Consider the following 144,179-nt stretch of genomic DNA (forward strand, 5'->3'; position numbering starts at 1 on the left):
GATGTTTGTAAGGTAACAGCAGCAGACCAAACATTCCCAGAGCTGTCACAATTAACTTGATAACTTGTTCCATTTCTAAAATACGCAGGGGTCAATGTGCTATGTATGTTTGTGGTTAATAGTGTCAGGAAGTAGACAGCACTTAGTGGATGCTGTTGTGGCTTAGTTGTCTAAGTACAGTACTGTGTTTGACAGGGTCCATGGTTCAAGAATGGTCATGCCAACTGTTTTGCATGTCAGCTAGGGGAGGAGTTGTACACACTGTCCAGATGTCAATATTTGTTAGTGCAAGAAAGCTGGACAATGGAGGGACAGGGTGCCACACATATGGATAGTATACATCTCTGAATAACCTACACAGTGCTTAGTAGAACAGAAGGTTGTGACAAGTCAGTCTAGTGCCAGGATATAAAGGCTGCCACTTTACTGTGTCAGTATTGACAACAAGTCAGTGGGCACCATCCATACCCCTGGAAAAACAGGGTCTCACAGAATGTCCACATGTATGCCTTATACATCTGTTCTGCTTGTCATAACATTGCATTTGCCTGGCAGACTATTTGCAAACCAAAAAAAGTTGATGTGAAAGCATCAATGACAGACAGTTGAGATGCAGATGTCATACTCATAAGAAAATGCAAGCTAATACAAAACCGCTCTACCAACTGTCTACATTTGGAAGAGCAATATTAGTATTAAGACCCTGTCCCCATGTCTGGGCTTGTGACTGACTGTTATATATGGGCCTGTCCAGATGTCTGCCTTTCTGAGTTTGAGAGCTATGGCCAACATGTAGCCTTATAATAACACTGCAACACAAACTGTCTGAGGACCACAGCAGATGTATGTGGCACAATGATGGGCGACCTGCTAAAAAGGTACAGTCAGAGGTGTGAAGTCATAGGTTCATAGGTTCATAGGTAGGTACTAGGCTATCTACCCGAAGGCATTTATAAGCCTAACCGGAATGTGTTGGCTTTCGCCGCCCCCTTAGATTACTTCCCTGTGCCTCTGTCCAGCAGAGCCATTGAAGTGATCCCCGGGGTAAACTTTCTGTTTCCCATCCAATCATCAAGGTTTCTGTTGAAGAGGCTTAGCGAGGAGCTCTGCCTAATGTAGATTGGAATCTTGTTCCACAGCATGGGAAGTCTCTGGGACAGGAATCTAGCCCTCCAGCACATCCTATTTATTGTTGTGGTGAGGTTTAGATCCCTAGAGTATGTGGCTCGAGGGGAATATGGTTTTCTTTAGGTGGAGCATGTAGATCAATTCTGGGTTGGACATAGCCTTGCATGTCAGGCAGAGAATTCCTCGGAGTAGGCAGTATGCAACCGAGTACAGCTGGAGTTTCTTCAGTCGAGCTGCATAGGGCATCTGTTTGAGGCCAGTGATCCTCTTGGTGAGGTACTTCTGTGGTCTTTCCAGCTGTTGCAGGTGTCTTGTAAGGTACTTCCCAAATGGGGCATTGTACTCTATGATGGGTCTGATTACTGATGCGTAGAGGGGCACAATGACCTCTTTTGATCTGGATGCAAACCCTTTTGTGATTAGGTGGGCCACATAGAAGGATTTTCTAATTACTTTGGCAATGCGATTATCAAAGGAGAGGTTACTATCTACTTGGGTCCCCATATCCCTTATTACGTCTTCCATATTTAGGGGCTACCACCTATGTGGTAGTTTGTGGGTACTTTGTTTTTTCCAAAGGGGATGACTATGCACTGTTTGGCATTTATCTTGAGGCCATGGTTTTGACACCAGGTATCTGTCTCAGTGAGACCCTTTTGGAGGATATCTGTGTCTGCCGGAGAGTCAATTATAGCCCCTAGTTTGAAGTCGTCTGCAAATTTGGTCAGCTATAGTCCTTCTTTGCTTGCCTCTACCTCTGAGAAGTATATGCCGAACAGGAGGGGTCCTAGGATTAAGCCCTGGGGAATGCCACTTGTAACCGGTTTAGAGTCAGACCTAGTTCCTGCAACTCTTAACATGTGGGTTCTGTCCGTGAGCCAGTTGGCAACCCATCTTGTGATGTAGGGGTTTATGTTCAGGCTAGTGAGCCTGTCTATAATACCTGAATGGGGAATGGTGTTGAAGGCCTTAGCAAGGTCTAGGTAGGCTGTGTGTACCACCTTTCCCTCGTCTATAGCCTTGGTAACTGTCTTAAAGAAGTCCAGCAGGTTTAGGATGCATGATCTGCCCTTAACAATGTCGAACTGGGTAGGGTCCAGTGTTTGGAGGGTCCCAATGTCTCTGTTTATGAGATCCATGATGATGCGCTCCATAGCCTTGCAGACCAAGCTAGTTAGGCTTATAGGGCGATAGTTCCCGGGGTCTGTTGTGGCTCTACCTTTCTGGAGTGGAATAACAGTTGCTGTGCGCCACTCTATGGGCATGTAGCCTGTGGAGTGGCTGAGTATGAACAGTGTATTTAGGTGAGGGTTTATTTAATCTTTGAGCTTGTGTAGGACACAGCCTGGGACACGGTCCCACTGATGCCGTGTTTCTGGCTTTGGAGAGTGCTGTTTTAACCTGTCTGTGATTTCAGGGGCACTACATTCTTCTGGTATGGTTATGGGCCCTTTTGGGGGTGAGAGGTGGGTGAAGTTTGCACTGAACCTATCTGCCAGGATGTTGGTGATATCGGTCGGTTCAGTGTATTTTGTGCCATTCTGCACTAACTCTGAGCAGATCTGAGAATTGCCACTTAGATTCTTGACATAGCTAAAGAATACCTTGTGGTTATCTTTGGAGTCCTTGGCAATTTTTCTTTCGAAGCTAGCCTTGGATGATTTTATGAGGGATCATAGTTTTTTGCTGATACTGATCAGGGATGTCTTCCCTTCTTGGGATTTTACTCTTTTCTGTACTAGTTTCCTCCTTCTATTGTATAGCTTGTTTATGGCAGGGGACAACCAGCCTGGTTTCCTTTTCTTGGAGGAGTGACTCTTGGTTTTGCTTGGGATAGCACGATCCATGCATTCTTGTAGGTGCCCATAGAGTGCATTAGTAAAGGATTTTACAGCTTGGACAGCATTATCCTTTGGCATGGGGGCTTTGAAACTTTCCACCTCGATCTTAAGTAACGTGAAGCTTGCTTTTGAAAAGTTTTTTATGGTGGTTTCTTTGACCGGGGGGGTGGAATGTGGATATCCAGAGTGATTAGTTTACTGTCAGATCTAACCAGCAAGGGGTTGACCTCCAGTGTGGAATACCGGTCATCCATGTTGGATGATGACCAGGTCCAATATGTTGTCCCTCTGGTGGGGTGATGACCAGTTGATCCAGGCCATTTGAGTTTATAAATTCTAGGAAATGTTGGGCAAGGGAGTACTTGAGTAGTTCTCGCAGTTAATGTTTGGGTAATTGAAATCACCCAGTATCAGGGTGTTTGGTAGGACCTTTATTTTTTCCAGTGTTTCCAGAAATGCGGAATGGGGGTCCTGGGAAATGGTGGGTGATCTGTAGCAAGTTACAATTTGAATTGCAGTTTTGCCCATTGTTAGTTGCACGTGGAGGATCTCTGAAGCATCATGCTGTGCCACTAACCTGGAGGTGTGGGTATCCTTGATGAATATGTCCCCGCCTTTTGCATTTCGGTCTGGGTTTTGTGGCCGAAATGTATGGTATAAGTTGTAGCCTGGTAGTGCTCGGGTGCTCTATGGAGCCTTAAACCAGGTTTCTGTTACTGCACATATATCAATTTTCTCCATACTGAGGAGGGCCTCGAGTGTGTGCATGTTGAGGTTTAGACTTCTGGCATTGAGTAGCATTACCATCAGTTTTTTGTTATTTGTGCTATTTATGGTGGTGGGTTTGTCTTTTGAGCCTTGCCTAAAAAAGGCACTATGGGGGTGGCAAGAGCCTTGGCCAGTATTCAAAAGCTTAAGGGTAAAAGGTGCAAGCTGTCTTTAGCGAAGCAGCATGGCTTGTTGAACATGTCATCCCAGGCTGACAGACACTGGATCCCCTTTGAATGACACCAGAAGACTAGCCAATTGTTGAAATTGATAATTTTTTTCTTTATACCATGGTATCATTCTTGGTGAGGGCAGGATGCTACTCAGGGTCAAGGTCATACTTGCCTGGGCTACGTGATCAGAGATCTCCTCCATGTCTCTTTTCATGTAGCCCAGGGATGTACGGCTCAGGTCATTCACACCAACATGGACAATGACAGAGTCATATTTGTACTTGTTCTGGAGTGACCTTAGTGCTTGTGCTATGTGGCGGATCCTGGCACATTACAGACAGCTAACAGTAACCTTCAACTTGTTCAGTCTAGTGAGTGGGACATCGGTGTGCCTGACTATAGAGTCACCTATTACTAGTGTGTTGGGTATGTTATTTTGCCTTAAGGGCTGTGTTTGCATGGCACACTGGTTTTGTGAAGTATGTGTTTCTTGGTTTGTTTTGGGGGGGTGGAGGTTGCTTGGATGTCTGCTTTGGAGGTCTCTGTTGCTTTTGCAGATTTTTATTTAGAGCCTCTGAGTATGCTTTTGTGTATTTATGTGTGTTTATTGCCGGTGCTGGTTTCATGGGTCTATGTGAGACTGGTGGTGTCATGCAAGTAATTCCCTTCTCTTCTTGACTGTCTGGTCCAGTCTTGGGCTGAGAGAGCTTAGCATCTAGAGTGGCTGTATAATTGCATCTCTCGTATGTATTAGTGTTTGGTGGTTGGAGGAGAGGGTTGTCTGTGTACATGAGGCAGTTGTAACATTGCTTCAAAATGCCCAGATTCACCAGTTGGACCGGAGAGTACACCTGAAACTGCCCTTTGTACATGCCTGGATAGGTACCGTGAACTGTTTTACTGATTGGCTGGTAAGGTCGAAAAGAGAGCCTTGTCCTTCTCTACAGTATAGGAAGGTCTAGTGCTAAGGGTTATTACTGCTTGCTATGAGTTTTGAGCAAGTGCCAGGCTGAGAAGTGAATGGCTTGAGTGCTTAAGTTGAAGGTTTGTCTAGTTCCAAGGGAAAAATTGAAGAGTAGACTTTGCGGAGCCAGGAATAGTTATACCCTAGCCAACTGGCACTGCCCAGTGTGCAAAAACCCGGGTTTTATAGCAGGGAAATAAAAGAGATAGAAATTAGCCCAAAATGACCAATAAACTACTCATTTCTGGGCTGAAACCACTCCTCCAGGGAAAGATAGGCGGTTCAAAGTTCCCCTCTCTCACAGGTGAACAGAGAAACTTCTTTCTATCCAAGTAAGATATGGGCAAACACAGAAACTCGTAACACAGCCTTGAATTCAGCACTCACCTGAAAACTGGGACGTAGTAGCTTAGAAAGCCAGGAAAACAAGTATTTTTTGTTCAGAAAATAAAGCAGATATAATAAAAAGAAAACACTTTAAATGCAGAGAAATGGCTATCACACTTGAGTGTGTAGCATACAACAGTTAAACAGATAATCTAAACACAAAAATCACTTTGTTAAAGTGCAGGCAGTAAAATAAGTACAATATGTAGCTGAAACAAGCTTTTTAAATCACAGAAACTCTAATAAATTGGCGTTTTAGGCGGAATTAGCTAAACGCAGCAAGAAAATGCAGAAAAAAGATACTTAATCACTCCAAAGTCTCTCCTTTGTCTCTGCTGCTGTAGAACTCTGTAGGACACCAGGCAGGAGCTCGCTGAGCTGTATACAAGCGCAAAAATCTTGCAAATGTGGGTTTTATAGCAGGGAAATGAAAGAGATAGAAATTAGCCCAAAATGGCCAATAAACTACTAATTTCTTAGCTGAAACCACTCCTCCAGGGACAGATAGGCTGCTCAAAGCTCCCCTCTATCACAGGTGAACAGAGAAAATTTCTTTTATCCAAGTAAGGCATGGGCAAACACAGAAACTTGAAACACAGCCCTGAAATCAGCAATAACCTAAAAACTGGACTATACTAGCATAGAAAGGCAAGAAAATAAGTTTTTTTATTTTTGTTTTTGTTTGCTTCAGAAAATAAAGCAGATACAATAAAAAATCACTTTAAATGCATAGAAATGGCTATCACACTTGAGTGTGTTGCCTACAACAGTTAAATAGGTAATTTAAACACAAAAATGACTTTTTTAAAGTGCAGGCAGTAAAATAAGTACAATATGTAGCTGGAACAAGCTTTTTAAATCATAGAAACTCTAAAAAATCTGTGCTTTAGGTAGAATTAGCTAAAGGCAGCAAGAAAATGCAGAAAATGATAACCATTCCAAAGTCTCTCTTTTGTCTCTCTGGTGTGTATAACTCTGCAGGGCACCAGGCAGGAGCTTGCTGAGCTGTATACAAGCACAAAAACTTCACAAATACAGGTTTTATAGCAAAGAAATGAAAGAGATAGAAAATAGCCCAAAATGACCAATATACTACTAATTTCTGTGCTGAAACCACTCCTCCAGGGACATATAGGCTGCTCAAAGCTCCCCTCTCTCACAGGTGAACATAGAAACTTCCTTCTATCCAAGTATTTTTTTTTCAGAAAATAAAGCAGATACAATAAAAAAAAAACATTTTAAATGCAGAGAAATGGCTATCGGACTTGAGTGTGTAGCCTACAACAGTTAAACAAGTAATTTAAACACAAAAACAACTTTGTTAAAGTGCAGGCAGTAAAATAAGTACAAAAAATGTAGCTGAAACTTGCTTTTTAAATCACAGAAACTCTAAAATAATTGGCGCTTTAGGCAGAATTAGTTAAAGGTAGCAAGAAAATGCATAAAAATGATACTTAATCACTCCAAAGTCTCTCTTTTGTGTCTCTGCTACTGTAAAACTCCGCAGGGCACCAGGCAGGAACTTGATTAGCTGTATACAAGTCTGTAACCCTTTGTGTGATGTTACAACTTCTACCCCACTCACAACATAATTGCAAATACATAAAAGCAGCAAATGTGGACAAAGCCTGTGACTGGACTACAGAAGGACAAAGAGACACATATAAGGGGAAGGGGAACCTCTGGCAAGACAAACGTAGAATGTGCACACTAGAACAATTTGTGCTGCAACATAGTTCCCTGCAGTGTATGGAGTCAGTAAACAATGTCTGTCAGTGATTCTTCGCATTATGCTATATTGATCTGCCACCAACATACCAGGAAACCACAATGCTATGTAGAATATATCACACATATTATGGAACACTCTGCTCAGTCCAATGCACTCTGTACCCACCCCAGGATATGAGTCAGTTACTAAGGACAGTACACAACCAGGAGATCCCTCAGCCAGTATATCACTGAGGTGCTAGACTGTTTACACATGTTCATCAGCCAATTGGCTGTAACACACAAAATCCTGGACTGGAGTATAGGTAGCGCTGGACTGTAGTTCCACTGTTACTATTGAAGGTCATATTGGGCTTGCTCCTACACTTACAGAATTACACCACATGTTTAAACCCACATTTGACTATAGAACTGTGTTGTCCATATATGCCTTTGCATACATACAGCTATGTGCACCCTAACTGTCTCTCACCACCCCCATCAGATAGGCACATATAAGATATATCTGCATCTGATGAGTGTCATATACATACATATACTGTATATAGGTAACGTATACAGATATAACAAGTATAGACAGGCAGACACAGGGAGATAGAGAGAGACAGACAGAGCAGATAGAGACACAGAGAGAGAGAGAGAGAGAGAGAGAAAGAGAGAGGGATAGAGAGAGAGAGACACACACACACACACACACACACACACACACACACACACACACACACACACACACACACACCCTGAAAGACATACAGGGACGTACTGCTGCAGCCATTTGCACACCAATTGTAACCAGTGGCACATGCAAGTAAGAAGGTGAGCTCCACTGTGTAATAGTAGTGAGGTAGGGGTTGTAATCTTGTATGTATGTGTGTGTGTGTGTGTGTGTGTGTGTGTGTGTGTGTGTGTGTGTGTGTGTGTGTGTGTGTGTGTGTGTGTAACATTCACCCATTTTATGGCCCTGATACTAGTGTCATCCACAACTGTGGCCTACCTGTCAAAGTACAGTTGTGTACACTTACCATAAATGTAGATGTTCGAGTGTATTCACTGTTGCAGTCATTACATTTGAGTAATCCTGCTGGCAGGTTGCCCTCAGCCAGGCTGAATTCCAAAGTCTTGGGTCCTGCATCGGCTGCTGTCGCCCCTTCACTGACATCATGTCGTCAGGGGTATAAAAGATGCAGCCGATGTCATTTTCTTTAGTTTTTCTTGCCCTAGATGTCAGGTGCCCCCAAAAGGGTAGCCAAAATTTATATACATATAAATACATGCACTAATATAAACTTTACCTTCATCTACAAGCAAATACACCACATAGGTTGTATAAATCAGAGAAGGAAAGATAGTTTCCAACAAAAGAAAGGGGGATGGCGGGTGGGTAACCTGGACTGCAACAGTGAATACACTCGAACATCTACATTTATGGTAAGTGTACACAACTGCACTATGTTCTTCATGTTTCACTGTTGCAGTCATTACATTTGGGTAGAGTCCCAAAGCTATGGTTGGGAGGCTGGAGCTAAACAGCATTAGGAGCAGCTATGAGTCCCTGCAGAACTGCAGAGGAAAAGCCTGCTCTGGATTTAGAGTAGAATGGCAGATGATAGTGCTTTGTAAAGGTGTGCATTGAACTCCAAGTTGTAGCCTCTAAAATGTCCTTGGTTGGTACTCCCCTGAGAAAGGCTGCTGAAGTGGCTGCAGCTCTGGTTGAATGTGGCCTAATGCCCTTAGGCACTGGTTTGCCATGGTGTAAGTAGCAGAAATGAATGCAGTGGCCTATCCACTTTGAAATAGTCTGCTTTGAGATAGCCTTTCCTTGTGATCCTGCAGCATATGCCACTAGTAATTGCTCTGTCTTTCTGAAAAACTTGGTTCTGTCCAAGTAGAATCTAAGCTGTCTGTGTACATCCAAATAATGTAGAATTCTTTCCCCCTTGTTCTGTGGATTTGGATAAAAAGATTGGCAGATGAATAGTTTGGATAAGAGCCACAGTGGACACCACCTTAGGCATAAATGTTGGGTTTGTCCTCAGAGAGACCCTGTCTGGATAAAAAATGATGAAAGGTTCCACCGCCATGAGTGCCTGTAGCTCTGAAACTCATCTTGCAAAAGTTATTGCTAGGAGCAGAGCTGTTTTCCAAGATAAAAACTTTATATCTGCCATATCAGCTGGCTCAAAGGGAGGCAGGGTGAGTTTTTCCAAGACATAGTTGAGGTCTCATGCAGGCATTGGTGATCTCCTTGGAGGCCTTAAATTTTTGGCCTTTCTGAGGTACTGTTTTAATAAGGGATGAGAAAAGATTGGTGGCTCTGTATTGTAATGAGCTGAAATGGCAGAGGCATGAATTTTAATAGATGAAAAAGATAGGCCTTTGTCCAGCATCTCAGTTAAGTATTGCAGAATCTCTTCCATTTTCCAGCATAGGATTTTCTAGTACTAGACCTTCTGGCCTCCAAAATGACATCTATCGCAGCTTTGCTGAGAGGTGTGTTTTGTATAACTACATTATCTACCATGCTGCCAGGTTTAAAGTCTTGAGTTGGCTGTGCAGGATCTGATTGTTTTGCTGGGACAGTAGATGAGATAACAGAGGTAAGGTCCAAGCCGGCATTGAGACAAGTTCTTTAGGATTGGAAACCAGTACTGGCGGGGTCAGTCTGGGGTGATCAGTATAATTTTTGGCTTCTCCTGTCTGACCTTTAGGAGTACCTTGGACAGGAGAGGCAGTGGGGGAAAGGCATATACTGATTGGTTTTTCCAGCTGAAAGATAGGGCATCCACTTTCCATGCTTGTCTGTGATAAGTCCTTGTGCAGAATCTTTTTAGTTTGTAGTTGTAAGGGGAGGCAAATAGATCTATGTCCGGGCGTCCCCAGTTCCTTGTTATCATGCTGAAGACTTGTGGATCCAGCTGCCACTCGTGGGGATCCATGAGGTTTCTGCTTAGTTTGTCTGCCAGAGTATTTTTCCTTCCTGACAGGAATTGTGTCTGCAGATGTACTTGGTAAGTTAATGCTGTGTCCCACAAAGGCATGGCTAGTCTGCAAAGGGGGTAAGAATGTGTGCCCTCCTGCTTGTTTATATACCACATGACTGTGGTGTTATCTGTCTTTATCAGTAGTTGTCCCAGATGAAGTAGGTCCTTGAAGGCTCTCAGGGCATTCTGAACAGCTAGCATCTCTTTTTGATTGATATGTAGATGCATTTGGGTTGAGGACCATGTGCCCTGAATGCATCTTCCTGCCATGTGGGTCCCCCAGGCATAATCTGATGCATCCATTGTTAGTGTCTGCCTGGCTGAGAGTAATGTGAATGGCTGTCCCTTGTTTTGGTGACAAGTTTTTGCCCACCATCGAAACTCCTGTTGTAGGCAGGGAATAAAATCAATCATTGTTTCCAGGCTGTGGCAATGTTGAGTCCAAACACTTTTTAGGTACCATTGAAGTTTCCTCATATGCAATCTTGCATATGGAATTAGTAGGATGCAGGATGCCATGAAGCCCAAAGCCTGCAGAATTTTTCTTGCAGATAACTGGGCCTTTGTTGCCAACATCTTGAAATAGGTAGTCAGTTGCCTTCATTTGTCTGGTGTGAGATAAGCCATCTGGGCAGTTGTATTTAAGCTTGCACCCAGGAATATTATCTCTTGAGAGGGTACTAGTTTTGATTTCTTTTTGTTGACAGTGTACCCTAGGCATGTTAGAAGTCTTTGCACAAATGCCAGATGCTGTAGAAGAATGTCTTTGTTCTCTGCTTGAATTAGACAGTTATCCAAGTAAGGATATATTTCTATTCCTCTTTGTCTGCAGAATGCAATTACCAGTGCCAGGCACTTTGTAAAGACCCTGGGCACAGTAGATAAGCCAAAGGGCAGTGCAGAGAATTGATAATGCATTGAGCCTGCCTTGAATCTGAGGTATCTTCTGCATAATTGTCTGATTGGGACATGCAGGTATGCCTCTTTTAGATCTAGAGTCACCAGCCAAGCGTTCTTGCCCAGCATGGGCAGAAGCTGCTGCAAAGTCATCATCTTGAATGTTGGTATATCCAGGAATGTGTTCAGAATAGATAGGTCCAGTATTGGTCTCCAGGTCTTGTCCTTTCTGGGTACCAGGAACAGTCTTGAGCAAAATCCTTGTCCCTGCTCTTGCTCTAGTACTTGCTGAATGGCCCCCATGTCCATGGGGGATGAGACTTGTTTTTGTGCCTCTGCCCATTGATTTTTTGGCAGATCTGGCCAGCCGTTTGCCTTTGGCAGGGTATGGAAATGGAACTTGTACCCTTGTGACATGATATTTAGAACCCACTTGTCCTGGGTTATAATGTACCAATTTTGAGAAAAAAGTGCTAATTTTCCCCCTAAGGGTGCTGCCAGGAGATAAGTGCTTGAGGAAGGCAGGGGGAGTCATTGGGACTGTTTTCTGTATGGTTGTGATTTGTCTTCTCCAACTTTGGAGGTAGAAGCAACCCATTGCTTTGACCTGTAGGATCCTTGCGCCTGGGATCTGCCCCTAGGGCATCTGGATCTGCCCCTTTGAGGTCTGTCTGACAGAGGAAAGGACCAATTCTTTGTAGGCCAGTGTCTACTAAACCTAGGTGGCTGTACTTGTAAAAAATCTTTGACAGTATGCATAGATTTAGCTTTGTCCTCCATTTTCTTTAACACCTTCTCCGTCTTAACACCAAACAAAGTATCATGCTGTAAAGGTGCATCTAATAATTTAACTTTGACTTGATCAGGCAGACTTTGTTCCTTTAACCAAGCATGTCTCCTAATTACAGAACCTGTAACTGCGGCCCTGCAGGAGGCCTCCAAAGAATCAAAACCACATTGCAAAGTATGTTTTCCAACTTGTTCAGCTGTATGCAATAAATCCTGCATTTCCTTGTTTTCTGCACATTCAGAGTTTAATAACATTTTCTGTTTAAGCAATGCCATGACATGTTGCTGATATTTGAGCATATGAAACTGACAGTTTAAGGCCCTTATAGCCAAAGTAGCAGATGTGTAAACCTTTTTTCCCCATTTGTCCAGGGCCCTAGAATCTCTGTCAGAGGCGGTAGGGTTTTTTGCAGCAGAAGCCTTAACTCCTTTGGGACCCTGTGAAATAGTTTCTGGGTCTGCAGCAGGGTTTTTAAAAAGGAATTTATGAGAGTCAGGAACCCTGTAATATCTGTCAGGCTTAACAGGAGCTGGAGGTAAGGGGTCAGGGGTAAGACTAGACTCCAAAAACACATCAGCTGCAATATCTAACACAGGTAGAATGGCTAGTGGCCTGTGTTGAGGAAGTGAAAGGAAATCCCTGAGCCTCTTTTTAGATTCTGAAAAATCTTGGCTCTCCCAGTGGAAATGGTCCCTCATGGTATGCAAGGTTTCTCCAAAAGAATAGTCCTCTGGAGGGGAAGCTGAAGGAATAGAGTCTTCAGTATCAGAATCCTCATAGGGGGGAAGAGAATATTCCTGATCAGAAGAGGAATCAGAAGAAATAGAAACCTGATCTGAAGATTCATAGTCAGTCTCTTGCCTAGGCCTCTTATCAGGAGGGGGATGGGAACCTCTGATCAAAGTAATTAAGTCTTCGGCCATTTTGAGCATCTGTTTTTTGGGCATAGAGGCCTGTCCACGTGGCTCTAGAGTTTGTTTCTGTGCTTTAGAAGGTGCTATAGTCTTTGCCTTTGAAGCTGGGGTTGGCTTAATATAAAGATATTTAGGTCTGAATACACCCTCAGAAGCCGATGCCTGCTCAGCGGCTCCAGACCCATCTGAAGGAATAGTATCCGAGGCTCCAATACCTTGAGTTTCCAGTGGCATGGCCGACTCCACGTGGGAGTCGGTAGTGGGCTGAGACTCTAAAGTAGCGGGAGTCAGGGGCTGCGAAAGCACCTCACTGAGAACCGGCGAACCGGCAACTGGCTTAGGAGAAGCTTTGTCTTCGGTTTTGGGCCTCGGTTGTTTGTCTCTCTCCTTTTGTTTGCATTTTTTGTGAACTCCGGAAGTCAGATGACTATCCGACGACATTTGTGGATAATTAAATCAGCATCCAAAATAGTTTAAAGCAAAATCATACCGACGCTTAATAGTGCGTTGGTTAAATCTAGCAAAAAAACGACAACCAGCAACATTGTGATCAGGGCCTAGGCAAGGAATACAGTAAGAATGAAAGTCCTTTTGAGGTATGTGCTTTCCACAAGAAATACAATTATTAACTTTTTCTGACATCGGTCTGGAGCAAGAAAAAAGTTTCCCCAATGGGGTACTTAGCTTTATTAAAGACTTTGGATCTGAAACTCAAACACGAAAATCTCAGGAGTCGGCCGACCGGCACTTGCAAACTGCTTCTGCTTCGGGCACCACGTGGCAAGAAAGACTAAAGAAAATGGTGTCAGCCGCATCTTTTATACCCCTGATGACATGACTTCAGGGAAGGGGCAACAGCAGCCGATGCAGCACCTAAGACTTTGGAATCAGGCCGGCTGAGTGCAACCTGCCAGCAGGATTACCCAAATGTAATGACTGCAACAGTGAAACATGAAGAACATCAGCTATTGATGTCATCCACCCCAACAGCAGTGTTAGAAACTCTTCACATGAATAAGCCTTGTGGTGCATGCGATAAGTACATAGCACTATAGTGTAGACAGACAGGTAGTGGTTCTAATCCCAACAAAGGCAAGTAAGTCTGTGTGTTTATGGATATCCTGTTGTGGCTGTCTGTCTTTGCTGCCTATGTGTATGCAATGACAATACATTTTAAGGACTGTTCCACCCTGTTAACTCACCATTGTACTACTGTACCGGGCCTATACATGCCATCCACCATAGAAGCAACATTGGACACTCTTCAGCTGCATAAGCTCTGTGTTGCATGTGATAAGTACGTAGCACTGTAGTACATACAACTAGATAAGTAGGAGTTCTAATCTCAGCACAGGCAACTGTGTGTGTGTGTTTGTAGGTTAAACTGTTTTGAGCCCTGTTCCACCCAGTAAACCCCCATTTCCCTACTTTACTAGGCCTGCTGATGTCATCCACCTAGATACAGCATAGGACACTTTGCATACGTATAAGCTCTGTGGTGCACATGATAAATTTATTTAATTTATTTATTTATTTATTTGACATTTGTTGACCAGGAAAGTCCAACTGGAACAAAGCCCTTTTTCAGTGGAGACCCGGGGAGAAAAGCTCCACCATACGATTAGCAATATATAGCATGGTGAAAAAAAAGAAGAATAGAGACTAAAGGAGATTATATAGCAAAAGTACATGAAGTTATCACAAATACGTAGAGTAGAAGATAGTATATATATTGGCTGGAAGCTAGTAGAAATAAACAGAAGGTGAAATATGTTAAAGAAGGATAGAAGAGTAAAGAGAAAAGAATAGATAGAGTAGGAACTAGATTCAGGTAGGGTGGTTACATTTCCAAGAGGGATTCAGGTATTCTTTAAGAGATCTCTTGAATTTATAAACTTGAGGTATGCTTCGCAGTGTCATAGGAAGCTTGTTCCATTAAATAATGTGTAAGTAACCATATAAGTTTTGCCTGATAGATTTTTTTAGGTTTATGAATCTGTAACAAATATTGAACTGAGCTCCTTAGAGATTGGGGAGGGTTATAAAATGAGACTAGTGAGGACAAGCTAGGGCAGGAAGACAGCTTATTAATAATAGAGTGAATGACGAGCATTTGGGTGATTTTAATTTGGTTAGGGAACTCTAGCCAATTGAGTGATCTAAAAGCATGACAATGGTGTGATTTGGATGGCAGATTAGCAGCAAATTGAATTACTTTGTTATAGCTAGTTTCAAGTTTAGAGAGAAGAGAAGACTGGAGATTTGTGAAAATGTGTGAGCTGTAGACAAGGTTAGGAATAAGATAAGCATTTGCTAGTGAGAGTCTGGTATCAGGGGTGAAAAACCTTTTGTTTCTATATAGGACACCAAGCTTTTGATGAGTTTTTTTAACAGAGTGATGTATATGAAGGTCAAATTTTAGTTGGTCATCTATGATAGATCTAAGGAGCTTAGTCTGGCTAACAGGGGTGATGTTAGTGTTATTCAGTGAAAAGATGTTAAAAGAGGATTTGAGGTGGAAGAGGGATATAGGGAAGAAAAGTAAGAGATTTGTCTTTTTGGGATTAAGTATTAGATGGTTATTAGAAAGCCATGTTTCAGTTTGTTTGAAAGAATTTTGTGTGATGGTGGGTAGTTCAGTATGGTTGTCAGCTATAGATATAACAGTAGAGTCATCAGCATATTGTATTAGGGAAGACTGAGGACAGGATTTGTGTATTTTATTAGTAAAGATATTAAGAAAAAGAGGTCCAAGAATAGAACCTTGCGGGACACCAGTTTTGATGGGGAGAAAAGGGGAAATAGCAGAGAGCCATTTGATGGATTACTGCCAATCAGAAAGGTAGCTCTTAAACCAGAATATTGTTGTTGAGGAGATATTAGGTTCTGAGAGCTGTGAGAGAAGTAAAGGGTGGGAGATGGTAACCAAGGCATTTGACAAATCTAAGAAGAGACAAGAGACAAGTTTATTATTATCTCTAGTTAGGGAAATGGCGTTGGTAAAGGAAATGAGAGCAGTAGAGGCACTATGTTGTGGGCGGAAGCTGTGCTGGGTAGGGGTGATCAGGTTCCTATGAATGAGGCTGGACATGTGTTGTTTGTAGATGCAATGTTCAAGCATTTTTGAGAGGGGAGAAAGTATGGCAATAGGTCAAAAGTTAAAAAGTTCTGTAGAATTCGCAACTTTATGAATAGGTATAGTAAAGAAATCTTTCCAAAGAGTAGGAACAGTACATTCAGTAATAGAGTGGCTTATGAGAATAGAGACAGGATATGCTATAGATGTAGCAGAAGTTTTTAGGAAGAGAGATGGAAGATTGTCAGCTGATGGGAAGCAGGTTTTAAGTTTGAGAAGAAGTTCTTTGATGTAATTGATTGGAAATGGCCTTAGAGAGAATGAGGGGGGTTTGTCGTTGAGGAGCTATAGGAGGTAAGAGATAAGAAGGCTTAGAAGTATGCAAAAGTTTGCTTATCATGTCAATGAAGTAAGAATTGAATATGGAAGCAGTTTCAGAAGGAGTAATGCTGGGGAAGGGATTAGGAGGTGAGGGATTGCCTGTGTGAAGTATTTGGTTTATAGCATTCCAAAACTGTTTAAGATTCCTAGCCTGTGTAGACTGAGGTTGATGGTAGAAATTTCTTTTATCACCATTAATATGTTTTTTGGTGAGATTACAAAGTTCCCTATATCTTTGGAAGTCTGAGGGAGATTTAGTCCTAGACCAAAGTTTCCAGGCAGAGTCTCTTTTTAGTATAAGAGACCGAGTAGAGTTAGTTAACTAGGGGGAGTTATGGGATTTGACTCTAACAGTTCTAGAATGGTCAAGAAAGTTAAGTATATTAAGGAAAATAGAGTTAAAATTACAGACAGCTTCATCAAGTGGTAGGGTGAAGAGGAAGGACCAGTCAATAGCTGATAGACCATTATTGAAGGTGCCCGGATTGAAGATAGATAGATTCTGGAATACTTTAAATTTGTAGGGTCTGGGAATGTGGGGAGATGATCGGAAAATACGACTAGGGCAGTGGTCACTGATGGAATAAAGAAGTGTTTCAAGGCAGTGATACAGACTGGGGTTAGAGACTAAAATCCAGTTAATGATAGAATTAGTATTTGTATGTTTATGATGGAAAGTGGGAGATGAGATAAGTTGAGTGTAGCCAAAAAGACTAATGCAGTTTATAGGGAAATTAGAGCAGAACATAGACCAGTTGATATTAATGTCACCAAGTGGTATGGCCTCATTGGATATATTATCTGACAGCCAAATACATAGCACTGTAGTACAATAAACTAGGTAGGTAGGTGTTCTAATCTCAATATTGTCAACTGTTTGCATGTGTGTGAAGCATATCCCATGTGGGTTGGTTATACCATTTTGAGGCATGTTCCACCCTGCTGACCCCCCCCATTGTATTAATTGACAGAGCCTGTTGATGTCATCAACCTTAGATACCGCATGGGATAGCTTGAAGACATATAAGTCCGTGGTACATGTGATAAATACATAGCACTATAGTACAATAAACTAGATAGGTAGGGCTTCTAATCTCAACACTGTCAACTACTTGTGTGTGTGTGTGTGTGTGTGTGTGTGTGTGTGTGTGTGTGTGTGTGTGTGTGTGTGTGTGTGTGTGTGTGTGTGTGTGCGTGTGTGTGTGTGCGTGTGTGCGTGTGTGTGTGTGTGTGTGTGTGTGTGTGTGTGTGTGTGTGTGGGTTGGGTATACCGTTTTGAGGCCTCTTCTACCCTGCTGATTGCCTGCATTAATTGACAGGGCCTGTTGATGTCATCAACATTAGATGCACTGTTTCCCACTCTGCAGGTCATACCTCTTAACTGTATACAGTTTTGAAGAATGTCCAGATGATTGCCTCATATATTTTGTCTGTGTGTCATAAAAGTATGGTTTCCTGGCCAATCATTGGCAAAGCATTAACAGCTGAAGTCAGACAATAATGACAGACATCTGAGTGTCAGACTTCATACCCATCACAAAAGTAATGGTAATATGAAACTGGTCTCTCTATTGGTTATCTACATTTGTAAGAGCAATATGTAAAACCGGTCCCTATTTTTGGGCCTGTATCACCTCATTATTGAAAGCTTTGCCCACATGTATTGTTCTAACATGTTGAGAGGTATGCCCCAGGCATATCAGCTCCATGACATATGCATTAAGGACATAGCACTATACTACATACACTAACCTCAGTGTGGCATGCCAGGCAACCACGGACTCCACATTGCTGGGACTACTGCATGAGTGGAAGTCATGCACCAATCTGTTAACACACACTTGCCCTCAACTTGGCATGTCAAATGTACTGGGCATGTTGGCAGCTCAGATGTGTATCACACACAATCACCCTGTGGTGAAATGTGCACCCTGTCCACATCAGGCAGGGTAGCCATTTACACCTTGCAGGCGTAATCTGGATAACTGGATGGTTAACTGCACATGCACTCTTTGGATACCACCTGTGTCCCTGCTGGACTGGGGCATCTGGTGCTGCCTTGCATACATATGGGCTAACATCTGGCCTAGGCATATGGCTGCTCAGAGCCCATAGCCTAGTAATTTTGTATGGTACCAGAAATACCACATATGGACTGAGGGCTGTGACAGACTGTGTTGTTATGTGTCCACAACCAACACTAGCATCAACTGTTGGGTACCCCCTATGGACAATGTTACTGTACCATGTCATCCAGCCTACATCCGGCAAATAGGTGAGTGGCAGTACATGTGCATGTGGACATTCCATCAATGGCTGTGCTACAAAATAATTGAGAGTAATGCATATGTTGTGGAGGGTGTCCTCCTCATAGTTGTCTGACAACTGCAGTACCCAGATGTTTGTGGAATGTGTACACATGCCTGATAGATGTAGATGCCCTGCCAGAGAAATGTGGATTTTTGGACACAGGTTGGACAATACATGATGGCAGTCCACAGAGTTGGGGAATGTGTCTGTGACATGTCATACCTCTGGGAACACAATATGGTATATTAATATCTGGTACTGTATTCATTCCCTTACATTGTATGCTCAGTATGCATGTACTGCTGCTGAGGCAGAGCCAGTGTCCCCCCACTACCAGTGCCTATAACCTGCTGTCATGCTGCAGGGGGTCACCAGGTATGCTAGCTATAGGTGTCAGGCAATGAGATACATGTGTAGGGTACACAGTGACCTAGCCAGAGTACATCTGGAACTGTCAAGGACACCTGGACAATCTTTGAAGTAAGCCTGTATAACATTTACAGACTGAGAGGGGCTCACTGACAGTACATGATGTGATATGACAACTCTATGCACCAGTATTTACTGTCAGTATTGTACAACAGATAATCCAGTAGCAGTCATATGTGAGCTGACTATTGCTGGGGTGAGTCAGGGGAAAGAGCTGTAATCTTTGTCACTGCAGACAGAGCCATAAGGGATGGCTGAAGGTGCTGGACAGCAGACTAACAGCAACATGTCACTCCAAGAAATGAGGTTAAGACCTACTCTGTACATTCATATGTCCCATGACTGCATCCCTCCATCTGCATTCCATTACATGCTTAATTTTCTGACATACCTGGTATATTGCTGTACTCCTTTGTGAGAGGAAATCCAGTTGTAGTCTCCTACAGAATCGCAGTCTGTCTTCATGAAGAAAGTGCCAGACCTGTTTACCATAGGCAGCAGTTTGCCTTTTGTAGGTAATGCTCATGAACAAGTGATTGCCTGTGCACCAATCTGGGACCCCCACTATCTAATTGCATCCAGAATAGCTAGGTTGCATTGCCATTAGCCAATGGCATGGGAACACAGTCCTATAATTAAGGCCTTCATGTAGGCCTTGGCTCTTTTCCTGGCCTGTGAAGAGGACATTACTGAGGTGTGGGGGCTACAGCATCACAGATGGTATATAGAAATGCTGTTAACTGGATTGATGTGTTATGTCCACAGTTTTGCATGCTATGTTTGGCCATTGTTAACAGTTTGTGATTCTGTGGCAGGTTACTGTTTAACAGTGTGTGTTGGGGTTGGTAAGGAGACAGGCAGATGTGAGTGTCACACATCCTTTTAATCTGAATGTGCATGCTGCTGCAGTTGATGCTGGTGTATCAGCTGTGTATGTTTGTAGGTGGTGACTGTGATACATGTCCCTGTCACCTGAACATCCCCCAACCCTTTATGTATGGTTGTTGTGTGGATGCCCTATTATAGGTGTTTGGGAGATATGGTAGGTCTGCAGCAGTTAGCTGAACATACAGCTGCATGTGTAGCAGGCTGCAGCTGCTGCATTCTAGGCAGGAGTAATACTGAGGATTGTGAAGACATTGGGGGACAGCAAGCTGTATATGTCACTGAGGGAGCAGTGTCGGCTGTTGTGTCACAGCATGGCCAAGGTGAGGGTACCCATTACAGTCCAGGTGAGGTATGTGCCTGTGGTACATATGTTAAATAATAATACCATCCATACAGTGATAGGGAATATTTAGGACACATATTGATATTTGTGACATATGTCCCACCCTCCAGGCCTTTGATATGCTACTGTGGGTGGTAGCAGCAAGCAGGTCTGCTGGACATTGCAGGGCTCAATTAGTTGTAGATTGTGTTGCTGAGCATCTAGCTGTTATACAACAGACTGGACTGTGGGCCTGAACTGTGGGTGACCAGATGACAGACATACTGGGAATGTTACAGATAGAGCTACAGCATCCTTCCTGAGAAGTTGGCGTATCCTGTTCCTAGTCTGTGGTTTGGATTACTTCTTGGTGACCAGATGTCAGACATACTGGGAATGTTACAGATAGAGCTACATAGTAATTAATGTGGGAGGTGTAGTTGCAAGACATATGTGCATGCATACAATGTGTTGCACAGGATTGCCATGAACATGTCTGTTTGGATGGCTATGACATGTGACACTGACCTGTCTGTCATGCTTTTGTGAAATCAATCTGCACTGCCTTGCCATTACATCAGCACACAGAATAGCTTTGATGACAACCATGCCATATGTATCTGACACGACTGGGGACATTCTGCAATGGTCTGTGGAGTTGTCAGTTGTACCTGATATGGTGGGCCACCTGTCAATCCATAAACATGTCTTTGGCTGTGTACTGGTTTGGTGTCTACATCACAGACCTAGGTACACTGTCATTTATCACATTATATGTAGAAATAGTGTTAGTGGTACTCAGGATATCATGGTGACAACTCCAGTCATTCCCCAGAGTTGAGTTGGTCTACTGGAGTATTGCAGTGAACTGTAGTTCAGAGGGTCCTGGGGCCAATACTTGTCAAAGGTATATTTTTCCCCCTAATGTTACATGACTGTACTGCATGATATATGTAGAAAAAAGCCATTATTCCCCAGAGCTAAGTTGTCCTAGTGGTGTGTTGCTTCTACTATAATGCAAAAGGTCCTGGGTTCAATGCTTGGCAGTGCTGTCTTTTTCCCTAATGTTACATGATTATACTGCATGATGTATTTAGATAAAAAGGTCTAAACTTCTTGCAACTGAGTTGTCTTAATGGTGTTTTGCTCTGACTATAGTTCAGAAAGTCCTGGGTTCAATACTTGGCAGTGGTGCCTTTTTTTCATAATGTTACATGACTGTACTGCATGATATTTGTAGAAATAAAAGCCTTAATTCACCAGAGATGAGTTGTCCTAGTGGTGCGCTGCTCTATTGTTCAGAAGGTGCTGGGTTCAATACTTAGCAGTGGTGTCTTTTTTCCTCTAATGTTACATAATTGTACTGCACGATATATTAAAAAAAATTAACTTTTCTACAGTTGAATTGGCCTAGTGGTGCGTTGCTCTGACTGTAGTACAGAGGGTCCTAGGTTTGACACTTGCTAGGGCTAGATATTTTGTTGCTGGACAGAACCGTGTCTGAATCAGATAGGGTGATTAAAGCAGTTTTAAGTGGGTCTATGTGATGCGCCACAATGCCAAGCAGTACTTACCTCCACTTAGCTTTGCTTAACGCTGCTTATCTCCTCATAAACCCATGCTATTTCCAAAAGAAGAAAAGAAAAAAGGTATGATAGGAAAGTGGTGAAATGGGAGTAAGCAGGGGCAAAACAATATGAAAGACAGCTACAGATGTGCAGGACTGTTGTAGGAAAGGACCATAACTCTCCATTTCTTGGGCCACAACAGCTGTGTATGATGTGGACAATTTGGAATTTGGAGCCTCACACCCCACAGGGAGGGGAGTGTGCGACATAAGTTTGTTGATTAATTGATGGGATGATTGATTCATGGTAGTGTATGTGGAGGCAAAATGGAGAGCTATGTATGGGATGACTTTTTTCGGAGGGGGACAGATGCCCCCTTTTTTTTTCTTATGTTGAGAGTGGGATGTTGGGGATGGGTTGTAGGTACATTTGGTGAGGTAAGTTTGGTAGGAGGGGGTGCATTTGCAGACAGACAAGACAGAAAAGACAGCAGACAGGGGTGGTGTATGACACATGAAGGGGCTAAACACCTTGGATGGGGAGGGTGGTTGGGAATCAGTGAACCAAGTGCCTCCAGATGGAGACAGTGGGACTGAGGTCACCACCTATGGGCAGTTATCACTGCCCATTCATGGCCCCAACAGTGGCTGGGCTGGGGGCTGGATGCCAGGGCCAGGCTGCCCTCAAGGTGCACCAGTCTACCCTCTATCTGGTGCAGATAGTCATCCAAATCCCACTGGATGACCCTGTGCACCATCCCTGAGAGCTGATTATGGGTGACAGGATCCTCCCTGCATCCGAGCACGGGGGGGACAGCCCCTGTCCCCTGAGGTGGTTCCACCTGAGGGTAGTGCAGGACCAGTAGAGGAGGCAACTCCAGGTTGGGTCCCAGACTTGCTGGGACCCGGTGCCGTGGCCAGATGAGGTGGGGCAGACAGATACACTGAGATCAGCCTACCCAAATGTGCTATGGTGTTGAGGTTTGTCAAAGTGTATTGGTTAGCCATGAACAAAACATTTCAACATTAGTTATAACAGCATGCATGGGTGTTCCAATTAACCCAGAACAATAGAATTGCATAAGCAAATGGAACACATGCATAAATGGAATAACAGTCTTTATTGTAACAGCATGACAGTAACAGTTATGGCAACAGGCCAACAACAGTGGAATTTCAATGAGGTATGTTATAATGCAACCTTTGAAATATATGAACAGTAATACAACACAAGTCCCAACATTAGGTTTTGAGAACAACATACCGGTAGTATATGAATAATAATTAGTAATGCAGATAAGGAGTGGGGAGAGAGAGAAACATTCCATTGACAATTGTATAGGCTATATTTTTTACAACAGTACTGTCCAATACTCTACAGGTCTGCCCATACTTTACATCTACCTGTGCCCTATAGCTTCTGTAGCATTTACATACCTGTTAAGCTGTCCACCTGGACAGGAATATGTATAGATGAAATGCAAAGGTTAACGCAAGACAATCCTGAGGGAAACACACTATAATACATTACACATTATTATTCAAGGTTCATATCGTTGTCGCCTCATAGCAAGACATTGTCCTGTTCGATTCTCAGCTAGAGCATCTTCTGTGTGGAGGCATACGTGAATGGGGTGTGCCTTCATTGAAGGTTGTGCATCAGGGCTGGTAACCCGGTACGTAAAAATCCACTACCAATCATTAGCGGACCGGAGTTCCGCTGTGGCGACCCCTAACTGGGAAAACCGAAAGACACAATTCAAGGTTCAGATCTTAGTGCAGAACATATATCAAATTGCATTGTATCTTGTACAGCTCCACATCTAAACTTTAGCATAAAAGTTTTTATCAGCCAAACTTCACTCACTTCATGGTGTCATAGCCATATTTACCATGGAGCACTTGTACAACTGTATTTCTTCAACAACAGACCAGAATAAATACAACAGTTGGTGGAAAGAATTTTATTGAGGGTGACATGATACAGTGGTTTATTACATTCAAAATTCTGACTTCAGTTGTATTGCATATCTTGCAGATGATGACTGAATGTCATTTATTACCTTCACAGTTGCAATCAGGGAGTACTTTATTACAAGAGCCTTAGTATTAATACAGTATATAAGTCTGTCATTCCTACACACTATTACTACAGTATTAGCTTTTATTCATCAACAGTAGCTTGTTCTATGCCTTCATCTATATTCTACAGTACCTGGCATTGCTCAGTTATATCAATATGGATCTAAGAGCACATTAATTGCAGTACACTCAGAACACACTATACCTACTGGCAGAAAACAATGTATTCTTTCTTATTTATTGTACTATATATTGCAAGATAGGTCTGTACTCACCACACTGTCAGTTTATCCTCTCTAGGCATCCTGCGTGGGCCTCTAAGTTGCAAGCCCTCTCCTCTGCAACTCTGGGAAGAGAAATGCACCATTATGTGTACCTGTCTATCACATATTCATGCTAGAATTTCATAAGCAGCTTTCCTATACTTACAAACTTCTGGGGCATTCCTGTCCCAAGTATCTTGGATCCATTGGGCTAACAGCACCCCTTCCTCTGTTTCAGGTAGTCATAATGATGCTGCACCTGCTCACCAGTGCAGGGGATTCCAGTGGCATTGGTGACCTCATGTGCCAGATGGTCCCAGGCCTCAGACTTGTATTCAGAGCCCTGGTACTGGTCCTGCAGCAATCTGGTATCATGGTCATTCACTAAGAGTCCGATCATGACCCTGGACTTCAACATGCCCCAGCACTGAACCTGAAAGCACGCTCCCTCTCCAACTCCTGCTATAGTTCCTGCACGGGTCAAATTCCAACAGGTTTTGGCTATATTCCCACCTGTGCAGGTTAAATAAGGCAATTTTCCTGCCCTTTGTCACCATTGGACCATTTCTAAAAATGCTAAGAAAACCTCAGCAGTGCACAAACCCATTAAGCTGGTATGAGCTGTGCTTAAAGTGGCAAACACTTAACAGTGCTTAGCGGTGCAAAAATCCACTTAGCTTAGCTAAGGACTGCTTAGAATGGGACGACTTAGCAATGCTCAAACAAGCTAAGTGGAGCTGAGCATTGCTAACTTTTGCTAAGACAGGTCCTGTTTAAGCTTTGTTTGGCTTAGCTTAGTAGTGCTTAGCAAAATTTAGCTAAGGACAAACAAGACTTTCACATAATAACACAGATCAGTAGTGATATTAATTACTCATTATTTATACTTTATTGTTATGTGTTTGTATTTTACTTTACATAACCTCACCCTATGTACTTTGATTACATTACCTTGGTGTGTAACTGAACTGCATTGGACACTTGTGTTTAACTGGAGGTTTTCACCTCATATGTCCACTGAAACTGGGAGTCTGGACCAGCTGCACTTACCCAGTTGACAAATATCAATAACTACGGCAATAAAAAAATGTAGACATAAGTATGAATGCTTTCTGATTTAGAAGCTGAATGGCCTGTTGTGGTATTTGAACCATGTATCTATTGCACACGAAGCCATGACACTAAACAATCAGCTAAGTTGGTTGTGAAAATTTCAGCTATACATTTCTTTATAGCTTTTCATTACATTTAAGCACTGCTGAGCAATGCACCACACAGCGCAAACATGCTCAGCTAAACTTAAACCTGACAAAAAAAAGTTTAAATGAAATAAATGAACATAAAAGGAAAACTCACATTTGCACATTTGATTTCCCTGTCGTACATCACTTTGACAGTTCAAGGGGTGTATTACAGACACTGTAACACACCCCCTGTGTGACTTAAATAAATAAATACATACGTAAGTGTCCAAAGACACTTTCTATACTCTTTTACTGCCGTATAGCACTTTGACAGTGCAGGGGATGTGTTACGGACACTGTAATACACCCCCTGTGTTTGTTGTTGTTGTTGCTGTTGTTGTGTCTTTTGGCTTTTCCTGATTAGGGGTCGCCACAGCGGAACTCCGGTCCGCTAATGATTGGCAGTATATTTTTACATGCCGAGTTGCCGGCCCTGATGCACAACCTTCAACGAGGGTACACCCATTCACGCATGTCTCCACACAGAAGACGCTCTAGCTGAGAATCGAACAGGACAACGTCTTCCTGTGAGGCGACAACGCTACCGCAGCACCACCACCGTGCAAAACATATAATTAAGTGTCTGAAGATACTTTCTGTAATGTTGGTGGCCCATACAGCACTTTCATAGTGCGGGGAGGTGTGCTACACATCTGCGAGCACTGTAACACACCCCATAGCACTGATTCAGTATCAATGTACAAGGCTGTCCCTCAGTAGTGCACCTTCATTAATATGCAAGGTGCACTGCTAAGTGGGAGCTGCAGACATGGCCACAATACACTCCGTGTAGGAATTACACTAGTCCTACACAGAGTTTATTAAATCCAGGGGATTGTTTTTTTTTTCACTTGTCTGAGTCTGTCCATCAATGCTAATTTCAATATTTCCTGTGATTTGAACTCTGTGGTTTACTGTAAGTATATAGTCAGTATTTTCATGTTCTTTTATTATTTATTATTAAATATATTTAAACTTTTATTGTGGTTGGCACCTGTAGAAAGTATTTAACCTTTGAAAGTGCTTATATTTATTTGGTGACACTATCTGAGCCACTCCAGAAGGCCTTGCCATCTTGGTGAGCTACTACCATTTGTATTAATATTATACAGTATAAATGGACATCTTTTGTTAAGGGCCTTAGAGTAGCTAATTGGGAAGCGTCTGGTGGTGGTGACAATTACTTTATAGTCTGGGCAGAAGGGGGCATGGATATTAAGCCTGTGCCAGCCTTTCCCAGGTGTGTGTGTGTGTGTGTGTGTGTGTGTGTGTGTGTGTGTGTGTGTGTGTGTGTGTGTGTGTGTGTGTGTGTGTGTGTGTGTGTGTGTGTGTGTGTGTGTGTGCACACATGTGTGTGCGTGTATATGCGTGTTTCTGCGCGCAAATTAAATTTCTCAATTTGAGTGTGTCAGCTACTTGGAGCAGGGATATGAAACACTGGGGTTTACAGAGAAGGTGTTGGAGGACTTGGCTTGGACACTCGGCTGAGGACCTAACCCTACAGCTGTACCAGTGAGGAGTCTTATTGAGGATCTGGAGGGAGACAGATATAGAGATGTCCAGACCCCGGGCTGACTTTGTTTCCTGTGTGCTCTTAAGGGGAATTGTACTTGATGCAGACATCTCTCTCCAGTGTCAGTGGCGAGGATTCAGGCTCCTTGATTACTGGCTCAATGTGGGGCAACACATACTGGTGGCCATCACATATTGGTAGCATTGGTGGGCATCACAATCCTTAAAAAATATTGTGATTTGTTACAACTGGAATTTCCTGAATCAACTTAGAGAAACTGCATCTTGCAAGCCATTAAACTAAAAGAGGTGTGATGGGAGGCATCGTCAAATTGCATGTAATGAAGCATTAATTAGTGGCTATGTGAATGGTGAAGGAAAGTCAATGGGACTCAAGTGTCACACAGCAAACAAAAGAAGGCTGAGGGAATCAAACCCTGCACTACAAGATGCAACTCATTAACAGCTCATAGCCTTGCTCACTAAGTAACAGACAAACTGCTGTAACCAAATATAGTGCATTTTAGAACACAGGCCTACAAAAACAAGCAAAATTAAAAATGTTTTTATAGCTAAAAATTCAACAATAAACTCATAGATTTCATGCTCCACACTTTATTCATAGTCAAATAATAAACACATTGTCAACAATCAACAAAAAAATGAAATAAAACATCATACCCAAAAAACGTGGCTCACATCATGATACTCCAGTTTATTACAATCAGTTCAATCTTTTACACCATAACTTCTCTGAGATGTAAGAAATAAAAATGTATGCTCACACTCTAATGTGACCACCAGTGATGTCCCATTGTGTGAGTGAGCAGTCCTGAAATGCTTGTTTGCAACCAAATGTATGAACAAATACATAAATAATGACCTAGAAATGTATTTCAGCTCACTGCTGTGAGAACTATGCAGTACAACCTATTACACCCAGATGCCTTTCAACCTCTTGACTCAAGATTCAGAAAGAAAGACCCAGAATAAAGAAGAGATTTTAAATATTGGTTCTATATGTTTAAAAAGTTGCTATTATAACAGTTTTGTATTAGCAAGAATGTTTTTGAATGATACAAAGTCCGAAAGTCTCAACCCTATGATTATTTAGTGAATATAATCCACATCAATTTGTCAAAAGTCACAAATCATAAAGGAGCAACCAAAATACATCTCCACTCTCTTGTATAAGAATTCTGGACAAAGGCAAAATAATTGGAGGACAAGGGCACCAGTGGGACACATTTTAAATAAAATATAATAATAATATAATATAATATAATATAATATAATATAATATAATATAATATAATATAATATAATATAATATAATATAATATTTTACCTATTTGTTAACAAGGCAAACATGCTGGGCAAAGTGCTTCTCTTCAGGGCTAACCCAGGACCACTGTCTGGTTAAATGACTTGCTCAAATCACACAGTACGGAAATGTTGATTTAAGGATTCACACTTTATATGTTTGACTAAAGAATGAAGTATGTGGCAGCTCCAGTTCACTTAAAAATGTAACAGAAGAGTAGGTGTAGTATGGATATGCATTATCTGAACAAGAACTATGATACTGTAGTGCCAGAAAAAAAAGAAATTAATGTCTCACTGCATACATATGAGACAAAATTAGACATGTTCTGCAAAATGGAGGTGTATAAGAGACAGTCTACTATAATGCACTTAAAAAGTTAACAGAACAGATCAACAGAGCTATGAAACTATAATAACTAGTATTCATGACTGACAGTGGTCTTCAATAATTTACCAAAAAATGAAGAAGCTAAAAGAGGTCTCGCAGTTAATGCAGAGGACTTAGATTCCAAACTCTTAATGTAGTCAGCGCTGCAGAATTTGAGTTTATCTACCTCCATCTGCTTACAGTGTGACTCTGAGCAAGTCATTTAACTAGATAGTCCTCCAAGGCTGACCTGGTTTTCAAATAAAGGATTATGTACATTTTAAGAATCATGAAATTCTAATGGTTTTAACATAAAATGATGATTTTAGGAGGTCTGTTTAAGAGCAGGCAGGTCTTTGGTCAGGCTTTGTGCACAATGCAGGGGGGTGAGGCTTAGTCTGGCTAAACACACACACACGCACAAACACACACACACACACACACACTCACACACACACACACACACACACACACGCACACACACACACACACACACACACACACACACATGCACACACACACACACACACACACACACACACACACACACACACACACACACACACACACACACACGCACATGCACACACACATGCACACGCACACATGAACACACACACACAAACACACAAACACACAGATGCACACACACACACACACACACACACACACACGCACACATGTGCATCATTTGTAAACTTCTCAAGTCCTTCTACTCTCTGTGTTTATATACATACATAGATACTGTTCTTCTAGTCCATTTCAAAGTTCAGCATATCCTATTTGTAAGTTCCTTTAACTCCTGACAATCATTTTATGCTAAATTTATGCAGGAAAACACTAGGCACATTATTAAATCCTTTTGTATGGTGTGCTGTGGAGTCCCTTTGCAATGTTAGAGTAGCTGGCCAGGATCTTCAATCAGCTGACAATGGTCAGTACTTGATCAGTGAATTAGACAAACTAAAACATACTGGCACAGACAATAGCTAATCTTTTTATATTAGCTCTTGATGATTTGAAAAAAAAAACTTGTAAGATCAGAAATCTTTTTGCAAAGAGCTATGGTGCTTAGTCTATAGCCTACTTCAGCTCCTTTTAAATTTGGGACAAGGCCTAGGCTAAACAGTACTAATCAAATTTGTATTTAAATGTGTATGAAAAAATGCTGAGTAAATTAATGATGATAGTTTGCACTCCACAGACAGCATTCCAGTAAGAAAAATAAAATCACCTCAAGCAGTATCCAGGTTTAGTTACCCTACCAGAACATGTTTCCAATTACTGGCAATGATGGGCAAACCTACAAACATCTAAGTTTCCAGTGTATGAGTAGTAGATTTATCAAAAGTCATCTGGAGGTTCGCAATATTACAGTAAGATGACAAATGGAATGCTGCATCGCACCAGCATTGAAGTCCTAACATTCATAAGCATTGAAGTAATAACATTCATAGTAAGAAATGTCTCTCCCATGTCTAACATCCACAAAAATGAATGCTCTTTAACTTCTAGTCTTATAGGCCATTCATAATGCACATTTTTATTTAGAATGGATATGAAAAACATCTGACCAGTGGAAAGCAGCTTGATGGTCTGCAGGCATGGGGCAAAAATGCCCCCCCCCCCCCAAAAAAAAAAATCTAATCATGTAAACTATCAATCCATTATAGCCAACTTCTGTCTAGCATTCTCCAGGTAATAAGGTGCAAATATTCCAGTTAATAAGTAAACGATGTTGCTTCTAAGAGTTTTGTGTATAAAAGTTGCATCATAGGATATGCCATGCATGCCCTCCATTATTAAAGAATGCCCAGAGTGGATTACACACACGCACATGCATTCCATTTGCAAACACATTAAGTTCCTTTGCCCTCTTTTTATATACATACTATTCCTCAAGTCCATTGCAAAATTTAACTTCTTCCATTTAAAAACTTTCTTCATCTCCAGTCTCATTTGCTCCCAAAGGTTAAGTGGCATGAGAACTACAACTCACTTTAAAAGCATGCTTGGAGGCATGGTAATATCACCCAGGTTCATAAAGAACACTTTCCAACCAAAACAAACAACTAAAAGGTTAAGAGCATGCCTAGAGACATGATAATATCACCTACATTCATGCAAAGCACGTTGCCTTCCCATGTTGCTGCACATGTGTAGTCAAACAATGAAAAAGAATAAAAAAATATCAAAGTACTTAAAAAGAAAATCACTTAAGAAAGAAAGAAAGAAAAATAATTAGTGGTATTATGTATCCTGTCGCCCTACAGTAAAGGGCCACAGGTGGCTGTACAAATCAACCCTATTATAAATCCACCATTGGAAACATCTCACATAAATCTCTTCACTTCCATTCACAAAAGATAACTGGCAAAATTCTGCCCCAGAATTCCTAGCAACTGGCCTGGAAAACAAATGCATTTTCATTTCCTTGCACAGGGATGTTCCTGTATGCTTTTCCACCCTTTCCTGTGATAACCATATAGATAAGGTTATTGCAGCAGTCAACTGTTATGAAAAGTTTACTTATACAACAGTACATTTCCATTATCAGGGTCTATTCACTCACTCTCCTGACTGGCATTACCCTTCACTGTTAGGTTCACAAATTAATTACCAAGAAAAGGACTCTGCTAATGTACAGAATGACACAAGAAAACCAAGTTACAGTACACAAGGCTTTAAATTGTGCCATGTACCATACAAAAACACACCTTAAAGAAGCATACTGCACACAAGGTCTTAAAACTGTGCAAATTTTACATTATAGGGTGGGCATTAAGGTAATGACAAGTTAACTAAATACATATGCATCACTCAGACATGCAATTCATAGCACCAAACATGTTTACATCATGCGGGTCCCTCAGTTTCATCAACAAGTGCAGACTTCTACAGATATCACATACTTGTCTCTTTGCAGTATTCCCCTTGTAGGACAGCAGTACTTCAGCGAATGTTTAATTTTCTAATATTGATAAATGAACAAGAAATTATTATCCAGTCTTACTTGACTGGATTAATAATAACCATTTAAAATCTAATGAATAACTAAATACAAGGGCAGCTCATTTAACCCCATAGGGTAGTTAATTTGCAAGTACTAATCCATGAGCAAGGAAAGATCTCAAGCGACGGGATCAATTAAGAATATTTAACAACAAATTAATTAATATACTAAAAGTAATATATTTAACCCAAAGGCACCTTTACCAAAAATGACAAGATTTTATACCTATTCACATTTTGTGAAGTCACATTAAATCCCATCCATAGCAACACTAGATATTTTTAATAATTACATAACAATTACCTGATAACTAAATAACTTCATTAACGCACCAGTTTCCTTCCAATTAAAGTAGTTAGTAAATTGTTTTCTAAAGAGGATTTATAATATTTACCAGATTAAAATTTATAGGTGGCAAAGTTTTAAAATACTCTCAAATATAGATTTGTGATTAGACAAAGGAATATGCTTATTCTCTTCTTCATTTGACTGTTTTATCTGGGTCTCAGGATATGCAGAATCCTGTCAGCACTATTTAATTCTACTTCTTCCTAAGCTACAGTATTTGTACAAATGGTGCTGCTCGCAAGGAAAACTTGTCATGTAGGAGTGCAACATCTTCGTATTAACACTGTTTGATAAATATTCTAAGAAGAAGCAATGTTTGTTCAGAACTTCCTACCCTACAATGTTTTAGAAAGGAAAAAAAAATGTTTAATGTCACTAGCAATGGATAAATCGTATCAAAGAAATATGTATGAAAGAGTTCAATCCCTTGCACATTTTCCTTAAGATCCAGTGTCTCTATAAAAAACAAAAAACAAAAAAAAAAACAGGCAGGTTCTGTTTAGATGATTCCTGCACAAGACTCACTCATCCATCACTGAGGTGAACAAAAGCCAGATACTTTGACATTGCAGCTATGTTACGATTCTGCTACCCAACAGACATGCGCACAGTTGTACACACACACACACACACACACACACACACACACACACACACACACACACACACACACACACACACACACTCACAGAAAAAAAAAATTCACTCAGCATACAGTTCATGCTCTGTTAGCTAAACCTGCACCATTCACTCTGACAACCATTGCCTTAGTCACCTGGGATTTCAGCTCAGCTGCCTGCATTTTGTAGGCTACGAAGATGATGGAGTTTAGATCTTGAGAGAGAAAAAAATCCAGATATAGGGCACTGCATAATGCATTACTTCCATTATATAAACAATGAATAGATATAATTTGCTGCTTTAATTCTGTCTTTCTTTGGGACATGTTTAGCTGTATACTTTAAATTTTCACTGAGATTATTTTATTTCAAATAAAGTTAAATATTCACTTTGTCATTTTTAGACTTTATAACTGTTGTTTATAGTAAACATGATGCTTAAAAATAAATGGAACAATTGGAAGCGATACAACAGTATTTCTCCATCAGTAAAACAACACACTGACATGCCATAATAAGCTGCCTTATTAAAGCGTGAGTACATTAAAATCAAAATCACAGAATTCCAATGTCTGCTCATCAAGTTATATCCTTTTAAGTCTATTTTGGACCCACAGTACAAGAAAGTTGATCCCAATTGCAATCAAGTAAAAATAAACTGGACCAGTAAATGAGTGAATAAAAGGAAGAAAGACCTTTGTGTTCCAAAAGACATCCAGTTCTTCATTTCTTTTGTGACAGTTAAAATATTTGATAATGTTATCCTCTTTACCTTTCAGGGTCTCTTGCAAAGATAGTATAACCTCTTCTTCTTCTTCTTTTGGCTTTTCCTGGTTAGGGGTCACCACAGCTGATCATCTGTCCGCTCATGATTGGCAATGGAGTTTTACGGTGTCGAGTTGCCCAACCTTCTACAGAAGGCACACACGCGCACATTCACACCTAGGGCCAATTGCTGAAACCTGCTGTTCACCGCTTCATATCTAATGCCCTATATGTCTAGCTTTGCTCATGCTCACTAAGTAAAATTGATGTAAACAAAGAGGAAATCCTCAGTTTTAAGTACATTTTGCCTCTTCTTGCCTCCCACCCATCAAAATTAAATCTGAATTTGCAACAATCACATTCTCTTTTTTTATAATGCATTTTTTGTTTTATTAGGATTGTAGGTAATTGGAATTTTCATCCTGGATTTACAGTGCATGACATAAAACATGAATCTTTTATCTGATTCCAGAGATTCCTTGGTCATTTTACAAGCAAGAGCTCTTTAAATCTTCCCTAAGTAGTTAAGCATCCACACCTAACTTAAAGATATAACTTCTTTTTCTTTCCTTCCCTCCCCTCTCAATTTATCTAGCTGTTTTCTCTGCTTTGCTCTTTTGCAAATAATTTCTGAGGATGTTTCCCATTACTATAAGGAAAACAACAACATGACATCAGCATCTCCCTAAGAAGATTAGTTATATTTTACAAATATGCTTGGTTGTTACTGTATTAGCTGTCATTAATGAAAACTCAGACATTTTTATTGAGTGTTACAATCCTGTGGTCTGATAAGGGATTAAAGATTTAGGATTAATATGATGGCACATATCATACCTTAGGGAGTTTTCTGGCCAAAGCAGTTAATCCATTTTAAGAACAAGGTTTTTTCTGTTTCTTATATCGTGGGTTCTGCTATGCATCCATCACAGTTTAAATTGTTAGACATCTGTAGTTTACATTGACTGTAAGCTTTCACATTTGTATATGTGACTCATGAGAACACTCCATAAATCAATTGTAGGTATATGTTCTTGGATGTCAGCACAAAAGCACCTATCAATTTTAGTACACTGACTTTATAACAACTCTCACAGATGTTTGAAACTTGTATAAAAATAAATGATTTCTCCACATGATCAAAATGTTCCCTGAAATATATTAACAACTTTTGTAAAGTGGACTGTTTTGCATTTTCAGTCTCCTAATAAATTAACTGTTAAACAACCTAGGCATAAGCACTTGATTTGAGGAGTATGTCAGAAACACTGAGAATTAAGCATATTTCTTAGTTATACTTTTGCGATAACAGTCACATGGATGTACTTACATAATGCATCATATCTGCATTCATTTACATTATGAATTTGATTATAAAACCAGCCAACTAGTCTGTCAATCAATAAGAAATGTGGTTGTATATAGTCAGCATAGCCAAAGCCCATGTTCCTTTGAACTGGAGCACAAGCATCACACTCCTCCCTGAAGTTATAAAAAGGCAGGTGTTTTTAATACAGGAGGCTTCTCTTTGTCTTGGCTTATTAAGTAATATATACCCTAATATTTAGTTGTGAGAAACTGACGAAGTAAAATAAACAAAGTAACTTCTTGAATTTACACATATGCAGCCAAACTCATTAAAAGTAGAAATAACATCACACGACATGATAGTTACACCCACAAAAGGGAACGTTAACAGGGAGAAATGTTATTGCCTGGCAAAGCCATGAATAGACAGCAGCCAAAAAAGAATATGCAAAACAGATGAAGAAGACACCTCATCCTATTGGTCATTAATTATAGGATCTCATTCCAGAGGACATTTCTTCTTAAGGATAATGAAACATGTTGATTACACTGACAGTATATTCTATGAAGACATGGTTCTGGCAGTGTAATCTACTGTGAATAATTGCAGTCACGATAAATTGTCAGGATTAGTTAACTCCAAATGTCTAAAACCTTGTGAGTCATGACTGAAAACTATAACACTCCTAAATTTGTAAAGCACACACAAAAAAAAATTCTCCACCCCCTTGATGTTGAGGTACGACACCATGCCCCTGAATTACATACGTGTACTAACTCTGAGATTGTAGAAACTTGTAAAAAAAGGAGAAAAGACAGAAAATAAGATTCTCATGTTTTTGATCTTCTCTAAGATTCATTGATTAGCATGGTACATATACCTTTCAGTTAAGACATTCTGAGTGACACTTCAATGAAAAGTAGCAAACTAGAGGAATGTCCCAGCAGTGGTAATTTTAAATTGACTTGAAAAGCCCACATTATAGCTCTATGTGATATACTTATGACTGAGTATTTTTTTAGTAAAAAAAAGCAGTAATCTGGTAAAGCTGAAACACAGGAAACTGCAGTCATTGCAATAAATAAGCAATCAAAACACAGCAGCCATGAACCAGATATATTTACTGAAAATGAAGGAATGTTGATGTGGGATTATTCCTTAACAACCTCAAAGAATGTCAAAGCATAAAAGTGAGACAATGTTGTTGAAGAAAATATGACAAGGGTAGCATTAATTACTGAAATAACCATTCCTAGCGACTATAGTGTTGTGCACTGAGAGTCATAATATTATAAAATATAAAGATATGCAAAGAAAGTAGTGCAATGTGGAACAAGAGCACGTGGCTCCAGGAAGGCAGGTAGCAGCAAAGAAAGTAGTGCAATGTAGAACAAGAGCACGTGGCTCCAGGAAGGCAGGTAGCAGCAAAGAAAGTAGTGCAATGTGGAACAAGAGCACGTGGCTCCAGGAAGGCAGGTAGCAGCAAAGAAAGTAGTGCAATGTGGAACAAGAGCACGTGGCACCAGGAAGGCAGGTAGCAGCTAGGCCAAGGAAAAACAATGTCCAAGCATATGTTAGGGTGCATAGTAAAATTTGTATGTTAATAATTTTAATTCTATGAAAAGTAGACCTAAAGCAATAAAGGTGGGGGAGACATTTTCTGTTTTTTTTACTTTTTTCTCTTAAATTGTTTACCAGCACTATCCTCGCTTTCACTTTATATACCACTCAAATACTACTTCTTACATTTCTCTTTACCATTATTCTCACTTTCCCATTTTATAAAGTTTTCTAAGTCAACTATGCTACCCTACCATGCATCAAACTTATCTAATACTCCTTCTCACTTGTTTTGCCACCATTATCCTCAGGTTTCCATTTTAAAATCATCTACTCTACAGTTATGATGCTATATACAATTTAAAAATTATGCCTGTATTTGTTTTTGTTGATTTACATAGATTATTGTTTAATTACTCTTACATGTAACCCTTTGCAATTTGCATACCCAAGTTGGTTTGCAGCCTACACATTACTCTGGAGCTTTTCTCCCTGTGTCCCCACCAAAGGGGATATATTGCTCATTTTGATTATCCTGGTTAATAAAGGGAAATAAATAAATAGAAGTAAATATATACTAAGTTTGATGTTGCAGTATGTTAAAGTATTCCTCATAGTCTGAAATGCGGCGGTCTTTGTGGTCCTAATTAGTAGCGATAAGAAGAACACTGCTCTGGGTAAAGCCCCTCTAAAAGTACACTGGTGAAATTTGAGTTTTACGATTCTTTGTTCTTGTGTTTGAAACACAGTTCATTCTTTTCAAGTATTGACACATGCAGGATCAAGTCTCTTGCATACAATATGGAGCCATATTTAAATATGCTATCAAAATAAGTAACCCATATGAACTATAGAAGGAGGCAACTATGGGCACATTCAGATACAGAGAAAGCACTCTTGGCAAACATTGAAGACTGAAGCAATACTAAATTCAAGTAGTTTAACTATACACTAACTTAGGAAAACAGTCAGTTTCTGTCCCAGTATTAAAATCACTAAATCACTTTGAGAAATTAAAATTATGAAAGGAAACAGAGAAAATTAAAGGGCCTTAATATATGTTTATTATTAAATAAGTGGTAAGGGACATAGTTACAATATATGAGAAATAAATGAAATACAGACAAAAAGCATGTTTTATAGAAAAATCTCTGGGATTACTTCAAGTGCTCATGTGTTGAAGGTTCACAAGCCACTTGCTGACTGCCACTTGCTGTAAATGAAAACTGCACTGAGCCTAGTTAATTACTTAGCGCTCCCACTAGCTGACTCTTCTGAACTGTACAGCTACAGCATCACCCTAACTCTAACCCCCTAAACCTTCTTACTAGTCCAAACCACTTACCATAGTACTTATCTCCCACTCCCTAACCCTAATGCCCCTGTTAATTCCCTAAACATAAAACTCCACTCTCTCATTCCTAAACCTATACTCCATGATTGTTCCCTTACCCTAAAACCCTACTCCCATACCTGAGCAATAAACTCATCTCACACTACGTAAACCTAAAATTTCCTTAATGCTCCCTAAATCCAGAATCCCATGTTATTCCCTCACCCTAAACTCCCTTTCTCTTCCCTAACACTAAAACTACCCCTTCCCCCAATCCCAAATCTTCCCTCCTACTCCTTAAATCATTACTTAACTCTGACCCCTACACTTTAAACCTAAATCCAGTTCACTGCCTGAAACCCCAGTCTATGTTCCCATTCCCCTCCTACTCCTTCCCTGCAGCTGCCGCACTTACCTTGCTCAAACTTGGCCATATTGGTGCAGCAGCACCATTTTCTTTCAGCATGACTTCCACACTTCACCTGTACATGTAGCCTGTGCAAGTTGCAAGATGACTGAGTCCCTGGAAGTGAAACAGCAGTCTTCGAGAGTATGGGACCCAGGCACTTAGACCCAAAATCCCTACTAGAGCACAATGCAAATATGTGACTCTGTTGCAAAGACATTTAACTGGTAATGTAAAAAAATGCTTTCCGTTGAAAAAGGATTCTATAAGACTATGCTACAGTATCATGAAAGAGAGGTAAAAGAAAAAAAAATATTATGTGCTGAAGTCCGCAGTGGGAAGATATAAAAATATGTTTCAGCGAAGCAAAGTGTTGTGGTCAAAGATCAATTAGGAAAAGGGTGAAGCAATAAGAAAAAAAAATGAACAGGAAAAGTATGCAGACTGGACTGAACCAAAATTGTTCTGATCTGTCAGTAATAGCAATCAATATTTGTATTCACAATAGACACATCAGAGACCAACACTATTTCTGAAATGTTCGAAAGTCTCAGTAAGCTCCCAAACTTAACATCCTCATGCAAAGTGTCCCCCTCAAAAACATCTGTGAATTAAAAAAACTCAGTAGTACCTGAATTATACCCTTTCATGTTTTTCATATGTACATAACATAACTTAATGTTTATATTATTTTTAAATTCCACTTACATAAATGATCTACACATATATTACTTAATCATATACTGTATACATATTATAACACTGATAGACCATTATAAGGAACTCTGTCAGATGCAGCAATGCAGAAGTAAGTAGAATCGGAAATGGATGACTAGAACATGCAATAAGATATGTAGGTAGGAGAACTATCCAAGAAAATACCTGTCTCAAGTACAACACCTATGCACTTATGCAAAGTACGGTATTTCCAGAAGTAGCTATATATGTGAAAATGTATAACGTGGATGGAAAGTGATTAATTTCCAGGATGTCTCAAAAGACCTAACTGATTTAAGTCATTGCATAGAGCAGTTTGAGTCACTTGGATAAAAATATTTACTAAGCAGGGTCAAACTTCTCTGACTAAAGTACTACTGAGTGAGTGAAGACCTGATAAACGTGAAAACTTAATTTAAGATGACACAAATGGTAAAAGTGTATTGTAAAGTTGCCAGTCTCTAGAACTTAGCAATTCACTCAGTTTAGTTAAGAATATGTAGGTCCTCAGCTTGAATTTGGACTCCCCCATTCTTTCTGGGGTTATCTTATTGCATCAAAACCACAATGTGCAGAATCTGCCTTTCATTTTCTTATTTAAATAGTGGGAAGACTGTTTTAAGTCTCTCATATGATCAATGCTGCAAGTAAAACACATGACTATTATTTTCATAAGTATGCTTCCTACTGTATAAACTGCATTATCTTGGATATTGTCTTCCTGTACTCTGGCTTAGCTAAATTTCACTAATGCACTTTCATTAACCTTTTAAGTTCAATCATCATGAATGCATTTCTCATGCACAGAGACAGTATTAACCATAGGCATGGAGAAGTATTCTTTTTATCAGTGGAGCACATGTTAAGCAACTATCTCCCAGAAGACATATGAAATATACTTAACCTTCACACTTTCAGAACAAAACTACAGGCATTCCTGACAGAATAAGTGTAAATGTGAATGCCAAGGGTATTGTGCCATTCTATCTTATATAATCTCAAAGTCCATATTCTAATCTCAAAGTAGCATCTATGCCATTAACAGTAGTACAGATCGAGACATATACAAGTAGCTTCCATTCATTGCTCCAAATTCTGCTAGACAACTACTGTACCTGCACTTATATATTTCCTTATGTGACTTTACTGATGCATTTATTCCAGCTGTAGACTCAGCCTGTCACCTCCACATTCTCTGCTTATTTCAGATTCTAGACTTCTGATCTTGTATCTCCAGATTTAACCCAAAACCCCACTGACTTACCATATGTAAACATAAAAACTTCTATTTTTAACTAATATCTTTAGCAAAATTGATATGCTGACTTTTTATCACAGAGTGCTGTGGCACACTAGTCATAATTTTATCTGCCACAAACTGACTTTTGTAGGCAAATGGTTAAACTTACTTATTTTAATAGGTTCAATGTTCCATAGGTTAGGCAAACTATGCTTGCAGGCCATTTTATGTCTGGCCAAAATTTCTGTCTGGTGCTTGGAATTAGTTTGTTTGGTGCTGAGCTTTCCGTTCCCCCTTCATGGACTATGATTATATTACCATCGGTGACAATAACTAAAAACATACCGTAAGTGTTTTAAAAGGCCCCAGGTGTGGATTAAAAACATGCAGTAGCTGCCTCGGTCATTTAGTAGTATGGGGGGGGGGGGGGGCTGGTGTAAATTTCCTATTTCTCATCCATAGATCCAAGCTGTGCTTAAATTTGGATATCGTTGCGATTTGTTTTACGTGAATGGAAAGTTTGTTCCAGAGTAACATCTGCAAGATATACTTGTCTATCCAAACCATTCTATTGATGCAGCAGAAAAGGCTTAGATCCATGGACTAAGATTTTCTGATGCCATTCGACTTGCTGATGTGTTGCATGCCTATAAGTAATGGGTTTGAGGATGTCTTGTATGACAGAAACTGTTCACCACCTCTTACAGGTATGTTAGCGACCAAGTAAAGCAACAGGGCTTTGAGGCAGCCCATGTAGGGTAAATTGCTTAAGCCTAGTCTGCTTGTTGTAATGGTATCTCTGTGGGCATTCCAGCTGCTGTATGTCTCTGAACAAATACATGCCAAGGGGGGGTGTTATACTCAATGATTACCCTTATGAAATCTGAGTAAAGGGGAATGATGACATAACTGGACATAGAAGCAATTGACTTGTTAACGGGCTGTGCGATATATAATAGGATTTCCTCATCACAGTGGATACCTTGTTTGAAAGATAGGTCACTATCCACATAAGTTCCCAAATGCTGAACAGCTGGGTCAGTTCTTAGTGACATATTATCAATGTGGTAGTTCTCCAGGTACATGATTTCCCAACGGATATGATAATACATCTTTTGGCATTTAGCTTTAAACCATGATTCTTACACCAATTATTTGTTTGGTACAAGACTTCCTGCAGCATGGCTGAGACTTTTGGGGATTCAGTAACTGCACCTAGCTTGCAATCATCTGCAAACCTACTCAGCCAGAGTCCTCTAGTATTGTCTTTATTATCTGAGAAGAAGATGGCAAACAGGAGCGGTCCAACAGAGAGCCCTTGGAAACTCCACTGGTGACAGGTTTTTAGTGGAGATAGCTTTCCCTGTTTTGACCTCCTGTGTTCTATCTGTTAGCAAATGGGGATCTAGTGGGTCATGTAAGGTTTATTCCTAGTTTATTAAGCTTTTCTACTAAGCCTGAGTGGGGATAGTATCATAAACATTGACCGGGTTGAGGTAGGTGGTGTAAGCATGACCTGGCTTTGACTAATCCAAACTGAGATGAGTCAAGTGTTTGGAGGTTCCTGTGTCCTTATTGAATTTACTTGTACTGTCTTGAAGGCTAGGTCATGCCAAAAATGGTTAATGAACCAGCACTCTCAACCTTCTAGCAAGTAAATAAAAGAAGAAAAAAGCACAATCAACTTACTAACAAGTAAATAAATAATGAGAAATGTCAACACTTTTATATTCTGTGTGTCAGACTTCATGCTTGTTTCCTCTGGTGTTTGAACTTGGAAACTCATGTAAAAAAACATGACTGTAAGGCTCATTTCACTGAGAAGCATTCAGTTGTTCAGGATCCACAATGTGTGCATTCTTCTGTTTGTTATTAGCACTGCCCCTTTGACCTTTAAACATCTCATTTTGGAGTTTGATATATGGATACTCATTCACAGTACTGCTTTCATGTTGGTAAATTACTGTCTCATTTTATTTATTTATTTATTTATTTATTTATTTATTTCCAGTTTGATTACCGGGGAAGTCCACTGGGCCAGAGCGTCCCATTTTCAGTGGAGGCCCGGGAGAAAAAAAAAAAAAAAGCAAAGCAAATACAATCTCTTAGTTACATGGTGTAAAAGGTAGTAATAAAATACATACATTTGAAATTACATTTACATTGATACAGATTAGTAAAACACAAAAAATACAGTATACTTCATCAAAATCATTCAGGAGAAGGTAGATATACATTTTTAGTTCCTTTCAAAGTAAGAGTTAAAACTGTAAGAGAAGAAGAAGGTAAGGGTTTACAAGCATATTTACAATATTACATTAGAAGGAGAAGAGAAGAGAGAGAGGTACGGAGGGAGAGAAGGTTAAGGGTTGAGGTGAGATTGAGAGAAGAAAGAAAAGAAGAGAGGAAAAAGAGAAAAAGAGAGAGTAGAGAGAGTAGAGAAAGGATATAGAGGGAAATTTATTTAATTTATTTTAAGTTAAGTAGGATGTGTACACCTTAAGTTATGTTTAGTGGAGGAAAAAGTGAGAAAGCTGGGCTTTGAAGGCTTGAGTGTTTAGATGTTTTAGTTTAAGTCTTGGGTTGCTTGCAGAGGGCATCTGATATCACCAGCTGGTAATGTTGCTCTCAGACTGATGACCAAGACTTTTAGAGTTAGACCTATGCCCCTTTGTTTTGTATTAGAAACCCCAAAGTGACTGTCTATCCAGTGAGAAAACACTCACAGGCTATAATATGCTAATTGTGCCAAAGTATTTTGTTCTTGTATGGAGTTTCCCCAGAGATACAACAGTTCATATTGCTGCTCACTCAATCATGTCTTCCAATTCAGGTCTCAGTCAAAATGTCTTCTGAATGGAGTTTACTTGTCATCCTGGAGTCACTATGCTTTTTTCTAGATAGATTTCCAAATTTCCTTCCACACATCGAAAACGTATTTGAGAGAAGAGCTGTTGATGATCCAAGAGTGCACTTACATTTACATATATCTATCACAACATACACAATTTGTTCCTAGCTAATATCATCTGCTCATTTCCTTCCCAAGACAGGCTTCTGTACCTTCTGACCTTGAAGTAAAGGCCATAATATTGAAAGGCCAAAACACTGAAAACCACAATGTCTAAAAAATGTGTATGTCGGAGCCCATTCTCAGTGTGAACCTATAAATGTGATCTAACATTGGTCCTGGAGGGATGTGGACCCAAGAACAATTGCTAACATGGGACCTGCAGGGTGTCAAGTCCAGAAGTTCAACATTATGGTCTTCAGCATTTTGATCTTTTAATATGATGATCTTAGAATTATGATTTTCAAGACTGTGATAGCAAACTGTAGAATTCAGTCTTTGATATGAGTGGCTAATGTGATTTGGATGGATGGTGTGCATGGTGGCTTCATTGATCAGACTCAGAAATTAAGTGGGTAAAATAATAAAATCACATAACTGCTACCTTTGACTTTTGGCATTAAGAGTTCAAAGAACTATGCAGAAGACTTTTAAAAACTGACTGGCATCCTTTTTAAGTTTTAAACTAAGCTGAGTATGCTCTGGTAAATTCCAGCAGGACTTCTTAATCAGCTGTTGTTAGCATTTGCTACATATATCATGGAGAAGAAGCTAACTGTGACGATTGTGGAGAGATGGGCGAAGGCTGCCAGCCTAGTCAAATAGCATTTGATATATAATTCTGGCATTTGTAAATAAATGTAAAATACAGGCATGTTTTCTTGAATGTAAAAGAATACTGTGAAATGTGTAACTGCAAAATATGTGACAACATTGCACTCTACTGGCCTAGTGAAGCATGTTGTGACCCTTTCATGTTACAAATTCAGCTCAAGTGCATCTGGATGAAGGTTTCATGCCCATTGTTTTAAGGCTAAAGTTTATGACCAAAATTTACATGTGGACGGTGCTTTACTGCTCTAGTTTCTGTTAGAACATATATGTGAAATGTCTTCTATTGTTGCACGTTTCTGAGCAGGTGTTAGATTGCTAAATAATGCAGTTTGTTTGCTGGGAAAACCTAAGTGTCAACATGATGTAATTTGGGAGGGACCTAGCAGACATGTTTGTTAGTAATGTTTAAATACTATTTCCCACAAGAGACTTAAAGCATTTTGATCTTGGATATCTAACTCAGCACTCTGCCTAAGCTCACATGTAAGTTTTAGCACTGTGATTTCTTGTAGGAATAGTTAAAGCTAGTAAAGATTAATTAGGTATTTTTCTTTGAAATCAGACCTGTCCTACTGTATTATTTTAAGTTTCTGTGTGATTTCTGAACTCTTAGATATCACTGTGGTGTAGTAGCTTTGTCTTGCATTTTAATTATTTATTATTAAATATTTTTAAAACCTTCTACCTGTGGCTGGTTTGTGTAGAGATAAGCTCTAGAGTACATTGCATATTTATAAAGGTTATTGTAATAGGCCACTCTGAAGTAAGCCTTGACTGTTAGTCATACTACCATTGGATTATAATATTGCACAGTAATAATTGGACACCTTTTTAAGGGCCTTTTAGTAGCTGATATATTTAGCTGGGTGGTGGCAGTAATTACTACCATATGGTGTGGGTAAAGGGGCACAGCTAGATAATTTGTGCCAGCCTTTCCCAGGAGTGTCTGTGAAGTTGTATAAATACTTATCTCAAAGTGTGTGTGTGTGTTGTGTCAGCTACTTGGGCATGAACACAAAGCACTGGTTGGACAGAGAGAGTATTGGAGGTTTTAGCTTGCCCAGCTAGGCTGAGACCTGGACTCTATAGCTGTGCCAGTGGGGAGTCTTATTGGGGACCTGGTGAGCAAGGGAGTAACCAGCCCCAGACTGACTGTGATCTCTGTGTACACTTAAGGGAAATTGTACTTTACTGCGTGTATTAGTTATCCTTTTCTCTTCTATGAGACAACCTCCCTGGTGTAAGTGCTGAGGACTGAGGCTTCTTGATTGCTGGGCCAGGGCATGTTCATCACAAGTGTTTGGCAGTGGTGGGATCTACTTCACATACTAATTGGCTTGTAGTGGTGTGGGTAGAATGAATTCCTGTAGCTTATGTACAGAGATTTCTGAAAGTGATTTGTACTCTAAAACAGCCACGCAGTGTATACACAGAGTTCAGATCACAGTTGTTTTATTTCTTTTGTTAGCTTAGTGTTAGTCAGAGTGAGCAGGCAGTATGTCAGCAGAAGAGTATGGAAAGCTGACAAGGAGCCAGCTAGCAGAGATGTGCCAGGCTAGGGGACTGGTGCATGGAAACCTGACTAAAGCAGACCTGATTGCAGCCTTGGTTACAGCTGCATCAGAAAACAGCAGCCTGGAGGACAATCAGACTGACAGTGGAGATACAATATCCTCGGAAAATGGACAGCTCAACCTTTCTGCAGTGGACTTAAAAATCCAGCTGGTGCTAAAGAGACTAGAGTTGGAGGCCAGACATATGGAACTAGAAGCAACTGAGAAAATAAGGCGTCAACAAGCTGAGGAAAATGAACGGCAGAGGAGGCATTAGAGGGAAATGCTGACTCTTTGCCAGAGTCATGGAGGTAATGGTTAAGGGAGTAACCGGACCCCAGAAGCACAAAAGGTCAATAACTTTCTTCCACAGTTTAAAGAGGGGAGAATTTCGATAGCTTCATTCATATTTTTGAGCGGGTATGTAAACAGTACGAAGTTGACTAAGGGCTCTGGGTCAGGAATGTTAAACCTGTAACTTCTATAGCAAAAATGCATGACACTGACTGTTTTGATTATACTGCTGTAAAAAGAAACTTGTTGGAATGTTTTAAGCTAACACCTGAAATGTATAAGAAAAAGTTTTGTGAGCATAGATGCAAGGAAGATGAAAATGTATGTGAATACGTTGCTGAACTGAGCACTTATTTTCATAGCTGGGTGAGTGGATGTCAGGTCACCACTTTTGAAGGGCTGGCAGATCTTTTGGTAAGGGAACAAGCCCTTAGCACTTTGCCTGAGGACATGAGGATCTGGTTAGCTGATAGACAGTGTGCTACTTCAGAGGAGTTGGGGAAGAAGGGAGACCTATACCTAGCAAGCAGGGCAGCCCTGCACAGGAAGGGGACTCCCAGTACTGCTCATGGGTCTAAATGAACCCATGGTGGGCTGCACAGACTGCCCAACAGAATTTGCCAGTAGCAGGGGAAGCCACTAGTCCAGGTACACATTCAGGAGCTAGGGTTAAATGTTTTGAATGCAACCAGTGGGGCCATGTGGCATACAGATGTCCACGGAGGAAAGGTGGGGAACCAAAGGTGAGGGAGCCAGTAAGTGGGAAAGACAAAATGCCAACAGTGGGTTGTCTTGAGTCAACAGGGAAATGGAACTACCATCCTGCAGATGTCCTGAGAGGGAAATATTTGGATGAGGCAGTACTATGTACTTATGCAGTTACATGCAGTGAGGCTATGAGACAAGCATGTGGGTCTGGTAGCCTGGGGGAGACCCAGACAGACTGCATACTTGCAGCCAGGACTGCTGAGGTGGTTACTTCAGGGAGTGAGCTACATTGTAGCAGTGAGACTGAATGTGAGCCACAGCTGCTTGTGGGTATTGATGTTTCCTTGGACAGTGTAACTTATAGGTTCATAGGTTCATAGGTTCATAGGTTTATACTAGGCTATCTGCCCTAAGGCATTTATAAGCCTAGACCAAATTTTTGTGGCTTACGCCACCCCTTATATGAAAAAATACTGTGCCCATTAGTTTGTTGTGCCTCTGTCCAGCAGTGACACAGAGATGATTCCCGGGGTAAACCTACGATCTCCCATCCACAGGTCTAGATTTCTCTTGAACAGAGTCAGCGAGGTGCTCTGCCTCACATGGACCGGGATTTTATTCCACAGCATAGGGAGTCTCTGAGTAATAAATCTATCCCTCCAGCACGTCCTATTTATATCCGTGCTAAGGTTTAAGTCGCTTGCTCTAGTGGTTTTGGTGGATTTGGATTTTTTGAGGTGGAGCATGTCCATTAATTCCGGGTTGGACATGGCCTTGTATGTCAGGCACATGTCACCTCTGAGCAGATGGTATGCGACTGAATAGAGCTGGATTTCCTTCAATCTGGCAGCATATGACAGATTTTGGAGTCCCTTTATCCTTTTGGTGAGGAACTTTTGGGGTCTCTTCAATTGCTGCAGATGTCGGGTGAGATACATCCCGAATGGGGCATTGTACTCAATCATTGGTCTGATAAGTGAAGAGTACAGGGGAACAATAACCTCACTAGATCTGGATGTGAATCCCTTCATGATCAGGTGGGCAATGTAGAAGGTCTTTCTAACCACTTTAGCAATGTGAGTGTCAAAAGAAAGGCCACTGTCAACCTGGGTCCCCAGGTCCCTGATAACCTCTTCTGTGCTTAGTGGATTGCCACCTATATGGTAGCTTGGGGTTACCTTGTTTTTCCCGAAGGGTATGACTATACATTTTTGGCGTTTAACTTCAGGCCATGGCTCTGGCACCAGCTATCTGTTTCCGTGAGTCCCTTCTGAAGGATATCCGTGTCTGATGCACTTTCCACTATGGCCCAGTTTGCAGTCGTCTGCAAACTTTGTCAGCAAAGTCCTCCTATGTTGGCCTGTACTTCTGAGAAGTAGATGCCAAACAATAGGGGCCAAGGACCGAGCCCTGTGGGACACCACTTGTGACCGGCTTGGAGTCTGACACAGCGCCAGCAACTCTAACCCTGTGGGTTCTGTCCTTAAGCCAGTTTGCAACCCATCTTGTGACTTATGGGTTTACATTTAAGCTGGTAAGTTTTTCTACAATACCCGAGTGGGGTATTGTGTCGAAAGCCTTTGCAAGGTCAAGGTAGGCTGTATGGACTGCCTTTCCCTCATCAATGGCCTTGGTGACTGTTTCGAAGAAGTCAACCAAGTTCAAAAGGCATGATCTTTCCTTGACAAAGCCAAACTGGGTCGGGTCCAATGTCTGCAAGTCCCTATATCTTTGTTTATGAGCTCCATTATGATCCTCTCCATAGCTTTGCAGACTAGACTTGTTAAGCTTATGGGGCGGTAATTACCAGGGTCCGTGAGGCACCGCCTTTGTGGAGTGGGACAACAGTTGCCGTCGCCACTCCTTGGGCACGTATCCTGTGGTAAGGCTGAGATTAAACAGCTGCCTTATGTGCGGGTTTAATTCCTCATTTAGCTCGTGTAGCACACAGCCAGGGACACCATCCGGTCCCATTGATGCTGTGTTTTTAGCTTTAGAGAGAGCAGCTTTCACCTGCGCATTTGAGATGTCCGGGAGGCTACACTCGGCTGGGATAGTTATCTCTCCTTTAGGGGAGAGGGGTGAAGTTTGCACTGAACCTGTCTGCCAGTATGTTGGCAATGTCTGTGGGTTCAGTGATTTTTGTATCATTTTGGACTAATTCTGAGCATATCTGGGAGTTTCCACCCAGGTTCCTAACATAGCTGAAAAAGGCCTTATGATTGTCCTTTGAATCCATGGCAATTTTTCTCTCAAAATTGGCCTTAGTTGATTTTATGAGTGCTCGTATTTTTTACTAATAATGATCAGGGGTGACTTCCCTTTTATGGATTTTGTTCTATCATGTAATAGCTTTCTCCTCTTATTGTAAAGTTTGTTAATGGCTGGGGTCCACCAGACTGGACGTTTGCCCTTTGTGGAAAGAGTCTTGGTTTTATTTGGGATTGCCTGATCCATGCAGTCCTGGAGGTGTTCATAGAAGGCATTTGTAAGGGCTTCCGCAGCTTGGGTTGTGGTTTCCACTGGCTCAGGGGCCTTGAAGGATACCACACCAGTCTTGAGTAGTGTGAAGTTTGCTTTAGAGAAGTTCTTCACTATGGTCTTTTTGTCTGGGGTGGGGCGGGATGTGGATTTCCAGTGAGATTAGTTTATGATCAGATCTCACCAATGAGGGATATACTTCCGGTGTGGAGCATTTTGTCCCCATGTTTGTGACAATGAGATCTAGTATATTTTCTCCTCTCATGGGAACAGTGACTAGCTGTTCCATGGCATTTGAATTTATGAACTCCAGGAACCGTTGGGCTAGAAAGTTAGGGCTTGAGTAATGTTCCCAGTCTATATTCGGGTAGTTGAAGTCACCCAATATGATGGTGTTTGGAGATACATTTATACCCTCCAGTGTCTTCAGGAAGGCTGTGTGGGGTTCCTGAGTTTGAGAGGGTGGCCTGTAGCATGCTACAATTTGTAGAGCAGTTTTGCCTATGGTTAGTTGCACCTGGATGGTTTCCGAAGCTTAGATGCGTTGCCACCAACCTGGAGGTGTGGGTATCCTTTATGAATATGGATACACCCCTCCTTTTGTGGTGTGGTCCGGGTTTTGGGGCGGAGCATGATATGAGGTAAAACCTAATAGTGCCGGGTGCTCTCAGGAGCCTTGAACCAGGTTTCAGTTACAGCACAGACATCGATGCTCTCCATACTGAGAAGGGCCTCGAGTGCGTGCATTTTGAGATTTAGACTTCTGGCATTGAGCAGCATTACCCTCAGTTTCTTCCCATTTTGTTTTCTAGGGTGGTAGGTTTAGAATTTGAGCCTTGCCTAAAAAGGCACTATGGGGTGGCAAGAGCCTTAGCCAATATCCGGAATCCCAGGGTGACAGGTGCAAGCCGTCCCTTGCAAAGCAGCGTGGCTTGTCAAGCATGTCATCCCAGGCAGACAGACACTGGATCCCCTTTGAATGACACCAGACATTAAGCCAATTGTTAAAGCTGATCATCTTGTCTCTATATTGTGGCATCATTCTTGGTGAAGGAAGGATACTGCTCAGGGTTAGGGTCATACCTGCCTGGGCTACATAATCAGAGAGCTCCTCTATGTCTCTTTTCATGTAGTCCAGGGAGGTGCGTCTCAGGTCGTTCACACCAGCATGGACAATGACTGTGTCATATTTGTACTTGCCGTGGAGTGACCCAGTGCTTGTGTTATGTGGCAGATTCTAGCGCCCGATAGGCAGCTTACTGTGACCCTCTCCTTGTTCAGCCTGGTGAGTGGGACGTCAGTGTGTCTGACTATGGAGTCACCTATGACAAGTATGTTTGGTGTTGTATTTGGCCTTAAGGGCTGTGACTGCTTTGCACACTGCTTTTGTGGTTTATGTGTTGCTTGTGGGGTGTCTTGAGGTAGCAGTTGTTTGGGTGTCTGCTTTGGAGGCCTCTGCTGTTTAGGTAAATTTTTACTCAGAGCCTCCGAGTATGTCTTTGTGTGTTTATGTGTTTGATTCAGTGGAGTGGTAGCATTATGTGAGGCTGGTTTTGTGGTGTGTGTAGTTGCCTTCTCCTCCTGTCTGGTCTTGCCAGTCCTGAGTTGAGAGAGCTCAGCCTCCAGTTTGGCTAAATAGCTGCATCTCTCAAGTATTTGTGTTATGTGGGAGGAGGAGAGGGTTGTCTGTGTACATGAGGCAGTTATAACATTGCCTCAAGATTCCCAGATTCACCAGCTGGACCGGAGAGAAGATTGACAACTGACCTTTGGACATGCTAGAATAATATTGGGAATTCCTTAATTGAAAACAAGGGCCAGTGGGGAGTGAGGGTGTAGTGCTTTTAATTTTTAGTGCTGACTTATATAATTGCTTTAGTGAGCAAGTGCCAGGTAACTTGAGTGCAATGTGTTACAAGTAACTAAATGCAAAAATGACAAACAGTAACTTTCTTTCAAGTGAAACAAGGAAATAAGTACAGTAAGCAATGCAGATATCACTAGTGATCCACAGAAGCGCTGAGAAGTTGCGTATTAGGTGGAATTAGCTTCCAGGGAAATAACAAGCAAACAAACAACAAGCATATAAACAAAGCTAGATTCAGCAGGCCTGGATCTAGTCTATGCTAGAGCAAACAAGGTGAACCAATTTCAGTAAGATACAGTTCAAATATTCAGGCACTATAAACCTTTAACCAGAAATTCCCAGCTCAGAAGGGCAGAGTCCAGCCTCTTCTCCCACAAGAGTGCAGACCACGAACCTTCTTAATGTAAAATAACTGCAAAGGTAAAGGTGAGTAGTAGTACCCAGGCTGACAGTGAGGCACCACTGTCAGAGGATGCCAGACTTCCAGTGGAAAGGGAGCTGGGAATGGTTACAAGGAGAGAGCTGAGACAGGCTCAGCACTCAGACCCTACATTCAAGGCCTGAGGCAGGTAGCTAGGGAGGCACCTGATTCTCAAGGAAAGGGTGAATCTGTATACTGGGACAAAGGGTTACTATACAGAGTGTGGAATCCTGAGGGAGGGCTAGAAGGTGAGAGAGTACAGCGGTTGGTAGTGCCTAGAGCTTACCATCTGTTGCTTCTAGCCATAGCCCATGATATTCCATTTGCAGGTCATATGGGCATAAAACGTACAAAGAGGCATATTATGCAAAACTTCTATTAGTCTGGAATTTCCAGAGATGTAACAGGGTACTGCAGGACCTGTGAGCAGTGCCAAAAGGTAGGCAAGGCAGGAGACAAGGTGAGAGCTTTTTTGATCCCTTTGCCTGTGATTGAGGAGCCATTTCAGAGGGTAGCTATGGATATTGTGGGTCCTCTGAGTAGCCCAAGTTCCACAGGAAAGAAGTATATCGACAAGGCAGGAGACAAGGTGAGAGCTTTTTTTATCCCTTTGCCTGTGATTGAGGAGCCATTTCAGAGGGTAGCTATGGGTATTGTGGGTCCTCTGAGTAGCCCAAGTTCCACAGAAAAGAAGTATATCCTAGTGACTGTAGATTATGCTACATGATGCCCTGAGGCAGTGGCTTTGTCCTCCACTGAGGCCGAGAAGGTAGCAAATGTTTTGCTAGAGATTTTCAGCAGGGTGGATTTCCCAAAGGAAATACTGTCTGATATAGGTGCCAATTTTATGTCAGTCCTGCTGGCTTTTCTGTGGAAGGCCTGTGGAGTGAAGCACATGACGACCACACCCTACCATCCCCAGACTAATGGTCTTTTTGAGAGGTTAAACTCTACAATTACGTCCTGGGCATTTGCAGATCAGTTTAAGAGGGAGTGGGACAAATATCTGCCCCATCTGTTGTTTCCTTACAGAGAGGTTCCCCAGGAATCCACAGGTTTTTCACCCTTTGAGTTGCTGTATGGGCATAGGGTGAGGGGACCTAGATTTAATTTGAGATGAGTGGGAAGGTGAGTGTGAGTCTCACAAGGAGTCTGTTGTGGCATATGTCCTGAACCTCAGGACAAGGCTTAGGGAACTCGTGGGCTTGACCCAGGAGAACTTAGCAGAAGCCCAACAACAGAAAAAGGTGTGGTATGACAGGAATGCTCAAGCTAGAGAGTATGCTGTAGGGCAGCAGGTGATGGTTCTCATTCCTGTTAGACACAACAAGTTGCAAGCAGCTGGGGATGGACCCTACAAGGTGGTAAGAAAGGTATGTGATGTTAACTACTTGGTGGAACTGCTAGGTAGAAGGCAGGGGCACAAATTGTACCATGTTAACATGATGAAACCTTACCATGATAGGGAGGCCCTTGTGCAGAGCATTTGCAGTGGGTTGCAGGAGGAGTCTGAAGGAAATCTTGTGACTGATCTCCTCAGTAAGGCTTGGGCTGACACCTCATTGGAAGAGGTAGCAATATCCCAACAGCTATCTCATACCCAGGTTCGAGAAATCTGAGCAGTGTTGCAGGAGTTTGGGGGCATGTTCACCGGGAAACCAGGGAGCATCCACCTGGTGCAGCACCAGGTGGATACAGGATCACAAAGACCTATTAAGCAGGCTCATTATAAGGTGCCTGAGAGAGTCGAACAGACTCTGAGGGAGGAGGTACAGGAGATGTTGGAACTAGGGGTGATTCAAGAGTCCAACAGTCTCTGGGCCTCACCAGTGGTGTTGTTGCCAAATAAGGATGGCAGCACCAGGTTCCGCATGGATTACAGGAAATTAAATAGTCACACAGAGTAGAATGCTTACCCCATGCCTAGGAGAGATGAGGCCCTAGAGCAGCTGGATGAGGCTAAGTATCTTACAACCACTGATCTTACCAAGGGTTACTGGCAGGTACCCTTGACTCCAGGTACTAAAGAGAAGTCAGCCTTTGTGACTCCTTTTGGCTTGCATGAGTTCACAAAGATGCCCTTTGGGATGAAGAATGCACCAGCAACTTTCCAGAGGCTGGTAGACCATATCTTAGCAGGAGCAGGAGGGTTTGTCCTTGTTTACATGGATGATATTGCTATCTACAGCCATTCCTGGCAAGAACACCTTCAGCATGTCAGGGAGGTGCTGGGCAAACTATAGAGGGCAGGGTTGACCATTAAGCCGAGCAAATGTCAGGTGGGTATGGCAGAGGTCTCCTACCTAGGACATAGACTGGGGAGTGGTAAGATGAGGCCAGAACCTGCCAAAGTGGAAGCTATTCAGGAATGGCCTACACCTGTTGCCAAAAAGCAGGTGAGGGCATTCTTAGGGACAGCAAGGTACTACAGAAAGTTTGTTCCTAATTATAGTACCATAGCTGCTCCCCTCACAGACCTGACAAGCAAGAACAGGCCAGATAAAGTAGTGTGGACACCAGCATGTGAGCAGGCATTTCAGAAGCTTAAGGAAGCTTTGGGAGGACCCCCTGTGTTAGCCAGTCCAGACTACAGCAAATACATTGTTGTGCAGGTGGATGCTTCAAACTATGGGGTGGGGGCTGTACTTAGCCAGATTTCTTCAGAGGGAGAAGAGCACCCAGTGGTTTATCTCAGTCATAGGCTCCAACCCAAGGAGGAATGCTATGCAGCAGTAGAAAAGGAATGTCTAGTCATAGTGTGGGCACTACAAAACCTTCAGCCTTATCTGTATGGAAGAAAATTCACTGTGATGACAGATCACAACCCTCTAACATGGTTAAACAGAGCCAGTCAGCAAAATGCCAAGTTGCTAAGATGGAGTCTGGGGTTGCAAGCATATATGTCAGTGCAGCACTGTGGTGGGAGTAGCAATGCCAATGCAGATGGGGTCTCAAGACAGGGAATGGGACGAGGTACACCCAGATAGACCTGACACTCTCAAGCGATGTTTCTCAAGGGGCACTGAAAAAACTTGCTTGAGTTACCCGGGGGGGGGGAGAAAAGATGTGACGATTGGGGAGAGATGGGCGAAGGCTAGTCAAATAGAATTTGATATATAATTCTGACATTTGTAAATAAATATAAAATACAGGCATGTTTTCTTGAATGTAAAAGAATACTGTGAAATGTGGAACTGCAAAATATGTGACAACATTTCACTCTACTGGCCCAGTGAAGCATGTTGTGACCCTTTCATGTTAGAATTTGGCTCCAGTGCATCTGGATGAAGGTTTCATGCCCATTGTTTTAAGTCTAAAGTTTATGACAAGAATTTACATGTGGATGGTGCTTTGCTGCTCTGGTTTCTGTTAGAATATACATGTGAAATGTCTTTTATTGTTGTAAGTTTCTGAGCAGGTGTTAAATTGCTAAATAATGCAGTTTGTTTGCCTGGGAATGCCTAAGTGTCGACATGATGTAATTTGGGAGGGACCTAGCAGACATATTTGTTAGTGATGTTTAAATACTATTTCTCACAAGAGACTTAAAGCATTTTATCTTGGATATCTAACTCAGCATTCTGCCTAAGCTCACATGTAAGTTTTCAGCACTGTGATTTCTTGTAGGAATAGTTAAAGGTAGTAAAGATTAATTAGGTATTTTTCTTTGAAATCAGACCTGTCCTACTGTATTATTTTAAGTTTCTGTGTGATCTCTGGACTCTTAGATATCTCTGTGGTGTAGTAGTTTTGTCTTGTGTTTTAATTATTTATTATTAAATATTTTAAAACCTTCTACCTGTGGCTGGTTTGTGTAGAGATAAGCTCTAGAGTACATTTCATATTTATAGTGGTTATTTTAATAGGCCACTCTAAAGTAAGCCTTGACTGTTAGTCATACTACCATTGGATTATAATATTGCACAGTAATAATTGGACACCCTTTTAAGGGCCTTTTAGTAGCTGATATATTTAGCTGGGTGGTGGCAGTAATTACTGATGTATGGTCAGGGTAAAGGGGCACGCTACAGAATCTGTGTCAGCCTTTCCCAGGAGTGTCTGTGAAGTTGTATAAATACTTATCTCAAAGTGTGTGTGTGTGTGTGTGTGTGTGTGTGTGTGTGTGTGTGTGTGTGTGTGTGTGTGTGTGTGTGTGTGTGTGTGTTGTGTCAGCTACTTGGGCATGGACAGAAAGCACTGGTTGGACAGAAAGGGAACTGGAGGTTTTAGCTTACCCAGCTAGGCTGAGACCTGGATCCTATAGCTGTGATAGTGGGGAGTCTTATTGGGGACCTGGTGAGCAAGGGAGTAACCAGCCCCAGACTGACTGTGATCTCTGTGTGTACTTAAGGGAAATTGTACTTTACTGTTTGTATTAGTTATCCTTTTCTCTTCTATGAGACAACCTCCCTGGTCTTAATGGTGAGGATTGAGGCTCCTTGATTGCTGGGCCAGGGCATGGTCACCACACTAACAAATATAAATTGGCCATGAGACACATGAAACTGTCATAAAAATGTTTGTCTCCACGTTGTTCCTTTGTAATTTCACTAATGTTAAGTTAGAACAGAACTCTCACTGGGGTCTTTGTAACAAATGCAAATTTGCTTCTGCTTTTTCAGAAAGATAGATGTGTTAGCAAGTTCTACAGTTCAAGCCTTGATAACTAAATAATTTATTTTTCTGATTGTAAAAACTGCACTAAATATAGAGCTACCTCCACACACAAGCTGAATGAATATCAGGATGCTGGAATAACACTTTGATTAAAATTAACTTATCAGATAGAACACTTCACTTCTGCATTTTCTTACTTAAAAAAGTCCAAAGGTTAGTAGTTTGTCCACTGCTTTCTATAACTAGATTTGTATTAATTCATTCATTCATACATTCATTTATTTATTTATTTTGTTATAAGTTTGACATGCGGGGCAATGCTCCAAATGAACTGTAGAACTGAGCTGCATACTGTGGCTACCTTATCCTCTTTTTGGTACAAATGCTTATCATGACGAGTGACATAATTGTTATTTAGTATAAAAGATGCACAACAGGTCTATTAGGGAAAGCTACCTCAGAGAATATAGGTTAGGTTTGGGTCCATGGCCCATTAATGTTTTAAGTAGAAAACATAATGAGACAGCTTAAAACTGGATAAACAAAATTTTATTACAAAATTCAGTTTCAGACACAAAAAATTGTGGTGATTGTATCATTTTAGTTATTATTAGTATTTAATTTTACTAATTTATATTGATTGCTTTACTTGGCACTAAAATGTTGTTGCTGGTTAGGAGAGAATAAGAAAAATACTTCACATTATATGAATTGGAAGACAGTTCCATAGAAGATTCATTCTTGTGATACATACCATCCATCCCCCAGTATGTTTGATTTATGTTGCTAAAGAGAATGCAATACCTTGGGTGATTGCATATGCTACCATTGGACTTGCGAATGTGCAATGGGTCTGAAAAGTAGAGTTTGCTGATGTTCTAAATACAAGAAAGATGTTGCCTCTTAGTAGCCTTTATGACACCAAAACAGGATAAGGCTTTGACATGACCTGCATAGTTTTTGTGATTCATGTTGTTTTTAGTGAGGAAGTGTTGTGGTTGCTCTAGCTGTGACAAGTGTTTGGACAGGTACATATCAAACTGGGCATTATATTCAATGACTGGCTTGATGAAAGCAGAGTACAGTGGAATTATTACATCCATAGACATGGATGACATACCTTTAGATATAAGCTGTGAAGTGAAGAAGGACTTCCTTACAATAGTGAATATATGCTGATCAAAGGACAGTTCATTGCTCACATAGGATCTCAAATCTCTGACTACTGGGTAAACTTTCAGGAGTGTGTTGTAAGTGTGATAGCTATAACAGAATTCATGCTTGCCAAAGTACAAAACTATACATTTCATGGGGTTTCATTTTAGTCCATGGTTTTGCCACCAGATATTTGTTTGAGAAAGGCTGTCTTGGTGGATTTAGGTGTCCTGTGGGATGATTATGACGCCACCAAATTTTCAGTCATCTGCAAACTTGGTAAGCCATAAACTCTTAACATTTCCTTTGACAACCAAAAAGTAAGTGTCAAACAGGAATGAACCAAGGACAGAATCTTGGGATACACCAGTAATTACAGGTGATTTGGAGGAGGTAAAGCCACCAACCCTGAATTCATGAGTTCCCTTTGTGACCAATTTGCTATCTTGTGAGTTATGCAGGGATTTACATTTATCTGGAAGAGCATATCTACAAAACCTGAGTGTGTGATGGTGTTGAATGCCTTTGCCAGATCTAGATATTCAGTGTGTACTGATTTGCCCCCAACCATTTCTTCAGACATTTTCTCAAAGCACTTAACTAGATTAAGTAAGCAGGATCTGCCCTTGATGAAGCCAAACTGGCCTGGGAAGACAGTTTGTAGCTTATCAATTCCCTTATTTACTAACTCTATAATGATCCTTTCCATAGCCTAACAGATGAGGTTTATGGGTCTATAATTATATGGATCTGTAGATATCCTACTTCTGTGCAGGGGGAGAACTGCTGCTGTCTGGTACTCATATAGCACAAATCCTGTTTGTAGGTTGATACTGAATATCCCCTGCAGGTGGTCTGAAAAGTCATGTCTCAGAAAAACTAGTAGGCAGCATGGAATGTTATCTTTTCCTATAGAAATAGTGGTTTTGGCCTTTGATCATACCTTGAGGACTTTCTCTTGGGAAATTTGAGAGAGGTAGATGCAGGTATGTGATCTGGAATATAGGAGGGGGGTATAGTTTGAATTAAAATTGTCTATTGAAGATTAGCTTTTTCCTCTGGACTGAGTATGCAATATCCTTTACTATTATCTCTGTATGGTGCTGGGCATTGTTTCTGAGATATCTAACATTGTTAAAGAAGGCTTTGTGTTTATCCTTTCCCTGTGTGGCTATTTTACCTCATACCTGGCTTTGGTTGATTTAACCAGGGTCCAAAGTTCCATGATAAGTATATCAGGAGCACTGAGAGTTAAATTTACTTTTCTGTACAATGATTTTTATTTCTGTTATTACAAAGCCTGTTTACACTAGGGCTCCATTATAGGAGCTTAATTTCCATTTAGGAATTATGTTTACTTTTGTGTGGGCAGATGCATCTATGCAGCTGTTTACCTGTGCATGCAACTTGGCAGTGAGGATTTCTGTATAAGCCTTGAGGTTATCAACATGGAAGGGTCTTTTGAATTTAGCCGAGTCATGACTCAGTATCAGGAGATTAGCCTTTGGTATTGAAAGATTCATCTAGCTTCAATATTAAGGTGAATGTGACTGATCTGTAGTCCAATTTGGCCAGGAAGAAGTTTCAATTAGTGGAGAGTAAAGCTGCCCCATATTAGTAAGCACAAAGTCCTGGATCTTATTGCCCCTGGTTAGGGTGCGGGCTAACTGGTCCAGGGAGTTTGCATTGAAGAAGTCCAGAAATTTCTGGGCATACATGCTTGAGGATATGAACATCTGTCATTCAATGCAGGGGTAGTAGAAACTGCCAAGGAAAATTTTGTTTGGCTTAATGCATATCAAATCCATACTGGCTAGGTAGGAGGTATTGACTGAGGAGGACATAGAAGGGTTCCTACAGTTAGTTATTATATGATAAAGGCTTTTGTCAGTAGCACGTTGGACATGCAGAAATTCCTGGCTGCTATTTTGTCTAGCCTAGAGATGAAATGTCTTTTTAAGAATATGGTGACACTGACACCTTTAGTGTCTTCAAGTAATGAGATGGGCCTGAATGAGTTATAGGCATTTGACACCCTACACTGACTGAGGGAGTGCTCTCACTGTTGTTCAACTGGGTCTCTGTGACAATGCATGCACCATTTTTTTTTTGCAGAGTAAGGAGTGTTTGTAGGGTGTGAAGCTTTTTGTTTAGGCTCCTATTGCTTAGCAGCAATACTGTTACGTTATCTGGATTCTGTTGTGTTGCTTTGGAAGCTTTAGAAGATTGGCATTGCTTAAAAATGGGGTGGTCAATTATTTAGCCAATATACAAAAGCCTTGGGAGTAGAGGTGCATGTATCACTGGCAAAGCAGTTTGGATTGTCTATCATCTCCTCCCTGGATGACATATATGGTACCACCCCCCCTCCAAGAATCACACTAAAAGCTAAACCAATTGTTGAAAATGCGAACAAACCAGACACTATTACTTGTGCTAGCAAGTCTGGCTGAGTTTTTATTCATAATTTCAGATTCATTGTATATTATATGTCAGCATGACTAGCTATGATATTGTAAATAAGTTCTTACATATTGATTTATAATCTGTTGGTACAGAATGTTTTAAAGACTTGAACAGTGCCTGTTACATTTCTAACTGTTCATGTTTATGAAGAAAGATTCTAAAGGCAAACTGTTTCAGATTCAGCTGATCTGCAGGTAATGTGATCAGAATGTTGACAGTTGTTATGTGTTACTGTCAGAAAGTGAAAGACAGGAAGGAACTTTGAGAAACCAGCTGTTGGTTGATTTTCAAAATATGAAATGAAAATTACATCCAGAATAGTTGTGACAGTTAGCCTAGTCTATAAAAGAGCTTGCTGAAGTCAGTAGTAGTCAGTTGCCGTTGTGAGTTGTGAGTTGTTCACAGATGTACCATGCAGTGAGTATCCAAAAAGGACTCACCAAGTACTGTAAGCCTGCCCTTGCTCTATTGGAATAATTTAGCTGAGATCAGGGACAGTGTTCTTTTGTCAAATAGGAAATTATAACTAATCAGATAGATCAGTTTAGGTTTTTCTGAATGCTGGATTTCTATCCTTCAGTATTGATTTCATTTTCCTGGTGATTGAGCTCTGTTTGTTTATTGGGAATTACTGTTTTAAGACACAAACAAACTGTTTTATATTTTTAATAATTTTGCCCAGTATTAAATATTTTTATTAACTTACATTGTGGTTGGTCAATCAATGTTTTTCTTTAGTGATTTGAGAGTGCTTATACCTGCTTTGATAATTCCCAGAGCCACTCCGAAAACCTGGCTGCTTAGGTTATTTGCTACTTTTAAATTAATATCTAATTTTCATAACTGAACACCCCTTTAGAAGGGCATGAAGACACTCTGATTGGTGGCAAGATTACCATATTATTTTGGGGAAGGGACATAGCTGGAAATCTATGTCAGGCTTTCCCAGAAGTGTTGGGATGTGTGAATTTATTTAAGTGTGAGTGTATCAGTGGTCTTAAACTGGGACACATTGCTCTGAAGCATGTAATAAGGAGTTACATTAGGGGACAACAGAAGTATACAGTCCAGTTCTAGGCTATAGAGTGTGGGCGATATTTTACTTGAAGGCCTCACCTTGCGTTTCGTGCAGAAGTGGGCATGTCACGAATGATTGACGACCAGGTCTGCATATGTAATGAGCCATGATTGACATGGCATTCTAATCAGCTGTTGAGAAGTGAAATATCCCCATTAAATTTAGTATGCATTTTTTTACTGTTATTGTTATTGAAGCTTCTAGCGGAGAAAGACATGCCTCCCTGACTGCAGTTGAAATGGGTCCTAATGCATCAGTCTGCTCTCCATGTTGACAAACATAAATAAATAAATTAATAACATGAGGGATCCTGCACACTGTGTATGCCTGCTCATCACAGGACATTACTATAGCCTAATAATCTCCTATGATGATATGATGAGCAGTAATACACGGTATGCACATTCCCTCACACTATGTATTAATTTACATTTGAGATGAGGACCTGTTTTAGCTGCAGCCATGGAGTTATTGCAGAAACAAGAATAAAATGTTTACATTTCAAAAAAAGTTAAACAGAGAAGAGTTTCAATGTAAAAAATAGCATTTAACATAAAGTAAAGTGCGTGCATGTGTGTACACACATAATAATGAATAGTGGAATTCTTTATAACGGTAGTGCGTGATGTTTAGAAAACGGTTGTACTCAGTCAGTAGAGACTGGAGTAATATGAGGGCAGCATTTGGTTGAAAAGAAGGCAAGGGTTTGAGTTCCCATCACATAAGAAACTTAGTAATTCAGATGGGAAGTGCAGGAGAGAATGAGCTGAAAGAAAGTGGAGAAATGTGGTGATGTGAGGTATTAGAACAGCATGATAAGTCACTGTGGTGTTTCAAGCAAGTGTAGTAGGTAAATGAAATAAGAATATATGCAGAGGTGGTATGAGCTGCCAAACAGTTATGAACATTATGGATATTAATACTAGATTCTACATACTAGAAACATGTGCTAGTGTCGTTATTGAGGGAATGCATATTCATTAGTGCCCGATTAAGAAATAGCACGGGGCGGGTTTTGGGGGGGGGCATGTTACTGCGCATCTGGTGAGGCCCTCAAGTAAAATATCGCCAGAGTGTGTTCCTATTGTGCTCTTAGGGTAAAAGGTACTTTTCCGTTATCAGGGCAACAGTTCTAACATGCTATAAAGGCTTATTCTTGTAGCATTTAGTTGCTTACTCTGTTTCTTACAACATTTGCATGTTTCAGAAGCAGGATAACTGTTTTATGCAACTATTACATAACATATAGGCAATAATTTTACCCTAAAATCTCAGGACATTTGCCATTTTTACAATTTTTTTGCAGGACGCAACTGCCCAAAGAGGGACTGTCCCTCGCAAAGTGGGACAGGTGGTAACCCTAAGCTCCTAAAGAGGAATAGTTGAGATGAAGTCCACTACACAAAGACTCATTAACATTGATCATTGATCCCTTCACACAGCAACCCAAAACTTAAAACATTTCCGATAAATGATATAATTTACATTCAGTACAGTAAATTCACGTCTTTTCTGTGGAGTTGTAAAGTCTATACAGGAAGAACTCTTTCATCTCTTTTTGGCATAATAATAATATTTAATGAATTACATTTTAAACAATACATAAAGCAATTTATATTGCGACGCGAGAACAATTTTTCTACCTGCAGCTTTCTGAGGTTAGTACTATTTACAAAACTTTGAACTCTCATTTCCACCTTCTACGATAAACTATATGCTGCCCGTATTTACAATTATTGTAGTGTTACAGTTGTCATGGTGGCGTCTGGTTTTATAAAACAATCATACGTTTTATACAGTCCCACATTCTTGTTAGCTGAATAGTATATTTATATACAGTGTTTCACACAATCGTAGCCCAGAAGTTCCGTATATCTGACTGGGAAAAACGTACATGATAGTGGTGTTGCCTGAATAGCTATCACCCTCCATCTCCAAAATGTGGGACATTAATTCTCATAATGTGCAAGCAATACTAACAGCTGAAATCAAGAAGCTCACGGGCTGATTAAAACGTGCTACTGTATACTTATTACTTATAACTTTTCCCTGTGTTAGAACTGTTGCCCTGATAATGAAAAAGTACCGGGCAAAATTGTAAAATAATACTCCTGTTTAAGTGACAGTCTCACATTGGACTCAGTAGTGAGGATTAACGCTCCTTAGTTACTGTCCCAGGATAGTAAGGGATGTCACATTATTTGGTGGCAATCAGCAAAGTCAATATACTTTTGTTTGTACTGTGGTATCATTCTTGGTGATGGTAAAATACTGCTCAGTGCTAGGTTCATATGTAAAAACAATGGTTGGAAAACTAAGTACCTCAAATGAAAACAAAAATATCAATGGTTCAACAACAAAGAGGTATCAAACACGGTATCGGTATGAAAAACGTTATTGAATAAAAATAATAAAAATGAAAATAATAACTGTTTTTCCATCTAATATTGACACATCATCAGACTTAACCACAATTGTTTTAACCAGCCTTTATACAAATTATGCGGTGGTGGTGCTGTGGTAGCGTTGTCACCTCACAGCAAGACGTTGTGCCGTTCGATTCTAAGCTAGAGCATCTTCTGTGTGGAGACATGCGTGAATGGGCATGCCTACATTGAAGGTTGTGCGTCAGGGCTGGCAAACTCGGCACGTAAAAAATCTACTGCCAATCATTAGCAGACCGGAGTTCTGCTGTGGCGACACCTAACTGGGAAAAGTCGAAAGACACAAACACAAATAAACAAAACTTTCTCATTGATCAATTAACTCATTAAACAAATTAGTCACATGGATAATGACGTTGTACAAAAATAATGTTGTCCTAGCCCATATAAAGAGTAAACAAATACTAAACATCTCATGACTATAAAAATATATAAAAACATATAATATAAAAGGTAAAATGTGCACAAATCACTCAAGAATAACCTATATTGCTCAGAAAATCCTGCTACATATAAAAACAGAAAATGGCAGTGTACATCTTTGACTTTGACTAACATACGTGAGAGATGCAATTATACAGCCAAACTGGAGGCTAAGCTGTCTCCACCCAAGACTGAAACAGACAGTCAAGAGGAGAAGGTTAACACTTGCACCACACCTCCAGCCACACACAGACCTACTAAACCAGCACTGGCAAAAAATACACATAAATACACAAAATCATACTCGGAGGCTCTAAATAAAAACCTGCAAAAGCATCAGAGACCTCCAAAGCAGACACCCAAACAACCTGTACCTCCCGCCACAAACCAGACAACACATAAAACACAAAATCAGTGTGCCGCACAATCACAGCCCTTAAGGCAAAATAACATACCCAACACACTAGTAATAGGTGACTCTATAGTCAGGCATACTGACGTCCCACTCACTAGGCTGTACAAGCAGAAGGTTACTGTTAGCTGCCTGTCAGGAGCCAGAATCTGCCACATAACACAAACACTCAGGTCACTCCAGAACAAGTACAAATATGACTCTGTTATTGTTCATGTTGGTGTGAATGACCTGAGATGTACCTCCCTGGACTACATGAAAAGAGACATGGAAGAGCTCTCTGATCATGTAACCCAGGCTGGTATGACCCTGACCCTGAGTAGCATCCTACCCTCACCAAGAATGATACCTCAGTTTAAAGAGAAAATGATCAATTTCAACAATTGGCTAAGCTTCTGGAGTCATTCAAAGGGGATCCAGTGTCTGTCAGCCTGGGACAACATGCTCGACGAGCCACGTTGCTTCTCAAGAGACAGCTTGCACCTGTCACCCCTAGGCTTTTGGATACTGGCCAAGGCTCTTGCTGCCCCCATAGTGCCTATTTTAGGCAACCTCAAAAGTCAAACCCACCTCCATAAACAGCACAATTAACAAAAAACTGAGGGTTATGCTACTCAATGCCAGGAGTTTAAATCTCAAAATGCATGCGCTCGAAGCACTCCTCAGTATGGAGAACGTCGACATCGGTGCAGTAATTGAAACCTGGTTCAAGGCTCCAGAGAGCACCCCAGCACTACCAGGCTACAACTCGTACCACATGTTTCGGCCACAGAACATGGACCACAAAACAAAAGCAGAGGGTGTACCCATATTCATCAAGGATACCTACACCTCCAGGTTAGTGGCGCAGCATGATACCTCTGAGATCACCCATGTGCAACTAACATCAGGCAAATCTGCAATGCAAATTGGGGCCTGCTACAGATCACCCTCCATGACCCAGGACCACCACTTGACCTTTCTGGAGACACTGGAAAACATGAAGTCCAACTGAACACCCTGATATTGGGAGATTTCAATTACCCTACCATTAACTGGGAAAATTACTCGAGTACAAAGTCAAAGGCCCAGCGCTTCCTGCAATTCATCAACTCAAATGCCCTGGATCAGCTGGTAAACTCCCCTACCAGAGGTGAAAACATATTGGTGCTGGTCATCACAAACACGGGCGACAGGTGTTCCACACCGGAGGTCAACCCATCACTGGTTAGATCAGACCATAAACTAATTACTCTGGATGTCCAAACCCCACCACCACCCACAACTAAGGAAACCACAGTAAAAAACTTTTCTAAAGCAAACTTCACCTTACATAAGACAGAGGCGGTAAGTTTCACAGCCCCCACTCTAAAGGGTAATGCTGCCCAAGATGCAGAAACCTTTACAAATGCACTCTATGAGTACCTACAAGGATGCATGGATCATGCCATCCCTAGCAAAACCAAGACTCACTCCTCTAAGAGAAGGAAACCAGTCTGGTGGACCCCTGGCATAAACAGGCTATACAATAGAAGGAGTAAACTAGTTCAGAAAAAAAGCAAATCCCAAGAAAGAAAGACATCCCTGATCAGTATCAGTAAGAAACTAAGGTCCTTCATAAAATCATCCAAGGCTAACTTCGAAAGAAAAATCATCAAGGATTGCAAAGATAACCACAAAGCCTTCTTTAGCTATTTTAAGAATTTAAGTGGCAACTCACAGATATACACTGAACTAGTGCAAAATAGCACAAAATATACTGAACCTACTGATATTGCCAACATCCTGGCAGATAGATTCAGTGCAAACTTCACCCCCCCCCACCCCCAAAAGGGCCCACAACAATAACAGAAAAGTGTAGTGTCCCAGAAATCACAGCCACACAGCTGAAAATAGCCCTTTCAAAAGCCAAAAACACAGCATCAATGGGGCCAGATGGTGTCCCAGGCTGAGTCTTGCACGAACTACAGAATGAACTAACCCCCCACCTAAACACACTGTTCAACCTCAGCCTCTCCACAGGCTATGTGCTCATAGGATGGTGCACAGCAACGGTTATTCCACTCCACAAAGGAGGGGCCATAACTGACCCTGGTAACTATTGCCCCATAAGCCTGACTAGCCTGGTGTGCAAGGCTATAATGGAACTCATTAACAAAGACATTGGGAACCTCTAAACACTTGACCCAACCCAGTTCGGCTTTGTTAGGGGCAGATCATGCCTACTAAACCTGTAAAAAGAATAAAGGCAGGAAACACTGTAAAAAAATACTGCTTTAATTACCAAAATCTACAGAACTTAGCCCTTTCACCATAATACATACGGCATCATCAGAGTCAGTGAAACATTTTAAAACATTCTTATAAGTAGTTACTTCATTTTGACTACACCTAATCAGATTCATCAATGCATTAATTCATTAGTCCAAAATAATCAAAAGCAAAAACCTCCTACTACACTAATCCAGTTGCTTAAAAAACATATAATCATAAAAAGTTTTTGTATATATATTAATGTACTTGAATGCTTGTAATATAAAATAATATAATATAAAAATAAACTCATAACACTTTCACAACTCATAAATGTATATATTAAAAATATATATATTTGCTTTCATTATGTCATTGCACATATTACCATTTTTGTGTATGTATATAACCATGTAGTATTTAATACAAATGTGTGTACTTAAATATCATATTAACCAACAATAATAAGATTGCCTATAGAAAAATGTATTAATAACTAGTTGATAGTGTTACTTTTTGCCTTCAGGTAAGGAAAAATAGATACACTCTCATTTATACCCGGATGTTGGGTGGCATTTAATCTAATTTGGCAAGCTGTCTCCAACATTTCAACCTTAAGCTTGTCATCACCCCCTCGTATATCTGGTGTAACTCGTCCCAGTACAAAAAATATAAACTTTTTGAATTCTGAACAAACTGTGGTATGCATATACAAAGCATTAATTATTTTGGACTAATGAATTAATGCATTGATGAATCTGTTTGGTTGTAGTCAAAATGAAGTAACTACTTATAAGAATGTTTTAAAATGTTCCACTGACTCTGATGATGCCATATGTATTATGGTGAAAGCGCTAAGTTCTGTGGATTTTGGTAATTAAAGCAGTATTTTTCTACAGTGTTTCCTGACTTTATTCTTTTTACAAGTTTGGCTCTTGTTGGGCTATTTTGTGTTTTTATGCCTACTAAACCTGGTTGACTTTTTTGAGACAGTCACCAAGGCCATAGACAAGGGAAAGGTTGTTCACAAAGATTACCTTGACCTCGCCTTGGCTTTTGACACCATTCCCCACTTGGGTATTACAGAAAAACTCACCAGACTGAACATAAACCCCTACGTCATGAGATGGGTTGCCAACTGGCTTACAGACAGAACTCACATGGTAAGAATAGCAAGCTTTAGGTCCGACTCTAAACCAGTCAGAAGTGGTGTCCCACAAGGCTCAGTCCTAGGACCCCTACTGTTCGGCATATACTTCTACGAAGTACAGGCAAACACAGGAGGACTATGGCTAACCAAGTTCATTGATGACTGCAAACTGGAAGACATAATTGACTCTCCAGCTGACACAGACATCCTCCAAAAGGGCCTTACTGAGACAGACACCTGTTGTCAAAGTCATGGCCTCAAGCTAAATGCCAAAAAATGCAGTCATCCCATTTGGGAAAAACAAAACACCTACGAATTACCACATAGGTGGCAGCACCCTTAATACAGAAGAGGTAATAAGAGATCTGGGGACCCAGGTAGATAGTAATCTCTCCTTTGACAATCATATTGCCAAAATAGTTAGGAAATCCTTCTATGTGGCCCATCTAATTACTAAAGGGTTTGCATCTAGAAATAAAGAGGTTATAGTGCCCCTCTACTCGTCACTCATCAGACCCATCATAGAGTACAATGCCCAATTTGGGATGTACCTCACAAGACACTTCCAACAGCTGGAGAGACCAAAAAAGTACCTCACCAAGAGGATTACTTGCTTCAAACATATGTCCTATGCAGCCTGACTGAAAAAACTCCAGCTGTACTCAATGGCATATCGCTTACTCAGAAGTGATCTCTGCCTGACTTACAAAGCCAGTCAAACTCAGAATTGATGGACATGCTCCACCTAAAGAAATCCAAGTCACTGCGAGCCACGAGCTCTAGTCAGCTAAACCTCACCACAACAATAAATAGAACATGCTGGAGGGATAGATTCCTGTCACAGAGACTCTCCATGCTTTGGAACAAAATTACAAACTACATTAGGCAGAGCCCATCACTAACACTCTTCAAGAGAAACCTTGATGAGTGGATGGTAACAGAAAATACACCCCTGGGATCACTTCATTGGCTCTGCTTGACAGAAGATCAGTTAATTAATCAATGGGGTGGTGATAGCCGACACACTCTAGCTATGCTTAGAAATTCCTTCGGGCAGATAGCCTAGTGCCTACCTATGAACCTATGAACGAAAAACTAGAAAACTAGTTGATGAATGCTGAGTAGACTGCAACAATAATATATCAGAAACAAATATCCACATGTATATGTATATAAATCCATTCTTAGTAGAAACAAAACAATATAAATATATATATATATATATATATATATATATATATATATATATATATATATATATATATATATATATATATACAACATATACAGTATTTTGAGATTGTATAGTGAATCTATATATATATATATATATATATGTATGTATACATATATATATATATATATATATATATATATATATATATATATATATACACACACACACACACACACACACACACACACACACACACATACTCACACACACACACACACACACACACACACACACACACACACACACACACACATATATATATATATATATATATATATATATATATATGAATATATGTATATACACATGTATAGAAATATATAAAACACCTATACCTAAACAAATATGATAAAGCTTAATGTCTCAGTGGCCTATCCGATAAAAACGGTTTAAGAGATAGTTTGTCATTCAGTCTGTATGCTTTATCAGCTTGCAGCCTGATTATCCACTTAGTCTCTAACTTTTCAGTAAAATTCTTAAAATTGCCTAATTTAGCATTTCTATTGACAAGTTCCAGAACTAAAAACACAAACGCATGAGATGAACCATTACTAAGAGCATGTCTTGCCAATGCATTACTCTCATCATCCTTATTGATGGCATAAAGACGTTCCGTGACACAATCTCTCAAAGTGCGATTAGTTTTGCCTACATAGAAAGCTGGGCATTTGGTACAATATGCTAAATATATCAAATGCCAAATCTTACAGTCTGCATAATGACTAAATTCATAGATCGTACTAGTAGTGGGATGAACAAATCTATTACTATTAGTCTTATAAATGCAGTGGTTGCAACTCCTGCAACCAAATGTCCCATTCCTACCTGATTGAACCCTCTTAGCTTTATTATGATTATAGCAGAGCAAATTTCAACAATTTGTTATTCTTATTGGCAAAACCTGTAAAGCTACTTACCTCATCCATAATTTTCTCTTCTAATCTGAGGATCTCCAAATTCCTAAATAAAATATCTTGAACAATTTTGTTATTGGAAGAATAGAGAATCATTATTCTGCATTTATTAGTATAACCAGTTCAAGGATCACCTGTTAGTGTCATCTGGTTCCTGTTGTCCCTAAATTATGGTCTCCCTCTGTGTTTCCTAGCTATAAACTTATCATCCCTTAAAAAGATGCTCTCCTATTTATTATAGCCTATACTTACAAATTCTTTCTCCAAACATTGTAAGGCTATTTTACAACTGGTATCTGATCTAGGAAGTCTGGATATCATTAAGACCATTCCCTTGTACCAAGTTCTTATAAACGTGTGGTGGATGCATGCTTTGACGATGTAACAGATTATTCCTTTGACAAGCTTTCCTACACATCTCAGTCTGTATCTCTCTATCATGTTTAGAAACAAGTACATCTAAAACTCTATTCCATTAATGGACCATTTACCTGTAAACTTTAAAAAATCCATGGTGGAATTGATATATTCTATAAATTCCTCAAGTTCAAGTTCTGAACCACTCCACACCAGAAAAATGTCATCCACGAACCTTTTGTAATAAGGAATATATCTTGAGTATCTTGTATTACTTAAAACAAAACACATTTTCCAATGTGCCATGACTATATTAGCATAGGAGTTTGCACATGGTGTACCCATGGCTGCTCCTTTTTGCTGCAAATAATACTTACTGTTATAGGAAAAAACATTGTCATTCAAAATTAAATCTAACAGCAAACAATATAACAAAATGTTGTCACTCAAGACATTATTACATGCAAAAAACTGTCTTACAAAATCATTTCCACTTACATTAAGAATCGAAGCAAGCAAAGTGGTCACATCTAAACTGACCAATAAAACACTAATAGCATAATGTTCAGGGAACACATACTCTGAAAACATACTAAGAAAGTGTTTAATGTCTCTAATAACAGTATTGGTGGTGTCGACAATACTTCGTACCTGTTTCTCAACATATATGGTACTTAGATGGGGTGCCAGTTCTGTAAGCCACCCTTTACTTGAAACTATCAGTCTTAAAGGTGGGTCTGTAGGATTTTTATGCACTTTTGGGAAACCTCTGAATGTTGAAAGTAAAGGTGCTTCAACAAAAAAAAATTTCTACAGCTCTCGTCTAATAATACCTATCATTAGTAAATGATATAGATCATTCTGGACATTTTTTATAATCCTTTTCAACTACTCATTATTTAACATAATACGTGCATTATCTTCATTCAGTATTGCAAGCATTTTATTATCATATATCTCAGTGTCCATAATGACTACCACTCTAACCTTATAGGTTCATAGATAGGTACTAGGCTACTTGTCCTATGGCCTATATAAGCCTAGCCAAAAGGTACCTTGGCTTTCGCCACCCAAGAAAATTATTTTCCTGTGCCCCTGTCGAGCAGAGCCATAGAAGTAATCCCCGGGGTGAATTTCTTATTCTCCATCCAGTCATCAAGATTTTTCTTGAAGAGTGCTAATGAGGAGCAATGTTTGATATAGATAGGTAGTTTGCTCCAGAGTATTGGAAGTCTCTGGGACAGGAATCTATCCCTTCAGCATGTTTTGTTTATTGTGGTGCCAAGGTTTAGGTCCCTAGAGTGTGTAGCTTGGAGGAATTGGAATGTCTTTAAGTGGAGCATGTCCAACAGCTCTGGGTTTGACATAGCTTAGTATGTTAGGCAGAGATTACCTCTGAGTAGGTAATATGCAACGGTGTAAAGCTGGGTTTTCTGAGATGGTCTGTTCAGGACATCTGTTTGAGGCCAGTAATCCTTTTTGTGAGGTATTTCTGTGGCCTTTCCAGTTGTTGTAGATGTATTGTGAGGTACATACCAAAAGGGGCGTTGTACTCTATAATGGGTCTAATCAGTGATGAGTAGAGGGGAACAATGACCTCTTTTTTCCTGGATGAGAAACCTTTTGTGATGATGTGAGCCACGTAGAAGGATCTACTGACTACTGCGGTGATGTGATTATCAAAGGAGAGGTCTCTTATCACACTTTCAGTGTTAAGTAGACCACCACCAATGTGGTAGTTCATGGGTGCAGAGTTTTTACCAAAAGGGATGACAATGCACTTTTTGGCATTGAGATTGAGGCCATGGATTTGACACCCGGCATCTGTCTCAATGAGGCCCTTTTGTAGGATGTCCACATCGTTAGGAGTTTTGATTATGGCTCCTAGTTTGCAGTCATCTGCGAACTTCAATAGCCAAAGACCTTCTGTGTTATCCTGTACTTCAGAGAAGTAGATACCAAACAGGAGAGGACCCAGGACTGAACCCTGTGGTCCTCCACTTGTCACTGGTCTGCAGTTAGATTTGGAGTCTGCTACTTTCACAATGTGGGTTCTGTCTCTGAGCCAGTTGGCAACCCATCCTGTGACATAGGGATTTATACCTAGTTTAGTGAGTTTATCTATAATTCCAGAGTGGAGGATGGTGTCAAAAGCCTTGGCGAGATCTAGATAGGCTGTGTGAACCACCTTACCCTCATCTATGGCTTTGGTGACCACTTCAAAGAAGTCTATCAGGTTTAGGAGACATGATCTGCCTTTTACAAACCTGAACTGGGTGCGGTCCAGAGTTTGGAGGCTACCAATGCCATTGTTTATAAGTTCCATGATGATACATTCCATAGCCTTGCAGACCAGGCTCATCAGGCTAATGGGGCAGTACTTCCCAGGGTCCATGGTGGCTACCCCTTTGTGAAGTGGGTTAACCATCGCTGTGCACCATTCAGTGGGCACAAAGCCTGAGGTGAGGTTATGACTGAACATGGTACTTAGATGGGGTGCCAGTTCATTCTGTAGTTCGTGTAGAACACAGCGTGGGATGTTGTCAGGTCCCATGGATGCTGTGTTTCTGACTTTGAAGAGTGTGTTTTTTACCTGTGCAGCCATGATTACAGGAACTTTGCATTCTTCCAGTATAGAGATGGGCCTTTTACGGGATGAGAGGGGGCTAAAGTTAGCACTGAACCTATCTGCCAGGATGTTGGCAATATCAGTTGTTCTGTATATTTAGTGCCATTGTGCTGTAACTCAGAGCAGATCTGAGTGTTGCCATTAAGATTCTTGACATAGCTATAGAATGCTTTGTTGCTGTCTTTAGAATCAGTGGCGATTTTGTTTTTGCAACTAGCTTTGGAGGATTTGTGATGGATCTTAGCTTCTTACTGAGCCTGATCAGGGAGTTCCTCCAATCATGGGATTTTACTCTTTTTTGCAACAGTTCTTTCTTCTGTTGTAGAGTTTGTTTATGGCAGGGGACCACCAGATTGGCTTTCTTTTTTTTTGGAGGATAGCATCTTGGTTCTGTTAAGGATTGCACGATCCATGCACTCATGCAAGTGCTTATAAAGTGCATTTGTGTAGGATTCAGCAGTCATACCTCTATTGTTCATCAGCATGGGTGTTGTGAAGTTTGCCACTTCTGTCTTAAGAAGCGTGAAGTTGGCTTGGGAGACATTTTTTACTGTGGTTTCCCTAATTGGGGGGGGGGTTAGGGGCAGGATGTGGATGTCTAGGGTGATTAGCTTGTGGTCTGATCTGACCAATGAGGAATTGAACTCTGGTGTGGAACATCAGTTGCCCATGTTGGTAATGACCAGGTCTAGGATAGTGCTGGGGTGTGGATAAGGTGATCCAAGGCATTGGAATTTATGAATTCCAGACAACATTGAGCACAAGAGTTGGTACATGAGTAGTTTTCCCAGTTAATGGTGGGGTAGTTGAAATTGCCCATTATTGGGATGTTAGGTTGTACCCTAATATTTTCCAGTGTATCAAGAAATGAGTAGTGGGAATCCTGGGGCATGGGTGGGGATCTGTACCAAGCTACAATTTGGACTGTGGTCTTGCCCAGAGTTAGTTGCACTTGGATAATCTTGGATGCATTATGCTGAGCAACTAGCCTGGAGGTGTGGATATCCTTAATGAATATGGACACGCCTCTGCCTTTAGTATTTCAGTCCAGATTAGGTGGCCGAAAGGTGTGGTATGAATTATAGCCTAATAATGCAGGGGTGTTCTCTGGAGCCTTGAACCAGGTCTCTGTCATTGCACAGATGTCGATGTTCTCCATTTTAAGGAGTGCCTCGAGTGAGTGCATTTTGAGGTTTAGACTTATAGCATTGATTAGCATTACCCTCAGATTTTGCTTGGTTGTACCTGTTACAGTGGTGAATTTGTCATTTGAACCTTGCCTAAAAGAGGCACTATAGGAGTGGCAAGAGCTTTAGCCAGTATCCAGAATCTATGGCAAAGCATTGTGGTTTGTCGATCATATCATCCCAGGCAGACAGATACTAAATCCCATTAGAATGACACCAGAAGCTTAGCCAAATGCTGAAGTCAATCATTTTGTCCTTGCATTGTGGTATCATTCTGGGTGATGGCAGGATGCTACTCAGGGCTAGGATCATACCTGCCTGGGCTACAAGATCGGACAGCTCCTTCACATCTCTTTTCATGTAGTCCAGGGAGGAATGTCTCAGGGTCATTTACAGCAACATGGACAATGACAGAGTCATATTTGTACTTGTTGTGGAGTGACCTGAGTGCCTGCATTATGTGGCAGATCCTGGCACCCGACAGGCAGCTGACAGTAACTTTCTACTCGTTTAGCCTGGTGAATGGAATATCAGTGTGCCTGACTATAGAGTCACCTATGACTAGAGTGTTGGGTACGTTATTATGCCTTACGGGCTATGGTTGAGTGGCACACTGAGTTTGTGGGCTATGTGTCGTTTGGGTTGTGTTGGGGGGGGTGGATGTTGCTTGCGTTTCTGTTTTGGAGGTCCTTGTTACTTGGGCAGATTTTTATTGACAGCCTCCACAAAAGTAGGTTTGTGTTTTGTGTTTCTATGTGTGTGTTTTGGTGGTGTATATTTTGAGGGACTATGTGATGAGTGTGGTGTGGTGCAAGTGTTTGCCTTCTCCTCTTGACTGTCTAGTTCAGTCTTGGGTGAAGAGAGCTTTGCTTCCAGTTTGGCTATATAAGTGCATCTCTCACAGGTTATAGTGTTGGGTGGAGAGGGTTGTCTGTGTACATGAGGCAATTACTGCATTGCCCTAAGATGCCCAGATTCATCAGGTAGACAGGAGAAAACAGTGGGAGCTGACCCTTAGACATGCCTGGATAGGTTCTTATTTATTAAGTATTAAAACCTGTTTTCCTCTAAACAAGTGAGACAAGTTGAGTGCTGTAGTAATCTGTAGCTTATTTAGTGCTTACAGTGAGTTCTGAAGAAGTGCTGAGCTCAAAGAAACAGATCTGAGTGCTGAAACTAAAAAACTGGCCAGTTCTAAGAAACAAAATTAAGCTAGAAGGCTTCCCTCCAACACAGAAAGGCTTGGGGGCTCAGAAGCTTACAAACAGTTCTGAATACAGCAAATCTGTGTCTGGACTAGACTACTTACAGGAAAGGCAGGAAACAAGCTTAGAAGGTTTTTTTTTTTTTTTTTTTGTAAAGTGGAAAGGGGAAAGGAGGAGCAGAAACTAAGTGGGTTGGCCTTCTCAAATGTTCTCCCTGGATTAGGTAGAATGAGGTAATGACACTAGACTGGGAGGAGTGTCCCAGATCAAATTTACAGTAGGGCGGGCAACTTCAAAGCCACCAAGTATAAGAACACAATACGAATAGAGAGGGGAAACAATATGATACACTCCTTGGCAGGAAATCAGAACAAAAAACCCAAACAGATTCTTAATAAATGTAGACAATTTCCAGTTAATACCTCGCCAGACACAGTGAAACTAGCTAGAAAAGTATGCAGCAGACAATAAAAGCGCTATAAATAACTCGTAAAAATAAGCAAAAAACAGGATACTTAATGTTATATATTACAGCTCTGCGTTTGCTCAGTGCCCTTCCTCCGAATAGCTCAGTGGATCTGATGGTTATAGCATTATTGTTTTGTTGATCTAATAAAGCTTTGTATTCTCTCTAACTTAAATTATAGAAAGTCTTACCCTTTTTGAAATACCTCTCATGTGCTCTCTCAAAGGCATCCAGTAAAAGATGCAACAGAGGAGAAAAAGCAGTCAGCTTCCTGAAATATATTTATTATTTATTTATTTTATTTTACATTTGTTGACCTGGATAGTCCAACTGGATACATGTCCATTTCCAGTGGAGGCCCGGGGAGAAAAGCTCCAGACATACATACATACAAAGGCTATTACATAAAAAGGTAGTCAAGATCAACATATAAGATGTATGTTACATATAAGATGCTAAAACATTTGTCAAGATCAGAGCAGTATATGATACAAACATACACAGATTCATACTCCATCAGTCTAACAATATAATACATTGTTGTAAGGTTATGGACATACACTTAGGATGCAGTCAGAGTGGAGGAAGACGTCCTGTTATAGCACATGAGTATTTGGCATTAATTAGTCCAGACTGTTGCAAGGGCAAAGCCAGTGCAGTTTGAAGTACTGTATTAGATTTTTCTTGAATTGTTTTGGAGAGAGTAAGGTCAACAGGATGGGAGTTCCAGGCTTTGCCCACGGAGTTGGCAAACAGTGATTTTTCCAGCTAAGTAGTTAGCTTTGAAAGTTTGAACTAAGAGTTTGTCAGATGAGCGTAGTACCCTAAGGTTACTATAGGGAGTGATAAGGTTAATGAGTATGGGCGTATTTTCAGGCTGATAGAGAATCTTGTGAGCTACTATTAGTTGATTGACCTGAAGTAAATTAGGTAATTCAAGCCACCCTAGAGAGTTTAGGTTAAGGCAGTGATGGGTTCTGTAAGCTGTACCAGTGGTGAATCTGGCAATGTTATTATACAACTAGTTAGTTTGTTAAGGTTTGTCTTACTCAAGTTTGTAAATAAAGGGGAAGCATAAAGGAGGGTGGAGAGAAGGTGTGTTTGGGCAATGATAATTCTAGCTAATGGTGTTAGGTAGGGTTTAATCCTATAGAGTGATCCGAATTTTTTATTGACAGTTTTAATAGTTTGATTAATGTATAAATGGAACATATTAAGGATACAGTTTTCTACTGTGTTAAAAGTGGCTTGGGAACCTATCTGAAGGTTCCTAGGGGAAGTGGCCAAGCATATTAAATTTGAATCATCTCCGTATTCAACACAGATTGCATCTGGGATGATCTTGTGCAAGTCATTAATAAAGATAGAAAATAAGAGAAGTCCTAATATAGATCCCTGGGGGACTCCTTGGGTGATAGATAGTAGGGTAGATAATTTGTCCTTCCATAGGACAGCTTGATGTCTACCATTCAGATATGATTGGAACCACTTGAGAGTCTGGTTATCTAGGGAGACGGTTTTCAGTGGTAGTATGAGGAGTTGGCGGTTAACCATGTTGAAGGCCTTGGAAAGATCCAGAAAGAGGACAGAGGAAAGTTTGTTATTGTTCCGATTTTGGGTAATGACAATAGCAAAGGAGACGAGGGCTGAGGTTGTGCTATGGAATGGTGTAAAACCATGCTGAGTGTTAGTCAGGAGATTGTTCTTGATAAGGTAGCTCATGAGTTGTTTGTGGATAAATTTTTCCATTATTCTTGCTAGAGGTGACAGGATAGCTATGGGTCTATAGTTCGATAACTCAGTGGAGCTGCCCCCTTTAAGGAGAAGGATTACATGGCATGACTTCCAGATGGAGGGGATAGTAGCCTCAGATATAGTTCTATTAATCAGATTGGTGACTGGATACGCTATGACTTCTGCTGCTTTTTGAAGGTACTCAGCTGGGATGAGATCTGCGGATAGGGTGGATGGTTTTAATTTCTTGAGTAGTGTAGTGATAAGTGAGGTAGGAATTGGTTGGAAATTAAAGAAAAGTTGGGAGCAAGGTAAGGCATCAGTAGGGTTTGGACAACTGGGAGATAGTTGGCCAGTTAGCTGATGGATGGCTTCTGTAAAGAAGCTATTAAAGGTGTTGGCTACTAATTCTGGAGGTTTTTGTTTAGTAGGTGATGGGGGAAGGAGTGGAGGACTGACCTGGATGTAGGAGTTTGTTTACACCTGCCCAAAATTTTTGAGGATGGTTTTGGTGCTTCTGTTGTAGATAACAGTAATAGTTTTTTTTATCTATTATAATGGATTTTTCTTTTTAGTCATTCCTTAGCTATCTATGTCTAAGTTGATCTGTGGAGGCTTTTGTGGTATGCCATGCTATCCAGGCTTTGTTTCTAAGTGTCATTTTTATCTGGTTTCTTTAGAAATCCATGGGGCGACTTTTGTTTTCATTCTAATCAATCGTGCTGGTGCATGTATGTCAAGGATGGCTAGTAATTTGGTATTAAAGTAGGTTACAGCTTCTTCCAGTGGAAGATGCTTAAGAATTGACTAATTACATGCTTTGAGTTCATTTTTAAAACTAGCGAGGATGAATTTCTTGCTGTTCCTTATTGTTTTGTAAGTGGGTTGGTTAGGGACATCAGCTTTGTGCCTGATTATATAGGTAAGAAAGTGATCACTTATGTCATCAGGCAGGGCCTCAGCCTTATACATGAAGTGATCACTATTAATGAGTATCCAATCTAGGGTGCTCTTTTTAATGTTGGGTTTACTGATCATAGTTTCTTGGGGATAGTTATCTGACAGCCAGCAAAAAAATCTTCAAGGGTGTTCGTGTTATTGCCTGGGGGAATATAAACACAGACTATATTTATGCGTTTGTCCTTATTAATTTGTAGCTTAGTAATGAGAATTTCAACACAAACAACTCAAGTTGTTTGTGGAGTGACACAGGTCATTTCCAGTGTACTTTTATATAGAACAGCCACCCTATCTCCTTGCCTACTGGTGCGGTCAAGGCTTAGTATATTGTAACCAGGAGGGATTATCTCATTGTCTATTGTTGAAGGTTTTAGCCAGGATTCAGTAAGACGTTGTATATCTGGGGAGAGAGTATCTAAGATGGCATGAAGGTGAGGGATCTTGTTATTTAAACTTCTAATATTTTAGGTGACTAATCAAGAGAGAGTTAATGGGTTTGTTTATGGTTTGTGAGTTAGTGGGGAAAGTGGTATTGGTTATAGTATTGTTGGGAGAAGATGGACCGGGGTTTGGGTAGATGTCTCCATCCATGGTTAGGTTGTATCGTAGTCTAATTATGAGCTTCAGATATCTAAGTATCAGACTATGGTATCTTTTAGCATTTTAGAAATCCAAGTTTGCACCTTGTTCTCACCAAACATTAGTTTTAACATTGCATTTCTACTAAACATTTTAATATCAACTATTAAATCAACAATGTCAGTATAAATAGAAGGTATAAATGAAAGACATCTCTGCAGTAATGATATGAGTAATGATAACCAGGCTGCAAGCTGATAAAGCATTTGGATTGAATGACAAAGTATCTCTTAAACCATTTTTATTGGCTTGGCCATTAAGACTTTAAGGTTTATCATATTTGTTTAGGTATAGGTGTTTAATATATTTATATACATGTATATATATATATATGTATATATATATATATATATATATATATATATATATATATATATATATATATATATATATATATATATATATATATATATATATATGGGTCTACCTCGACCCAGCAAAAGTATGTTTCAATGAGACGTAAACAGACAAACTCTTTTATTCGAAAGAGCATTTTTATGAAAATGCACTTTTGTGAAATACAAATAAAATGAAAAAAAAGACAAAAAACTCCACAACACAAACCATGTTTATACAGGAGGGCAAGCCCCAATGCACCTACCACAACCATGGTACTTTTATATTCTCTCTCCGAGATCGCACTACAGTAGGGAAAAGGGAATATTCCCTTATCCCCGCTGTGCCAGGATCTAAGCAACAGCCCCCGTTGCTGTTTGCTTAGTTCACTTTTCGCGAAAGTGCATTTTCGTAAAAATGCACTTTTGCGAGTAGGAGTTCACCTGATTATGTTTTGTTGAAACGTAATTTTGATGCATTGAGGTAGACCCATATATATGTATATATGTGCATGTGTACATATATGTATTTTTTTAGATCTTACAGATTTTTTTAGTTTTTTTTTTTGTTTATTGTAGTTTTTTCTTGTATTTTAATGTTAGGCTGCATTGATTTTCTGTTTGCATGAGTTTAATGGATATGTATTATATATGTATATATATATATATATATATATATATATATATATATGTGTGTGTGTGTGTGTGTATATGGTTTTGTTTCTACTAAGAATGGATTTATATTCATATACATGTGGATATTTGTTTCTGTTATATTATTGTTGCAGTCTGCGCAGCATTCCATAACTAGTTTGCTAGTTTTTAGTCAAAGATGTACACTGCCGTTTTCTGTTTTTATGTGTAGCAGGACTTACTGAGCAATATATGCTATTCTTGAATGATTTATGCACATTTTATATCTTATAGGTTCATACGTGGGTACTAGGCTATCTGCCCGAAGGCATTTTTAAGCCTAGCCAGAATGTGTTGGTTTTCGCCGCCCCCTTAGATTAGTTCACTGTGCCTCTGTTCAGAAAAGCCACTGAAGTGATCCCCGAGGTAAACTTTCTGTTTCCCATCCACTTGTCAAGGTTTCATTTGAAGAGTGTTAGCGAGGAGCTCTGCCTAATGTAGATTGGGATCTTGTTCCAAAGCATGGGAAGTCTCTGGGACAGGAATCTATCCCTCCAACACGTCCTATTTATTGTTGTTGTGAGGTTTAGATCCCTAGAGCGTGTGGCTCGAGGGGATAAGGTTTCTTTACGTGGAGCATGTCCATCAGTTCTGGGTTGGACATGGCCTTGTATGTCAGGCAGAAATCACCTCTGAGTAGGCAGTATGCAACTGAGTACAACTGGACTTTCTTCAGTCGAGCTGCATAGTTCATCTGTTTGAGACTATTGATCCTCTTGGTGAGGTACTTCTGTGGTCTTTCCAGCTGTTGCAGGTGTCTTGTAAGGTACATCCCAAATGGGGTGTTGTACTCTAAGATGGGTATGATGAGTGATGAGCAGAGGGGCACAATGACCTCTTTTGATCTGGATGCGAACTCTTTTGTGATTAGGTGGGCCACATAGAAGGATTTTCTAACAACTTTGGCAATGTGATTATCAAAGGTGAGATTACTATTTACTTGGGTCTCCAGATCCCTTATTACGTCTTCCATATTTAGGGGACTACCACCTATGTGGTAGTTTGTGGGTACTTTGTTTTTTTCCAAAGGGGATGACTATGCACTTTTTGGCATTTAGCTTGAGGCCATGATTTTGACACCAGGTATGCGTCTCAGTGAGACCCTTTTGGAGGACATCTGTGTCAGCCAAACAGTCAATTATAGTCCCTAGTTTGCAGTCATCTGTGAACTTGGTCAGCCATAGTCCTCCTGTGCTTGCCTGTACCTCTGAGAAGTATATGCTGAACAGGAAGGGTCCTAGGACTGAGCCCTGGGGAACACCACTTGTAACCGGTTTAGAGATGCACCTAGCTCCCACAACACTCACCATGTGGGTTCTGTCTGTGAGCCAGTTTGCAACCCATCTTGTGACAAAGGGGTTTATGTTCAGGCTGGTGTGTGTGTGTGTGTGTGTCTTTTGGATTTTTCCCGGTTAGGGTTTGCCACAGCGGAACTCTGGTCCGCTAATGATTGGTAGTTGATTTTTATGTGCTGAGTTACCAGCCCTGACGCACAACCTTCAATGAAGGTACGCCCATTCACGCATGTCCCCCACCCAGAAGACGCTTTAGCTGAGAATCGAACCGGACAGCGTCTTACTGTGAGGCGACAATGCTACCGCAGCACCACCACCACGGCTCCCGGTTTATGTTCAGGCTAGTGAGCTTGTCTATAATACCAGAATGGGAAATGGTGTCGAAGGCCTTAGCAAGGTCTAGGTAGGCTGTGTGTACCACCTTTCCTTCGTCTATAGCCTTGGTAACTGTCTCAAAGAAGTCCACCAGGTTTAGGAGGCATGATCTGCCCTTAACAAAGCCAAACTGGGTAGGGTCCAGTGTTTGGAGGTTCCCAATGTCTCTGTTAATGAGTTCCATGATGATGCACTCCATAGCCTTGCAGACCAATCTAGTCAGGCTTATAGGGCGATAGTTCCTGGGGTCTGTTGTGGCTACACCTTTGTGGAGCAGAATAACCGTTGCTGTGCGCCACTCTATGGGCATGTAGCCTGTGGAGAGGCTGAGTTTGAACAGTGTGTTTAGGTGAGGGGTTAGTTTGTTTTGAGCTCATGTAGAACGCAGCCTGGGACACCGTCCAGTCCCATTGATGCTGTGTTTTTGGCTTTGGAGAGAGCTGCTTTAACATAAGTGCTTGTGATTTCAGGGACTCTACATTCTTCTGGTATGGTTATGGGCCCTTTTGGGGGTGAGAGGGGGGTGGAGTTTGCACTAAACCTGTTTTCCAGGATGTTGGCGATATCGGTCGGTTCAGTGTATTTTGTGCCATTCTGCACTAACTCCAAGCAGATCTGAACATTGTCACTTTGATTCTTGACATAGCTAAAGAATGCCTTGTGGTTATCTTTGGAGTCCTTGGCAATTTTTCTTTCAAAGCTTGCCTTGGATGATTTTATGAGGGATCATAGTTTCTTGCTGATACTGATCAGGGATGTCTTCCCTTCATGGGATTTTACTCTTTTCTGTACTAGTTTCCTCCTTCTAGCTTGTTCATGGCAGGAGTCCACCAGACTGGTTTCCTTTTCTTGGAGGAGTGAGTCTTGGTTTTGCTAGGGATCGCATGATCCATGCATTCTTGTAGCTGCCCGTAGAATGCATTAGTAAAGGATTTTGCAGCTTGGACAGTGTTATCCTTCAGCATGGGGGTGTTGAAACTTTCCACCTTGGTCTTAAGTAATGTGAAGTTTGCTTTTGAAAAGTTTTTCACGGTGGCTTTCTTGTCCGGGGGTGGGGGCAGAATATGAATATCCAAAGTGATTTGTTTATGGTCAGATCTAACCAGCGAGGGGTTGACCTCTGGTGTGGAACACTGGTCACCCATGTTGTTGATGACCAGGTCCAATATGTTGTCACCTCTGGTGGGAGTGTTGACCAGTTGAAACAGGGCATTTGAGTTTATAAATTCTAGGAAAAGTTGGGCAAGGGAGTTAGTACTTGAGTAGTTCTCACAGTTAATGTTTGGATAATTGAAATCGCCCAATATTAGGGTTTTTGGTAGGACCTTTATGTTTTCCAGTGTTTCCAGAAATGTGGAATGGGGGTCCTGGGACATGGTGGGTGATCTGTATCAAGCTACAATTTGAATTGCAGTTTTGTCCATTGTTAGTTGCAAGTGGATGATCTCTGAAGCATTGTGCTGTGCCACTAACCTGGAGGTGTGGGTATCCTTGATGAATATGGATACGCCCCCGCCTTTTGTATTTTGGTTTGGGTTCTGTGGCCGAAATGTATGGTATGAGTTGTAGCCTGGTAGTGCTGGGGTGCTCTCTGGAGCCTAAAACCAAGTTTCTGTTGCTGCACATATATCAATTTTCTCCATACTGAGGAGTTCCTCGAGTGCATGCATTTTGAGGTTTAGACTTCTGGCATTGAGTAGCATTACCCTCAGTTTTTTGTTACTTGTGCTATTTACAGCGGTTGGTTTTTCTTTTGAGCCTTGCCTAAAAAAGGCACTATGGGGGTGGCAAGAGCCTTGGCAAGTATTCGAAAGCCTAAGGGTGACAGGTGCAAGCCGTCTCCAGTGAAGCAGTGTGGCTTGTCGAGCATGTCGTCTCAGGCAGACAGACACTGGATCCCCTTTAAATGACACCAGAAACTTAGCCAATTGTTGAAATCAAAAATTTTTTTTCTTTATACCGTGGTATCATTCTTGGTGAAGACAGGATGCTACTCAGGGTCAGGGTCATACCGGCCTGGGCTACGTGATCTGAGAGCTCTTCCATGTCTCTTTTCATGTAGTCCAGGAAGGTACGGCTCAGGTCATTCACACCAACATGGACAATGACAGAGTCATATTTGTACTTGTTCTGGAGTGACCTGAGTGCTTGTGTTATGTGGCAGATCCTGGCACCCGACAGACAGCTAACAGTAACCTTTTTATTCAGCCTAGTGAGTGGGACGTCAGTGTGCCTGACTATAGAGTCACCAATTACTAGTATGTTGGGTATGTTATTTTGCCTTAAGAGCTGTGATTGCATGGCACACTGGTTTTGTGAAGTATGTTTTTCATGGTTTGTTTTTGGGGGGTTATTTAGAGCCTCTGAGTATGTTTCCATGTATTTAAGTGTGTTTTTTGCCGGTGCTGGTTTAATGGGTCTATGTAAGACTGGTGGTATGATGCAAGTATTTCCCTTCTCCTCTTGACTGTCTGATCCAGTCTTGGGTTGAGAGAGCTTAGCCTATAGTTTGGCTGAATAACTGCATGTCTGACATGTATTAGTGTTTGGTGGTAGGAGGAGGGGGTTGTCTGTGTACATGAGGCAGTACAGTACATGCCCTTTGGACATGCCTGGATAGGTACATTGAACTGATGGCTGGTAAGGTCGAATAGAGAGGCTTGTCCTTCTGTACAGTACAGGAAGGTCTAGTGCTAGGGTTTATAAGTGCTTGCTATAAGTTTTGAGCAAGTGCCAGGATGAGAAATGAATGGCTTGAGTGCTTAAGTTGAAAGTTTGTCTAGTTCTAACGGAAAAATTGAAGAGTAGACTTTGTGGAGCCGGGAAAAGTTTTACCCTAGCTTTACTCTAGCCCGGTGCACAAAAATGGGCAAATATGGTATTTATAGCAGGGAAATGAAAGAGATAGAAATTAGCCCAAAATGGCCAATAAACTGCTAATTTCTGGGCTGAAACCACTCCTCCAGGGACAGATAGGCTGCTCAAAGCTCCCCTCTCTCACAGGTGAACAGAGAAACTTCCTTCTATCCAAGTAAGGTATGGGCAAACAGAGAGATTTGTAACACAACCCTGAATTTAGCACTAACCTGAAAACTGGACTATACTATCTTAGAAAGGCGGGAAACAAGTATATATTTTTTTCAGAAAATAAAGCAGATACACTCAAAAAACAGTTTAAAAGCACAGAAAAGGATACTTATTGTTATATATCGCAGATCAGAGTTGTAGTCAATGCCCCCAGTAATAAAGTAGGAAGAAACACAAATACAGTAAAAGCAGATAAATAAAGTGCAATTTATATATATATATATATATATATATATATATATATATATATATATATATATATATATACACAATAGAAAACGAACAAACCGATTTAAACAAGTTACCCAATTAACCAGAAAAAAGCTCAGAACTGAGCCCTGTTCCAGCAGTCTTCAATCAGTCAAGTTCTAACTGCACACCCCTGCTTACTAGGGTGCAGGGGAACCTTCTCCAAAAAAAGATGGCCTGGATTAGTGCTCAAGTTATACAAACAAAGCTAGATTCAGCAGGCCTGAATCTGGTCTATGCTACAGCAACAAGGTGCACCAATTTCAGAAAGAAACAGTTCAAATAAGCAGTCACAATAAGCATGTGACCAAAAATTCCCAGCTCAGAAGGGCAGAATCCAGCCTCTCCTTCCACAAGTGTGCAGACCACAAACCTTCTTAATGTAGAATAACTGCCTGAAGCCCAAGTGCTTAAGCCAGAACTAATACACTTTTAGAATAGCAGATTTATATTTCATGTTTTATATATTTTTCTAGTCATGAGATATTTAGTATTTCTTTGTTCTTTATATGGGCAAGGACAACATTATTTTTGTACAACATCATTATACATGTAACTAATTTGTTTAATTAGTTAATTGATCAATGAGAAAGTTTTGTAATTTGTATAAAAGTCTGGTTGAAACACTTGTGGTTAAGTCTGATGACGCATTAATATTAGACACAAAAGCGCTTACTATATTCATTTTTATTATTTTTATTCATTAAAGTTTTACATACCGATACCATGTCTGATACCTCTTTGTTGCTGAATCTAGGTTCATATGTGCCTCAAACACATACTCCAAGTGCTTTATCATCTGTGTCCTCATATAGTCCATGGATATATGTCTCAAGTCATTTACACTCATGTGCACTATGATTGTGTCTTATGCATAACTGTGGTGCAAAGACTTGAATTTATGTGAAACATGGTGAATCCTGGCACCTAGTAGGTGACTAACTCGGACTTCGTGAGTGGTGCATCATTGTGTATCTTAAAACAGAGACAGCGTGATTCTTAGTTGTATGTTTCATGGTGGGTGCTCCCTGTGTTGTGTTTGTGAGGTTGTGATGGTACTTGTTATGTCACATTTAGGAGGACTGTATGGTTTATTTGGGCTACCTTTAAGAGCCTCAACATATGCAGGTCTATATGTTTGGTCTTCTCTGTGAGTGATTGGTGTAATGTGCTGTTGCTTAGCACTGACAATGAGCACGTTACTTGTTGTGGGTTATTGTGAGAGCTTTGCTTCCAATAACATTATATAACTACATCTCTCACACACTGTGTCAGTTTGTTAAGTAATAGATGGTTGTCAGAATGCATAACACAATTGTTTCATTTTCATAGTCTAAGGGTGTCCATTTCAACCATACTGGTGAAAGAGATGGTTGAAAAGTCCAAATCCATGTTATTATGTGCTTACTGATGTGTGCTAAAGGGGGGAGTAGTGATTATAAGGTTTGGAGTTGTGCTTGTAGAGGTGCTATATGTCTTTGGTAATGGAGATAGTGCTGGTCTTAGTGCAGCTGCATACAGCTAGGAATAAATAGTCCTTTTCTACTTCTCTCACCAGAAGCAAAAGCGTGGCACTAGTCCTAAGCTGCTTCCTAGAAGAAGTATTAACCCAGATGTTTATGGGTTCAGTGCACCTGCTATTGTCTTATCTTAGTAGATATCTTGGATAGAGCCTACAGCAGTTGGATACAACAAAAATTCAAATTGCACCCCTAAGAGATTCTCTGGACTATATTATATGCTCAAAGAGACTTTTCTTCGAACATATAATCATTGACACATAAATAACGGTCTAAAGTGTGAATGGCCATGTCCACAATTTTTTTCCTTGGGGGAAAAAAATTCACAGGGCTGTACACAAAAAACACAAACTTCAAAACCCACACCCCCCAACTAAATATACCAACTTTGAGATTGCTCTACGTTGGGGAAAAGGGAAGTTCCCGATAATGGCCAACTGAATTTTTTTCCCCAAGTAAAAAAATTCACTGACATGGCCGTTAGCGCTTTAGACCACTCACTCTTTATGTGTCGATGATTATATGTTCGAAGAAAAGTCTCTTCGAGAATATAATATAGACCCAGATTCTCACCAAAACTGCAACCAGACCATTCAGAGAAATCCCATACACACTGCCCAATCACAGACAAACAGGAACTAGTATCATTCTGCTCCTTCTCTCACTAGCAGCACACCAGTAGCACTAATCTCAAGCTGGCTCATAAGAAACAATTTTCAGGCTTTCCAGTGATTGTTAATCTCTAGGAATGCTAGGAAATAATGTGCCTCTGCTCCTTTTCTTGCATGGAGCAAATCAGAAACAAATATCCCATGTTGATTCATGAAAAAAGTGCCTAGGCTCACCATTGATTGATAGTCTATCCCTGCGTGTTACAGATTTTAAAAGAGAGGTGGAAAATAATGATTAACTTTCAGAAATATGCAGTGTGTGCTAAGTGAGTAGGATGGTATGAAAAGAAGATGACTCAAGCGTTAAGATTCTAAGGGGAGAGCCTTTCAAGTCTCAGTAGAATGAACACGTGAGATAAGACTGGGAGGAGCTTCCAAAGTCATATTTGGGGCAGGCACATCAAAAGGCACCAAGTTTAAAGGCGCAGTATGAATGGGGCAGGTGGGTGGAAAAAATCCAATGCAGTCAGACACCAGAAGTGGTCACACAGCACTTCAGCTAATAAGGATGCTGTTAGATAAGAAATCCTGTTTCTCAGCTCCTCCCACAAACTAGGTAGATTGTATTCCTTTGTGATCAGTGAATGGAAAACAAATTCTTTTCTAACTATCCTAAGGACTTTTAAAACTCCAAGAAGGAAAAAAAAAACTGAGATAGAATAAAATTTGAAATGAAACAAACTGAACTATCATAGTAGTGATGATGATTAATAATAATAATAATAATAATAATAATAATAATAATAATAATAATAATAGTAATAATAATAACATGGAAGTATCAAAACCTCAAATGAATGAACTCAGGCAAAAATCTAATGCAGTCAGACAACAGCAATAGTCATACAGCACCTCAGCTAAACATAAACTGTTAAGATCAAATCTTTTGCTAGGGACTAGCAGCTGACAAAGCCAAACAGCAAAGAACTACAGCAGAAAGCAATTAACCTATTTAAAGGCTGTTGGATATTTTCTATGCCACATTTATAAACACAAAGTGTGGCAGAACAAGCTGACTTACTATGTTTTCTATAGCAGAAGACAGTGCTAAGTGCTTCACTAGCTTTCAAATGTTTTAAAAGGAATGAGTAAAAATGAAAAAAAAAAAAAACTAGCAAGGCTAGACTTTCCACTGTCTGAATCCTTAAACCTCTTGTATTAGATGCAACACGAGATACATGCAAATGACCCTTTAAAGATAGCAGATGTTTCAGCTATATGGCAATTCTGAATGTTCATGCCTGTTTTTTTTTTTCATTAAAAGTCTATTTATGGACAAATTCAGGCCAATAAATCCAAACCCCAATAGCTGTGACCATGCATGTTTCAGGCTTCTTATGGCATTGTCAGCACAGCATAAATGTAATGTTTGGCTAACATTTAGAAACACAGGACTGGCATACCCAGCTAATACCCATTACCATTAGGGTGTCTGCAAAATATCCCAACCAAAAAACTAAAACAATGAGTAAAAAGGTCACATAGAAAAAAACTATCAGTAAAAACCAAAAGAAAAACCTAGCAAGGCTAGACTTTCCAGTGTGTGAATCCTTAAACCTCTTGTATTAGTGGCAACAAGAGATATATTCAAATGACCCTTTAAGGATATCAGTTATTTCAGCTATATTGCAATTCTGAACATCCATGACTTTTTTTTTCTTTTTAAGTCTATTTATGGACAAATTCAGACCAATAAAGCCAAATCCCACTAGCTGTGGACATGCATGTTTCAACCTTCTTATGGCATTGTCAGCACAGCATAAGTGGAATGTTTGGCTAACCTTTAGAAACACAGGGTTGTTGCACCCAGCTAAAATCCATAACTATTAGGGAGTCTGCAAAATATCCCAACCAACAAACTAAAACAATGAGTCAAAAGGTCACTGAATTTGTCCATAAATAGACTTAAAAAGAAAAAGAAGTTATGGACATTCAGAATTGCCATATAGCTGAAACACTATCCCCCGGATTTACGAAAGCTTGCACGGAGTGCAAGAAGAGTGTAGGAGCTCACACCAGCAATATGTCTGCCGTGCGATCCAGGAACACCTGGGAGGGGTGTGCACGAGAGCTGCTAAAGCTACTCTTGCATGGACAATGTCATGGTATTCAAATTACCTCATTTGCTGGTGAAAGCCATGCAAATGAGGTAAATTTGCGATCCAGGAAACACTAACCTGTCCGTGGAAGATTAGTGTTAGCTGCAGAAATGTACTCCGTTGATAACGGAGTACATTTCTGCAAACAGCTAAATGGAGCTATGACAGCTCCAAATAAAGGATGCATACAGATGAGGAAGCATGCCATTGGCATTATAAAATGTTTAAAAATATAATAATTTAACTTTTTGTTTCCCCGATCTCCGATGTTTAAGCATAGAGCAGCAACGTGCAAACGTGCGGCGCTTATAAAAACAAGAAAATAATTTAAAAAAGCCAAAAATAGGCATTTTCACTAAAAAGCTTAGTCTGCCATGCAGGTGAATGGCAGGCTGAAGACAACATGGTCACTGAGTAGTGGTTGCTAAGGGGGGGAAGCTCAGTGTGAGAGATGTAACCATGCATTACTAGGCAATCCTATGCAAATGAGGATAAGGATCGTGAATCCCAATTTTCCACAGCATGTGAGGCATGTCCTAAGAGTGTAAGAGTAGGAGTAGGTGAGTAGAAGACTAGAATATAGGTGACATCATGAGGGGGTGTGTCAGATAGGCTGTAAGCTAATTGGAGCACAGTGGCTTGTGTTTGCCGTGAGTTGTTCAGGAGTGCAAAGAGGCGTGCCTACAGTTGTCCTATTTGAAAACCTCAAACCAAAGGTGCACACTGTTAAAAGATAGGAAACTCCTTGCAAACATGCACACGTGTGTGTGCGTTTGTGCGTTTTTGCACTTGTTTGTGCAGCGCTTCACCCGGGCAGAAACAGAAAGGAAAAAGGAAGGAAAAGAAGTAGTAGGAAGTTAACCAAGGAGAACTAGCAGAGATGCCAGGTGAAATATATCAGAATCAGCCAATTACACAGGCAGCAGACTAGCCCAGCCCAGCCCAACACTTTAAACTCTGCAAACACCATTCCCCTCTGTTTTTTCTCAAGAACTCTGCAACACTGCAGTATACAAAGAGGGAAAGCTTAAAAAGCTTAAGTCAGACAAATTGTTAGGGGCTGCTCTTGCTATCATAAACCAACATGTGCAAGGTGCTGAGGGTGGTGATGTTGTGAATGCTGCTGAGCACTCCACAGTGAGGAGACGGAGAAGAGTGTACAGATCCAGGGTAACCTACCAGGGGCTACATGAGCTGAAGATAGTGGAGCACTATAGGGTGGACAGAGACCTCCTACAGCAAATTGTTGAGCTGTGCCGGCAACACCACACACACAGAACCAACAGAGGGGAATTCTTCCCAGGGGATACCAAGGTATGTGTTGGCCTAAGAATACTAGCTACAGGTACCTTCCAAAGACCAACTGGTGATGTGATGGGGATTTCACAGGCATCAGCATCCAGGGTACTCCACCAGTTCCTGGATGCCATGTCAGCACATGTCGGTGACCATGTATATTTCCCCAATTCCTGTGAGGCATTGGCCAGCAATATGCATCTTTTCCACCAAATAGCAGAATACCCTGAGATAGTGGGTGCAATAGACTACATGCACATATGCATCAAAGCACCACTCGGTGAGCCGGGTACGGTCTACATCAATCGCAAGGGCTTCCCCTCCATCAACTGCCAGGTCATGTGCGATGCCCAGGGCATAATAATGAATGTGTGTGCTGGCTGCCTTGGAAGCTATCATGATTCCCACATCTGGCATCTGAAGCAGCTGTACCAGAGATTTACCAAAGGGGACATCCCTGATGGTCACCTAGTGGGGGATGCTGGATACACACTGGAACTGTGGCTAATGACACCCATCAGAAATGCACACACACCTGAACAAGAACTCCATAATGAGGCACACACACAAACAAGAAACATAACTGAGCATGTGTTTGGGATGCTCAAGTCACAGTTCTGGTGCCTGGACACATCTGGTGGAGCCTTGCAGTACTCACCAACTACATGTACCCAAATTGTTATGGTATGTGCCATGCTACACAATATGATCCTGCGTAAACAGCTGCAGCAGGAACAGCATGGGGCAGGGCCAAACAGCCCCCCACCATTGCCAAGGCCTGCACAGGCACAGTGTGACTCAGAGTAGGAACAACCTGAGCCTGCCCCAGTAGGCAGAAGGAGGCGTGCCCAGTATGCCCTGGCATTGACAAAGAGGCAACGCATAGCACATACACCGACTTAGTAGGAACCCTGGAAATGACACCTTTCTCTGACTCGCACATACAGTAAAAGGGATGCCTAACTTGACACTACCTGTTTTAAAACATGTATAGGGAGTGTACTATGTGCATCCAACGTAGTACACTCCCTATACATGTATAGGGAGTGTACTATATGCATCCAACATAGGCAGCCTTGCAGCACCACCTGAGGCATGAGTGCCCTATTTTAAGCAATATAAAACACTGCTAAGCACATTTTACCAGTATTGAGCATATTTAAATACAATTGCACATAGCTGCGCACCACTCTAACCAGCACAACATCGGGCAATGTTGAGCAACGTTGAGCAATGTTGGGCAAAGTCAGGCAAAGTCGGGCAAAGTTGAGCAAAGTCGGGTAAACACACTCACACCAGCTTTATTGTTCTTTAACCAGTCAGGTCTGCCCAGCAGGAAAATAAAAAGCAGTGTCAGGGCTCAAACTCAGGATACTGTGCACTATAGTCACAGTACTGAACCACTAAGCCATGACAGCATTTCACTGGCACAGACACAACTTAAGTCACTCACACATACCAGTTGGGGGGAGTAACATACCTAATAGTCACAGCCAGCAGGACAATTGTAGACAAACGCAAACACAAACAAATGCTGTATCATGCCCTCTGAAGAGGCATATGGTTAACCTCCCCCCAGGCCTATGCAGACAGATAACAGCAGGCCAGGCAGTGTGATGTGGGTTGGGTTGGCTATGAAGTCACAAACTAATATGCATGTAATTGGAAGCTAAGGTCTCTAGTACAGTGGTATGCCTCAAGCCAGTACGATAGGCAACAGTACAGACTGAAATGGAGTACCTGACATAGCAGTGCAGGTCTAGCAAATGTGTATAAGTGTCAGGTGTACCCCCTCATCCTATGTACACCCACAGTAACAATCAGGTGTGCCCTCCCTGGGTAGAAATGTACAAATAATAGCTGTCCTCTTGTATGTAGAAATGTTGATAAGTCTATGCAAATTGATCATGGTAGCCCTGCAGGCATAGCGTGCTTCCTGTCGATGTACAACACAAAGATGAGCCCTGAAGTAAAAACCAACTTGCTTTTTCACACACATATAGTATATATGCTCATAGTGGGCATGCTCACACACTTAAACAAATTTTGCAAATTACAGTCAAGACCATACTGAAAGGTCATGCTGGGCATGCTCACACACTTAGGCCATGTCTGACTACAGCAGTAGGCTACACATATCTGGCAGTTGCAGTTCTAACTCCAGACACATGTCACTATTCACTAATCCTACCTTGCGCACACAGTGATATGAAAATATACCCATATAATATATTGGACCCCTGTCATAATCAAATTATGTAATACAAGTACTTAAGTTATTCAAAGAAAGTTAAAATACAAAGAAGATCAATAAATCTCCGATTAGTATCATCATGAAACAATAAGCACTCCTAACATTATCCAAGCCAAGCTCTGCCAAAAATATTGCCAAAGATTCCATAGAGAACCATGAAGCTTTCTTTAGCTATGTCATAAATATCAATGTATAATCATATATTTTCTGAGTTAGTGCAAAGTGTAAACAAATACATGTACACTACTGACATTGCCAACATCTTGTCAGACAGGTTCATGCATATTTACCCCCCCCCTCTCACTGACAAAAGGACCCATTACCATACCTAGAGATTGTGAAAACCCAGAAATCACATATACAATGGTTAAACAGCTGTATCCAAACCTAAAAACACGGAATCTATGGGATGACTTGGTGTCACTGGCTGTGTCATGTGTGAACTCCAAAACAAACAGACACTGCACCTGAACAGTCTGTTGAGACTCACCCTCTATACAGGATATGAAACTGTTGAATGGGCTACAGCAACATTTGGCACACTCCACTAGTGTTGGTGCACAACAGACCATGGGAACTATTGTCTTATAAGTCTAATAAGCCTGATCTACAAGGCCATGGAGCCCATCATTATGGAACTCATAAACAAAGCTATTGGGAGCCTACAAACACCCAACCCTACCCATTTTGGTTTGGTCAGGGGGCAGATCACGGTCCCTAAACCTGCTAGACAGTTTGCAAGGCAGTTACCCAGGATATACATCAATGAAATGAGCTCCACACAGCCTACATAGACCTTGAAAAGCCCTTTTCCAACATCCCACTCACACATGCCGTATCCACAAAATCAACAACCTATGCATAAACACGCATGTCATCTGATGGATTGCCAACTGGGGCACAGATAGATCCCACAAGGTAAGAATTGTAGTTTCCCTGTTGGACTGTAAGCTGGTAACCACTGCTGCCCCCCATGGTTCAGTCCTGGGACCCCTCCGGTCTGGTGTATACTATTCAGAAGTACAGTCAAACACACGAGGGCTGTGGTTATCAAAGTTTGTGGATGACTGCAAAAAGGTTGTCATAATCGATGTTTGGGACAACAGAGACAGCCTTAAAAAGTGTCTCAGTCAGACAGATGTGGTGTCAAAATTATGGCCTCGAGCTACATTCATACAAATACCATATAGGTGCCAACTCCCTAAATATGGAGGTAATAATAAGGGATCTATGGACACATGTGGATAGTCATCTCTACTTTCAGAAACACTTTCATGAAGTGGTTAGAAAATCATGCTATGTGTTCCCACAAATTGCCAATGTCTTTGCACGTAGGTCAAAGGAGGTTCCCTCTACTCATCAGTCATCAGACCCATCAGAGAGTACCACGACACACTTGTGATGAATCTGATGAGGCACCTTCAGCAACTGGAAAGACCACTGAAGTACATCAACAAGAGGATTACTGGCCTCAAACAGTTGCCCCATGCAACAAGACTGAAGTAACTCAATCTGTACTCTGTTGCATACCATCTACTCAGGCGATCTCTGCCCAACAGACAGGTCCATGTCCAATGCAGAACTGATGTACATGCTCTATCTGAAGTAAACCCAAGCTCACTGTGCCACATGCTCTAGGGATATAATCAACACAACAATAAATAAAACATGTTGAAGGGATACATTACTAACTCACATACTTCACTTGCTTTGGAACAGGCTCCCAACCTACATTAAGCTGAGTCCCTCACTGACAATCTTCCAGAGGAGCCTTGATGAGTGTATGTGAAACTGAACTGTCACACTGCAAAAGGAAAAAACTTCAAAGACCAATGAACGTTAGGTTCAAGCAAGGCACCCTTTATTACTTGCAGCAAGGAGACAAAGCATGTAGGTATAGGATTTGTCTGGCTCTTTGGTGATTAGTATGTTATTCTTATACAATTCTCTTCATGTCACACAGAAAATGGTACTATTCTATTGCTGACGTAGTTGGACACAGCTTTCTGTATGTTTCACAGAAAATGTTACCAGACTTATTGCTGACATGGTCGGATTATTTGCTGTCTTGCAAAAACATTTTGAGAAAAACAACCTGGCCTTATTTTAGCCAACCTTAACTTTTCAATTCTTCAATTGTACAGTTCTAATACATGTGTTACATTTTGTCTAGATTCAAGGTACATTTCTAGCTTTGGTACAAGTAATGCTGACTATGGTTTATACTTTCAAGCATCTATTGTTTTCTTTATCAAGGCTTCTAGCAGCTGCATATTTTCTCATGGCATAAGCAGAAATGAAATATCTCTTTGTTAAGTTTCTAATAGCTGTGCAGATACATGCAGTGTGAACAGAATAAATGTATTAACCTTTTTAAACCTCGAATGCTTTAAGCATGCATATTACTATTATATATTTTTCTAACATTTCCCCCCTTTTAATACTTTTATTCTACTTTCAAGATAAGCATAAACAGTTTTTTCTTCCCCTAACCTCTTCCTGCTCAGGATTTGCAGTTAAGAGAGTCATTCAGTTTAAGCTCATGAAAGCATTTTCAGTTGTTTAACAATTCTTCAAGTTCAGCATCTTGGTATAAGGTTTCTGAAACTGAAATGTCTACAAAATTTTTAATCAGTCTTTTTATGCAGGGGATGCAGCAGCACACACATACCACCAGTAGGATTATTCCTACACAGATGGCAATCAGAATGTTCATCAGGACGCTGCCCCAACCCCCAAACTATTTCTGGAAAAAGTCCATCAATGGGTTTCGTCCTGGTTTGGTCATGGCTGACACCTGCTGAATCACCTCAAGATGGTTGTCTATCTTGTGTTTGTGGTCAGGAATATACGAACAGCACTCCTCCTGGATTAAAGCGCACATACCTCCTCTAGCCGCTAGGGTGAAGTCAAGAGCCATGCGATTTTGAAGCACCACTGTTCTCATGCCAGTCAGTTCATCAGTCACCAATTCTAGGGCATAAAAGGTTGCATTGCTCATTATTTCGAGAAGCTTAGACAATTTTCTCAGTTTCCAGATTGATTTTGTTGCTCCATATGCTGGCAGTACACCTGCCCACGATATAACAGTATCACTCAAGTCCATGTGTGACAGTCCATTGTTCCCTAAGCCCACAGCATGATGGTTTTTCCAGCATGCATTGATTTGCCCCACTGGATTGACAGGCTTCTTGATTTCTCAAACATTCCGAATTTTCCCTTGAGGTAAAACTGCTGTGTGTCATATGGCCGGAACCAGGTACCCCAAAAAACAACTGCCGGACCAATTCTCAGGTAGCCATTTATATGCTTTTCTACCGCATATAAAGTAACAATCTTCTACTTTAGTAGTAACTTTACTATACCCTGACTCTGCATGAAACATTTTTTTGTCGATTATGGACGGTTTCTTATAGAGGTCAGCATTATGTTTTACTTCTTCAATTGTCCTATGCATCAGTTCAACAAATGTATCATAGCTCGTGTTGCAATAGGATCTGATGTTATCAGGTTTAGTGTAGCATCTATAGGGAACAGTCACATTGCAATTGCTCCAACCCACCTTGACTGTATCATTCTTATAAAAACACACAGTTCCCTTCTGTCAAACAGACAAGTGCAATGCTACTTTATCTTGTGATGTGACAGCTGATGTATCATGAATTAGGTTTTCCCAGGTCTTGTTGGCTCCTAGGGGAACTGAAGTTAACAGTAACCCCTCATATGCTGTTGGTAAAGCTGTGCAAATCCAACAATTCGAAACATTGAAGGTTTCAGCATACACATATTTGATTGCCTGGTAAGTGTTAAAGTTCGGGTCCCACTCTGCACGCTTGTTCAGTTCAATTTGTGTGGCTGAGAAAAGGAATGGCCACAACAAAAAGATTATTATCCCTAGTACATCAACAGGATGGTTATGCAATACTTTTGTGGAAATGGTTGTTCTGCATTTCTGTTTTCTCCGGCTCTTCCAAGTAGGTGTATTTGGATCTTACTGGATTCCATCATCTTTACTTTGGACACGTGCTCTTACTCTCTGCCCTAATAGGACCTTCAACACTGATGGTTTCTTCACTGGGGTTAAGACGGATCAGTCCTATTGATCTGACCCCCCTTGGTTGCCAGACTTTGTGCTGAGGGCCCCGATGGAGAGGTAAGATTTTTGTCCATCTCAAAGTTCTTAACCAGCTTGCAGTGCGTCAGGTGTATCCACAAAGCTCGTTCTGCTATCTTGACTGCAGTGGGTGTTGAAAGAAGCATCTGGTAGGGACCTTCCCACCTTGACAATGCCCAGTTTTTTCACTTGACGGTTTTGATCCACACCCAGTCTCCTGGCGTCACTGCCACTTCTGATGTTTCGGTTTGTTTTCTATCTGAAACAGAATTTGACTGCAACAGATGTTTAGAACTCAATAACTTTTTCATATATTCATCTAGTGTAAAATCAGCTTCCTGGTCTGATGACATGAGAAGTTTCCACTGGGGTGTATAATAAGCCCTTCCAAATAGTTTTTCAAAAGGAGTCAATCCTTTTGCTGTAGGGACAGTTCTCATGCTCAACAGTGCCAGGGGTAAACAGTACAACCAAGTTTTTCCTGTCTCAGCTATTAATTTTCTCAATTTGTTTTTTAGTATACCATTATGCCTTTCAACTAGCCCTGCACAATGATTTTTTAAAGAAATACCAAAATGCTTACTCAACTGCTGTATGGTTTGATTTACAAAGTGTGTACCATTGTCACTGTAGATTCTTTCTGGAATACCAAACCTAGGAATGATTTCCTTGACAAGTATTTTTGCCACCGTAGCTGCATCTGGATTTTTGGTTGGAAAGGTTTCCACCCGTCTGGAAAACATATCTACAATGACAAGACAATACTTCTTATTTCCACATTTGTTCAATTCTATGAAATCCATACAAATAGTGTGAAATGGATATGGTGATGTGGGGAAACTCCCTTGCTTGGGCTTTATTGCCTTCTGTGCATGATATTTGTTACAAATCTGACACATCAAACAAAATTTTTTAGAGTAGTTTGTAAATCTGTACATTGTAAACACCTGGTTCACCAGCTGTACCATCCCCCCTGCTGAGACATGGCACTGCCCATGGCTCAACAATGCTGCATAGCGAAACAAATTAGAGGGTAGTATCAGTTTTTCCTCTCTAGAGATGTACAGCCCCTTTTCGAGGATTGCTCCTCGTTTTATCCATCGCTGTTTTCCAGCTTGCGTAGTGAGTGTCTGGATGGATGGGCAGAGATGTGTGTAAGAGGGTGAACATGACAGGGAGCCATCCAGGAATGTCCCACCCAGCACACATCCCTATGGCACAAAATACATGAGGTGCACATCTCACCCACTGTACGTAATAGCCACCAGTATCTGTAAGCATCACAGTGTATGTGGTGCATGTGCCTGCTGTACAACATGACTATACAATGAAGTACACATCTACTATCTGTAGACATGTACCTGTCACATAGGTATGTAATAGACTGTCTTCACGAAGGCATATATTAGCCTAGGCAAGTTGTGCAGCTTTCACCGCCCCATTGGTTAGTTTCCTAAGCCCTAGTTCTAATCGTTAGTACCCTAAGCCCCTTTCTAGTGGGGCTGCTGATGTGATCCCTGCCGTGAATTTTCTGTTTCCCATCCACTCATCAAGGTTCCTATTGAAGAGTGTCAGTGAGGGGCTCTGTCTGATGTATATTGGGACTCTGTTCCACAGTAAGGCAAGTCTCTGGGATGGTAGTCTATCCCACAAGCATGTTGTATTCATTGTTGTGATGAGGTTCATATCCCTGAAGTGTGTAGTGTGACTCAATTTTGTTTTCCTTAGATGGAGCATGTTCAACAGTTATGTGTTGGACATGGCTCTGTATGTTAGGCAGCATTTGCCTCTGAGTAGGCAGTACGCAACAGAGAACAGATTTAGTTTTTCCAGTTGTGTTGCATAACACAACTGTTTGAGGTCAGTAATCCTCTTGGTGAGGTACCTCTGTGGTCTCTCCAGTTGCTGGATATGCCTAGTCGAGTACATCCAAAATGGTGCATTGTACTCAGTGAGGGGTCTGATGACTTAAGAGTAGAGAGCCACCACTACCTCTTTTGATCCTGATGCAAACCCTTTGTTAATCAGACGGGCCACATATGATTTCCTAATCACTTTGGCAACATGGTTGTCAATGGAAAGATGACTATCTACTTGTGTCCCCAGATCCCTTATTACCTTGCCAGTCTTTAGGGGGTAACACCTATGTGGTAGTTTGTGGGTACTTTGTTTTCCCCAAAGAGGATTGCTATGCATTCTTTCACATTGAGCTTGAGGCCATGATTCTGACACCACACATCTGTTTCATAGAGTCCCTTCTGGAGAATATTTGTGTCATCCGGGTAATCTATTATGGCAAACACTTTACAGTTCCCAGCAATCTTAGTCAACCACAACCCTCCTGTGTTGGCATGTACTTCTGAGAAGTATATACCAAATAGGAGGGACCCCAAGACTGAACCCTGGGGGACACCAGTTGTTACTGGTTTAGAGTCTGGCATGTAGCCAGCAACTTTTAATTTGTGGGATCTATCTGTGAGCCAGTTTGCAATCCATCTTGTAATGTATGGATTCATGCCCAGGTTGGTGAGTTCATCTATGATACCTGACTGGGGAATGGTGTCAAAGGTCTTAGCGAGGTATAGGTATGCTGTGTGGAGCTCCTTTCAATCATCTGTAGTCTGGGCAACTGTCTCAAAGAAATCCACCCAGTTCAGGAGGCATGATCTGCATTTGACGAAGCCAAACTAAGTGTGCTCAACAGTGTGAAGGTTCCCAATGTCTTTATTGTTCGCTTCCACTGTGATTGGCTCCATTGCCTTGCAGATCAGACTCGTAAGGCTCATAGAGCGGGAATACCAAGGGTCTGTTGTGGCCCCACCCCTGTGGTGTGGGAAGAACATTGCTGTGCAACATTATATGGGTACATATCCTGTAGAGAGGATGTGGAGAGAGGTGTAGGTATCCTTGATGAATATGGATACATCCCCACCCTATGTGCTATGATCCAGGTTCTGATGCTGGAAGGTATGGAATGAGTAGTATCCTGGTAGTGCTGGTGTTCTCTCTGGAGCCTTGGTTTCTGTTACTGCACAGATATTAATATTCTCCATACTGAGAAGTGCCTGGAGTGTGTGCATTTGGAGGCTGAGACTTCTGGCAATGAGTAGCATTTAGCTCACTCTGTGGTTATTTGTGTTGGTTATGGGATTTGGTTTGTCCTGAGTGACCAGTGTTCCACACCTGAAAAAAACACCTCATTGGTCCAATCCAACCATAACCTAATTACCCTAGATGTCCACATGCTGCCCCCACCCCCCATTAAGGAAACCATGGTAATATATTTCTCCAAAGCCAACTTCATGCTTCTTAAGACAGAAGTGGTGAACTTCATGACACCCATGCAGATGGACAATACAGTTATGACTACTGAATCCTACACAATTGCACTTCATAAGCACTTACATGAGTGCATGGATCGTGCTATCCCAAGCAGAACCAAGACGCTATCCTCCAAAAAAGGAAGCCAATCTGGTGGTCCCCTGCCATAAACAAACTGTACAACAGAGAATAAAATCTAATGAGTTTAGGAGCTCCCTGGTCAGCCTCAGTAAGAAGCTGCAATCCCTGATAAAATCCTCCAAAGCTAGTTATGAAAACAAAATTGCCACTGATTATAAAGACAACCACAAAGCATTCTATAGCTATGTCAATAATCTCAATGGCAACACTTAGATCTGTCCTGAGTTACAGCACAATGGCACTAAATATACAGACCCAACTGATATTGCCAACATCCTGGTAGACAGGTTCAGTGTTAATTTTACCCCCTTCTCACCCATTAAAGTGCCCATCTCTATACCGGAAGAATGCAAAGTTCCTGTAATCACGGCTGCACAGGTAAAAACCACACTCTTCAAAGTCAGGAACACAGCAGCCATGGGACCAGACAACATCCCAGGCTGCATTCTACATGAACTATAGAACGAACTGGCACTCCGCCTAAGTACCATGGCCAATCATAACCTCACCTCAGGCTTTGTGCCTGCTGAATGGTGCACAGTGATGGTTATCACAGTCCACAAGGGGGTAGCCATCACGGGAACTACCACCCCAGTAGCCTGATGAGCCTGGTCTGCAAGGTCATGGAACGTATCATCATGGAACTTATAAACAAAGACATTGGTAATTTCCAAACTCTGGACCCCGCCCTGTTTGGGTTTGCAAAAGGCAGATCATGTCTCCTAAACCTGATAGACTTTTTTGAAGCAGTCACCAAAGCCGTAGACAAGGGTAAGGTGGTTCATACAGCCTATCTAGATCTTGCCAAGGCTTTCAATACCATCCCCCACTCTGGAATTATAGATAAACTCACTAAACTATGTATAAATCCCTATATCACAAGACGGGTTGCCAACTGGCTCACTGACAGAACCTACACTGTGAAAGTAGCAGACTCCAAATCCGACTTCAGATCAGTGACAAGTGGAGTACCACAGGGTTCAGTCCTGGGTCCTCTCCTGTTTGGTATCTACTTCTCTGAAGTACAGGCTAACACAGAAGGTCTTTGGCTAATGAAGTTCACAGATAACTGAAAACTAGGAGCCATAATCAAAACTCCTAACGATGTGGACATCATATAAAAGGACTTCACTGAGACAAATGCCTGGTGTCAAAGCCATGGCCTCAAGTTCAATGCCAAAAAGTGCACTGTCATCCCCTATGGTAAAAACTCTGTACCCATGAACTACAACATAGGTGGTAGTATACATAACACCAAAAGTGTGATAAGAGACCTTGGGACACAGGTGGACAGTAGTCTTTCCTTTGATAATCACATCGCCACAGTAGTCAGGAAATCCTTCTATGTGGCACACCTCATCACAAAAGGTTTCTCATCCAGAAAAAAAGAGGTCATTGTTCCCCTCTACTCATTACTCATTAGACCCATTATAGAGTACAATGCCCCTTTTGGTATGTACCTCAGAAGGCATCTACAACAACTGGAAAGGTCACAGAAATACCTCACAAAGAGGATTACCAGCCTCAAACAGATGCCCTACACAGACCATCTCAAAAAAAATCCAGCTTTACCCCATCGCATATCGCCTACTCAGAGGTGATCTCTGCCTAACATACAATACTATGTCAAACCCAGAGCTGTTGGACATGCTCCACTTAAAGAAATCCCAATCCCTCAAAGCCGCACAAACTAGGGACCTAAACCTTGTCACCACAATAAGCAGAACATACCGGAAGGATAGATTCCTGTCCCAGAGACTTCCCATACTCTGGAATAAACTACATATATATATATATATATATATATATATATATATATATATATATATATATATATATATCAAACAAAGCTCCTCATTAGCACTCTTCAAGAAAACTCTTGATGATTGGATGGGAAATAGGAAATTCACACCAGGGATCACCTCTGTGGCTCTGCTTGACAGTGGCACAAGAAAATAATTTTCTTGGGTTGCAAAAGCCAGGGTACCTTTTTAGGCTGGGCTTGTATAGTTCCCAGGGCCGGTAGCCTAGTACCTACCTAAGAACCTTTAAGCCTTGCCTAAAAAAAGGTAATATGGGGACAGCAAGAGCCTTGGCCAGTATTCAGAAGCATAGGGGTGACAGGTGCAAATCATATCTAGTGAAGCAACGAGGCATGTCTATCATGTCATCCCAGGCAGACAGAGACTGGATACCCTTTGAATAACACTAGAAGCTCAGCCAATTGTTGAAGTTATCATCTTTCTGATATATTGCAGTAACATGTAGGTGAAGGTAAGATGCTACTCAAGTTCAGGGTCATACCAGCCTGGGCTACATGATCATAGAGCTACTATATATCTCTTGTCATGCTGTCCTGGGAGGTATGTCTCAGATCATTCACATTGACATGTATAAAGACCGCATCATATATGTACCTGTTCTGGAGTGATCTAAGTGCTTGTGTAATGTGGTGGATCATAGCACCTGACAGACAACTGACAGTAACCTTCCCCTTGTCCAGCCTACTGAGTGGAACATCTGTGTGCCTGACTATGGAGTTACCTATTACTGGTGTGTTTAGTATGTTGTTTTGCCTTAAGGCCTATTGTGAGGCACACTGCTTTGGTGTATTATGTGATGTTAAGTTGTCAATCTCGGCTTCATTCTTGCTGGTTGGGATTGGAGCCGATCCTCGGCTACGACTCGGCCATCTTCAATAGCTCGAAAGCTGTTTACTGGCTGGAGGCTACCCCTTATCCCATGATGCCTAGTGCTAGCTACCCAGATCTCATTTGCCACTTCAGCTGCGAGGTTTCTGGTACTGTCTCAGGCTCGTATATTTTTCTTCTACTACCTTTTCAGTCAGATTAGGGATTTTTTTCTGTCCTTATTGCATTTGTCTAGTAGTCACTAACTAGTTGTGATAGTTTAGTGCTTTTTTTGTGGGCATTTCAGAACTCGTTTTAGTTAGAGAGTTCTTCCCCTCCCCAACTTCCCCCTCCTCCCTATCCGATAGCTTACTCTGTAGAATTTCTTCCTTTTCCTTGTTTTAGGTAGCTGTTTTAGTTAGAGACTTCCTAATTCCTAAAAAAAAAAATATAAAAAAAAAAAAAAAAAATAAGATATATCCTTATCTTGTAGTATATTGTGTCTTATTTGTGGTTTGTGTGGTAGTGTTTACTGTTATTTATTTATTTAGTTTACATTTGTTGTTATTTGTGGTTTGTGTGGTAGTGTTTACTGTTAGTTTAGTGGTATTTCTTATTGTGTATTATGTCTAAGGAATCCAAAGTGTCGGGATTCAAGAAGTGTGACTCATGCTGTCAGAAGATGTCTCTGACAGAGGGGCACACTTCTTGCGTCTATTGTCTAGGTGCTGTACTCCTGCAGGACTCTTGCTCTATCTGCCATGCATTTAGCCCAAGAGTTCTGCAGAAGCGCAAAAATAAACTTATTTTGAGAGGGCTGCTTAAGCCTCAGGACTCACCGGCCAAGACTTTGCCAGTGAAGTCTCCTAAACCGGCCAAATTGTTGGCTCCCTGCTCGGAGCCGTCATCGGCCCAAGGCTTACCTTCCACTTCGGTTCCGGCCGGAACTGAGGAGACTGATTCCTTGTTGGCTCCAAAAGTCCCCTCGGAGCCATCAAGGACTTAGAAAAGACCGAGGTCCCCTTCATTAGAGTCCATTCATTCAGCTCCTCGGTCTTCCCTCCTGCAAAGTGACCATAGTCATAGATCTTCACACTCCTCTCGGTCCTCCAGGCTCTCAGACCATGATGTGGAGAGAGTGGTCAGCAGGTTGTTGACATCAACAGGTGTTAGCTCCATCTGTTTCTATCGATGTTCCTCCTCTGACTCCATTGAGCTCGGAGCTGGAGTTTCTTGGGGTTCGAGTCGTGGAACTGTCGGCTCCGATAAGGATCTCTCCTTCGGATCCATCATCGGCTCCAATCCCATCGATGGTGCCTTCCGTCAAGGGATCTGGGTGCCGAGACTCCCTCTTCAGCTCCGAGGGGGCAAGTGGCATCAGACCCTTGTCTGACCCCACTCTCCCTCTCCGAGCTTCGGTGCAGGTGAGCTCAGCTCCTACATCGACCTCAGAGCCATCTCCCTCAGTGCAGAGGAGGATTCTGGTCTCCTCGGAGCTGGAGCCTTCTCTTCATCGTGGCAGGGATGCCTCCAATGTCATGAGGAGTGTGCTGGCCTCTCAGCCAGCTCCACCTTTGACCCCACTGGCTCCGTCCCCCGTAGTGCCTGCGTCAACCTCTGCCCCTCCTCCAGACCCCAAGCGTAGGGAACCAGCACTTCAGGGCACCCCATTGGGTGTTTCCTCTTCCTCTGATGCCTCCCCTGATCATTCAGAGGAGCCCCCTCAGAAGAAGAAGTGCAAGAGGAAGCACATTGACCCCCCCGAGTCTGTCACTTCGGATACGGATTTAGATGAGTCAGAAGGGTCCCTGAGATCCCCCTCTGAAGATGTTTCCTTTTCGGACATCCTAGAAATACTTAAGCAGAAGGGGAACTGGAATACCCTAGCCCCTACCGAGGACAAATTTGTATTCCTGGATGCATTCGGTTCCTGACCTTCCACCTCCTGGGTTTCTCCGCCCTTCTATCCACTAATGTCTGTGGTGTCTTGAAGGGCTTGGTCAGCCCCAGATACAGTGGAACCAACCCCGAGGAGACCAGCCAAGTTTATTACTGCACCCCCTAATAAGCAGTTCCTCACTAAGGGTGTTCCTGTGGATGCCATGGTGGTAGCAGCAGCCACTAAAAAGGAGTTAGCGGAAACTTCTCCTTCTGTCCATCCCCCTAACAAGGAGTCTAGGACCATGGACAGATATGCGAAGTGAATGTTTGCTTCAGCGACCTTTTCCATGAGGTCACTGAATTACTTATGCCATTTTACCAGGCTTCAGAGAGATCTCCTGAAAGAGCTCGGAGATACCCTGCAGGATCCTTCAGCTGAAGGGGCCCAGGCTAAAGTGGCCTCTCAGCTAGCGACCCTTAACTCAGTAGTCAACTCCTCCATGAAGCTCATTTCTTATGCAGCCGATGGGTGAGTAGAGCCACAGACACAGGCGTGGCACTTTGGAGACATGCATGGATGCGGCTGTGCAATTTTGCAGAACCCTTCAGTGTCATTCATCAACACTCCCTTTAACGGTTCCTTTCTTTTTGGACCACAGGTGAAAGACACTCTTACTAGGTGTGAACAAGAAGGCAAGACTCTCTCTCTGCCATGGGAGTCTGTTTTCCACTCCCTCTAGACCATACCCCAAGGGTCAGAAGAGTGGAAAGATGTGGTTTTGGAAATCCCAGGGATCTTTGCCTGACACACATAGTGATTTTTCCTCCAGGGGCAGAGGAGGAAATAACAATAATAACAGACGCCACCCTCATGAAAGATGGGGTCCGCAGAACCAGGGCAGTAGAGAATCCTTCTCTAACAAGCCCTTCCAACATCCCTGAGGGGTTGCCCAACTATCCATCTCTGGATGCAGTCGGGGGAAGACTTTCATTGTACCCAACAGCCTGGCTAAGCATAACGCAAGACAAATGGGTACATTCAATAATATCCGGAGGTTACAGAATTCCTTTCGTTCAGCCCCCTTTACCGTCATGCAAGTTCCCTCACAGATGTTCCACCCAATCTGAGGGACCAAGCAGTTATAGAAGTTTCAAAACTGCTAGAAAAAAAGGAGTCATCCAGGAAGTCACGGCAGACCAACACAGATCTGGAACTTACTCAAGGTTCTTTTTGGTACCAAAAAAGACAGGGGACTGGAGACCTATTTTGGATCTCAGCAGACTGAACAAGTCTGTTCAAAGAACAAAGTTTCGGATGGTCATGCTGCAGTCCATTCTACCCTTTCTGGGTCAGGACAATTGGATGTGCTCTATAGATCTCCAGGATGCGTACTATCACATCAAAATGGACAGATGCTCCAGGAGGTTCCTTTGCTTCTGGCTGGGAGCCAGTCATTACCAGTTCAGAGCCCTGCCCTCTGTTCTCACCACAGCCCCTAGCGTGCTCACCAAATGTATGGTAGTGGTCACAACTCACCTGAGGTGTCAAGGATTCCAGGTGTTTCCCTATCTAGATGACTGGCTCCTTACTGCTACTACCAGGCATCAACTCCTTCAAGCCAGGGACTATACAATCTAAATTTGCTCCCAGCTAGGCATTACCTTAAATTTCAAAAAATCTGCCTTGCTGCCCTGTCAGTCTATTACTTATATAGGAGCAGACTTAGATACAAGGAGCATGTCCACAAAGCTACCCTTGGACAGGGTATCCACTATTCGCCAGCAGGGTCATGTCCTCATGCAATGCAAAAGAGTGCAAGTCAGGTACGTCCTTCAGACTCTAGGTTCTATGGCGGCGGCAATTCTTCTGATACCCTTTGCCCACTTCCACATGAGAATCCTGCAGTGGCTTCTGTTCATGCAGTGGTCCTTTCAACAGCTCCCCATGTCTCACATGATCATCATCACAGAAGCATGCAAAAGAACACCTTTCATGGTGGATGGTCTCCCCACTAGTGATTCAGGGCAGACCCTTCATTCAGCCTCCTCCAGTTGCTACAGTGACCACGGACACCTCCCTGATAGGGTGGGGGGGGCATTATCAGGGAAGGACAGTCCAGGGCACTTGGAAGGCTCATGAGTACCATCTGCATATAAATGTCCTAGAGATGAGACCCGTGCTCCTAGCGTTGCAAGCTCTTCAGGATTCTCTTCCTTCAGGGACCATTGCAATTCAAACCGACAACATGTCAGTGGTGTGGTATGTCAACAAGCAAGGGGGGGAACCAGGTCCTACCCCCTATGTCGAGAAGCCCTCAGACTCTGGCAGTGGGAAATTTCCTCCCAACGATTTCTGATTGCAACGCACATCCCTGAGATGTCCAACGTCATAGCAGACAGGCTCAGCAGAGCTATTCTCATGCCTCACGAGTGGTCTCTGAATCAGGTAGTTGCGGATTTAATCTTCCGCAAATGGGGTCAGCCTTGCTGCAAACTTTTTGCCACCCCCTTCAACAGCAAATGCAGCAGTTACTTCTCCCTTCTTCCGCTTCCTGGTCACCCTCCCAGAGACGCTCTAGTCCACGATTGGCCTCAGGGACTTATTTATGCCTTCCCTCCATTTCCCCTGATACAAAAACTCATTCAGAAAGCTATGTCATTGGGTTGCAAAATTATCCTCATTGCCCCTTACTGGCCTCGACAGATATGGTTCCCTTTTCTGCACCATTACCTTATAGAGCAGCCTTGGACTCTGGATCTGATTCCAGACCTACTGGTTCATCAATCAGGCGGGCTGCATCAATTCCTTTAAATGCTCCAGCTCACAGCTTGGTTGCCCCACTTCCAATCTTAGCCAGGCTTCCCAGTATATCCCCAGCCGTTCGCGACATTATTGTTTCCTCCCATAAGTCCGCCACTAGAAGGACTTACGCTAGTAAATGGAAACGTTTTTCTTGTTGGGCAGAGGATAGAAATATAGATCCCGCCACAGCCCCTATCCATGAGATCTTGGAGTTCCTAACAGAACCCTTTCATTCAGTGTCCGCTTCTGCTACAATCAGGGTTCAATTAGCGGCCATTTCAAATTTTCATGTCGGTTTTTCTAATGCCAACATTATGTCTCATAAGCTATGTAAAGTGTTTCTAATAGGGGCTACTCTCCTTAGACCCCCAGTGAAAGATCCCCCTCCTCCTTGGGACCTTAATTTGGTACTAACCTCATTAATTATGCCCCCTTTTGAACCGGCAGCTTCCTGCTCCATTAAGTTTCTATCTTGGAAGACTCTCTATCTGGTAGCTATTACTTTAGCCAGATGTGTCTCTAAACTTCAGGCACTATCCGTCAGTCCTCCATACTTAGTATTTCATAAGGACAGGGTTGCTCTGAGGACTAATCCTTCTTTTCTTCCAAAGGTCCGCTCAGAAAACAATTTGAATCAGTCTATAGACCTACCTGTGTTTTCCCTAACCACACCAACAAGGCAAAATACAAGTTACATCAATTAGATGTTCATAGACAGTTGTGTTTCTATCTGTATGGGACAAAGGATATAAGGAAGTCTGACCAACTTTTTCTTTCCTATGCTCGGGACAAACAGGGTCTCCCAGTTTCCAAAGTGACCTTATCCAGGTGGTTGTCTCATATCATTACCTTTATCTACCAACTAAGGAACAAAGACTTGCCAATCAAACTGAAAGGTCATTCTACTAGGGCTTTAGCCATGTCTGTAGCATTCCAGTCCAGGTTTCCCATGGACTCTATCTGTGCCACCGCTACATGGGCAAATCCTCAAACCAGTATTTCTCATTACAAGTTGGATGTGGTCTCCAGAAGTAGAGCTAGCTTTAGTTCCACTGTTCTGAAGAGTCTGTTCCAATGAGCCACCCAGGATTGTAGGTGCTAGGGACGCTGTCCCAACCAGCAAGAATGAAGGCGAGATTGACAACTTAACATAAAGAAGTTATGTACCTCCCATAATGTTCCATGTTAGTTGTCTTCATCTCGCCTTCTTTCTTGCGTGCCCCCCTCCATCCCCCTATCCTGTTGAACTGAGAGGAGTTCAGATTTTCACTGGCTGAGTGTTTACTGGTTTGTTTCCTTTACTGACTTAGACAGTAGGACAGGTATGGTTAACGTTTTGTTGGAGGGGTTTCTTCCTATAGCTATGTCTGGGTTAGCTATTTCAAATGAGATCTGGGTAGCTAGCACTAGGCATCATGGGATAAGGGGTAGCCCCTAGCCAGTAAACATCTCTCAAGCTATTGAAGATGGCCGAGTCGGAGCCAAGGATTGGCTCCGATCCCAACCAGCAAGAAAGAAGGCGAGATGAAGACAACTAACATGGAACGTTATGGTAGGTACATAACTTCTTTTTTTTTTGGCGTGTGCTTGGAGGTGCATGTTGCTTGCTTGTCTGCTTAGGAGGACACTCACTCTTTTTCAGATTAATATTTGTATTCTCCGAGTATGGTAATGTGTATTTATGTGTGTGTTTTGCTGGTGCTTATATTGTAGGTCTATGTGAGACTGTTGGTGTTGTGCTTGCATGACCCTACTCCTCTTGACTGTATTGTCCACTATTGGGTTGACAGAGCTTAGCCACCGGTTTGATCCTGTGTGTGCCAGCATGTGGTGCATCAACCTATATATGATATGGTCATGGCCTATGCATACAATACACTCACAATACACCTAGTATGATAAGCCTGCTGAGGTTAGCAAATGTGAAAAAAACCTTTGGGCAAACTGTCAGTGAGTAATGTCTGTACTGCACCCTGTAACTCCATATTGCTTGCTGAAGTGTAAAGAAGTACTTAGTTTGGAATAAGAACCCCGCACTTGCCAACTTGTATGTGTGTGTCTGTCTCTCCCTGGGGAGTGAGCAACCTTTTTAGAGAATACTCACACCCTATAAAAGTGATATACTCATCTTTGTCAAGTCTGATGATGTCACCATCCTACAAATATACCTGTGGGAAAATGAAATGCCAATAATGTGTATAGTGCATTGTGTAAATATGTACTGCTGTAGTATCATAATGTAGTTAGGTAGGGGGTTTGAATCCTGCACTTGTCAACTGCCTATGTTTGTGTGTCTCCCTGGGGAGGGAGCAACTTTTTGGAGACTACTCACACCCCTTAAAAGTGATATACTCATCTTTGTCAAGTCTGATGATGTCACCATCCTACAAATATACCTGTGGGAAAGTGAAATCCCAGTAATGTGTATAGTGTGTCATGTAAATATGTACTGCTGTAGTATCATAATGTAGCTTGATTGGGATTTGAAGCCTGCACTTCCCAACTGTGTGAGTGTGTGTGTCTGCTTGCGGAGGGAGCAACCTTTGTGGAGACTACTCACACCTCTTAAAAGTGATATACTCATCTTTGTCAAGTCTGATGATGTCACCATCCCACAAATACACCTGTGGGAAAGTGAAATCCCAGTAATGTGTATAGCACATCATATACATGTGTACTGCTTGTAGTATCATAATGTAATTAAGTAGGGGTTTGAATCCTGCACTTGCCAACTTTTTGTGTGTTCCAGGTGTGCGACACTGTTGGTCAATGTAGAGTGGGTTTTGAGTTTTCTAGTGTATGACATATCACAATGACAACTGTATTTGCATAACACATGTAAGTTAGCTGTGGGGCAAAGCCATATACATACATGTAACCTCAATTATTTATAGGTGGGTACGCTGCTTTCTCCATGAAAGCATCTGTTATCTTTGCCAGAGTGTGCTGGCACTTTCCAGACCTTAGGTCACTTCTGTATGCTTGTGACAAGCTTAGCCACTGTAGTGATCACTGGGCTACGTCTTCTGTTTCACATCCACTCATCACGGTTTCTATTGAAGAGTGTGAATGAGGGTTTATGCTTGTGGTATATTTGAATACTGTTCCAAAGCAAGCAAAGTCTGGGAAAGATGACTAATCATTATGGGTGTGCAACAACCTCTGTTGATCTGCATGCAAACCCTTTATTGCTTATGTGCTCCACAGATGGATTTCCAAAACCCTTTGGCAATGTGATTATCAAAGGAGAGATGACTAAACACATGGCTCTAAGTATACATTAGTACCTGTTCCACATTTTGGGGGCTACTACCTATGTGGTACTTTAGGGATACTTTGTTTTCTAAAAGTGGATAACTATGCTTTCTTTGGCTTATAGCTTTGCAGCATGATTTTGACACCAGTTATCTGTCTCTATGATACCCTTTTGGAGGATGTGTGTGTCATCTGGAGAATAAAGTAAAGCCCACAGTGTTTGCTTGTACCTAAGAAAGCTATATGCCAAACAGGAGTGGTCCGAGGACTGAGTGCAGGTGAATACCACTTGTTACTGGCATAGAAATGTACATGGAGGCTGCAAATGTTATCCTACGTATGTGCGTCAGTTGTCATTCCATCATCTAACAATCATTTATGGTCAGTCTGTTGAGGTTATGTATAATACCAGAATGTGGGATGGGTATGAATTGCTGGTGAGCTATAGCTTGGCTGTGTAGATGACCCCTCCCTCACCTATAGCCTTGTTAACTGGCTGGAAGTCTACTAGGTGTAGGAGCCATGATCTGGCCTTTAGAGAACCTAAGTGGGTATGGTGCAGTGTTTGCAGATTCATAATGTCTCTGTTAATGAGTTCCATTATGCTGTGCTCCATAGCCTTCCAGATAACATTTGTCTGGCTTATAGGGTGGGAGTTTCCATGATCTGTTGTAGTTCTACCCTTAATCAATTTATGTTAACATTTGCACTTGGTGTGATGAAGGTGGACAGGATTAGGAATAAGTATATTAGAGGGTCAGCTCAGATTTGAAGGTTAGTAGACCAAGCCAGATAGGCAGGATTACATTGGTTTGTACATGTGCTGAGGAGGGATGCAGAGTATATTGTGAAATAGATGCTAAGGATGAAGCCGCCAGGTAACAGGGAAAGAGGAATGCCTAAGATAAGATTTATGGCTGTGGTGAGAGAGGACATGCAGGTGGATGGTGTGACAGTGCAAGATGCAGAGAGCAGGAAGAAATGGAAACAGATGATCTACTGTGGCAACCCCTAATGGGAGCATCTGAAAGAAGAAGAAGAAGAAGAAGACATTGTATCTCAACCCTTGTGGACTGTGAACACCATTACCATGTGTCATTCCACAAGTATGTAACCCATATAGAGGCTGCATCTGGACAGAGTGTTTAGGTGAGTGGTGACTTCATATGTCAGCTTGTGTATGACACAGGCAGGGACACTGTCCAGTACCATTGCCACTGTGGTTTGGACTTTGGTAAAGAGATGTTTTAAATAGAGTGTCTGTGAATCATCAGGTTTTACATTCTTCAGGTCTGGAAATGTGGCCCTTGTGTAACGGCAGGGTGGTGAAATCCACATTCAAACTGTCTGACAAGAAATTGGTAATGTCAGTCAGATAAGTGTACTTTGTGACCATTTACATTAACTGTGACCCAATCTGAGATTTCCCCTCTAGATTATGAACAACACTAAAGAAAGCTTTAGTGTTGTCTTTGGAATCCTTGCCATTTTGTATTTTGAAGCTTGCCTTGTATGTTTAATGAGGGCTTGTATTTTCCCAATGATACTGACCAGACAGGTTATCCCTTCTTGGTATGTAATGCTTTTTTGGTACAACTTCACACATTCTATTATATATTTAGTTTATGGCAGGGGTCCATGAGACTAATGCATTTTTACTGTATAAGTGAGAATTTTTTTAGTTTGTGATAGCACGGTCCATGCAACTCTGTAGGTGAACAGTGTGCATTACTAAAGGATTATGCAGCTGGGACAGTGTTAACTTTAGTAATGCAAACCAATGACAGATAGCAACAGCAGCATCACCCATAGCACAGTATCAACCCATGTCATACACACACATGTGTACTCAAGTTCCAAAATGTGTGTAGTACAATGCATACTGGCCACCAACAGAAACTATGGAGTGTTAACACTGGCCAATACAGGGCATGTCACCCTGCCCATGTGTCCAATATGCATATACATGCAGATAGTGCACCTCCACCATGTTCACAAATGGACACCTGCAAACCTGTGTTACACACACCCCACACTTACTGTCCACTGTATAATGCATGCTGACACAACTACACACATCAACCAAGTGGCACATGGGCAAACAAAACACAATTGGAATAAACACTGGTGGAAACAATACAACATTGCTAATTACAGCTTTAATGCATCATGCCTGCTCAGCTACACCTTCAAGGATATCATTACATTTTACTGCTGACAACATGCTACACATTCAACCATTGCTATACTTTATTAACGTCACCCTGTGCATCAGCACCATGTAAGCCTGTTTCTGGATCAATGTTACAGATGACAGGAGGTGGCACAGGTTTCATCATATGCACAGGGTGTGTTGTTGGTTTGCCAGAGGCCTACACTGAGCCATACAATCAACATGTGTATGTGAGTGTGTGTGTGAGGGCCATGAGTACGGTTATGGGCCAATGTTGATGTCATGTGTGCAGGTATGTGTTTGCCCTAGGTTTCTGATTTATGTGTGTGTGTGTCTGCATGTACACAGTTCCACCATGTGGCTGCCATATATGGGGATTTGTGACACAGCTACAGACTGTACCTGGCAGGCTTTACAGATCATCATTTCTGGCCACGGATACGGAACCTGTGCCTGGCAGGGGTACTAAAGACAGTATCAGGTACTAATCCAGATTGGGTACTATCCGAAGAGGTTGACAAATGTCCACTGGATCCAGGTCCCTGCTGGGACTGGCCAGAGCCACGTGCACGTGGTCTGCTAGGACGGTCTATGGGCAGCCCCCCAAAATTGCTGGGGCTAATATTGGCACTATGGGAGCGACTGTGACTTGCTGGACGTCCACTGTGACCTCCGGATGGTGATGTTGCTGGCATACGTCCACGTCTCAACTGTCCCGCACTGTTCTGACACATGGACATGACATTGTGGAGGACATCCAATGTCTCACCCCAAGGTCTATCAATGACCTCAGTGTAGTTACGTATGGCACCTGCTAGATCATGGATACTGTCATTTACAGAGGTGTAATGAACCCTCTCTGCCTTTAGCCCCTGTCTGGTGTACCGCTCCATTTGTGTCTGTGCCTACATGACAGCCTGGAATATGCGTGTGGTAGAAAGAGGTGTGGCATGTCTGCCAGGGGCATGATGACCAGCAGTGCTCTGATGAGAACCCCTGGGCATCTGCCTATGTGGTACCATTCCAAACATCTGGCTATGGCTGCTGTGTCCTGATACATGTGCCATAGATACCACACTGTCTTGGCCAGTGCCAACCATACACTGTCTCTCAGCTAAGGGCAATGGTGATAATGGATGTACAGGCAGTATGAATGTGTGCATGGATGGGGTGGAGACTTGTGCACTGTCAATTGGTGGCCCAACAACAGACCCTGACAAACCTGCCTGTGCCTCAACACACCTATCCTCATGATCACTGTCTATCTCAGTGACATCAGGTTCCCTGCTGTACTGAACCAGACCCACCTCGCCACCTGTGAGAGGAAAACAGGAAACACACTTTAAGACCTGAACATGACTTCAGACCACATGCACACATATGCACATGCATACATGTGCGCATACACACATGCACACATGCACGCATGCACACGTGCACATGCGCACAAGTACACATGCACACACACAAAACTACACTCCTCCCAAAATCAGACACACACAACACCAGCAATCACAGAATATACACAATAGCAGATGATGGTGGGGTACAGTATCACAAGCAAAACAGTCATATCACACATGTCAGCATGCAGGACATGTGTTGCTCAAAAGCATGCAGTGCAAGTGTAGTCAGTCCTTGTTACTAACAGTATACATGGCTTTGATGCATGTGTTTTGTTATTAGGTGATGGCCCTCCCCTGGAACACAATGCATACATGGACACAACATTGCTGTGCAGGTATTCATAACCTTGTGATATACTGTGCACCATAACTCAAAGGTGCTCATGCCATTGCTGGATGTGTATCTGTGTGTCAGATAGGTATCTAATGCTGATTACAGCCTCTGTGTCTTTAGCAAATAATGTCGACACATTTTTAGCACATGCATGATGAGTATTCACACAACATCATCAGTGGTGCATGGATAATTGATGGAATACCATTCGGCCACATACCTAATGTACGGTACTTATGGTGAGTGTAGATCATATTGTGGACATGCCAGTCTCATCCATGACATGGCATGCTAAAACACAACTGCATATTTAAACACTACACATACCCAATATATGTCATACGACCTACCCACTCAATAGCATCAAAAGCCATATATGTGTCAGTTGTGCATACTTTTTAGAGGTGCATATGTGTGCACACACTCATCATTATGGTGTGTTGCAATGACAGCTATGTGTAGTATTGTGGTTACAATAACTGGATGGGGTATAGTACCATAGGCCATCATCATGAAACATCAGGTGGTAACTCAAGGCTACAGATGTTTCACAAATCAACACAAATCATGCTGTGCCGGAACTGTACTACCTTGGCTAAATTCACCATTTCACAACCAGTTGTTACGTGAGTTTTTAAGGAGGCCAATAAGGAGCATTCCCTGACATGAATGTGTAGTGTGTTGCAGAGTGTTTAAATGCCCCAGGATAGGCCTCTACCCCTCAGGTATATTTTGTGTAATGTGTGGATGAGATTTTGGATACTGGAATGTGTCTTTACAGAGGGTTTGGGAATCCTTTATGTGTAGCATGTTAAAATGCTCTGTGTATGACATAGATGTGTATGTTATGTGCATGTTGAGTATCGACTGTGCCTATCCAATGGTCACTACAGTCTAGCCACATTTGTTTGAGATGGACTGGGTATTGCATGTGTTTGAGGAAGCTAATCACATTAGTGAGATCTGCCTGTTCTTACACCAAACATGCAGAGCATGCATTATGGGTAGGTGTGTTACATGTGTACATGGCCTACACCTTAACTATGACAAGCACTTTTTACTTACAATAATAAATGTAGAACACACTCACCAGCATCTGTCCGCTGCCTTGATGTCACCCCAGAGGTACCTACATAGAAATGAGACAGTTTGTCAGTGGCCACAACTGTGGCATTGCTACTGTGTGTTTGCAATCTTACAGTACAACAACAGTTTACATTCACAGGGCTACAGATTATGTTTCAAATGATCAGTATTGCACAACAACAGGCTCCACATCTTTGAACGACACACTCCACATCTCACATATGCATGATCTACCAATACAGATAACAGTAGTCTACAGATATGCCATGTTACCTGCATGCTCCATGTGTGCTTGCTGGGTGGCTCCAACCTCCATCATGATGTATGTCTGCTGCTGTTGTTGTTGGGCAAGTGCCACCAGGCTCATGAGCAGCTCCTCCACTCTGGTGAGGGGGCGATGGATATTAACACCACCCCCATTGCAAGCTGTTCTCTATGCACATCAGTGGCACACTGACAGACATGTGTGAGAAGTGGCGTACCTGCTCATATGTGCAGTTATGCATGCCTACCTCATCGACCCTGTGGACAATATCTTGCCACATTGCAGTACGCTTCTGCTGGTCCTGGCTGGTTCATGAAAACATTAGACGGCAGTGCTGAATCATACTGTTAGTGATGGTATCATCTTCAGCACTACTATAACTCTGGTTCCTGTGATGGGTCATGATCCCTGGAAGACATAAATACAAAAATATGTCTGAGCAAGTCATATGGCACATTTAACATTATACAGTACAGATATCACTGAACTGCCATATATAGCAACCTATAAGCTAACTGAGAGTTAAACACTGTAACTGCCACTTATCACTGTTCACCCCACAACTGCTTGAAAGTGCCTTGCTCACTCTTTATCTAATGAACCATGTTCTGCACAGCAACAAAATAAAATCACTATATAAGACTATACAAGAGTACCTGGCACACTGTATGCAAGAAGATGCACCACCTAGCCACAGCAGATATACATCAAGCTGATGTGTAAAGAAATTTATCATCCATCACAATCAGTGTAAGGTCCAGTAAATGTATTACTATTATACCACACAACTTGTTAATGCCAAACCCATGGCCAAAATATGTGCACAGTTGGGAATATAGGTCACATACTGCTTTAGTACACTATGAATGTTGCTAGATATGCAGTTATATGTATTACCACACATATGTCAAAGGACATGTTACAGACATACCCACACACACATAATTACAGGACACAAAGGTATGACAACTCAGATAAGCTTTCAGTGTGTACTATACAGTACTGTGTGTCAGTACTTACACAACCTTAATCTTGAGAAATGTAATCTGTGATGAATAGAAGGACCACACAAAACAGTGGATGCAAGCAATGTGGACATACACCATACTTTGCTGTACAGGCCCAGAGCTTCAGTTAGTACTACAGTACACGCAGGATTTGGATTCAACATCGGTACCAATCAATAATCATAGATGTAGTGCTTTAGCCTGCAATGACACACCCTAGTTAAAACCAAGGGACTTAGTCACACTGTATGCAATAGCACTTGTTCTGCCTAGCAACAGAATACACAGATTTTGCTAGGATCAAAGAAAGGACCCATAATACCATAACATAAACAGTTTCCCACTAAGCTATCCCACAGATACATATCTTTGACGTATTCACAAACATATTGACCATCACAGTCAGTCAACAGTACAGTGAATCTATTGTAAGTAGATGTAGGTGTGTATGAGTATATATATATATATGTATATATATATATATATATATATATATATATATATATATATATATATCTACATCTATTTGTCTACATATATATATATATATATATATATATATATATATATATATATATATATATATATATATATATAAAGGCACATATACATTTCACCTTTCGTAGTGAGAATATCAATTATACAAAGGATGTAAGGTGTACAGTAATGTAATAAAATCGCACAGTCTTGGGATAAATGCATTGTAGGTGTTCACAGCCCAGGTAGCTTTAGCAGGCCTTACTGGCTTCAACATCGCAAACTGCACAAACCACCCACAGTGTTTAACCACCACATGTCATATGCCAGCACTGTATGCTGTCTTGTTTGTCACACACTGAAACCTACATACAAATATGCGTATACTAACCTTCACCAACATATATATCTCCCCCCTTCGCAAACAGTTGCAATATGTCCCCTGCTCTATGCACATATATAGATGTGAATATATATGACACATATATATTGCTCCATATGTGTGTGACATACACACACATGGTTGACACTGTTGTAAGTCCCTGGACCTCACAGCTGAACTGTTGGGCCTTGCTGCAACACAAGCAGGTGTCACATACGAACACAGACTAACATTAGGGGGGCTACATATGGCAACAGATGCTAGATAATCATACTAGACTGCTACAGCAGTTGCCAATGCTAAGCTACACTTTAATATGACTATCATGCATGTGTTGTTCTGTCACACCCACGTTTATATAATGCCAGCGCTTATCCTCCCAACAGCCATTGGGCACACTACTGTACAGAACACAGATAACATGGATCAGATCTTTGACATTTAATGCTGAGCTACACATTTCACAGGTATATCCCACTGCCCACAGGTACACACAGTATTGTCCATAGCAGTAGTGAAGCAGAACATCTGTGCATAAAGAAGTACTGCTGCCACATATGAATGTTTCACATTATATAGACTATTCTTCAATAACATCTACTACATGCTAGTATATACGTATGTGTCACATACCTTTCCTTTGTATAATTTGGTAGTATTTCTTTTTCCTTTTCTCTTTCTCTCTCTCTCTCTGTCTCTCTTTATCTGTTTTTTCTCTATCTCTCTGTCAGTCTCTGCAATAGAGTGATTGAGTTTGTTGGCAGAGATTGCAGCCTGCTTTTGTAGGAATTTGCACATGAGCATGTGATGGCCTTTGCACCAATTAGTGCCCACTATTTGCTAATTGCATGCAGCCTGCTGTGTAGTAATTGCAGTAATCACTGTCATAGCAACCCAGTACTATAAATTGCTGACTCATGTAGGTGTGGCCCTTTCAGCTTACCAAGATGGAGATCATCCTTGTTTGGTGTGGACATCATTGTTTAAGACACAAGGTTAGTATAGTTCTTATATCAGAAGCCAGGGATGTAGCCAGAGATTTACATGTTGTACTCAGACCTAATGTTGCTGCTTTCAGTACCCACTTGTCAGTGTAGAAATGTACTCACCCCTCAAAATGCTACCCCAAGATACATGGAAAGATGTACTTTCTATTCAACTGTTACAATTAACTGCCATACAAAGCTAGTTATAAAGATGTATTCCTTTGGCACAATAATTGTTTGTGAACTGCTATACTGTGAATATTCATTTACTCAGTTCTAAACAGTTTGTGCTTTTTAGTGCTGACATTAGCACAAACTGTTCAGAAAAACTGGACACATTTCAGTACAGTGAGTATGCTTAACTACATCCTTGGTAGACCCTGCACACACATGTATATTCTACATTTGGATAGGGTTGCAGAAGTACAGAGAGTGTAAGTAATATTGTGTGGATTTTATCTTGTTGGACTTACAGGGTTGCTGTGTACATATTAGTTTATCATGGCATGTAGTCTATCTGTGTAACTCTCAACTGTGGACCTATCCACATGATAGCCAGAGAATATCCTGTTATGTTTTGTCTGTGCACCACACAGGTCTTTACAGAAATAGAACAATGGCATTCTTACAGTTGGTTGCTACCAGTACATGGCTACATCCAGTTGTATTTCAGTGTTGTATTCCTACATAAGGGTATGATTCCAAAACTCCTTCCAAAGCTATTTGCACAGTGTGTAACAGCAGAAAGGCTGATATGCCTCTGTGTTTCTGCCTTTGCCATACCTCTCAACCAACCAGGTACATATTTGAACAGAATCAGAGAAAAGTCAAGAAAAGGTCAGGGACAATCAGGGACACCTTTAAAATGTTAGTGCCATTAAGTTGAAACATTGAGAGAATCAGAGCATATGAATTAATACACCTTTTATGAAGTAAAAGAAGTGTCTAACTCTTAATTATTGTTATTATTTATTAAGTGTAATTCCCCACCTTTCTGCCCAAAGTCAGTAGTTTTAGGAGGGATTCAGAGGGATAGAGCTAAAATTTGGGTCAAAATCAGGGACATCCCTGAAAATTAGTGACAGTTGATAGGTATGGCCTCTGCCCTAAACAGATATGCCAGTGTTTGTCCTCATGTGATACTGTGTGGGGTTGTAAAGTGATGGTGTAACATTACTTCCTGCTAGAATGGCTGCTTCTCTTATCACAGTCATGTAATGTAATCCCACAGCAACTGTTGGTCAACATTCACAGAACAAGTTGTGTGGTATGGTAGTCCTAATTTTCCTTTACATTCACTCATTCTGCTGCATGATATAATTATTTAAGCACCAACTTGATGTATATCTACTGTGGCTTAGTGGTACTTCATGTTGTGTAGTGTGTGCAATGTCTGGGGTTCGAGACTTACAGAGGTGTTTTATTTTGTTCCTGAGCAGAACAAGGGCCCTCACACACAGAGTGACTAAGGCACTTTTAACCAGTTGTAAGCAGGTTTGTGCAGGTTTGCGCATTGCTGTGCATTGCTTAGCCAAGCGCAAACAAGCGCAAATCTGACCAAACCCACTAACTACTGCTTAATAGTGCTTACTCCTGCTCACCTCCACACTAATTTCTTTGAAAAAAAAGAAAAATGGGGAGATAGGAAAGTGGTGAAAAAGGGGCACAAAGAGGGAAAGACCGTATGGAAAATAGCTTGGGATGTGCAGGACAGGTGTAGGGAAAGTTCATAGCTGCCCATTTCTTCAACAGCAACAGCTGTGCATTTGCAATAAATTTGGAGGTAAATATGAACCCTTCAACCCCTGAGAGAGGGGTGAGGACAACAAAGTATGTTGTAATGCCAAACAAATAACATTTCATGTGTCCAGTGAACATGTGTGCAAAATGGGCAGCTATGTATGGGGCACAATTTTTTTTTTGGGAGCAGATTACCCTTTTTTTTTTCAGGTGAAAGTGGAATGTGGGGTAGGGATAAGTAGGTATATTTGGGGAGGTAGGTTGGGGAGGTAAACAGACAAGACAAACAAGATGCATACAGAGGTGGTATATGACACATGTGGTGGGTGAACACCTTTGACAGGGAGGTATGTTTGGAAATCACAAGCCCATGAGCCCCCAGATGGAAACAGTGGGACTGAGGTCCCCACCCATGGGCAGTCACCACTGCACCTTCACAGCCCAGAAGGTGGCTGTGCTGGGGGATGTGTAGGACTAGCAGGCTGACCCGTAAGTTGTACCACTTGGGCCTCAAGCTGGCATAGAGGTTCTGCAACAGAATGTTCAATCTCTCTATGCACCACAGCCCGGACCCTACAAAGGGTGATAAGTGCCTCTCCGCCCACGCTTGCATGGGGGGGTGAGCCCCATCCCCTGCAACACTTCCTTCCAAAGGTGGCACAGGGCCAATGGAGGAGGAAGTCACAAGCTGCGCACCAGATCTGCTAGTGCCAGGTGCCATGGCCAGCTGAGGTGGGACAGGTGGGTCCGCTGGGACCGGCCTTCCCATACAAGCTATGTTTTGGAGAGTTTAATAAAGATATAGGTTAGTAACAGCCAACAGCATTGCCAATTAGTTATAACAGCATGCAGAAGTATTCCCATTAACCCAACACACCAGATTTTCAACAGTTGAAAAGCAAGCATGACACATGCATATATAGAACAATAGTGGACATTACAACAGCATGCAGGTTTAATTGACGGCAACAGTCCACCAATATTGTGGTATTTTAACAGGGTACATGCATGGAAATAAATGCAAATATTTATAAAGCAATAGGACAAATGTCCCAACAAATGTTTTGAAATTAGACATACTGATTGAGGTGTGGAATTGCATTTTTTATGCACATACAGTAGGGTGAAAAAGATTAACAACTTATATATCCTTCTTGTTTTCACTACATTCCTATTAACTGCAGTTATATGCCCCTTTCATGTATTATTACACTACCCAATGTCCTTATATTGTGCAATTGGATTTTGCTAGATCATTATATACATGAGCTGTATCTTACATACAAACTGTCCAAGATGCAGATGTTACTGCAACATATTTTGAGAGTTACTCACACACACACACACACACACACACACACACACACACACACACACACACACACACACACACACACACACACACTACTGCTAAGATGGTACACTGACAGCTCTACTTTCATATAATTATCTAGATATGTTCAGGTGAAAGTATCAGTTATATGTTAACAGCTCCCTACATTTCTGGCAGCACACTGACATTTCTGTGGAGCACAACACCAAGCTACTCATGTGCCAGATTAACCTTACATGCTGGCCATGAACCAACAGTTGAGGGCTGTACATATATATACAAGCTACTGGCACTCCCTTCATCCACGTTATATGGGCCTACCCAAGTGTGGGTTGACACTGCATAATACAATACTACTATTTGTAGAATGCAACAGTACAACAACATATCAAAGAAAATGACACAGACGCACTCCATGAATCATACATTTATTAAAGGAATATTACATCTTTATTTATTGGGTTAAAAGACTTTTTGACGGCTCTCTCATTTATTTTATATAACAGTACATGCAGAATAATTACTAACCTGCCTCATGATGCAGCCTTTGCAGTCTATCTTCATGGGCTTGCAGGTTCATAGCCTGGTCACCTGCAGCTGTGAAGTAAATGCAGTGATATTGAGACATACCTATCCATAGTATAGACAAGCATAGCAATTCTTAACTACTTAATACAATGGCTACTTACTCAGTACTGGGGCATTAGGCATTGTACGGGATTCCTGGATCCACTGGTCCAGTTCATTCCCCCTACGTCCCTTCAGGTCAGAATAATGGTGCCTGACCTGCTCACCAGTCCAAGGAACAAAAGTGGCATTAGTGAGATGACGGGCAAGACTGTTCCAGGCCTCCATTTTATATTGGGTACCCTGGTAATGGTCCCGCAGGAGTCTTTCCTCATGTTTGTGGATGAGGAGCCAAACCATAATTTTGGTCTCCTGGATGCCCCAGCGTTGTGCTCTAAATCAAGTGCCTTCACCAACACCAGCCATGCTGACTGCAGAAGGAAGCTACAACCAGTTATAGCAAGTATTCCCGCCTGTGGAGCTTAAATATGCCTCATTTCCCGCACTTATTTGTGATTGTCTGGTTTTGGAAAAACTCAGCTGTAGGCACACCTGCTTAGCTGATGTTGGCAATGTTTAATATTCCTTTGATAGATATGTGTCTGTTGAAAGTGCATGTTTTTGAAATGCTGTCATGGCTTAGTGGTTAAGTACTGTGACTATAGTGCACAGTATCCTGAGTTCGAGCCCAGTCACTGCTTTTTATTTTCCTGCTGGGCAGACCCGACTGGTTAAGAAACAATAAAACAAGTGTGAGTGTGTTTACCCGACATTGCTCAACTTTGCCCGACTTTGCCCGATGTTGCCCTATGTTGCGCTAGTTAGCGCGGTATGCAGCTATGCACACAGACATTGCGGTTGCGCTGGTTAGTGTGGTGTGCAGCTACATGCAATTGTATTTAAATATGCTCAATACTGGTAAAATGTGCTTAGAAATGCTTTATATTGCTTAAAATAGGGTACCCATGCCTCAGAATGCATAACCATTTCTCCTTCATATATATATAATTCGTTCACTACTACATTTAACATTTCAATGCTTTTTACAAAACATATACATAAAAAATGGCAGGAAATATGTTTTATACAGATTTCCCACAGAAAATGGAACGTGGAGTAGTGGGACTCGAACCGGGAATGCCTCCTCTTTGTGCAAAGGCTCTAGCCACTACGCTATTGCTATGTTGCTTCATTTGCATATATTTTTCTTATTATCCTCTTCTGGTGTCTAAGCTGCTAACTGTAGCTAAGCAGTGGGCAAACCCGTGCAAACCCGTGGAACTACGGGCAGCTATATTGGAAGAAAAAGAAAAAAAATGTATTTTTAATTTTGTAAGTTGTTTAACATATGGGGAGTGTAGTGTTGCATTGTACACATGTGAGCAGACTCGCTCATGTAACTGGAAGTTGCGGCATTTCTTCATTGCAGGGGCGTGGATTTTTGGATGGCTCGGCAGTCCAATGCACCCCCTACACTCGTCCATGCTCCATGTAAGCTTTAGAGTTGAGGCAGCATGCCCTCATTAATATGCATGGCATGCTGCCATCATACTCTTACACTGGCGCTTCCGTGTAAGACTAATCTAGTCTTATATGGAAGATTAGTAAATCCGGGGGCTGATGTCCTTAAAGAGTCATTTGCATATATGTCATGTTGCCTCTAATACAAGAGGTTAAGGTTCACACAGTGGAAAGTCTAGCTTTGCTAGTTTTTTTTCTTTTGGTTTTTACTGATTGGTTTTTCTGTGTGACTTTTTTACTTATTGTTTTAGTATGTTTTAAAAGCAATTAAAATGATTTGCATTCTAATGTTCTTTTTCTGTAACTGGTAGCACATGGAACAGAAACAGCTATATACAGTATAAAGAACCATGAAAGAGTCTTCAGCTATAACCAACTTCATGTGTTCTCAACAGAAATGATAAGATTTTCTTCCTGAAATTCACTCCTGAGGTGAATATCTTGACATTCATGTCACAAACACATGGCAAGATGGTTAGGATATGAGAACCAGTTATAATCATCTGTGCTATAACTTACAAGGTAATTAATTATTATGGTTTTAAATGTCAGGTATAATGTACTTTCTATGTAGCAGTAGGCTGGCCCTTGCTTAGGAGCAAGATGTATTACTACAAAGGCAGGTTGTCTATCTGCTATTAACTTATATGCTTGTGTGTGCTACATTCTTTTTTCTATATGACTACCTCTAAATTCTCCATAGATAATAAGAAACAACAGTTTCAGGGCTATTATCAAGTTTGTCCCCAACTGCCTAGCCTTTAACAACTTAGTACACTACTCCCCAATATAATTTTAAGTTCAGAAGAAAAAAATCCCTAATCACTATGTACTCCTAACATAGTTAACCTTTCCTACCTATTAGTACCATAATTATTTATAGAAGTATGTCATTATACATTTTAATTGAGTGAAACTAACCACATGATGTTTTTAATTAGTATTGAGATGTGATACACTTCCACAGCAGTTCTAATGAAGTCCTTCTGACATGGATGAAAGCACTAACTTTTTTTATGAATGAAATGTTTTTTATACACCACCAGGTTTTTGTTCAGCGTCTTTCCTGTGGTTATAGTGGTGCCTATTTAGTCCTTGGTTTGCCATTTCCAGCTTGAGCATGGCACTCTCTCCTATTTGTTTGGTTCTTTGCTTTCTGCTGGAGTACTTGCTATTTCCTCACAGGATATGTTCACCATCAATAATGTGGTTCCTGGAGGTAGTGGTGGTTTGGCTATTAATACAGGCTTCCTTGATTTTAATGCCCTTTAGTGCCAACTTTCACAAAATATTCAGCTTTTAACCTCAAGGCTCACTACTGAAAGTGAGGTTATTAATTATAATTGTCTAGACAAATGGCATACACTTTTTTGAGTGGATGAAGGTTTGAATAGTTGCTGTAACAATGAGGCATGTGATGTGACTATTCCATTGACTTATAGATCTTAGTGTTTGATTTTCATTCAGAGAAATTCAGTTGAAACAGGCTTAGCAGAACCAATTACTAACCCGACAAGAGAAGAAACTTCTGTGGATTTTGATTTTAACAATTGGTGAAGAAATGCTGTGTTTGAAATGGCATCCAGAAGGCAAATTTCTGTAGTAAGTGGTACTTTTTATGTACAACTTTCATCTGTTGAAAGAAGTTGTCTAAATACAATTCACTTCAATGAGATAACTCACTAAGAATGTGTGGGATAAAAAAGAATACCCAAAGGCCTTAGGGTATGGAAATTCCCTAATGGAATTTCAGAGACAAGCAAAGTTATTAACAAACTTTTAAACATTTTTGATGAGTGTGGTTGTACAATATTGAGAGACATTATTAGCAAGAATGGGCAACAAATGGACAAACTGTTAGAGGAAATCCAGATTTTGGATACCTCCCTCAAGAATGACCTTACATTTAATATCAAAAATGGTGACTATTATAGGTTATTCACTTCTATTGATCAAACTATTGATAAGATCAAAATTAGAAAACACAACAAATTATTGAGGGATGAACATGAATATTAACAAGGCTTGGCATGCCCTATAAATAAAAATAATGTTATTATTGGGTTTTTGACAAACAAAATGATGCAACCCCTTTACATAATCCTCTGTAGTGGAGTGAGAATTATCCACTGGTTGACATAGGTAATGAAAATGAACAAGAACAACTGGATTTTTTAGATTACCATCAATGTTCCTCTCTCCACAGATAGGAGAGGTTGGTGGAAAAACAAATGGGGAAATTCAACAAGAACCAGTTCAGGCACCATTAAGTGAGCAATAACACAGGTAAATGAAGATGTCAATACTGGACATATCCCTCCTGGAAGCGCAATCACGGAGGATTTAGTTATCTTAGATTGTGGTGAAATGTTAAGTCACAGTTTTGAAGTGGTAGGAGTTCCCATAATACATAATCATAATGGTTTCTGTATTTTCAATTATATCCAAATTGACACTAGATTTTTTTTTAATTTTCAGCAGGGGTTTCATCTTCATTCATTCTGCTTAATGGATCTAGCAGATATGCTAAGTGAATTAAAACTGTATTTCAAGGTACTTTACCAAGATTTATCTTCCAACATGTCTACTGTGCTACAATTTGATAGAAAAAGCACTTTTAACCCATCCCCAAACCCTACGTTGCTGTTATTCAAAAAAGCTTTATAAGAATGACCTTAGAAAATTGTTTTGCAAAAGGAAGCTCTTTATGTGCCCTAATATGATGGTGGATGAGAGAGAGTTGTTATACGAGCTGGTAAAACAAGAGATTAGAATAATGGAACTGGATAAGTGATTTGGTTCTTACGAACACCATAGATTACTCCTCTAAAATGTTTATCTTGCTTTGCAATGAATCACAGTATGTGGCAGTTTCTGAAAATGAGGTAATTCACTATTACAAAATTCATGTTCCTATTATGTGATTGAAGACGTATTCTGTCGAATGCATCTTGATCGAATGTAAAAAAACGAAAAGGCAAAATAGCGAAGTGGCTTTAAAGTGAATTCTTTCCCTGGGAAATAATTTGCTTGGCCGCTTCCATTACTTTGCCATTTTCGGCACTGTAGTGAGATCTCAGAGTTGGTATATTTAAGTAGGGGGTGTGTGGGGTGCATGTAATGTTTAAAAGTTTTTTTTTTGGAACAGCGATTTTTTCCCTTAGGTTTCAACATTGTAATCTTTCACTTACATGGGGTCGATTAATCATCATTTGCATTCTTAAGCATTTAATACAGACTCCAAAATTCATATGTGTTTGAAAGATTTATTGGATCAGGACATTACTGACCACAAATGTTATAAGTTTTTATGTGAAGACCACCCAGTGGTGCTAACTTTATTTGGTATAGCCAAAGTACATAATAATTTTTGGATCACTCATTTCATCCTATTGTTGCTGCAAGTGGGTCCAAAACTCATCTAATAGCTGTATTTGTAGACAAAAAGCTTTAAAAGTTTGTTTATGACTCTGATTATATTCTTATATATTGTTGGGACTTTCTTATGATGGTTAAACCCAAATTTTTGTAACCCTAAATGGTTACTAGTTATTGTGAATGTTATTGATTTGTTTTCCTGCATTCCCAATGCCCTGGGGATGGAGTGGTTTACTGAAGTTTTATTTTTATGCAAGTATTTGACATAATAGGGAGATTAATCTTTTATGTGATTTTATAGAAACTGTTTTTCAAATAACTTTTTATATTTTGAGACTGAATATTTTAAGCAGGTAACCTGAGTGGCCATGGGTGCCACATGTGCTTCACTATATGCAAACATAATTTTTTGGTATTGGGAGCAAAATTGCACATTCAATTTATTATATATGAAATATAAGGCTACCTTTTTTAAGATTTTTAGATGATATATTCATTATTTGGAGAGGAAGCCTTCATGAACTACAAGAATTTATGACATTTTTGAAAAGCAACAACTAATTTTTGAAAATTTATTTTTAATTTTTTGAATGAGCATATTAACTACCAGGATGTTAGTATTAGTAACATTGCTTAAACAGAGATTCAAGTCTAAACTTTACAGGAAACTGACTTTTTTGAACAGTTTCTTGTACTATAGCAGTAACCAGCCTTTTAAACAGAAATGTCAGTTGTTGATAGGACAAATGGTCAGGATATCCCGCATCATTTCTGAGAATAATTAATTCAAGAACAAATTGGAAAAACTGATAGAAATGTTTAAAATAAGTGGATACCCAGAGAGGTTGCTTTTGAAAGTTAAGGAAGAAGTGTTGAATAACAGACAAGATTTTTTTCCCACCATTATTATGTAGGAAAGGTTATACTACATTAGGAGTATGCAGGCTAAAACTCCAAAGGACACACCACGAGAAGTAGGATAAAATCACTGTCTTTTATTCCAAACAGCACATAAAACAGAATGAATGGATAAGCACTTTCGCGTGCACTATGCACGCTTCATCAGATCTATTTGATAATAAAAACAACATTCCTTATATAGTGGATGTCAACCAATAAAAAACACACATTAATCAGACAACCTAATTAAGTTGAACTGATAATTAATGCATCAATTTACCATTTGCAGTAAGCCCTATGGTGAATGTTGCACAGCATAATACTTCAGCTCAACCAGAGATCCTGTGTATCGCAGTTTCAACTAACAACTGAGAATATAAAACTATAATATATGCACATTAATCAGTTGCATTTACTCAACTCCAATGCCATAACCCGATACTAGTAAAATACATGTTTCATGTGAATCACTCACTGTTAACAAGTATTGGTGAAACTGATCTAAAAAAGGAAAAGAAATATAATCAAGCATTCATTTATCTGTTCCAAACATTTTCGTGACCACCTACCCTGTATAGTACAAATGGCAGAATGCTAATAAATGTTAATTAGCAATATAGGGAAATTCTCCCTAGAGAGAACCATAATTCTAGGGAACACAAAATATGTAACACGAAACACATAGAAATCATGATCCAAAGATGTTCCGCTATGTTGGCTAGCTTTGCCTAACATTACTTATGTTAATTCAAATAAATTAATACTGCTAGGCAGAGATACCATTACAGGACGCTCTAGGCGTCGGACAGGAAGCAGAATACAGCAGTGCACTTAAAACCAAAATTAAAGAAAATAATATGACATGAACATATAAAACATATATAAACAAATATTTACATGCAGCATCTCTATCATAAAATAAACACAAGTAATCATAAGCTATTTAGTCGCTCGTATGGTCGCTTATATAACCTCCTGTGTTGAATTGACCAGAATATGCTACACAAACGTTAAACACAAATATAAAAAGTGCTTAAAACGTTGTGCACAATGTCATTGTTGACAAATATAGAGTGTATAAGAGACCTAAGAAATGACAAATGAATTGCATGTAATTAAAAGTATACCACTAACAATAAAGAATCTGTGCAAATATTACAAAAATGTCATAGGAATTATTATAAAAGTTATTATAAAATATTATATCATTAGCATTCACTTCTTGAGACCTATCTACATGAGTCTTGTCTCTTAGATAAAAAAACATGGAGATATACTAATGGGCCTACTGGTTGCTGTTTTGCTTTGCTCCAGGATACTTTGGAGAATAGTGGTATTATTTTACGTTTTACATTAGGAGTATGCAATGATGACACTATTTCTTATTTATTTTATATTTATTCATTTTACATTTGTTTACTGGGGATGTCCGACTGGACCAGTGGTCCTCTTTCAGTGGAGGCCCAGGGAGAAAATCTCCATTTCAAAGCCACATTACAAACAATACAAGAAAATGATAACAATCAGGAATACACATTTTGGTAAATGTAGGTAGTAAACAATTTATACATAAACAATAAAAACCAAGGGAGTAATTTAAAGTAGAAAAAAAGAAAGTTAACAAATAAACTAGCATGAAATAGCTTGTTCCATCATGGAGAAATGACTAATCAGTAGATCAATGTCATGGTATTGGTGGTAAATATTTATGAGATACATGTGTGGTATCTGAACAGAAATATGGTTGATTGTTGCTATGCTAGTGTTACTTGTTCTAAACAGTGATAGCTAAGGCAATATTGAGGTGAAGTACAAGAAAGAAGGAATATGATGAAACTGCAGGAAGCTTGAGATAGGTAGATAAAAATAGGAGCAGCAGTGAGCTTGAGATAGATAGAAATTAGAATTCAGTGAGAGAGGGGATAGTTTGGATGTTAGAATTTAGTAAGGCAAGAGATATTTTGGTTGTAAGAACAAAAAAGGATGGAATAATCAGCCTGATAAGAGCAGGATCAAAGCTAGTTTTTGGTTAGTTGTTCCTTAAGCAGTAGTTTAAATTTGGATGTGTTGCTAGAATTTAGTATTGTCTGAGGCATGGAATTCCAAGACAGATATTTGGTGGGAGAATAGATAGTTACCTTAACAAATATTATATTTAGTTACTTTGAGTACTAGTTTGATGAAGGATCTTACTGGCCTGTCATTTGAGTAGGGCTGCACTAAGCTCATGAATGCTAGACAGTTGTCTAGATGGTGAAAGATGGAATGAATGAAAGTTAGTTGGTTGAGGGATAGGAGACTGGGTAGTTTAATCCAATTTAGTTTATGAAGTGCTGTGCAGTGATGTGATATGTGTGGCAGGTTATTAGCAAATCTTGCAATTTTGTCATAACAGGACGCCAGTTTGTTTAAATCTGATTATCAGGGATTAGTGAATATTAGTGAGGCATATAGAAGGGTAGAGAGTAGATGACTCCTAGCTATGGAATGTCTAGTGGCCTCAGTAAAGTATGGCTTGAGTCTGTATAGTGAGCCTAGCTTACTGTGGACCTTTTTTAAAGTTAGAGTGAGGTGTTCATCAAATTTTAGGTTGTTGTCAATTATGACTCCAAAGGGTTTGGTGTGCTAGACACGTTCAATTTTTGTTTTATTGGCTGAGAAGATGGTGAAGGGAGGAGACATATTAGAAACTTTGCTATTAGTGAAGAGCATAAGCTTTGTTTTATTTGGAATGGGTATGATTTGAGACTCTGATAAGTATTTTTCAATATCTTATAAAGATTCTTTTCAGATTTCATGGAGTATGTCAATGCAACCACTGAGTATTGACATTTCACACAGAATATATCGTATAGCAATATGGATTTTTTTAGATGTGACTGTGTTGAGAGGGTCAGAAGGTGAGATTTACACGAAGCAACATAGGAAAGAGTGTTATGTGAACCACCTTTTACACCATAGTAGTGCACATCCTCCACATATTTTTAAGAATGTCGTCACAAACCAAGTAATGAGGGCATCTAGATTGAATGTTAGGAATGAAGACTTCTCTGAAGAAGTAGAAAGGGTCACTAAGCACTTGAAAGAGAGGGGCTATAGTGAGAAGTTTGTAGCTGAACATGTATCAGGAGCAATTAATAGATGTGGCAAACAAGCTAGACCTTATTTTTCTAAAAGGAACGAATCATGTGCTGATGTAAATGTTCATACGTCTATGAATTTGAGAATTTCTTTGAAATATTCTGTAGATGTGAATAGATATGTGGATATTATCAAGAGACATTGGCAAGTGTTGCTGACTGACCATGATATTGCTGGTTTAGTGGATGATGTTCCTAAGTTTAGTTTTAGGAATGACAAGTCCATTAAGAGGAGGTTATGTTACCCCAAAGAAAATAGGCACGTAGATGGCAGTAACAACACCACTCCTTGTTGGTCTTGTAATTGGTGTAGTTATATAGAAAGTAATAATGTATTTTTTCATCCTGATCAAGGTAAGGAATATATTTTTAGGGTAACAGCAACATGTGACAGTAGGCATGCTGCTTATCTTGCCTGCTGTATGGTTTGTGCCAAATTCTATGTTGGTAAAACAGATAGGTGTTTGAAGGAACGTATTAGGGAGCATTGTTATAACATCAGAAAAGGCAAATAGGAACAACGCCCTAGCTAGACATGTTTTAAATACTGATGCAACTCACATGTTTAAGTTTAGGGTTATAGGGATGCCCCATGAGAATGCTAGACAAGGTGATGTTAGTAACAACACAGAGAATTTGGAAGCTATCGGGATTATCAGACTTAGGAGTATTGATGGTAATGGCCTGAATGAGTGTATCCCTTTAACACCTAGACTCAGGATGAGACCCTTGAAAAGATAGGGATTAGTTCTTAATTCATGTTTTAAATATGTTATAGGAAGTATTTTTATACAAATACATTTTTTATACATTTAGGTTTATGTTTATTTTTTATTTTATAACACTAGTTTATGGAATTAATAAAGAAATGTGTTATTTATATGGGGTTTTAGAACACAAGTGTTTTATCCATGTGACCATTTGCCATGTGATTTTTTAATATAAAGGTGGGTGTGTTGTTAGTGCTTGTATACACCTGATGAAGCATATTTGTGAAAGCACTTGTGTTGTTGCACTAAGTAAAGGCCTTTTATACTGGATTTTACAGCCTCCTGCGTCTCATTTCACTTGCTTTATCTTATAAAGATTGTTGGGTTGTTTGTAGGATTTCTGGTAGGCAGGGAGCTGAACATATGAGGGAGGATCATCTGCATATTGAATGATGGTTGCATGCTGGGTGGCTGTGTTGAGCCTGTGGGTGAATATGGTGTGGTGCAATGGACCACAAATTGAGCCTTGTGGTACTCCTACTGAGACTGGTAATTGGGTGGAGAGTTTATTTGCCAGTTAGCTGCCTGTTGGCAGTCAGTTAAGTAGCTGAGAAACCATAAGATGGCTGGCTGGGTTAGGTTTAAGGAAGCAAGCTCATTTAATAGCGCATGGTGGGATACTGCATCAAAGGCCTTAGACATACCAAGAAAGATAGACAAGACAAACTGGTTGTCATTTCTAAGCTGTTTGATTGAGTTTGTAAAACTAACAAGGGCAATGGCTGAACTGTGTTTAGGTCTGAAGCCATATTTTGATACAGATAGGAGATTATTGTTCAGTAGATTGTTGGGGAGTTGTCTGTGTATGCATTTTTCAAGAATCTTGTCTATGGGAGGGAGGAGAGCAATTGGCCTGTAGTTTGAGAACTCAGTAGAGGAGTCACCTTTCTAAAGAGGGATGATTTAAGAGACTTTCCAGAGTTTGGGGATGTACTGCTCAGCAATGGAATGGTTTATCAGGAGAGATATAGGGTAGGAGATGGCATCTGTTGCTAGCTTTAGAAATTCATTGGGGAATTGGTCGGCTGTGAGGGAGGATGGCTTAAGTTTGGAGCTGTTGTAAGGGTCTGCAGACATGATGATGTTGTTTAAAGAAGTATGGGGTGGGACATTGAGTGGGTTAGTTGATAGTTATGACCTGTTGCGTTTGCTAACAAGTAGAAAGGTAAGAGGAAATTAGCAGAATAAATAGTATGAAGTGTTGGAGAAACACTGTGTTTGTATGTAATTTGGAGTTAAGTGTTGTGTTGGGGAATGGTATAGGGAATAGCTAATGAAGGTGTGGCTGCTATAGGGATAGGTTGTATTGAGGTTAAGAAAAGCAATCTGTGTTATAGTATATGGCTAAATGGCAATTATGTGGAAGACTGTTGTGACTGGATGAGTAGTTGAGGTGGTGTGTTTTGTGGATAAGTTTAGCATTAGGGATAGTGGGGGTGTATGGGATTGAGGGGTGTCATAGGGGACTGCAGTGAGCCTGAGTGGAGCAAGGGTGAACAGAGCAGGTAGAGCCAGTCCAAGAAAGTATACATTTATAAAAGAAGAGTGATACATTATCCTAATATCTTCTCTGGAATATAGGAATAGAAGGGTATTAAAGGCTAGAGTACAATGACGTAGCAAGAAAAATGATGGTTTACTTGGGAAAAGAAAAGGATTCCATGTGAAATAGATAGCTGGTAATCCTCCTGGGCCAGACTAGAGTTTGTTGGAGGTGTATTGGTAACTTTGTCAGTATTTCTAAAAACCATCCCATTTAGGATGCTTAATTAAAGCTGGTTGTGAATACGCTGTGCTGATCACTATCCAGTTTTCTCATCTTCCAAAGCCTGTTGGCCTCAGTCTGCTTAGCCACCTCAGAAAATATGCCCAAATAATCTGCCATGTAGGAAGAAAATAATAAATCATTGGAAGTGGAGTTGTTTAGTGCTTTTATGAAAACATTTAAAACCTCAAGTTTACAGATTTTCTTAAATTAGGAGCTCAACTATTATGAAACCGGTGCTGTTAAATAATTCTACTAGTTGATGAAACAACACTGAATATATCTCAGTACTGTTGGCAAATTTCCATACTCTCAATCCTTTTGGGTATGTGTAATTGTGACACCCCCGGGGTTGTTTACCTAGCATCCTGCACAGTATGCGATGCATTTTATATAGGTAAAAGTATTATGAAACTAAGAGAGAGGATTAGGGAGCATGCTTATGACATGAAAAAGAATAAGTCCAGTAATATATTGAGTAGACATAGGTTACAATGCTTGGCTTTTAAAAAACTGTGTCTTTTTGTAATTGACAAGATTTTGAGGGTGACATGCGGGGGTGATTTTGACACTATGCTTGAATTTAAAGAGTTGATTTGGTAGTTGAAATTGAATGCCTCTGCCCACCAGCTTAAATGTCAGGGTACCTGTTATGAATGTCATAAAAATGAGATCCAGTATTTTTAATTAATGTTAAGGTTGTGTATTTTGTTAATGAAACTGTACCTTTTGTGGGGTTTTGCTGTATATATTTTATAACGGCTATGCGGAGGGTTTTATATATGAACACTTACACATGAGCACTTGCAATAAAAATGGAGGTAGTGCTATGTTTATTTTACAATTTATTTATATTGATAAGTTTTAAAATATATTTCAATGTGATAGAATGTTTATGCATTATACTTTTACATGTTTTTAATGAGTATCATTGTAAGAGTTTTATTGATCTACCATTATGGGAGGAGATATGAGTGATTTAAATATAAATATGGATGTTTTAAGTTGTGGTTAATACCGCTGAAGAAGTCCTTACACTTTAAGGACGAAAGCACTAAGTTATTAATGTGTGTGTGTGTGTGTGTGTGTGTGTGTGTGTGTGTGTGTGTGTGTGTGTGTGTGTGTGTGTGTGTGTGTGTGTGTGTAAAATAAAGTGTTAATGAAAAAAGGGAGGCAATCAAAAGGGACAAAATGTTGCTTTGTTACCCTACTGTTAATAGCTGTGTTTTAGATGAAAGGAATGGCCATCAGTCTATCCTCTGGTACCCATGCAGAATGCTTTTAACTGAAATGTATATTCCTGAAAAAGACCAGGCTTACATTTTCATATGTAGAAATTGTCTTTTTTTCTTGAAAACAATACCATCTCATGAATAAAGATTATTTCATTTGAAAAGGAGAGTGAAAAGTCTGTTTTCTTTTTTTTCTTGAAAAAAGTAATTTTTCATGAAAATAAAATTGTTTCACAATAAAGATTAGTTCTTACTATAAGGAATGCAAAACTATGGCATTATTGATTTTTCAAACAAAAGTCAGTTTTTACTTGTACAGCCATCATTTAGTTTACATTTCTCTAAGAAAAAATGAAAATCATGAAAAGTTTCACACTTTAGATAACATAAAAATGCAATTCTAGTACCTTTACTTCCAAACAAAATACTATACCAAACAGTTTTAATCAGCAACTGCATTTGTTGATGCATTTTTATTTATTTTAATGATACTGTCCAAAGCACTTGCTATATGACATTTTTGGCATCAGACTACTTTTTTCTTAAAAAATGCTTTTCTTAACATCTTGCATTCACTGACATTTTCTGTAAGCTGTTTTTTTTTTTTTTATGAAGTCTGATATATGAGTGACTGACAGTCAAAAATATGATCATTAAAGTTACTTATCCAGTATTTAGCACTGTATTTACAGTCTCACAGCTGGCCAGACTAGACACCATAAACAGCTAGTAAATATGTGAGAAGACCAAGTCAAGTAAAGTAAACAAATGTATTCCAATATTGTAAAATTGTAAAATCAGTATTGGGCTGGCACCTCGACACCATAAAAATCCACTGCCAATCATTAGCAGACCGGAGTTCTGCTGTGGTGACCCCTAACTGGGAAAAAACGAAAGACATTAGTTTTAGTATAACAGGGACCTGTTTTTATCTTTTTAAAAATCCAAAACGAATACAAGCTAGGATTGCAGTTTCAGAAAAAAATATATGCGTGTGTGTGTGTGTGTGTGTGTGTGTGTGTGTGTGTGTGTGTGTGTGTGTGTGTGTGTGTGTGTGTGCACATGCATACATGCATGGAGGGCGTACCTGTGAGCTCAGTTGTCCATGAGTTGAGAAGGGCTGGGTCAACTGGATCCTGCTATAAGGAATAGAGGGGGGCTGTGTTCACAATTCTCAGGAAGCAGCTCAGCATATTGGATCATTTAAGTACAGGTTGGAGGATCGCCGATCTGGTGAAGGATGGAGCTGTCTGTCAGCTACCAGTTAAATAAGTGGGATCCTTTTATTTAGTATCAAGGGTTAGCTTGGTTAAGATGCTGGTTTTTGACTGCACAGGGTGCAGAGTCACAGCTGGTGTTGGGCAGTGTGGCAGATCATTTTTTTTTTACTTCATTCATCTTCTTTGTCTATGTGAAACCTGACAGTAGCCATGGATGCTGTGCAGTATATCGTAACACTACTCATTTTGGTTGGGGTTATTCAAAAAAAAAAAGCTAACAGGGAAGGATGATGAGCCTTTGGTGGTGCTGACATTTTATTTGATTGGTTAATACCTCTCAGCTTCTCAGTGTAGAAAATCTGGACAAAGCCTATATTAATAGAGGGACAAAGCGCAAGCATAGTGAAGTGGTCAGTTTAATAAGGTTTCTGTTAGCATGCATTTTCTGAAGCAGTTGCAGTGTAACTCAGAGTTAAGTCATTGATTATGTTGTTAGTTAGGGACCTCATTCCTTGCTGACTCGTCTTGGACACCTCTTGTGTGGAATAGGCCAAAGATCGGGGCAGAGTTTGAACATGCTGTGAAAGCTTGGATAGTTGAGGATCACAATTTGGTTGCTGGCAATGGTTATGCAAACACTGTGCTTATTATCATTTTACAATGATGAGAGACTATTGAACTCAGTGGGTGCAGAGTGTACTGAATATTTTGCAATGCTTGGGGATATATATATATATATATATATATATATATATATATATATATATATATATATATTGGGTTGGAGAAGACAAATGTATTGACTTCTTCACAATACCTGTGGATATTATTCACATATGTATAGTGGCGTGATTCTGTGCTTTATTTCTATAACCCTTGTAGCAACAATCCTCAAAGAACATTGAAAGTTGCTGATTTTTTTTTCAGTAAATAATTAATTTGCACACTAAGGGCTTGACAGTAGTTACATTGAATTAATATTAGTTTAAGCAATTTTATTTATTTATTTATTTTACATTTGTTGACAGGGCTAGTCCAACTGGATACATGTCCATTTTCAATAGAGGCCCAGGGAGATCAGCTCCATTAAGCTAATACAAAATACATGGGTGACAGAGATTAGTATCAATAACTTGATTACAAAGTTTAGAAAACACTACACTAATACTAGATACATATTTACAGAGAAGAGGGTTTGACGTTCATCATGTTGAAGTTTAGAAAGCAATACATTACTACTAGATACATAATTACAGAGTAGAGGTTTTGACAATCATCATGTTGAAGACTAAGAAAAAAGATCATGATACAAACTAAGAATTAATGTTATTTCAAAATTCTACACTCAAAGTGAAAATAAAAGTTGCTAATATATACATAGAGCAAATATATACTCACAGTAAAATGCTTGTTATACTCCGAGGTAGATTTGAGTAAGACTAGGCTAGAGTCAGAAAGTAAGGAAGCTTGCTAATCCCACTATATGAAATTTGGGAGGGAGGTATACAGAGAAGCAGCAATAGTGAGAGGAGAGGACGCAGAGTAAATAAGAGTGTTAGTCTGGGTTAGTACATGGCATAGCCATTGAGTTTTAAGGAGTATTTTAGTTGTTTTTTGAAAAGTTGTAATGAGGAAAGTGATGAAAGATTGCTGGGAAGCCTGTTCCAGGTTTTCCCCACAGTGTTAGAAAAAAGAGAATCACCTGCTTCGTTGTGGGACTTATGGATGGTTACTAGTAATTTATCTGTTGAACGAGGGGTTGTAAGATTCTTGTAGGGGGTGATAAGGCTATAGAGTATTGGAGTATTACTGGGATGATACAGAATCTTGTGGGTGATAGTAAGTTGCTGAAATTTAAGTTGGTTTTGCAGTTCCAGACATCCTAGCTGTTTGAGATTTTGACAATGGTGGGTTCTAAATGGGGAGCCACTGGCAAATCTGGCAATGTTGTTATAAGAGGTTACCAGTTTGTTAATGTTGCTTTTGGATAGATTAGTATAAATGGGGGAGGCATAGAGGAGGGTGTAGATTAGGTGGGTATGGGCAATGGTCGTTTTGGCTACATGGGTAAGGAAAGGTTTTATCCAGTAAAGGGAACCTAGTTTTCTATTCACTGATTTAATGGTTGTGTTAATGTGTGAGCCAAAGTTAAGGTTGTGGTCAATTATTATGCCTAAGAGTTTGGTGGCTAGGTCAGATGATATGACAGTGCCATTATTGGATAAAACTGTTAGATCTATTTGGGAGGACTTTAGTGTTGGAGTGAACAGCAATAGTTTGTTTTTTGGGGGGTTTAGGAGGAGGCAGCATTGAAGGAACCAGTTTTCTACTAAGTTAAATACTTTTTGGGTGATGGCTTGGAGTTCAGCTGAAGAAGAGGCAGCACAAATTAATGTGGAGTCGTCTGCATATTGTATGCAGGTAGTTTGAGGAAAATTTACATTTAGATCATTAATGAATATAGAGAACAGGAGAGGTCCCAAGATAGAGCCTTGATGGACTCTAAGGGTAATAGGGAAATGTGTGGATAGGTTATTGTCCCAAAGGATGGCTTGTTGTCTATTTTCTAAGTAGGACTCAAACCATTGTAATACCTGTGTGCCTAGTGAGAGTGATTTGAGTATGTTTATAAGTAACTGATGGTTAACCATATCAAAGGCTTTAGAGAGGTCAATAAAAAGTGCAGAGGAAATCATGCTGTTATTACGATTTTTGTTAATACAGTCAGAAGAGGATAGTAGGGCAGTGGTAGTACTATGAAAAGGCTTAAAGCCATGCTGACAGTCAGCTAGTAAGTTATTTTGGAGAAGGTGATCACGTAGTTGCTGGTGGATGCATTTTTCCATGATTTTGGCTAAAGGAGAGAGTAAGGCTATGGGAAGAAAGTTTGAGATTTCGGTTGAGTTGCCACCTTTGTGTAGTGGGATTATGTGGGAGATTTTCCAGAGAGATGGGATGGAAACTTCAATAATGGTTCTATTAGGATGGAAATGGGATAGGACAGTACTTTTGCTGCAATTTGCAGGTATTCAGCTGGTAGCAGATCAGCCGAGGGTGTGCATGGTTTAAGTTTCTGAAGTAAGGTGTAGATGAGGGATGTTGGAACTGGTCGTAAGTGAAAGGTAGGCGGTAAGCTAGTTAAGGAGGAATGCAGACTTTAGCTAATAGGTGGTAAGGAGTTAGCTAGAGATTGGACTGTTTCAGTAAAAAAGGTATTGAAAGCGTCAGCAATCTGGCTGGGAGTGTTAAGGGAGAAGCCTGATGGGATTGGTGTTTTGGAATGGCCTGGGTGTAGAAGTTTATTAATACCTGACCAGAAACTTTGTGGTTTTTGTTGATGATTTTGCTGGAGTTTAAAGTAAAAGTTTTTTTGTCAAGAAGTATTGATTTTTTAGTGGCATTTCTCAGCTGTTTAAAGTTTTGATGATCAGTTGGGTTTTTAGTAGTTCTCCATTTGGACCAGATTTTGTTTCTCAATAAAATTTTATGCCTAGTCTCTTTTGTGAGCCATGGGGCAGGTATACTCCTAGTTCTAATAGAGTGAGTGGGGGCATGGTAATCCAGGACTTGTGGGAATTTAGAGTTAAAATATGATACTGCTTCTTCAAGAGGGAGGTGTTTAGGGGTGACCAGTCACAAGCCTTAAGTTCTGCTTGTAAGCTTACTGGGACAACCTTTATTTTGCTCCAGGTAGTTCTATAGATGGTTAGGTTGGGAATAAAGGTCTTTTGTCTAATTATGTAAGTAAGTGAGTGGTCACTAATGTCATCTGGGAGGGCACCTACTTTATATGAGAGGGGATGGCTATTTACTAAGATCCAATCTAAGGTGCCTTCTTTATTATTGGGTTTATGGATTCTGGTGGGGGTGGTGATTGTTTGGGGGAAGCCGTATAAGTTTGTATGGGTAGTAGGTTTGGCAGAAATACAGCTATTCCAATCTATATTAAAGTCACCAAGTACAATAGTTTCTTGTGGGAAGCATGTAGAAAGCCAACTGAGGGTACTTTCAAGGGTGTTGATGTTATTGTCTGGAGGTAGCTAGGAGCATATTATGTATATGGATTTGCTAGCATTGATCTGAAGCTTAGAAATTAGTGTTTCAGCATTACTATCTAAAGGAAGTTGTACATTTAGTGAAGTAACTTGTCACTCTGATCTGTACAGAATTGCTACCCCTCCACCTGTTTTGGTTATATGGTCTAATCCCAAAATATTATAACCAGGTGGGATGATTTTATTATCCTGGGTTACTGGTTTGAGCCATGTTTCTGTTAGACATAGTATGTCACATGAATGTATGTCTAACAGAGCATGTAGCTGGATAACTTTATTGTTTAAGCTACGTATGTTGAGATGTGCTATAAGGAGAGAATTAGGGATTCTACTGGGGGTGTATAGGGTGAAGGGATGTGATAGCTGGGGTTTTGTTGGGACCTTGTTGCCTGGACCTGGGTTGGGATGAATGTCACCATGTAGTAGAAGGTGTTGTTAGAGACTGTGTGTAAGCTTTAGGAGTTTACAGAACATATTTTGTGACTTCCTGCCTTGGAGATAAGTTATATGGGCTACCCTATGATACTTTGGTAAAACGTTGATGAGGATATTATGTTAATATGGTTTTGTGAAGCTAGGTGAGTTGGTAGTGATGTTTGTTTTAAGGGAAGGTGAGATCCAGCATAATGTAGGTGTTCACAAAAGGTAAGGATGCAGGGTATAGATAGAAAGGGTAATACTACAAGTAAGTGTAGCAGTTTGATATGTCTTCATATGAAATTTAGGGGCATATTGAGGAAAAAGATAAAATGTAGTCAGGAGGTTGGGATTGATAGAGAGATAATTTGGAGTGAGACAGTGTTCTAGAAGTGGTACTAATGAGTAGCAGTAGGAAAGTAGGTGTGAAAGAATTTAATGTGTAATGAGTAATAGTATGCAAATGGGTGACAAATGAAGGGGTGTGGTTTGAGAAGTATAAATGTAGGTGTACTGGGAGTGGGTGGGAATTGGTGGTAGGGTAGGGGAGCAGGGCGAACAGAGTGGGTTAGTACAGGTAAAGGAAGAAATTACAGAGACAATCTATGAGCAGCAGACTCCTGAGGAGCTCTTGGTAGTTACAGGTGAGTGGGGTGTGATAGTTCAGCTGTTTTGTTACTAAGGGATAGTAGAGTGGAGTAAGAGGAATATAGCTAAATAGAGGGGGGAAATTTAGGAGCAGTCTGATACAGCAAGAAAATAGAAAAGTAGTCTGAAATTTAATACAGGAGGCTAGGGATAAGGGATGCAACACAAGCCTAGATTAGTTTGCCACCTAGAGGGCAAAATGTATAGTACAGCAAAAAGCTAAAATGAAATAGAGATAGCTAGAAAAGATGGCTCAGGTAATAGATACAAAGGGGAGACAATTAGTTACTTATGAGTTAGAGAGTGGTATGGCTGCTGGGTACCTGGGTCAGTAGCGTGAATTGAATACAACACTAGGTATAGAAAACAGTTCAGCTTAACAGTAGGTCTAGGGTAAAATGTACTTTTTTATTTCCTTTGGGAACTGGTATTTGAAATAGAATGGCAGGTTTCTTTGGGCTGAAGATGGGATAGCTGAAACTAGTTGTAAGGGGTCCTTATTGGCCAGGTAGGAAAGTTCCCAATTCTTAATGCAGGACTGGAGGTTGAAAGAAGACTATGTTCAGATAAAAATATTAATTATTAAAAGGCTCATTATTAATTGGAGTAATCATTTAATTTTATTGTAGGTCTCTTATGCCTGCAGGTATTTAAAGACTGGTGGAACATAATAACTGAAGAAACACAGGGCTTCTTCCTTGAGTTAGAGGCAGCTCAGACATTAGAACACGTGTTGTCCGGAAAGAAGTGTACTTTGGCACTTTTGGAAGATGAAGAGACACAACGGTCTAACCCTCTGAAGAAAGCAAAGCAAAGGGCTAGAAAGGTCAAGTCTGGTATGGGGGAGAATTCAACTTACTCAGGTCAAGGCACAGCTCCCCCTGAAGTTAAGGACAATAGTGCAGAGGGTGTTCTGAATTTAGGTAATAGGGAGCAATCAGTTGGTGGATACCTTGAAGAATTTACTAATTCGCTACCAGAAGAGAGCGGGGCCAGAGTATTTGATTTAGCTTCGTAGAGGAACTTTGGAGGTGCAGCACCTCTTCCTGCCCATCCCACTGTTACAGATCCTCTTGTAGCTACTTCATCCTCTACTGTCTTGGAGGACCCCGACCTTAAAATTACCCAATTTTTTCCCCATTGGCTAACTTCAATTTGGCTGGTAATTCCATCACAGGATCACATATCACCTCTCACATGCCACCCTGGGAGGGTGGCCTAATGATTAAGGTGTTTGCCTTACAAACATGAGGTGCAGGGTTTGAGTCACACAAGGAATAATTGGCTAGGCTTAAAATGGCTTGCAAGTGCAGTTAGTCTAGTATTAATCTATGAACTTATGAACCTATAATATTAAAGACAAGATTCATAAAGGTGGATGCAGATGGTATACATAGTATTATAGACTCAGATAATCCTGGGGCAAAGAACTTAATGGCAGCCTTAACAGCAATTGATGAAAAGCTTCAAACAGGCATTGTCAAGAAAATGGGATAGGTGGGCCTTAGGTTTCATTGTTTTCATGGGAATTATCATAGAAAAAGAGTCCAGTCAAGCTTTACCACTTCTTGCTTATTTTCTGTCAATCTGAGAAGCACATCACATTACATTATATTAAGTATATACCTTGGTGGTCTTATGATCAATGATTCTGGAAGCTGAAAGCTGTAGACAAATCAATCAAATGGGAGCAACGTCATCCTGACATTTGGCTAAGTTTAATGTTAGACAATCCAAATACAGGGGCAAGATGGTGTTGCTGCTAGTAGTTCAAGTGAGTCTAAATATTGCTGGGCATTTTTGGCCAGCATGCAAGTTTCCACATCTGTGCTTTACCTGTTGTAAAGGGTATCCATCAAACCAATGCTGGCTTAAATCAGGACCTGTATCCCATAACAGTTTTTCCAAGTCACAAGAATTTAGTTCAACCTGTTTGCACTTTGGCATTGGCAGGGAAGGCTGGCATTTTTGAGGATCTAGAGCCAATGCATTGAGGGGGTCAGACCAGAGGGCAATTATTCTCACTCCACAGTCAGATTAGATTATCTGATTCAGTCGCTGTCAGATTACCCTAATGTTAAAGCCATGCAGTTTCTTTTTGAGGGTTTTACTTGCAGTTTAAAGATTGGTACTTTAGTTAATCCAGATTCCAGATCCATTAAGAATCTTTTATCAGTTAAAGGCCATGAGGGTATTGCCCTTTGTTTAACTGAATGTTCTGTGTCATTTTCTGCAACTTCTCAAGCTCATATTAAACTCTCACCCATAGGCTTCATCTCCAAAAAGAAGGAGGTGAATTTAGGTTGATCCACCACCTTTCTCATCCTAAAGGTGCATCTGTCAATGACTTCATTCACAAAACTCAAGCTAACTGTGCATTACTCTTCTTTAGATCGAGTGGCTGAGTCCATCCTTCAATATTCAGATCTATGGCTTTGAAAGTTAGATATTCAGTCCACTTTTCATTTAATCCTAGTCAGTCCAGATGACTGGCACCTGTTAGGCTTTCAGCTGAATGAGAAATTTTATTTCAACAAAATCAGGCCCATGGGATACTTGGTAGCTTGTGCCACCTTTGAAACTTCAGTCCAGATGACTGGCACCAGTTAGGCTTTCAGCTGAATGAGAAATTTTATTTCAACAAAATCAGGCCCATGGGATACTTGGTAGCTTGTGCCACCTTTGAAACTTTCAATAAAACCATACATTGGTTTTGTCAGCAAAGGGTACCTCAACAATCAGCAAGCTATTACTTAGACAATTTCCTGATAAATGGAGAGGGCAAGGATTGGGCCACAGAGGGGTTGGCAAATTACATGGACATTTGTGTTAATTTAGGTGTTCCATTGGCACAGGACAAGTCAGAAGGGCCTACTCAGGAGTTAATATTTTTTGGTTTATCAGTGTATGTTACTTCAACATCTTTCAAGCTTCTTGGAGTCAAACCAGACCATTTAAAATGCACAATCAGGCCGTTTCTTAGTACCACAAAAGCTTTCATAGGGGATTTAATGTAATTGCATGGGTTGTTGAACTTTGCTGGTAAGGCCATTACCCCAGGCAAAACCTTTCTGAGAGCCTTTTCCAAATTGTTCAAAAGTAGCAAATCCATGCATTTATAAGGTGAAGATTACATGAAGAGTCAAGGATGACCCTTGTCTATGGTACACATTTTAGCCCGGTAGAATGGGGTATCCTTTTGGCAATCATCTTGGGTTTCAGAATTGAAACTCAGTCTGTTTACAGATGCAGCAGCAGCTACTGGTATGGGGGGTTACTTTTGTGACTCTTGATTTCCCAACAAATGGCCCAAGAAATGGTCAGTAGAGAGGAGGAAGGACATTATCTTCTGGGAGATTTTCCCAATATGTGTGGCTACTCTGGTATGGAAG

The sequence above is a fragment of the Protopterus annectens genome, chromosome 8.part0 (assembly GCF_019279795.1).
Source record: "Protopterus annectens isolate FY-2018-M chromosome 8.part0, PAN1.0, whole genome shotgun sequence".
Lineage (NCBI taxonomy): Eukaryota > Metazoa > Chordata > Ceratodontiformes > Protopteridae > Protopterus > Protopterus annectens.